Genomic DNA, 137,504 nt, shown 5'->3' with positions numbered 1-137,504 from the left:
CTACCTCCCATCCTACCATAAGAATATTACCTGGGGCCAGGCACTTGGGAGGCAGAGGCAGGTGGATCTCTGTGAGTTCGAGGCCACCCTGGTCTACTGAGTGAGACCCAGGAAAGGCGCAAAGCTACACAAAGAAACCCTGTTTCAAAAAAAAGAAAGAAAGAAAGAAAGAAAGAAAGAAAGAAAGAAAGAAAGAAAGAAAGAAAGAAAGGATATTACCTGGGATTACAAATGTGCACCTCTACATCTGACTATTTTTACGTGGCTTCCAGAGACGGAACTCAGGTTGTCAGGCTTGTGTGACTAGTCTGGTGAGCCACCTCCCCAGCTGGTGAGATGTTTGCTTTTTCTTAAATTCTGCGCCCCACCTGAGCCCCTGGAGACACTTTTTTGGCTTGTTGGTCCTTCTTAACTGAAGGAGAGAAGTACATTGAAAGCAAACCCTTTATCTAGCAGCAGAACACTGAGCCTCACACAGGCCTATTGGATTTCCTACATCAAAAGGGAGATTTCAACAGCAAGATAACCGAGGTGTTGAGAGTTGGCAGGGGAAGACAGGAGGAGAGGTAGCCATCCTCAGCATGTGCCATCAAACGGCCTGTGAAATGCCAGTGTTGGCTGATTCATGTGGCTGGGGTGAGTTCTGGACCTGCTTTCATGCAGGATCACTCACTGTTACCTTGGTAACCTGCTTAACCTCCCGTGGTTCTCATTAGTAAAATAGAGCTCCCAATGTGTCCCTCACAGGGATGTTTTAAAGATAAACGGGCCAGGAAGTAAAGACAGACAATAAATAGGTGGAAGATGGATAAGAGATAGATGATAGATCATGTGTTGGCAGGCTAGATGGTGAATAGAGAGATGAGAGATGGATGGGTAGATTTGTGGTGTATTCCCCAATATACCCTGGGTGCTCAAAAAAAAAAAAAAAAAAAAAAATACAGCTGTTCTCACTTTGGTGTAACATTCTCCAACTTCTAAAAGCCTTGTCTCCTTATCTGCTCATGCTTGGACCTGACCCAGCTAACTTTCCCACTCCGGGAGGGTAGGGCAAACCAGTCAATTATGTTGCTTATAACACATGTGAGAAGTTAGTCATTCAAGCAGGTCTGGGTTCTAGAAGGAAGAAAAGCCTGGATTCTCAGCTGTAGGACTGGTTGCTGTGTGCACTCAGGTATTGCCCTTACACTCCTGAGCTGCTTCTGTCTTCCTCCCCAAGTGAGTGTCAGAGCTGCCCCGTGGGAATCTCCAGAGTAGCGGTGCAACGCTGTAGGAGGCGGCACACTGGAGGCCGGCTGGGTGAAGGTATCATTCCTTCACCAGCCTCACATCCATGTCTGAGCTGGTTCACTTGGTTCTGACACTGCACTTTAATACTTTTTACACGTGGCTTCTTTTCCTGTAGCTTTAGCATGGCAGACCTTTCTGCTGATGCTAACCTGTGAGGGCTATGAAAAGAACTATATGTTTCTGGCTGAATGTTTACTGTAAGTGCATGGGATAGCAAGATGGTAGTTCCGGTGTGAACACTATTCCCTTCCACAGGGAATGTGGAATGCCATGACCTTCCTGTTCTCCCTCTTGGTTCTGCCTGGAGTCTTTCAGTTTGTATACCTGATTAGATTTTTCTTGTTGAGTGTTCTGTTCAGCTACAGAGGCTCTCTGTGTGTGTTTGAATGATCACTTCTTTCTTTCAAGGCGCATGTAGTAGATCGTGAGAATTCTATCTGTAACTGCAATCATTTTCTGGCCATTGAGAGAGCAAGTGCTGCAGTGATTGAGAGTCCAGGCTCCCTAAATAAAATGGCCTTCTGCTAAGTAAGGACGCAACAGCCTTCATCTGATAGGGTGAGAGTGAGCAGTGAAAGATTAGTGTTTATAAAGGTCTCAAAACGGTGCCTAATGAATAGTAACCACCCAGTAAGTGTGTACCACTACTGCATCAGCCCCCATTGTGCTGGCTTTTATTGCACTGACCTCTGTCTAGGAGCAGACTTGGAGCTTGTCTGGGGGACATTCTCTTAAGGGTTCGAACTACCGCCTGCTATACTTCTTGGCAATGATTTGTCTCTGTCTGACTGTGCTGCTACAATTTCTTCCTTTTTGAGATGGTGAGGGAGAATACACACAGCCCCTTCCAGGAAGGCTCTTGTTCTTACTTCCTTGTACCAAGCACCCCCTCTTCTTCCTCTATCCATGCTGTCCTCCATTGCAGCCACAGACATCTCCGCTATTTTGCTGTACTGAGCCCGTGATGGATGGCCTGCAATCAGACTTCATAAATTATAGAGGGAAGTTTTCATTGAGTTAATATTTGATGGGTATCACTAACATTCAGCTATTTGTACTATTTAGTTAAGCCAAATTATTCTTACAAGATTAAATGATTACTACCTCTGTCATTTAAAGGGTATTTTATTTGTTTGTTTACTCGATTAGAGTCAAGGTCTTGCTATGAAGCCCAGGCTGGCCTTGAACTAATAAGCTTCTTCCCTCAGCCTTTTGAGTGTTGGAATTATACGTGAACCACCCTAGACTCAGCTGCATAAACAGTTCTAAATGATACCTGTTTAGTAGAGTAACAGAGGTAGCTGGGAAGTGCTAAGACTATCAGAACGTGGACTTAGACAGCTAGCTGATTGAGGATGACAGGTCAGAGGGTGTGTGACGTTGTGACGGGAAAGATTTATCTAGTTGCTGTGGCTTAGCTACTGCTGTAGGCTCTTTGGAATATGAACAAGAGGGCCATGGGCCTTACCCTTGATTTTCACTGTGCGTAGGTTGATGTCCTGGACCTGGAAGTATGGCTTATCCTTAGGATGTTACAGAAGTAACAATTCCATCCCAGTTAGTGCCTCTTTATAAAATTACAAAATAAGGACCCGGAAAGATGTCTCAGTGGTTAAGAGCACCTGCTGCTCTTGGGGAAGACTGGGGTTCAGTTCCCAGGACCCACATGGTGGCTTCACAGCCATCCATCAGTCTGGTTCCAGGGAATCTGACACCTTCTTTTGGCCTCTGCAGGCACCAGGTACACATATGCTGCACATACATACATGGAGGCAAAATGCTCATAAACATAAAATAAATAAATCTAAAATAAATTTAAAATTAAGAACAATACCCAAGATCCCCTTTGTTCAAGAAATGAACATATTTGAAATTGTTAACTAAAAATAAATAAATAAATAAATAAATTTATGATTCTTTCATCCAAAGGCCTAATAGAAAGAAATAACTTGTTTAGCTGTAAAAAGAAAAAAAAGCAATTGTTGCCTATAATCACATCACCTGGGAGAGTGGAGTATGAAGGTCTTGAGTTGTAGGCCAATCTGGGCTGCATAGAATAGCAAGACCCGGGCTGGAGAGATGGCTCAGAGGTTAAGAGCACTGGCTGTTCATTCACAGGTCCTGAGTTCAATTCCCAGCAACCACATGGTGGCTCACAACCATCTGTAATGAGATCTGGTGCCCTCTTCTGGAGTGCAAGCAGGCAGAACACTGCATACATGATAAATAAATAAATCTTTAAAAAAAAAGAGAGAGAGAGAATAGCAAGACCCTTCCCAAGCTGAAAACAAAACAATGAAACAGAAATCCCTCAGTTGCAAGAGGGTGGGTGAACCTGGAAGCTATTGTGCTAAGTGGAATAAGACACAGCTCACCTCCATAAGGAATCAAAAGCAGCCACAGTCGTGGAAACAGAGAGAAGGATGACGGGGAGGAGGTGAGACAGCAGAATGGGGAAGTGAGAAGTGCTGTCAGAGGGCACAGGACGCATCGTAGGTTGGGTTTTGCTGAGCTAGCTTATCATGTAGTGACAGTCCTTGATAACGGCATTGTGTACTTGAAATTTGGTGGGGAGAGACTGTAAATGTTCACATACAGAGCGAAGAACAGCCTCGTGAGATGACATGTGCTGAGTAACTTGATCGTCGCAGCTTGTGTTATGAATGAAAACATCATGCTGCACACTCCAAATATGTGCAGTTTTCATACAGCTGGAAAACATGATATAAAATGGAAGCTGATAAATACTCCTCTGCTGACTTACTATGAAAATCTCCCTATTTCAGACACTCTGATGTTAATGTGTGAATTGGGGAACATAGAAAAATGTTTAGAAATGAAGAATGCCCAAAGAGTGTGAGCATCAGATTCCTGTTTTGAGTTGGAAATTAGTGTTTGTAAGTGTATCGTTTCAAAAATAACAAAATGGGTATTTTTTTGTAGGTTTTGTTTGTTTGTTTTACATCTGTGCTCTTTGTAGCAAGATAGTGGGTATGGAGGTACAAACCTGTAGTTCCACCACTCAGGGGGTGGGGGTAGAGGCAGGAGGAGCATGGAGGGTTTGGGGCCAGCCTGGGCTAAATAATACAACTTTATGTTTTAAAAAAGTAAGTTAAAAAAAAAAAAAAAAGATGGTTAGAAGTATTTCTGGTTGACACAAGTGTGGATTCCTGGCACTAGGGAGGTAGAAGTGGGAGGATAATGGGTTTGAGGGTAGCCTGGACTACATAATGAGATTTTGTGTCAAAGAACACCACCAACAACAAAAAGAAAAAACCATGGTTCCTAAAGATTTCCAGATGGCCCACAGTATGTGAAAAGGCACACAACCACATTTTTAATCAAGGAAAGTAAAATAAAATAGAAAAGCATGATACCCTTGGAGAGAAGAATTGCTAAAGTGTGATGTAGTCATGGATCAATTACTCAGATGTGAAAAGTCCATGAACTGAAAATGCAATCACATGTCTAAATGTGCTCTTGTGAAATTAACCAGTTACCAAAGACTGCATATTACATATTTCTAGTTATATCACAGTTAAAATAAGGACATCAACGCTAAGTCATGATGTTGGAAGTCTACCCCAAGAAGTGATAATTGGGGTAAAAGCAGTGTCTGGCCTGGAAGTCACACGCTGCAGCGGGTGGTGAGAGGAGAGGATGTATGGTGTTGGTGGAGGCAGGTGACAAGACTGTTGGGGTGCTGGGAACTTTTATTTATTTGCCCTTGTTGTGATGATATATTCTCATGTTCATTACTGCACTGTGCATTTTTATTTTGTATGTTCTCTTTTGGGTGTGCTCGATTTCACCATTGAAGGTTAAAACAAAACTATAAAATTCTCCTTGATGGTTCAAGACAAAAAGACATGGAATCAGAGATCATTAGAGAGACCCAAGGGCAGAAGCCTTCATGGTTCTATTTTTAAACTAATAAGTAAACAAGGCAGAGACCTCAACACTAACTTCCCACAATTTTATAACCCAAACCCATGTCATCCTATTTCCCTGAAATGTTACAGAAGCAAAACACAGAAATAAGCCTTTTATCTTCTTAGACTCAATGAATATCAAACCTATAGCTGAACACAAATCACACTGTAGAATTCTATTTGATTTAAAAAAGAATACATGACAGGCTGGGCATAGTAGTTCATGCCTGTAGTCTGAGTACTTGGAAGATGGAGGCAAGAGAATCCTAGGTTTGGGATCAGCGTGGGCTATCTAGGGCTATTTATCACAAAGAAACAAGCATGCATAAACAAGTAAATAAAAATAAAATACATGATACGTAGTTATGAAAAGCTTCAAAAATGTGTCCCCCTAGAGATGCTTAGCTGTAAAAGTGAGCCTTTGGGCTATTTTTGGTTTTGAAATCTCTGCGTTTGCACATTATACTTTCGTGTGCTGATAAGACTATAAGATCAAGCAAACAATTTTATTTTTGACAAGTCACAGGAGCCAGGGAAACTAAATATAGTTCCTCAGCACAGTTTGGGCTGGGTATGTGACACGTGGCCCAGTGGTAGATGGCTTGCCTCACATATGTGAGGCCTTATGTTCCATTTCAGCACACAGAAAGAGCAGGGGCAGGGGACTGCATGTTCATCTGGAGAGAGATGCCTTCCGGATTTTATGCTTGAACAGATTTAAGCATGTGTGCAGATCTCTGAAGACCCATAAAATGCTCTGCAGTCATCATCATAAGCTGAATTTGATTGAGCCAACACTGACTCAAGACTCAGAGAAGGCACATTGACAAAATCCTTGGTTTTTCTTGGTCGAAGACCAGTAGTAAGTATGGTAGGAGCTTTGAGAGAATTGCTGCTATTTCTTTCTTTCTTTCTTTCTTTCTTTCTTTCTTTCTTTCTGTCTTTCTTTCTTTCTTTCTTTCTTTCTTTCTTTCTTTTTTTCTTTCTTTCTTTTTTTATTTCTTTTTTTTGTTTTTTGTTTTTTGAGACAGGGTTTCTCTGTAGCTTTGGAGGCTGTCCTAGAACTCACTTTGTAGACCAGGCTGGCCTCGAACTCACAGAGATCCACCTGCCTCTGCCTCCTGAGTGTTGGGATTACAGGCATACGCCACCACCGCCTGGCTGTTTCTTTCTTTTAAAACCAAAGATTATTGTGTGTAGTGTGTGTGTGTGTAAGCGCATCATACATTGCTTGCACATGAGAGAGTGTGTGGAGGTCAGAGGTGTTGTGGAGTATTATTTTAACTGGACAAAGATGTGTTACATTTGTTTATGCTGCAGAGTTTTACTTTAACTATGTAAAGGGGTGTTGCATTTGTGTCTGTCTACTGCCATTGTTAATGGTGTAAAGGTGTGTTACATTTGTTTATGCTGATATGTGTTGCTGTTTCATCTTACCTGCCTAAGGCACCTGATTGGTCTAATAAAAAACAGAATGGCTAATAGCTAGGTAGGAAAAGGATAGGCAGGGCTGGCAAGCAGAGAGAATAAATAGAGAAAGAGAGAGAGAAGAGAAGAAGAAGAGAGGAGAGGAAGAGGAAGAAACAGAGGGAGCCAGCCCGGGGCCAGCCAGGCAGCCTCCAGCCAGCAGACACAGAGTAGGGCAAACAGAAAGAAAAGGTAAAAAGCTCTGAGGCAAAAGGTAGATAAAGAGAAACAGGTTAATTTAAGTTAAAAGAGTCGGCCAGAAATGAGCCTAAGCTAAGGCCGAACATTCATAATTAATAAGAAGTCTCCATGTCATGATTTGGGAGTTGGTTGGTAGCCCAAAAGAAAAGTCCACATAGGACAACGTCTTGAGGAATTGGTTCTCCTTCCACCTTTATGGGGGTTTCGAACTCAGATTTTCAGGTTTGCAAGGCAGATGCCTTTAGCCATTGAGCCCCCTCCCTGGCCCTCTGCTGTGTCTGTGCTGTGGCCTCTACAGTACATCATGGCGGCTCCGCCCATGTGCGACAGCTAGCCTCATCCTGTGGAGAGAGTTTCTCTGGCGCTCCCCCTGGCCCTCCCTTTCTCCTTTGGCTCTTTTGGTTGTCTTTCTGGACCTGGACCTTGATAGCCTCCCCTGCAGCTCATCTGCCAAGTCTGCCTGACTCCCAGCTCAGGGCCAAGGCTTCTCCGGGAACCTGGGAGTTCCTTGGAGAACCTGCGGATGCTGCACACTGTGATTCACACAGTACATTCTCATGCCTCTGCCCCTTCTTGAAGGCACTGCCCTCTTCTCCAAGCTCCACTTTAATATTTTTGTTTCTATTCATGCTCTATGTGATTGGTGTGAGGGTCCCTCGGGTGCCTATTTTGTAAGTGTTCTCCGAGGCTCTGGGGTGTCAGGGGAGGTCACTGGGTGCCTATATGCTTAGGATTCCTGGGAATTTGACATCAGGAGGATGCACTCCTTCTGGTCAGAAAGCCAAGCATATGAGTTCTCAGCTCTGGGCTTGGGTGCATCTGTTTGTGTTTCACCTAATTCCTTCCCATCCTTTCCCCTAAAGTAATAGGCAAGGAATTATTATATAGCATCACATTAGAATTTTCCGTGTTGTTAATCTATTAACGAGTCATTAAAACAGATCAAGTTGATGAAACTCAGTTTGATTAATCATGTTCCTACCGTCAATTACCCAAGTTGTTTTCAAGTCTTGCACTGTCTTTGATTTTTGTGGATTTTTTTCCCCCACACACATGAAGAAAGATGTTGCCCAGGCTGGCCTCCTAGGTAGTCAAGGGTAGCCTTGAACTCTGCCTCCGAAGTGCTGGGATTACCCATGTGCCACCACTTGCAACTCCAAGTTTTGCTCTACTAAGCACAAATGAAAGAAAGTCTTCATCCATTTAGCTTTTCCATTTTTATTTCCACATGTAAGGTACGTTCTCACAAATTAACTCTTGAATAGTCTAACGCTTTTGACTTGGTTAAGTAATTTTCCACAAGGGTAGCGTTTGCTGACTGTGTATTTTTCTCTGTTCTTTTGTCAACACTGGGTGTTATAATCATGTGAAACCTTGGCCAGCTTCATGGTTGAAGGTCACCTTGCCACTTTGACACCCATTTCACAGATTCGCTCTCCCAGTGAATCACTTTGTGTCTGTGTGCCCATTGGTGCTTATTTCATTATACCCTTGGCTCTCTCCAGACCCTTACATTCACTGCAAAGGAGGCCAACACCATACCGAGGAAGAGATTTGAAAAAACATTTGTAGTCACATAACACCTACCGTCTATGTTGGAAATACAGTAACAGTATCTAGGCTTAAAGATCAGACCTGCCATCTGCTTTCTGACATCTGTTTATACTCAACTACTTGACAATCATTGTCTACCAGCCCTGTCTCAGGAAACATGAAAAACAGCACACAAAACATGTCCCCTTTGTGAAGCATCCGAACCTAGCGAGGAGAGGAAGGAAGTGAACAGAATATGCTTGCTATCTAGTGAATTAAAAGATGGAGGAGGTCTTGGGGAGGAGAGGAAAGCTGAGTAAGGAGGCCAGAGGGCCCCAGGGAGTAGAGAGACTGAGGATTTAAATGGCGAGGTCAGAGGACACCTTAGTGAGAAGGGGACATTTGATCAGAGTCATGAGAGATGGGAGACTGAGCGAGTAAGGCCTGGATGGATGGTTCCATCAGAGGTAGTAACCAGGGCAAGGTTTCTGAGGTAGAAAAGGAACAAAGAAACCAGGGTGGCAGACACAGACCGACTCACAGACACAGGAAGAAGAGTTCAGAGAGGTCAGATGGTGACTGTGTAGGATCACTGACGGCACAGTAAGAATTTGGCACTTCCTCAACGTGAGATGGAGGTAGCCCTGGTGTGGTAAGACCTGTGTCGCGTTTTCAAAGAGCCTCCTGGTCACGTGCTGCATCATAAAGAGACCACAGAAGGGTCAAGGACAGGGCGGGCAGGGTAGATAGACTGCTGTAAATACTCACTGCTAGAGGTGGTGAGTGAGAAAGCCCAGGGTCCCTGTAAGGTCCTTGAGATTCCCTGAGGGGGGGTGGTGTGAGGCAGGAGAGACAGGGAATCCAGGAAGATTTTTTCTTCTTTGCTTTCTTTCTCTTCCGCTTCAGTTTTTTAATTGTCCTTTTAAAAAATTACTTGCTTTTAGATTATAATATAATTACATACTTTTCACCTTCCCTTACCCCCCAACCCTCCCATATATCCCTTTTTCCTGTCTTTCAAATTATAAGTTGTGTGTATATAATTAATATGTATAAAATACATGTATACCACCTGCTCAGTCTGTATACTGTTACTCGAATGTATGTGTTCAGGGCTGACCATTTGGTATTTGGAGAACCAGTTGGCACACTCTTCCCTGGGGAAGACTTTCCTCCAGCTCTCAGCTTTCCTGAGCTGCCTGTAGCTCTCTGTATAGGACTGAGGCCTGGTAAGCACTCCCTCACCATCCGTATTAACACATCTTTGGTGTGGAAGGACCGATTTTTTTTTCCTAAGACCTCATGTTACTCCATACACAATGGTCCCTAATTAATGTATCTGAACAGATCTAGACCTAAAATCAGAATCAACTTTACCCATGAGAATGCACAAGGGATATCAGGCTGGAGATGTAGCTCAGTGGTAGAGCACTTAGCTACCCTGTACAGACCCTGGTTTGGAGCCCCAACAAAGACATACCCCAACGTACACTACCTACAACACACACATCCAAACCAACCACACGCAAAGGCAGGACTTTTATCCATTTTAAGAATGACAGATAAAAACAATTGATTGTGGCATTTGGTCCACAACCTTCGTGGCTGTCCAGTTTTACTTAGTGATTTAAGAAAGTATTTGCTGTCTTGGCAAATGCTGTGGGGCTCACAGAAGTTTTGTACCCAATGTTTTGTTGTTGTTGTTGTTTGTTTGTTTTGTTTTTTACAGTTTGCCAACCCTTGCAGTGAATTGATTCAGACTTCACACTGAGCTTGAAGTATTGGGGATGCTGCAAGGGATGGCACCAGGAGGCAGACAACAGTAGGATTATTTGGGGTAGATGTAATCTACCATTATGTTAGGCAAAGTGTCCAGTGATGCCAGTGATGAATGGTACTCAATGCTGTAAAGGTACAGATTTTGCACTGTATGTGTTCTCTCTCTCTCTCTCTCTCTCTCTCTCTCTCTCTCTCTCTCTCTCTCTCTCTCAATCTAGGATCTAAAATAAAATGAAAGAAAGGGTCTCACAGATCCCACTGCAGAGACTAAAGTGCGACCCTAAAAAGCTGACAGGGAATCCACTGGTTGGTCACTATGTAGTGACTTCTAATTCAAGAAAGTTTGGGCATCATGGGCCAGTGAGATGGCTCAGTGGGTAAAGGTGCTTGCTGCTAAGCCTGACCACCTGAGTTTGATCCCTGGGACCTACATGATGACAGGAAAGAACTGACTCAATGATGATGATGATGATGATGATGATGATGATGATGATGATGATTTGGGACCTACATGGTGACAGGAAAGAACTGTCAAATAATAAAGTACAAATTAAAAATTTGCTTCCCTGAATATCAGAATGTCCTGTACATCTTTTCTGAACCTGGGTATAATAGCTTAATTTAAACAACTTTGTTATGCAACTAGAGAGATGGCTTGTCGATTAGGAGCACTGGTTCTTCCAGAGGACCTGGGTTTGACTCTCCACACCCACAATGGGTATGAACAACTTTTTACAACTCTGGTTCCATGATATCTGATGCCCTCTCCTGGCTTCCATGGGCACCAAGCATGCACACACATGGTTCACAGACATGTATGCAAGCAAAATACCCATATATACAAAAAATGTTAATTTAAAAAATGTTATTTTCTAAATTAGTTCTTATTTTAACTTATATTTCCTTGTTGTAGTGTGTTTTAGTAAAAATCTTCAGATTAGTGTTATTTGTAGTGACGTAGCACATGAACTTAAGTGGCTGGGAAGACACAGTCACGTGAAATGCATTCCTTTGTCAGGTTCCCTGAGAGTTGCAGAGAGTGAAGATCTGGAGGTCAGCATCTTCCGGGTGTGAGGGATCACACACATGTACGAAAGTATTTTGACTGGTGTGAGCAAGTCATGCAGCCACAATTTAATTGACTCAAGATGGGAGTGAGAAATACAACAATGGTTTACCCAGTCTATGTAGAAGACTCTCGCACAGTTAGTTGTGTGATGCTTTAAGAGGCCAAGTGAGATGTTGGTAGTGTCCAGAACTACCAATAAGGGACTAAGAGGAAGAAATTGGTTGGCTCTTTATCCAACCACTTCTTTTCTGAGAGAGCATTCATAATGAACACACAAGAGACCAATTAACCCACTTAATCAGTGTGTTTCATCGTTGCAAATGAATGCAGAAGCGAACGCTTGACATCTGGAAGAATCTGGCTCCAGTGGCACGTCTATGGACCAAAGTTAATTTTAAAAACATCGCTATGGTTCTGTAGCAATGTTTCTAACTTGGAGCTGAGTTCCTCTAGACACGTTGGTGGACTAGTGTGAAGGGCTGGGCAGGGGAGCCTGGTGAGCAGGGCAGCAGAGCTGGGAGTATGGTGGAGGGAGCCTTGCTAGGGTGCCCCTGTGTGCTCTGTCACTCTGCAGCTCCCCAGGGACTGTAGGGTAACCAGGCTCAACCCTTTCTCTGCCCAGTTCTCCTGGGTGTTTTGGTCTGTTGATTTTCCAGTCTGTAACCCAAAGCAACATATCTTTCTTGGCATGTTTGGAAAGGGAACTGTTGCTAAGAGTATTGGGCTCACAAGGGAAAGTCCTTGCATTTACACAGTGTGATACAGGGCATTGTTCTCAGCAGAAGATCCCTCTGCTATGTTAATGTTTCTTAGCCATTTTAATTAAATGAATAATAATCAGTGGATTTGGCACAGTCATCACTCAATGAAGCTTTGATCTTTGAGAAATTCCTTCCCTTTTTCTGATATTTATCTAGTTATTACATTGGAAATCAAATGTACACCTGTCACCAAATGCACAACGTTTTAAGCTCCCTCTTTGGAATTCCACATAATTAAAGGCAACAGGTACTTGTGAAGTCCTCAGAATGCTGGCTCCATGTGCAAAATCTGAGGGATGCCTGAGAATTAGAAGTCTGGTCAGTGGTGTCCTAATTATACAAAGGAATGGAAAAATCCCTGGTATTCAGCTCCAGATCCATTCTCGGGAATGCACTTGTCAGAAAGAAAGGAGTCTGATTGACTCTTCTTAATTGGTCCTTCCATTCTCCAGAGCATGAAGAAGGCCAGTATCTTCTTAGGATGTGTAAGCAGCCACACACTCATGCCACCGTCCCTTTGTGAGCTGAGCAGGACAAAATCACATAACTGCAGAAATGACAGAGATGACAGAGGCTTTAGATGTGGGATCCAGGGTGCAGCAGAGACTTCCCCCCACCACTGTTTCTTTAGGTTTGGGTGATAGCTTTCCTTCTGAGCATCCCTGATCTCTTTATCTCTTGGCTCTGAGAGGCTGCTGTGTTAAAGCTCCTCATAGTACACCCACCCTTCCCTCCAGTGGCCGGAGGCTGAAGCAAAGCAAAACAACAAAGCCCCTGAAAAGACCCAACGCTTCTTTCTTGATGGGCAAGTGGCTTTACTGTGGTTTCACGTTGGAAAATAAAACTGCCTCCCAGGAAATGAAAAGGTAAAACAACTCAATAATAGAACGTGATAGCTAATTATTTACAGACTTATTTTTTAAAGCAAGAATTTTCAATTGAAGGCTACATCACTCTCTCTTAAATCCAACCCTCTTAGATCTCAAAACCTTCTATTATGCTGAAAATGTTTGGTCCTACATGAAATACTAATACAGTTGTCTCATTAAAGTATAATTTGTTCAGGCAGAAGACCCAACTTTTAAATACATAATTTATATGCACTACGTGCAGCCAATACTACAGTCAATTTTAAGGCATTTCCATTCCCTCAAGAAAATATTATTGTCTCTCTATTCCTAACCACTAATCTACTTTCTTTAAAGGAAACATACACACACACACACACACACACACACACACACACACACACACACACACCAGGCAGCCCAGGCATAGTGCTATATACTCAGCTACTTGGAAGGCTGAGGCAAAGAGATCCCTTGAGCCCTGGAGTTTGAGTTCAGCCTGGGTGACATAGTGCGATTTTTGCCTCCTATGAAGAAATGAAACTCCCAGAAGCTTCCTGAATTAGCACTTTGATAGAAATCTCTATCCACTCCCCTAGCATTTCTTGGTCAGTTCTTCCCCAGAACTTCAGCTTGTCCTGTGTTCTTCAGAACCAGTGTGCCAAGGCACAGAAAGCCCACTGATAAAACAGCAGCCGTAAGAAACTGGGGTTAGTGCAGTGGTTCTCAACCTGGGGGTCACATATCAACTATCCTGCATATCAGATATTTACATTATGATTCATAACAGTAGCAAAATTACAGTTAGGAAGTAGCAATGAAATAATTTTGTAGTTGGGGGATCACTACAACATGAGTACCTATATTAAAGGGTCACAGCATTAGGAAGGTTGAGAATCACTGGGCTAGATCCTGTGCGGTCTTCTTTGGGAGCACAAATCTTGATTTGGACTTTGGAGAAGAAAGCCCTGGCTTGTAGTTGGAAATTTTCCTGTGACTCACCTGGTCCTGCAGCTACTTGGTCCCAAGTAAACACACAGAGACTTATATTAATTACAAATTGTATATCCTATGGCTCAGGCTTCTTGCTAGCTAGCTCTTTCATCTTAAATTAACCTATTTCTATTCATCTATATGTTACCACGTGGCCATGATGTTACCAGTCTGAGGACATCTTGTTGCTCCTTGGGTGGCAGGCTGGCATCTCCTCTGACCCACCTTTCTTCTCTCTCTATCCCTCTTGGATTTCCTGGCTGGCTCCATTCTGTCCTGCCATAGGCCAATGCAGCTTATTTATTAACCAATGGAAACAGCATCTATTCACAGCCTACACAAAGACATCCCCCAGCACTGGCCTTTGCCTTGAGATCCACCTATAACTTCACCTTCCTGCCTCTTCTCAGGTATAAGATGGCCTTGATAATCAGCTCCCCACCTTCCCTCTGTGCTAACTGGAATTTATACCCACCTGTCTGACCTTCAGAGTTTTCATTTTTATTCACTAGTCTCATCAAGGAACAAATGCATAGTCCTCCTTCTGGCTTCTGTTGTCAGTGAGTTTGAATGTTGGTTCCCATCTCAGCCATAAATTTCATTTCCTGACCTTATTTCTCCAACTGGGTCCTTGGTTTGGGGATAACCGAGAATCAATATTATTTATCTTTGCCAAAGGCAATATCGTAACCATCTCAATATAGCATTAATCTGTCAGCTCATCCCAGTGATGTGAGGCACAGGCACTGTGGGGACCTGAGACACGCCCTCTTGAGGAAACAGTCTCAGCTTTGGGTCCAGTTGTTTCCAAGAAGGGTAAACACAGAAGGAGGGACTTGGAAGTATTTCAGGGGGAAGGGTGTCTTCAGCCTTGCTGGTGGGCTCTCAGAGAAGCCTGTGGAGAAGGTCATGCACTTGGTTCTTCATAAGATAACACATAGAATACTTTGAATCTGCTTTTGGCTTTCTAGATTAAAGCTTAAAACAAGATTTAAATAAAAATTTAATTGTGTGTGTCTGTATGTGTTCACGTGTGTGCAGATGCCCATAGAAGCTAGAAAAGGGTACTGGATCCTTTTGAGCTGGGGTTACTGCCCAGGCATTTTTTTCTCCAGCTTCTCAACATGGGTGCTGGAGTCCAAACCCCAGTCCTTTTCAAGAGTACTTGCTTTTAACTGCAGATCCATCTCTCCAGCCCCCCGACCCCCATTTAATTCTGTGTTAGTTCGTTTACAGGATTGCAAGGCTTTAACCTCCGCATTCAAACTTTGTTCTAAAGATGCAGGTTAGGAGGCTTTTAAAAATGCTACTGAATGATTATATTCTTAGGACATGAAAACTGTGTGGCATTAGAAAGCCTGTTATTTCTTAAATAGGCAGATTCATACCTCTAATTTCCTCTGACTAATGCAACCAGTGCTCTACTGATAGGAACAACATGATAAATAAGCCTTTATTTTAGGATCTTTCACTCATTAACATTTCTCTTCAGGAGAGAGCCCACTCTTGAGGTACCTCATGAAACGCCATAAGCCAGTAAATACAGTACTTGTACCTGTATATAGCTGGGTACTTCTTGTAATAGTACTTGAAAAAAAAAAATCATGGGTTGGGGATTTAGCTCAGTGGTAGAGCGCTTGCCTAGCAAGCGCAAGGCTCTGGGTTCGATCCTCAGCTCCAAAAAAAAAAGAAGAAAGAAAGAAAGAAAGAAAGAAAGAAAGAAAGAAAGAAAGAAAGAAAGAAAGAAAGAAAGAAGAAAGGAAGAAAGAAAATCACCCCAAGCCATCATTACTAGAGTACATATCTCTCAATGATGATTTCACTCCTTGTCAGAGAGAAGTAGTGTTCCCTAGTGTGGTCTTCATCTTCAGAGTCTTGAAGACAACACAGGAAGTGACCAGGAGTATGGCAGAGGGTACCACGTGCTTCTGCATGTTGGTTTTCTCAGCTTCCTCATGGGTGTCCGCTTTTCCTCCCAGACTCTCATCTGAGCCAGGAGCCCTAAATGGCAAAGACTCTCTGTTCAGCGACACAATGCCAGCACATGACATTCTTTCCAATGAGTCACAGTCAGTAAAATTTGCTTCACAAATGAATCTGAGTAGCCTTCCATCACAAGGCAGGCAGCGTCCAAGGCAAGCCTTATCAGATAGAATGCCTCGAGTCATCTGGCAGGCCCAGAGTGACTCTCCACTGCTGTACCTAGAGAGAAGACCCACGCTACCCTCAGCCCCCGGGTTCCTGTCCACTGTGAGGAAGTGGAGGAGACACACACTGGAAACAATACCTGCAGAGCTCAGGAACTCAGGCTAAGAGAGCAAGGTTTGTGAACACTGGCAACGAAGTAATAATGAAAGGTACTTTACTTTGAGGATGTGTATGCATGAGCAGTAGGCAATGGCGATTATTAACAGAACATATTGAGTGCTGTCTTAGTCTGGACAGTGCTGACACTGTGATGAGGAGCGGGGGATGTCCTTTTAGGCTGTTGTTCCTTACGAGACTTGTGGAGGGAATGGTGTGAAGCCACGAACAGTCGTCACGATGTGCACACATTAGCCACAGTTGAGCTTACCGTTTAGGCTTGGGGAGAACGGGAAGGAAGGGAGGGGAGGGCAATGTAAGGAATGGTTGATTTTCTTTACGAATCACTGGGAGAAAGTCTTGAGAAACCCTGGAAAACTGTGACATGGCTCAAGGCCCAGAAAGGGAGGTGTAAATGACTGGAATGACCCTCATAAATTCTTTAAGTGAAATATGGGCGCCATAGAAAGCATTCTAAAGCAGAGCAAACTCAAATCATAAGATGATGGGCTTAAGCTCTGCCCGAGTGCCAAGATGTACAGGACTGCACAGACGTGCAAGTATTCACGTAGACCTTGCCCTTGACGCTTCTGAAGTGTTGGCAATGAAGTTCTCAGTAAGGAAAGAGGCAGGGGGGAATTAAGTTCTGATCCTCCCGTCAAGAGTTTGTTTGTTTAAATTATCCAAGTGCCTTTGCTAATGCCAAGTGTTTCTCTTCTGTGGGGAAAAAAAAAAAGTAAATTATACTCAAAAGTGACAGTATGGCAGAAAGACAACAACAACACTCTTAAATGAAAAATGTCTGAAAGGGGGGTGAGGGACACATTGAATGAGAAGAAAAACCTGAATTAGGACCAGGAAGGTTAAGAGGAAGAGAGACTGTGTTCTCACGGAATGTTCCAGAAAGCATGGCTACAAGTGCCTGGTATTTGGAGCTGATGAAGTCTAAACTTGTAAAAGCTGAAGGGATGAGATGACACCTCAGTGTGAAGGGAAGGTGCTGCTCAGTGAAGTCTCCCTTCTCCAGCTCTTCCACCTTCCTGTGTACCCCAGACTCTGTGTTGGTTAAATTTCGAGCACAATGCTGGTCAGAACTTGTATGAATAACATACATACCATGTCAACCTACCCTACCAACCCTCCAGGGGTCAATAAGTTTCACAAATGTACACAAATGCACATTCTCAGGCCCAGCCTAGCAGTACTTCATCAGTGACCCCACCCTGGCGCTTTTGTCCCAACAGGTCTTCTCGGTGTTCTCTATCCTCAAGCCTGAGAAGCGCTTGGTGAGGATTATCTCTTCGTCTGTGGGGCCATGTCTTTCAGCCACTACAGAAACATTAGCAAGTATACAAACCCCAGTTCTCAGGGAAGACGGCAGCTTATAATAGTGCTGAGTGAGCACAGATTTTTATCGGGATACATATTTTTAAAAATACCTTAAAGACTCCACGGGCAAGATGATGAGCTAAGGGGTGTGGTCTTACCTGAGGGAAGGTGTCAGAGAAGCTCTCAGGGAGCATGTAAGAAGACAGATCTTTGAAAGGGAAATTCTTCATGGGTGTCAGAAATGCTCACAGGGAGGGGAAAAGATTTATTATGGAATTTTAATTTGGGAACGAAGTGACATTTAAAAACAATCGTAAGGGATCTTTGCTGAAAAGTGCTGACAGCAGATCTTTGCAGAAGAGGTGGAGCACTTGTAGAGGATTATGGGGTACACCCTGTAAGGTAGCACAGTTAACCCCCTGTTTCTGGAGAAGCACTCTGACCCAAGATCCTAGGGCCATTTCGTTCTGGAAAATAGCAATAGTTTAGCTGTGGATTGTTTGGGTTTCTCCTACCTGGGTGGATTGTTGGTTCTAAGGAAGAAAGCAAGTACACAGAAAGCGCTCCTGGTTTCTTATTTGAATACTGGGAAATACTGGTGATTTCTCTCTTCGTCTGCATTGTATTACATAGCAGAGTATCACAGACTGGGATAATTTCTAGACCAATTTATCTCCCAGAGTTCAAGAGGCTGGGAAGATGCTAGGCTCTGGAAAAGGCCTCAGGGATACATCATTCAGTGGTAAGAAGTCAACAGATGAGGGAGCAAGAAAGGGTTGAACTGGACCGGGCGGTGGTGCCACACACCTGTAATCCCAGCACTCGGGAGGCAGAGGCAGGTGGATCTCTGTGAGTTCGAGGCCAGCCTGGTCTACAGAGCTAGTCCAGGACAGGCTCCAAAGCTACAAAGAAACCCTGTCTTGAAAAACAACAACAACAACAAAAAAAGGGTTGAACTGGCTTCCAGTTGTCCACTGTCAGGGTAGCTAATTTGTCCCTACATTAATGGCATTAATCCATGCATGAGGACAGAAACTTCAGGCCCTAACCACCTCTCCACAGTTTCGCTGGGAATTACAGATACAACTCATGGTCTTTAGGAACACATTCAAACTATGACACTCTTGTTTAACATGTGCCTAGCACAAAAGAACTTGCTGGAAGTTTAAATGATCATGGGTGCCATTTGTAACTGGAGTTTTCTCCAGTCCTGTCCAGCCCCATGGACCCCACAACCACCTATAAAATAATCACTCAGAAGCTCATATTAATTAAACTTCTCATCCATTAGCTCAGGCCTACCATTGTCTAGCTCTTACACTTATACTCAGCCCATTTCTGTTAATCTATATGTTGCCACGTGTTCCGTGGCATTACCTGATGCCTTTACATGTTGCTCCCTGGACGGCAGGCTGGCATCTCCTGACTCAGTCTTCCTGTTCCCAGAATTCTCCTCTCTGTTTGTCCTATATTTCCTACCTGGCTACTGGCCAATCAGTGTTTTATTTATCAATCAGTCATAACAACACATATTCACAACATACAGGACATCCCACAGCATAGCCCCAAGAGTCTCACTTGACGGCTGTGTCCTGCATGTTCTAGGAGCTTTGGTGGTCAACCTGTAGTCGATGTTTTGAGAGAATGTTCTGGATCAACCACAGCACTTTGTAGGAGCCCGCGTCTTCCTCTGGTCTCCTGAAGCTGTTCATGGGGTCAGTCTCCTACGCTGTCCTCCTCTTGCCTTATTGGCCATGGTCAACTGGGTTCTATGCATTTTGGGGGCCTTGAGCACTTCAGGATTGTAAATATGGAGTCTCCAACCATACAGAAGAACATGACTTCCTCTTCATGCTGCCCACTCCTGCAGGCTCCTGTAGGAATGGATCATGAAGAAATTGGCTAATTTTGGAGAAGCAGTTGAGAATTGGCTAGTTAAATCTTAATGTCGTGCTGAAATATTTATCAATGAAATATAATGTGTGGAATTTCTTTCAGAATGACCCATGCTGGAGGGGCGAGTGGGCAGAAAATTTGATTAAATGAGGCTTTGTGTTAATAATTGTTGAAGCTCAAAATGCCACACTAGGTTCATTATACTAGTCTGTTTACTTTTGAATAGGACTGAAAATTACCATAATAAGTAGTTTTTAAAGGGCCACTGCGATTGCTGTTTTAGAATCCTGGGGCTGTCCCTGGTTCAGGCAGTTTCTCTCTGGCCACCTTTATCTCTGAGGTGTTTGCTTAGCTCTTCTCCTTCCCCTGATCCTCTTTTCTTTCATCTTTCCCCTCTTTGGAACCACTGAATCCCTACGCTCCTTACTTACAACTTTTCAATTAATTTTTTAGTTAGTGGAGCACGAGCTTCACTATAACATTTTCCTTTTTGCTTTTTGTTTTTCAAAACAGGGTTTCTCTGTGTAGTTTTGGTCCTGGACCTCGCTCTGTAGCCCAGGCTGGCCTGGAAGATCCGCCTGCCTCTGCCTCTCGAGTGCTGGGATTAAAGGCGTGCGCCGCCGCCACCACCACCCAGCTTCGCTATAACATTTTCATGCCTGCACATTGATTACACTTTGAGCAGATTCACCCTTCCCCATGACTGACTTTCCCACCTTAGGCAAACACTAAGACAAGCCAAGAAAAGCAAAAAGCTCTTTTTATGTACAGCAAATGATGTCATTCTTTGGCTAGACTTAGCAGTTTACAGCAGAGGTAGGGGTGTGTGTGTGTGTGTGTGTGTGTGTGTGTGTGTGTGTGTGTGTGTGACCATATTCTGCTCTTATCAAACAAACCCATTGACACTGAATTTATGAACCAAGTGGTTGTCCCCTGAAGAATGTTTGTTACCTTCTTCCTGGCCCACCTGGATCTTATACCAGTTTAAAAGTCACTGTATTTGCCCACTACCCCCTTAACTCTCTCACCTTTGTTTAACCTCCTAGCAGAGTAGAAAGAATGAAAGGTGGACATTTCTTATGGTTCCAGGCAACAGAATTGAGCGTCTTTCTAGAACATTCCATCTGGAGATGTCAACTATAAGAGATAAGTCTTGTTTATCTCTGATTTAGAGGACAATGTGAAGTCCCCACAGCCCCTAAAACTTTTTTTTTTTTTTTTTTGAAACTGATTCCTCTCCCTTTCAAGCATCTTGCTCCTTTTACGAGAACTTTCTGGCAAGAAACATGTTGACTCACGGTGGTTTATCATTTCCTTCCTCTGGCTCACTTCCAGGCGGGATGCTAATGAGTTGTCAAGTGATAGGCAGGGAAAATGGACGGCTTTCGAGCTGCAGAACCTCCATCATCGTAGCTTTAATAATCTGGAACCGATAGTGACAGGTGGAGACAGTTGCCAGAGTTAAGTTGGATGCCAGCTCTCTCCTGCTCCCCAGCCTGTGATCGCTCGCAGCTGCCTATTTGTATATGTAGATTCTGTGACTGCAGAAATGGTCTGCGCATCTTGAGGGTTTTCATCTCAGCTCTGCTGGGTGTGGGTGAATAGTGAGAGGGATTTGTGGGATGCCTCATCTTAGGGAGCAGACTTGCTTGGCAGCAAGCAAATGTTCTCCTTCTGTACTTCCCTTCCATGACTAGGGACCAGGTAGAACACTCATCTCAAAACCATCTTGCTGTGGGAGAATCCCTTTCCAGGATGATGAAATACAGAGACTTGTGATTATATGACTCTAGTCTGGTCAGTTTGGGGTGAGTAGAGATGGGGCATAAGGTAGAGAAGGGTGGGACAGGCACAATCTCCTAAATTTTACAAGCCAGTGTAGCCAGACAAATTATGGGATGCCCACTTACATTTGAATTTCAGATCAATAACATTTTTTTAGCAAAAAATATGCCCTACATGTTGCAAAGGACACACATATCAAAATATGTATTTGCTCTTTCTCAGGAGTTACATGGTTTTCACTTGTTGGCGACCCCTGAAAAGCCAATCACTGTAATGACCTGTCTATGGAGAAACTAAGTACGGCAGGTGGCCGTGGAACGGTTTTTGAGTATAGTGAACACTATGAGTGTAGCAATGATGCCTTATTCTGACCCACTTTAAATGAAAAAATAATCACTTCTTTCCTTCCTTGGGGAATGTTGGGAAAAAAATCAGTGGTTGCAAATGGAAAGTAATTCCTAGCTAAAGGTCTTTCGTTATTGGGCTGTGATCTGTAGAGAATGCCTACAGCATTAAGGTTTTATTCTATAGCCCCGCTCTACACTTTCACTGCCTTTTAAAAACGTACTGCCTTTTTAAATATTTATTTATTTATTTATTTATTTATTTATTTATGGGGTTTTTTTGAGACAGGGTTTCTCTGTGTAGCTTTGTGCCTTTCCTGGAACTCACTTGGTAGCCCAGGCTGGCCTCGAACTCACAGAGAGATCCGTCTGGCTCTGCCTCCCGAAAAACGTACTGCTTTTTTGTTCAAGAAAACTTGCAGTTTGTACTAGAGAAAGGATAGTACAATGTGTGTCTGTGCACTCAGCCTCAATAGTTACCAGCTCCTAATCAACACCACCCTGTCTACATCACCCCATCCGTCCATCCCAACTCCTTTAATTTGGAACAGAGCCCAGAGAGCTGGAGAATTATGGCTCGATGTCTTTCTCGTCCTCGCTGTACCCTCCTACTCTCCACAACAGAGGTCTAAGATGACAGGGCTAGAAATCTTTTAAATGGTGTTCCTGTTCTTCTTCTTTTTTTTTTTTTTAAGGTTTATTTATTTATTATGTATACAGGAGACGGTGCCAGATCTCATTACAGATAGTTGTGAGCCACCATGTGGTTGCTGGGAATTGAACTCAGGACCTCTGGAAGAGCAGTCAGTGCTCTTAACTTCTGAGCCATCTCTCCAGCCCCCGGTGTTCTTGTTCTTACAGTTCACTGGTTATCGGCCTTGCCGAAGCAAAAAGCCCCCGACCCACATCTCCCATCTTCCCTCCAATATCCCTTACCCTGCATAATTGGCACATGGGACTTGAGTTTTGGAGGTCGCACCCCCATCATAAGACTTAGCCTTGTTCTTGTGCCTGGTGAATAAATAAAACATGACTCTGCTCTTGGTTCTGCGGGATGCTTCTGGGAGCTGACTCAGCAGCACATTCCTGAAGCTAGCCCTCTGTATATTCACTGAGGTTAAACCCAGGAGCCACTCTAGCCAAAGGCTCAGCCACCATGCTAAATCGCCAGCCCTTCAGCACTATCTTTAACACTGGAAGTATTCAAAGCAGCAGAAATGTCTTACTTCATGTAGGTTTTATAAACTGTGCTATATGTGTGGTGTGGAATATTCTGTGGTGCTCATTAAGATGATGATGTTATAAAAGTATTCTTGTTGACGTGGATTCATTCTCATATCGTTGAGTGAAAAAAAAAATAGCTTCAAAGCCTCATTCTACATTCTTTTTCTGGAAAAGACTAGCATAGATAGAGCTCTTAGGCGTATGATTATAGCAAAATCTTGAAGTCTCAAAATGGTTTAGCGGCATTGTAAGATTATGAGTGGTTTTGACTTCCTTCTTGTCATCTTTATTTTAAAATGTTCAGCAGTGATCACGTTGGACTTGCGTGGTTATATCTATTTTAATGCACTCGTGTACCTCAGGGCAGCCGGAGAGCGTTTTAATGTGTACATGTAGGCACCCCACCTTCCTGTGCACTTGACATAATATCCCCCTGACAGACCATCAGGTCTGCCAGGGGTTCCGGCTGCTCTACTCTGGCTGAGACGGCATGAGACTGTAGCACATGCCTAGCACGCAGGCAACTGAGGAAGGGGACTGCGAGTCTGAGGCCAGCTTGGGCTACAAAGCCAAAAAGAATCAGAAGACCAAGGAAAAGAAACCAGACTGGTAGGCCCATCCCATCGAACCCCTGCATTTCCCACGTTCCCATTCCGGGGCAGCATGGTTAGCATTTCGGTTGGCTGGGATTGAGGGCTATCCTGGGATACAAGACTTTCAGTGCTCATGAAGAAACCCCAGACCCACTTAGGGACCAGTTGGTCAGTACCTCCCAGGCACAGAGGTTAGTTAGCTCCAACTCCCTCTGTGGAATACATTCGCCAGAGGTCTGAGATTTCTACCCTCAAAGCCAGGAGGACACTGAGTTGGGGGGGGGGGGGGAGACGCAGAGAAGCATTTTTGACCCTGAAAAGGCCACAGTGCTTTCCTGTTATCTTCATCTCTGCATTTAGCCCAGGGCACATTTGCTCTCCCTCTGAAGTAAAACAAGATAAAAGATTATCTGAGCCAGGCGGTGATGGTGCACGCCTGTAATCTCAACACTCATACGTCAGAGGCAGGTGGATCTCTGTGAGTTCAAGGCCAGCCTGGTCTACAGAGTTAGTCAAGGACAGGCTCCAAAGCTACAGAGAAACCCTGTCTTGAAGAACAAAAACAAAACAAAACAAACAAACAAAAAAGATTATCTGAATAATTCGGGACAAACTGGTTATCTGGTGACTTATTTTCTTGCCTCCGCTATTAAGGATGATTATTATTCGATTCCTTTAACTCAGAATTGCCTTTTCCGCTAAACTTTTAGCATCCTTTTTAGCATAAAGTAAAAGAAGAAAGGGGTCAGAAGCCGGGCAAAAAAAACCACCCCTGGTGTGGGAAGGAACCTGTCGCAAGAGGAAGTCTGTCTTAACTGCGTGAGTGGTGGTGGGGGTGTGTTGTGGGGTGGGGCCAGAAGCTCATCACTGGTGGCCGCCTGGCCCTAGCTGTGGGACGTGACACAGAGCATCTGCACAGAGCTGGCCAGGCCCCCTCCGGTAGGTCACGTGGGCAGCGGGTGAGCCTCTAAGCATTCTTCTCTCTTGACCTTGGAGGTCAAGACCACAGAGTAGGAGAGCATAGGCAAAAGTTAGAGGTAACTTATAGGTCACCCATTTCCGGTGTGCTTTTGGGAAGTCGTTGACCTCATTAAGTCTGCATTTCCTGCAATGGGTAATAGGAATGGTACCATTCTTACCTCACACTGGTCTTTTTCCTCGCTGGGCACAGGGGCACCAGGGGACCTGCAATCCAAAACGGAAGCTGATCCAAGGTGTATGCACAACATTGGCAGCTCTATGTGCACAGTGCCCTCAAGCTTGGGGCCCCCTTTCCACAGGGGACTTTTTCTTTTTTTTTTTTTGTTTTTCGAGACAGGGTTTCTCTGTAGCTTTGGAGTCTGTCCTGGACTAGCTCTGTAGACCAGGCTGGCCTCGAACTCACAGAGATCCACCTGCCTCTGCCTCCCGAGTGCTGGGATTGCAGGTGTGTGCCCGGCTTTTCTTTCTTTTTTAAGCATGTATTCACTGTACAGAATATTGAGTTTCAGGAAGACATGTTCCTACCTTCGGATGATGTACTTCAGCCCCATCCCAGTTGCCCTCCGTTCACCCCACGCACCTTCTCCTCTGGTTCCCTTCTTCTTTCCCACACTGGAACTGCAGATTCATCTTTGTTTTCCAAGAAAACCTTCAACATAAGATTTACTGTGGCCCACACGCTGCTGTAGCAGGAAGCCGGGAGACTTTTCCGTGAGGAGGTAGCACGGAGGGGTCCCATACCACACGAAGACTTCTGGTTCCACCCTTAGAGTTCAAGCAAAAACAGGTTCTCTATCTAGCTCTGCCCTCTCGAAGAGGCCCCGCACCACCTATTTCTTGGATGTTTTGCCCACCTCACCTTCACCAGCAACAGGGTATGACAAAGTTTGGGGAGACAAAACCACTCCTAGGCTTTCCCTGTCTTGACAACATTAGGTGAGTCCACTTAGGTTTCTGGTGAAGAAACCAGAGGTGTGATGAGATCGGTTCAATTGCATCACCCCTCCCCCTCTCCCTCCCCTCCCCCTACCCCTCTCCCTGCCCCTCCCCTCCCCCCACCTCCAGAAGAGTGGGAAGAAGGAGGAGGTGAACTTGGATATGAGACAGATTTCCTGGAACTGCACGGAGCGTGAGGCTTTGGAGGGAAAGCCTCACTTGGAGGTAGGTGACTTTGTAGGAGGGAGGGACAGGTGGACAGGAGTGGGGCGAATGTGGCTCTGCATTCTGTTGAGCTGGCCTAGACCTCAGTCTGCATCTTGCTTCTTTTCTCAGAGAGTGAGGGTGTGTGCCAGACACAAACAGACACCTGGGGGTCGTTAACAAACCTCCTCCAAGGATCCAGCGCTCAACCCAATTAGCCTGAAAAGCAAACCCTTCACCCTTCCTCCCTGTATCCTGCAAGTGAAGACACGTGGGCTGTGGATGAAGGAGGATGTGCTGAGCTCCAGTGTGCTTTTCTAGAGAGAGAGCATGCTGGTACCAACTTGTAGAAAGCTGGTTGCCCCCAAATGCAAAAACCCTTCAATGACCTCACGAGCTGATTAAAATATTCCAGTTCTTAGAATGTGCCAAGGCTCGGATGTGTTCACCACCACCCATGAGTTGGAAACAGTCCCCAGTGCAACAGTAGTGAGAAGCAGGACCACCCGGAAGAGCTTTGCCTTCAGTACCAGAGCAGTGTAGGCATCGTGGGAGTGGCTTAATTACCATGGAGTATGGTCCCGAGACATGCATGAGTTCCCCTTCTTTCTCTTGTTGCTGTATTGCTATACTGTTTCCTGCCCTCCGTTATGGGTGGTATACTATGAGGATCGTCACCAGATGTGTAGCACTGGGCCTTGGACTTGCCAGCCTCTGGAACGCTAAGAAATGCATCTGTGTTCTTTATAAATTGCTCAGCCGCAGGGACTTTCTTATCGCCGCATAACATGGACTAGGGTGCAATCATATTGTGAAAATAACTAGCAAGGCAACGGACAAGGATGTGTGAGGGACACTCACTGTGGTGTCATTTATTATAGTAAAATATCGGTGGGAAATCTGTATGGCCGAAGTGGGGAGATACATAGACATCCACAAGATGGGCCTATGCAGTCAGCAAAGATGAGGATTTGTTTTTAAATGGGAAGAGGAATATAAGAACATTGTGAAAGATGTAAGTAGTCCGAAAAGGAAGACATGAGAAGGAAGTCTCCCCTAGCCTCGTAAACCATATTTTAGAGAAGAAATCAGGGAAGCAAGAAGTCACTCCTGCAGTTGGTGGAAGAAAGGAGAAAGATTCTACCAGACAACTTTTCTGTGTAACTGCAACTGAGAATTGTTTTCAAACAATTTTTATTTTATTATTATTTATTTACTGTTGTGTGTATATGTGTGTGCATGCATGTGTGTGTGTGTGTGTGTGTGTGCATGTGTGCCTGTGTATGTGCATGCATGTGAGTGGGTGTGTATGTGTGTGTGTACTTTTGAGTGCATATGTATGCCATGGCACATGTGTGGAGGTCAGAGGGCGGCACTGGGGGACTCCTTCCACAGCAGTTCTGGGGATTGAACTCAGGTCCTCAGGCTTGCACAGCAGGTGCATTCAAGCCCTGGGCCATACTGCCTGCCCTTGTCAAGCTTAACAAACAACAGAAAGGAAACAGTCCAAACTCTTCTTCAGTATGCAATGGGGGATAATACTAATTTCTGTGTTTTTTCCCTTTGTTTCTTTGTTTTCCTGCAGCATGGCCTTGCTTTGTAGCTCAGGCCAGCCTCAAATTTATGAGTCCCCGGCCTCAGCCTTCCAAGTGCTGGAATTATAGGTGTGGGGAAATGTAGGAGACCAATCCCTACATTTATTTACTCCAGGGGTTCTTGAGGAATGAAGAATAAGAGACTTAGTTAGAAATAGATGGGAGAGAAACAAAGAGAAAACACAGGATAGACTCGGGTGGGTTTGGATCCTTATCCACCAGCCCAGAACTTTATTCCAAAGGTCTATTTATAACAATGCCAAGGGGTGGGGCAAAAGACCTCCCCCTTGCTAGTTACAGCCAAGTGTAGACCCTTCCAAACACCTGACACTCAGGCCAGTGGTCCAATCAACCTCTTATGCAGTCAGTCCTGCTGGGTTCAGTTACGAGGAAACCTGGTGGGCTCCAACAGGGAGAACCATCCATGCCTGGCTTAAATTTCTTACCATGTTTAATATGACTTTCTAATACTCAGTATTTAGAAACTGAGGATTACATCAAAATTCAACAAAGAACATGAATGATAAAGTGTATTATTGTTTATTTGTTTTGGTTTTTCAAGACAGGGTTTCTCTGTAACTGTAGCCCTGTCTGTCCTGGAACTCACAGAGATCCGCCTGCCTCTGCCTCCTGAGTGCTGGGATTAAAGGCGTGTGCCACCACCGCCCAGTCATGATGAAGTTCTTTAAGTCAAGGGTTTTATATTTGTATGTGTATATCCTCTTCTGTAAGTTTGAAATATCAGTGCAGGCTGACCGTTTGGGTTTTTCCAGAATCCTCAGCTAGCATTCTGCTGCATCAGTGCACAGGAAAGAAACACCACAGGTAAGGAGTTCAAGTCCCTGTCACATGCTCCAATACAAATGCGCCAGTTGCTTTGCATTTGAATGTCTAGTGCTGCAATTTGAACTTGGTCGTTCTATAAATGAATCTATCTGGGAAAATAAATCTGACTGGTTCTCAGGTCAAGAGCTACTGTTATGAGAGTTGGCAAAAGACTCCCAAGGAAACACATTTGTCTGGTTCGTGCATGACAGCCCTCAGGAACAAGTTATCCCAGTTCCCGAAAACACTGCATGTATATTCAGGAGTTAAGTACACATTTATGGCTTTAGAGTGCTATTTCGGAATCCCTACACAAATTTTAAAGAGACAGACCTTTCTAAATGACCCTTTAAAAGGCCCAGTGTTGATTACTCCATGCTGGGGGGAAGGTGCTGCAGCGATGGGGTGAATACACGTTTTCATAGTGGAGTTCCCACAGTACTGTGTAACCCTTGCTTGAGAGAGTACAGAAGGGTGAGTAGTGGCTTCTCATTCCTTCTGGAATTTTCTGTCTGCACCATGGAACTATGGCCAGTGCCTCCTGAGTCCCCCCCCTCCCCGCTTCAGGACAGGTGTATGAAAATAAGAGCTGTGGACTGGCAGCGCAGAGCCAGAGCTGTGGGCGGTGTCTGTGGCTTTGACTAGGAAATTTCTACTTCCTCATTCCCTGGAGACCTGAAGATTTATTATAGCTGTATTTTGTCTTAGTTTGCTATGGCTGCCTTATGCATCACAAAAACAAAAGCCAAAACAGAACAAAACAAACCAGACTGGGCACCTTAAGCAGCAGATGTTTTTCTGTCTCATGGTGGTAGCTGGTTTCCTCTGTGACAGAGAACCCATCCTGGCAATTGCTGGTGTTTGCTCGCTCAGGGACACAAGCACTCTCCTCCTTCCCTTCACACTCGCACGGTATCTCCCCTGTGTGTGTCTCCAAATACTTTTCTCTTTATAAAGATGTCAGATTGCTTAGAGTCCCACCCAGATGACCTCATCTTAACTAATCGCGTCCACATCAGCCGTATTTCCAAATAAGGTCACACTCGGAGGTACTGTGGGTTAGAACTTCAACTTACGAATTTGGAGTGGGGGGAGGGCTGGGGGGGAGTATGGTTTCTCTAATTGTCTAATAGCGCCTAGCCTAGATCCTACAGTGTGAGCTGCCCCATGGTAGCAGTTACCCATCATGCACCTCTGTGGCAATGTATGCAAATCTGACAGTAGAATGATATACATCACAGGTCAGTACTATTTCTGACAATTCTGTATGAGCTACACAGGCAAGCAACCAGCATGAGATGTGGTTTATGGTTTCTCAGAATTTCTTCTTTTCTTTTTTTTTTTTTTTTTTTCTTTTTAGAGGTCAATATCGTTTCCTTCTTCATTTTGATTTAGAAACCTACTTTATTCCACAGTAGGTCAAGTTTCAGCTCGGGCAAATTGTGTGACACTGGAGCAGACACCCACAGTGTGGACCACACTGGTGAATAGATGGGATCCGCCCAAACTGGACTGCTTCTCTGGCTCATTTGTCCCCATCTCAGCCATGAGTGGATACCAGAGATCCATCCACGGGAATGCTCCTCGAGGTAGCCATGTTGGTTCTAAAGATCACTTGATATCTCATCTGTATTTTGACATCCTTCTCAGAGAAGCCAATGGGTACCGGTTGTGACTGCAAGTTTCCTGGTATCAGTCCTCAGGGGACAGATGGTTCCTCTCAGCAGGAGCAAAGCAGCCTTTGAAGAAACTGAACACAGCCCTTGAGTACTCAAGAGAGGGAACAAGGACACCAAGGGATAAGATGAAAAGCCACAGCATTCTTATACATTTGCAAAATAGCGTTAGACTTTAAAAAATGTTTTTCCCCAAAATTATCCAAATACAGAAAAAAAAAGAATTTTTTTTAAAATTTTATTGAGACAGGGTCCCGTAGACCAGGCTGTCCTGCATGCAATTCAGTGGATATCTCAGTGTAGCCTCAAGTTCACTCTCCTCCCAACTCCGAGTGCTGGGATTACAGGTGCATCAGCTAGCACCATCAAATATTAATAATTGTTATAAACTCTATATCTGGCAATAACATTTCAAATGCTTTGCTGGATGATGTTACAGGCAAGATACTGAGGAGAATGGAGAAATGACCTGAGGTTTTTCTTGTCAAACTCTATCTCCTATAATAGTAGCCTAGTACAACATGGACATTAAGGACTGCTGTGGACTTTCATAACCTGCCCAGGCAACCTGCAGAGTGTCCTTCAGAGGCTAAAGACACGACTCTCCTTCTCAGTGTTGATGTGGGCCTTGTTCCAGGGTTCTCCCTCAGGGAGCTAGTGATTGCTATTTGCTTAGCAATCACCTTCCCTGCAATTGTGAGCATGGAGTCTCTCCGTCTCTCCACTCTGTGAACCTCTTTGATGAGGGCAAAGCGCCTCAAACCATGGCCCTACCTGTTTGCTCTGCCCACAGGGACAGAACTGGGCTTTGTTCCCTCTCAGGCACACTCTGTCTGCTGTTTTGATGGATGATGAGCTTTCTGCAACCCAGCCGCTCACGACAAAGACCGCATCCCTGTTTCTCCTTTCTCTGCGGGCTGCTTGGGGAACGCAAATGTGTTTCTCATTATTCGGTCCATTTTACCATGTGAGTTCCTGCTGGGGTTCATTGCGTTGGGGATTACAGAGTATTTCTTCTTGTCTAGCGCTCGCCCATGCCCTAATGTTTAATAACATCACTGTCTGAAGACAGGAAATCCTGGTGCTTGGTTAACTTTAAATTTTCAACCAAAAATTAAGGTTGAAGAGATTTTTTTTTTTTCCTCCATTTCAGGAAACTGGTACCTTTATATAGCTGTTGGATATATGTGCATTGTGGGAAAGTGGATGCCCTGAAATGGATGATGCATTGTAGGAGGGACCCAAAGAAAATGGATTCCCAGCTTCAAAGCCGCTATAAGTACAATGGAAAGAGACCAAGTGCTGGAGCCAGAAGATACGGTTTAAATTTCATTTTTCTTGCTGGCTGGTGGAATAGCTATTGATTTGAGGAAGAGCGTTTACCTACTGACCTTAACCTTCACCTATAAGACCAGGTTAATAGAACTTACTTGAAATGCTAACTCAAAGTATCTGGCATACTATAGGTATTTAATAAAAATACATGATTTGTTTATTTTAAGAGACAATGCTTTGCTATGTGGCCCATGCTGGCTCCAAAGTCCTAGGCTCAAGTGACCCTCTTGCCTCAGCCTCTCAAGTTGCTGGGACCATAGGTGCATGCCTCCAGCCCCTGGCTCAAAAGTGTTTACTAAACTCTGTACAGGGATAAAATTAACATTACAAAGACAGATGCCTCAGTTAATAGAGCTGACATTTAGAATAGAAACTTAGTGTTTAATTAGGACTCATTATAGGAAGGGAGGGGAGTGTGAACCCCAGGTCTGTTGGCTGGTCACTTGGCTTCATGAGGATTATAGAAGAGGCCTCCAAGGAGCCACTGTCAACCCAGACACTGAGTCATCTCTCATGTAGAAATCATCACAGTTCCCTTTCCTCAGAGCTGACTGCTGTGAGGAGCAGAGAACTTGCCTGCAGAAGTCCCAGGTGAACTCAGAGCACTGTCTAAATGCAGCACTACTGTGACACGGGACAACAGGACAGGTTACCTCGTCAGCACAACGTTCAGACACAAGCTTTCCCGTGGAGGCTTTCAGCAGAGAGCGGACGTGGGGCCGCTGGGCTTTAGCATTGAATGAAAAGCACAGGGCGCCTTTCAGTTGTCTGGCTTCCTCTCTTCTCCCTCCCAAACAAAGGGCAGGCCCTCTGAGTACTTCCTGCTGAGTTTAGACAGAAGGTGCTGGGTTTCAAGTCCAGCCCAGTTCCAGGACTTTGAAGTCCACAACAGAGCGGGGGTATCCGAGGACCCCCATCCTTGGTCCTCCTGGCTTCCTCTCAAGCTACTGCCATGCATCCCTGAGCACTGCCTTCTCCTTCCAGGGGTCCTCACAGGAGCAGCGTATCAGAGCACTTGGGCAGTGGTCCAGCAGCTTCGCCTGGAGGAGATATTTCAGACTTGCTTTATGAGTCCTAGGAAACCCAGAGCTCAATTCAATCTTCCAAGTATCCATCCCTTCTATCGACTGCCGTTCTCCATGTAACTTTGATCTTAGCATTCTTAACATAATAATAATAATAAACAATACCCCCCGGCTGCATGTGCCAAATTCCACCTTACTGATGAGAGTTAAGGCGCTTCGCTGTCTAGAGGAGCCTGCCTCCCCTACCTAGCAAGGTGGCCCTGGTGCCCCGCCTCCACACCTCATCTTCGCTTTCACTGCTCCAACTCTCTCACTTCCTTGGGAAGGCCCCTGTTGTCACTCACCCCTACATCCTTTGGAGCCCCCCTCCTCATGAAGGCCTTCACGGCAATTCAGTCCTGCTGCTCTTTGTCGACGTCATGTCCGTCCCCGCCCCCCCCCCACCCCGCTGGCCTCTTCTGGAGTGTTCGTTTTACATTACTCTGCCCTCTAATGATTTTCTGTTCCTTCTTCGTTAATAATTGAGTACCTTTGTATTAGCGATTGCATTAAGTGCTGGGGGCCAATAGTCTGTGGAAACACGGCTCTCTGCAGAAAGGAACTTACCATCCGATAATAATGTGGAGAAGGAGCATTACGTAATACATTGTAAAGTGTGCTGATTTTACTCTGAAAATGATGGAAGAAGCCCATTGCAGGAGTTTTGAAATTTGTAACTGCCTTATTGGTGCATAGCGGACACACAGTAAACTGAATGTTTGAAATATACAAGTTGATATGGTTGGGCATCTTTATATATCCATAAAGTCATCACTCCTATGCGGCAACCATCACAGTCTGGGTTTTGCTGCTCTAAAAGATTACCCCCATTTAGGTAAAAGGTAAACAGTAGTTCTTTGGTTTGCTAACTGGAGGATCAGATTCAAGGGCATGGCCCCTGACAAGGGTCCTTGGGCTGCAGTATAGCATAGCAGAAGGGTAAGAAAGCAGAGGTGACTGGCCTGACTCACCTTTTCCACCAAGAATTCACTCTCTTGATAGCAGCGCTATTCCTAAATACTTGAAGTCAAAGTGTTTGTGACCTAATCCTCTCTTCAAGGTCTAACATTAGCAGGTGGTTATACGCGATTTGTGGGAAACAGAAGTGTATTAAGAACCATGTTCACAGCTGGGCAGTGGTGGCACACACAGGAGGCAGAGGAAGGGGCAGGCAGATCTCTGTGAGTTCGAGGCCAGTCTGGTCTGCAGAGCGAGTTCCAGGACAGCCAGGGCTGTTACACAGAGAAACCCTGTCTCAAAAAGACTAAAACAAAAACAACAACAACAAAACCAAACCAAAACTGTTCATGACCTTTGACCCCAGAAAGACAGTGGAAGGAAAGAGTCTCCATCTGGTGCTTTGGGTAGGAGCAGGTTCTAATCCCCATCCTCCCCTCTGCGCAGACTCTGGGGAAGACCAGCACAGTGCCAGATGCTCTCTGGACTACAAACTGAGAAGCCTGCAGCAGCTCGTACACTTCTCTCATGTACTGGATGGTGGCAAGACCATGCTGCACATACTATGCCAGCTTGCTTGTATGTGGGAGCCCACAGAGGCTGCCTATTAAGGCTGTACTCAAGGTCAGAGGATCTGGGCTTGCTTTACCCAACAAGGCTGCATATAGAGATGATTTGGTCACAGGCATGTTTACCAGGTGTTTGGAAGCGTCTACACTTGGCTGTACGGTGTGCTTTGACCTTGCAAGGGGGAGGTCTTTTGCTTCTCCCCTTGGCATATTATAAAAAGCCCTTTTGAACAAAGGATGAGGCTGTTGGTTTTGACCCAGGCTCTCCTGAAGCTAACCTGGGTTTCTTTCTTTCTTCTCTTCTTATTTCTCTCTCCTCCACCTAAGAACCCTTCAAAAGATGGGAGCTGGACTCCCACAGACTCCCACACTTGCACTCACTGCCTGGCTTTCTCCTGTCACTGTTTGAACCTACACCATGATGCTGGGATGCCTGGGCCTCTGCTGGTCTTTTCTCTGTCTCGGCCATCTCTCCTCTCCATTGGAGCCATTTTGTTCCTGAATCCCAGGTGTGTCTTTTGAACTGGCAGGCAGTTGCATATTCTTAGCATACAGGTGATCATTGTCCTGGTCACTGCCTTCCAGCCCTGGCTCTTGCCAAATGTAGTCTATGGTCACAGTTGAACATGAGGCTGCCCAGTGGAGAGGGCTTTTTCCCCTGATGCTGTGCCCTGGGAGAACTGTAGAGTTAGCAGTTGGCATAGTGGCTCTATTCTACCCTTGACTGCTGGTCAATAGCTGGTGTTCAGAGAGCAAGCAGGTGAGGGATAAAGGGCAGGTTCACTGGGTCACATGGTAGGCGTGATGTTAACATCTACAGGCCTTAGAAAAAGAGAGTTTTTAATCCCTATTTCCCAATTCTCCAGATTTCTTATCAGATACCTTGATCCCAGAAAGGTAATAAAGAACAAAGCCATCACCCCAAAAATCCTACAACCAGAAAAAAAAATGTCCTTTCAGTAAGAGTGAGAAATAGAGACTTCCTCAAGCATCACAGCCTCTCTGCGCTGCTATAATGAGCCTCATACCTGACAACTTATAAATAAAAGGGGTTGATTTACGGCAGTTCTAGGTGCTGGTGAGTCATCAAGGCCCTGGGACAGTCTGTGGTTGAAGAGGGGTTGCTTCTGCGTCTAACATGATGTGTTACTGCTGTGTCCTCACGTGATGGGGCAAAAGGCAAAGCGCTACCTCTTCACATTCATCACCACGGGAATTAAATTTCAATATGCATTTTGGAGGGAGTGTTCAAGCCACAGCAATGAACACATTTGTTCACCAATCTTCAAAGATCCCCTTCTGTTTTCCCAAGCCAACAATTGATGAGGGAAATTCTTGATCAGTTTGAGTTTCCTAGAGTTTGATATTGAGCAGCTGGTGGTATACACCCCTTATTTGCTTACCTTCTTTCACTTTTCACCTTTACTTGGAGATTCTTTTGTGTTGCCACCTCTGTCAGTCATTCATACTCTTCACTGCTGAGAACTATTCCACCGTATGACATAATAGAGCATTAAGTCATCTGTTGAGAACATTTGGGTTATTTTTGCTTCTTCACTCTAATGAACAATGCTAAGAAATTTTGCACACGTGTATTTATGTGAACATATGTTTTTTATTGCTTCTGGTCTGCTGACTAAGAGTGGGAGTTCTGAGTCATGTAGTAAACTCATGCTTAACTTCCTAGATGACCTCAGAGTCATCACCCTGCTCATGTCTGCTCATTGTAGACTAAAGTAGATAGACAAGAAAAGTTTCTTTTCTGTTGTAGTGATAAAACACTTTGACAAAAAAGCAACTTGAGGAGGAAAGGGTTTATTTGGCTTATGCTTCCAAGACATAGTCCCTCATTGAGGCAAAGTCAGAGCAGGAACTCAAGTAATAATTTCCTGCCTAGCAGCAGAAACTAATGAAGGAATGCTGCTTACTCCCTAGTTCTCTTACACAGCTCAGGCTCACCCGCCTAAGGATGGGACCACCCATAGTGGGCAGGTCCTTCTACCTCAGCCAACAATCAAAGCATAGACGCAGACAGACATGTCCCCAAGCCAATCTGTGTAAGGCAATTCCTCAAGTGAGGTTCCCTCTTGCATGAGATGGTGTCAAATTGACAATACAAATTAGCCAGAACAACATTTTTAGGTAACACTTATTGTGCATTTTCTATATGTCAGGCATTTTGGTGAGAATCATAAATGCATTCATTATTCATTAATTTGGTAATGCCCCAGGGATACATTCCTTAATTATCCTTAGTCACAAATAACAACATGAAGACTTTTCAAAACCAAATAAGTCAGAATTTAAACATGTTTTATGACCACAAAATCTCATATCCTTAATGGCAGGTAGAAGACAGAGTTCATGTGTGTGACATTTGAGACTCTTGTCCTGTGTTGCTTTCTCTCAGACCAGAGAGCCAATTCTAATGGTCACAAGGGACCAGTGGTAGCAGCTTTGGCGGGCTAAGCTCTGCTGGTTCAAGACCCTAAGGAGAACCATGTGTAATGGCCCTTGAGAACCACAGGTTAGACCACTGCAGTATTCCTAGGGAAGTCATTTACAGAGTGAGCTGACTTAGAAGTGACTTGGTTCACTCGGTTTGGGGTACCTACTGTTCTTTGTAGGGCTCCATCCATCAACACGTAATAGAAGTGAGATGAGCGTGGCATCCTGAGACTCTGACACTCATGGGCATTATGTTACAGAGGGAAGGGCATCCATTTTGGAGTAGAAGAACCCTGGCAGTCCACAGCGGAAGGGCTGGGAAGCCACTGGTAGAAGGGTGGCAGTGCTGTCTCTCTCACAGGCTTGTGAGGGCTGGAGCTGAGTAGGCATTGGTCCCCCAGAAAATGGTGAGGGGTGATGAGCACAAACATCTAGCCTCTTCCCAGTGTTCATGTTGTGAAACGGCGCAAGAGCAGGTGCAGCGGACAGTAGCGTGGCGCGGTGCTGTGGAAGGTTACTCACACGGCAGACGCAACGTTCAAGTGGAAAGTTTTAGTATTAAAGGGTTGGGGGGGGGGAGAGAGAAAGAGAGAGAGAGACTTGCTACCCCTAGCAAGAGTGGCTAAGAGAAAGTGCTCAAAGAGGGAAGATTTTTTTCTGACATAGGATGGTGTCAGGATGCTGAGTGGGTCCCCAAGTGGTGGGTCAGAATACTAACACCCAACGCATTAAAAAAAAAAGGCTCACACTTTTCAATTTTGAAATCTAAACCCTTTCTTGTTAAGGGATGGTTATCTTTCCCAAACTGCAGGAAATTTTTGAGTGTCGTTACATCAGCGCCTGGATGAGGAAATATCCCTGGATTTCATCAGCGTTGAAGGAATCCATGATTTAAAGATTCGATAGTCAGCTTTATGTTGTTGTTATAAATCTGCTTCATATAGAGATAATATTAGAGGGAGAAAATATTTCTTCTGGCTCACTGTTTTAACCAGTGGGCTGATGCTGTTGCCTTGGGCCTGTGGCCTAGAAACACATCTTGATTGGAACACCCCACAATCAGACTGACCCATCTCCGGACCAGGAAACAAAAGAGGAAAACAAGGGGTGGAGTCCCACAGTTCCCTTCAAGGACACATTCCATTAGGCCCCACCCTCTGCAGCTTCCTCCTCCTTCCAATAGCACCAGACTGGGTGCTCAGCCCTTAACCCATCGATGTCCTTGCCTTGAAGCGATTTAAGGCCTGCAAAAGTGAATAAAAACATGCTATGCTTTGTGAACGTGTGTGTCCTCAGACTAACCACTCACGTGTATGCAGATTACACACGCAAGATTGACATCTGAAGTGAAGAGCAGAGGTGTCTTAGACAGCTAGGGTGGAAATTTATTTAAACACACACACACACACACACACACACACACACACACACACACACACCTCTTTAAACATGGAAGAGGCTGGGGACTAGGGGACACACCCTCCTGACTTCACATTTCAGACAGCTGCTCCCAGGCTCTTGACAGGGTGCAGGCTGGGCCCTGCCTGGAGGGGTCAGCTGAGCCCTTCATAGGGCTTGAGGTATGGGGTGACTCAGACAGCCTCTCTCCTAGTGGGGGGCCCTCGAGAACACTGCCTACCTGGAGAGAGCCATTTCCTCCTTTGGCTAAACCGCCAGGCCAGGGCATGGGGTTCCTGCCACACAAAGCAAAAAGTAGGTTGTTAAACTTTAAAGCTGATGAGTCCAGTTCTGAGAAAAAAAAAAAAAGTCCGGTGTTCTTTGCTCAATTGATCTCTTGGAGGGCATGGTCAGAACAGGTAGGTCACTGTGCCAACAATGTTGGGAGGAAGAAGCGGGGCTGCTTTGCAGATTCCAGCAAAATGAGCTAGAAAATCCCTTGCGCTTGGAGAGGGGTTTAGGTAATTATACAGCTCCGTTCCCTCCTATTTACTGGGGGACCTGGAGCCTCAGAGTTGACGTGACTTCAAGGTTTCTTAAGCATAGTTCTCTGCTTAAAGGCGGGGCAGCTGGTGAGGGGGATGTTTAAGGCAGGCACCTTCCTAGTGATTCATTTTAACGCTATGAGCTCTTAACTATGGGAAAAGGCCCCTCTGCGGTCCCTACCACTTCCATGACCTGGTTCACCTGCACCGACTGACTACCTTGGGCCTGGGGCAGTATAAGGCCTGTGCCTGTTTGTTCTCTGGAGTCCTGCACTTTGCTCTTTTTATTTTTACTGGCCCTGCACTTGTGTTTGCTCTTGGGGCTCACCCGTGCCCATAGCTGGAGGCCACAAGTGTAACTTGAGCTCCGCACTAAATATAACCACAGCTATCACCAGAGGTACCCATACATATCAGTCCCTTTCAGTGTCTGCAAACCTCGCCCTAGGCTGCAGACTCAGGGCAGGCATCTGCAGGGCTTTCCTGAGAGTTCACTTTGAAAAGGGAACTGTCACCGAAAGCTGGGGTGAGCCAGGGCTTATCGCAGCCACACCCATGCCTTGTCTCTGGTATGCAGGGACAGAGCAGGGGCTGAGGTAGGGCCCCTCCTCTCTATGGAACAGGTGATTTAAATGCATAGCAAATGTCCCTGGAGACTCCATTCCCACCTGTGGGTCCTCTGAAGGGAGCTGCAATGTGCCTATACGTATACTACATGGCCCAAGGACATCATTAGTGTTCCTGGAGGAATCTAACCTATGGTTTTACATTGTGTTTTTGCTCCAGATCTGAGAGCCACAGCTCCCAGACAGTGCTGTTGAGCTCCACATCACACAGGGTCAAGCTTCCAACTCCACTTCCCCACAAGTCCTTAACCATCTGATGCACACATCTGTCTCTTACCCAGGTGGTTACAAGTTACCCGTGTGCTTCATAAATTATTTGGGAGTTTTTTATCTTGTCAGAATGAGAGCAGGGCCGCTCGGAATTGGAACCCGTGCCTTCTGCTTTACCCAGTGCCGAGGCGGCATAGGCCTGACTGAGTTCTTGCTCTCTTGAGAACATGGAAGGAGCCCCCCCCCCCCCACACACACACTTCCCTTCTCTGAACAGAGTGGAATGTGCCATAAGCTATCTTGAGGCTCGGGGGGTAACAAATAGGAAGAGGTGTCTGGAGTGGGTCAGGACCTCTTTGACAAATAAACCCAGTGTAAGAAGGAAGCAGACTCTGGCTCAGCGAGCTGAGTCAACGGGGGTGGGGGGGGGGGGGGGGGGGGGGGGGGGGGGGGGGTTGGAGAGGCAGAGAGAGACAGAGAGAGACCACAGAGAGAGGGAGAGAAAACAGAGAGGGAGAAGGAGGGGGAGACAGAGAGAACAGAGTTTTGAGCACATTGTTTCATCCTCCAGGCCAGCTGAAATCAGATCCTTGACAACCCCCCTTAGGTCCACAAGCCTAGAGTTGCAAGCCTCTGCAAGAACACCTCATGCAATGAAACCCTCTTCCAAGTGGGAGCCTCTTCTCCCTTCCCTGTCTCCTAGCACCTGGGAACACACACACACACACACACACACACACACACACACACACACACACACACACACACACAGTTGGGTTCACAAGGAGGACCAGAGCATCCTCCACAGAGCTAACTACCTGGAGAAAAGATGGCTCCTAAACCACATTGAAAGGACTAAGGAGGGGCTGTTAGATGAGCTGAATCAGCTGGGGGCTCTTTGGGGTGCCTGCCAAGCAGGAGATTTAGAATTCCTGGTAGGAATTCCTTGCCGTAAATTTAGGGGTCGAATCTGCTCTGAACTATCTCAAGGATCGCAGAGAGAGAAAACATTTGGGATGTGTTTGTAAGCTCCCAGGAAAGAAGGGGGGAGGTAACAGTGCAGGAACCAGAGAATGCAGAGAAGAAAGGACTGTGAGTCTATGGGAAAAGTGTCCCAGGCCACCCTTCATGTGCGTCTGCAGAAGGAAGGCTTGGGACTGGTCTGTCATCTAAAGATGTACAACCTCAGCCGGGAGGTGGTGGCGCACGCCTTTAATCCCAGCACTCGAGAGGCAGAGCCAGGTGGATCTCTGTGAGTTCGAGGCCAGCCTGGGCTACAGAGCGAGATCCAGGACAGGCACCAAAACTACACAGAGAAACCCTGTCTCAAAAAACAAACAAACAAAAAAAAGAAGTACAACCTCTGACTTTGCCCACCATTAGCAGCCCACTAACCTGCTCTCTAAAGGTCTCATCCGTATTCATATTAGCTGCCCATGAGGACTGGAAATGTTTCTTGTTCTTTGCCCTTGGCCCTGTGATCAGAGGGTCATGTTCAGGCCATCAGGACTCTGAGTGGGCACACAGTGTCCAACTTAGTTTACTAAAAAATAAGTCTTGGCCCGTGTTCATCTGACCCGCCAGAACTGTTGGCTGGGGTGGTGTGGGGGTATTGACGGTCCTATTGTGGCAGTCTCTCTGGGTTTCATGTTTTTATTGCAGACCATACCACACATGGGGGAGTAAAGAGTGTTGTTCTCACAGCACAGCTGAGAACACGGAAGATGAGAGACGTGTCTGTGAGGAGTGGGGCTTGCTGTGAGCTCAAGGTGGGGCCTCTGTTACTAAGCAGTTTGTGGTTAGAACCAGAATTTCAGGGTTCTTGTGGCCTGGGGTCTGTGGAAAGGTGTCAGGGAACTGGAATAACTAGATCATTATGGGGTGTTGAGTGGGGTTGTGTCAAGACTGTAGACAGTCTTATCCAAAAGCACAGGCTCTTATCTCTTCTGCCTGGGGGTTAGATACTTGATATTGTATTAGACAGATGATCAAAGCCTACCTTTCCCTCGGAATTAGGCAGCAAAGTCGAGAAGCAATGAATTGGGAGAAAAAGTTTTAACTTGCGTTTTTAAGTCATACTCCAAGTCCAATTTATTTGTTCACGAACATATGCTTTTCATTATTCCACACTCAATGTAAGACGATATGGCATGTGCTTCGAGTGTAGACCCTCTCACTTTCTGAAGCACTGGCTCCCCTGGAAGACAAGCAGGAACCCCTCCATGCATTTGAAACCTGGCTCTCTTCCATGTGCTCTTTATTACAAGAGCGGTTATGTGCCAGGCTGGGGACACAGGAGAAAAGAGTCCTTGCCTTGAGGAATTTTGATTCTAGAAGAGGAAAAATTCAAGAAACGACACCCAATGTACAATGTCAGTGAGTAGAAGGTCCTATGGGAAGTCCACGGTGGACTATTAGCAAAGGAGCCCTCTGCTCTGACCAGGCTGCCATCCTCTTGCAGCCAACGTAGTCTCCCAGAGGATGAAGTGTGTGTATTTCCTCCAGCAGAAATGCCACCAACTCTATCCCCCCCCCTTTTTTTTAAGATTTATTTATTTTATGTGTATATATGTGTATGTGTATGCTGGTGGATATATATATATATATATATATATATATATATATATATATATATATATATCCACATGCAGGTACCCATAGAGGCCGGAGAGCATTGGGTTCTCTAGAACTGGAGTTGCAGGTGACTGTGAGCTGTGTGATGTGGGTGCTGGGAACTGAACTCAGGTCCTTTGTAAGTGGAGCAAGTGCTTTTAACTGCCCAGCCATTCACCACCACCCTCACCACACCCACCTGGCACAGCTGCTTTCCTGTTTATTTGCATATTGTTACTGATTCAGATTTCAGTTCATCCTTCTTCTTCTTCTTCTTCTTCTTCTTCTTCTTCTTCTTCTTCTTCTTCTTCTTCTTCTCCTTCTCCTCCTCCTCCTCCTCCTCCTCCTCCTCCTCCTCCTCCTCCTCCTCCTTCTTCTTCTTCTTCTTCTTTTTGTTTATGTTTTTGGAAACAGGGTTTCTCTGTGTAGCTTTGTGCCTTTCCTGGAACTCACTTGGTAGCCCAGGCTGGCCTCGAACTCACAGAAATCCACCTAGCTCTGCCTCCTGAGTGCTGGGATTAAAGGCGTGTGCCACCACCGCCTGGCTGCTGCATCTGCTTCTTACTGGGGCTGAAATCTCTTCGAACTGTGCAGCCCTTTGGTTGCAGGTTTGTGAATAGTGGTCTTGGTCTGGATCTATTTTTTATTTTATTGTGCTGCAGAAAAAGATGCTCCCAAAAGGATGCCGCTTTGCATCCCAAGTGCTCTGAACTGAAGGACCCTGCAGGGGCCTCAGACCCAGCCTCTTTCTGACTTTCTCCTGATTCCCTTCTTTTCTAAAACAGGAATAGAAACTTGGGGCTGGAGAGATGGCTCAGTGGTTAAGAGCACGGGCTGCTCTTCCAGAGGATCCAGGTTCTATTCCCAGCACCCACATGGCAGCTCACAACTGTCTATATCTCCAGTTCCAGGGAATCTGGCACCTTCATGCCAATGCACATAAAATAAATAAACAAACAAACAAACAAACAAACAAACAAATAAATAAATAAATGGAATAGAAACTCAAGTCTTCCCAAAGTGGGTAGTAGACACTAGAACTCAAAACCAGCTGTAAAACCAAGAAACATACCCTATCCTTCTCCTGCCTCTCTGTGTAGTGGCTAGCTAGAAACAAAACAAAGAAGCAAAAAACCCACCCTTAACCAAAAGACCAGTCATCACCCTGCCTTGTCTGATAGTGAATCCTGAAATGCTCATCCCACACAACCTTTCCTCCCATAGCTGGGGAGAGTGGACGCCCTGCAGAGAGATCTGCATGGCGAGGGAATCGGGACCCACAGCCTTGCTGCATCCCGTCTGTCCTGAACTGTTAGCTCACCTCTTTCTGTCAGTTGCATTTCTACAAGGCTGTCTGTTGTCCCAGGGCATTTGGATCTGCACTTCTCAAGTCTCTCACGTCACATAAAACTTGAGGTGAATCCACCGTGCTGATCGCTCTTTTAGTAACCTATCCTCCTTACGCTGGTGTTTGCCCCGACTCACAAAGAACACCAGTGAGATTTACCCCTGCCTGCTCCTACAACATCATCTCTACCTTGGTTCAGTCGGGATAGACTCTAGATGAAAGAAGCCATTTCCCCCTCAGTGCTTGGAAATGTTCCATTGTCTTGCGGTGTTTCGCTGAGGTAGGGGAGCTTTTTGTAATTGTTTAATGTGTAATTTATCTTTGCTTCCCCTCACTGCTTCCCCTCTGCTGCCCCGCCTTCTGCTTCTGCCTTCTCTCTCATTTTCCCTGTTGGCTGCTTAAATTTTTTAAATATAGGGTGTGTGTGTGTGTGTGTGTGTGTGTGTGTGTGTGTGTGTGTGTGTGTGTGTGTGGTGTGATGTGTTTATGTGTTGTGTGTATGTATTGTGTGTGTTGTATGTGTGTGTTATGTATGTTGTGTGTGTGTGTGTGTGTGTGTGTGTGTGTGTGTGTGTGTGTGTTGTGTGTGTGTGTTGTAGTTCAATAAGGATGCCTCAGCACCATTTAGTTTTTTCTTCTTTCCTGGGACCATTGTCTTCATGTCTTTCAATATGTATTCTCACTCACACTCACTAATCTCCAATTCCAATTACATGTTGGCTTTTCTTCTCTAGTTTCCATTTCTCTTAATACTACTTGATTTTTTTCTCGCTTTATCGCTCTGGCTGGATAATGGGTAATCTGTGCATATATGTTACAGTTACAGACCATAGCAATCCATTGTGCAATTCTCACAGCCCCTCTCGGCTTCTGTATTTAATGTGTGCATTGCATTCTAATATCAATACCTTTGCTTTGGGGGAATTACATTCAGATCTTCTCTCCTAGCTTCACAGTGGCTTATTCTTGTCTTGATTTTTGCCATTTTTTTATCCTTTGGAGTATGGCTTTAATAATTTATGTTTTTAACCACATGCTTAATGTTTTCAAATGTATGTATTCCTTTGCTCCTTCAGATTGCCATTTTGTCCTTTCAAGTCTGACCCTGAAGATTCTGCCTGCTCATTCTTGGCAATGGAGGATTGCTCCTTAGGTATGAATAAGTTTAACTTGTTCTCTAATTGAGACTGTGAGTGTGTATATGTGTGCATATGTACATGTTATGTCTGCACAAGTGTGTGTGTGTAAGCAGGTGTGTATATGTGTAACTATATGTGTGTATTGTGTATGTGCATGTGTATGTGTACATGTTATATATGCACGAGTGTATGTGTGTGTGCATGTGTGCATATGCATATTTATACGTGTGTATTGTATGTATGTGCATTGTCCAAAGTATCCTTCCAATGTTGCCGCTGTTTCACAAGGACTCCATGAGTATATTGTCAGAAAAGACCAATTTTTTAAATACTAATTGCCAAATGAAGGGTTCCTAGACCACAGAGATAAAACTGAACCACAGATTGTACAAGATAGAGGTGCAGCATTCTTACTTTACCTGGGAGGTTTTATTTCTTCACCCTGAGTCTAATCCAAGCTGGGAACTCTTTCTTGGATCAGCGTAGTCTGGTTGGGCAGTCTCTTGTAGCTCATTTTTACTGAGTTGCAGCAACAGCTCACTGAGGGTCACAGCTTACCTCAGAGGCCCTGTTTCCCACTCTCATCTCGGTCAGGTTCAAGCCTTGCCCAGATCTTGCATTGCCTGTATGCTCCTACACGAAGGCCGTAAACGGGCCCTGTGTCGAGTCCTAGGATTGTTAGAAATACAGGTTCTCTGTCCCCTTCTCTCTCCAGACTTAGAGAGTCTGCAGAGGCCTTATGAGCACATTAAGGTTTCAGGAGCATTGCTCTCACTCACACATTATATAATGCTTATTCTTCCAGCTCCCCCCACCTACCCCGAGGAATTAAGTTTTTTTCTCCAGATGTTTTTGTCTTATTTAGGTGTTTTTGTTTCCTCTGTATGTTTTAGGGGAGACCTAAGAATGTGATTTTCATTCCTGGCAGTTAATCTATGCATTCAAAAACATTTTGTGTTTGTTGAAACTTTCTTTGTTGGGCATATTGCCAGGCTTGGGAGACCAATCCTGCTCCTTCTTCAAAGTGGAGCTTTAAGCTTTCAGCAGTGTGCTCTTCCAGCCCCAGCTCTGTGCTCTGCATATATAGACACTCATTAACTATTTACAGCTTTCGTAGTTAAAGGATGGAGCAGCAATCTTCTTTTGAAAGGTGCATGGTTAAAGAAGAGTCATTTTTGCTCAGCTCATCCCTTCCATGACGCGCCTGTGATTTTTAACCTCCAGCATGCTTTGCTAACACTACGTGCTTTTCGTGGAGCACTGGTACAGCTCAAGGCTGGTCTTCCTCTCCTGCGCCCTGTCATGAGATAGGGGAAATCAGCTGTATGCACAGAATTACAGACACAGTACAACACAGCCTGGGCCAGTTTATCAGGGCCGTCTCTTGTGGGGTTCCTGTCAGGGAGTTGGTTATCTCAACCCATGTCAGGCAGCTACACATCGGGGAGGGGAGGAAGGGCTGCTGTGGATTTGGCTCCCTCCAGATTCCTTCAGCAGGCACTAACATGCAATCCCTGGTGCATTGAAGTATCCTGACCTCGAGGGGTACCTGAAAGGGAAGGAGCAGCCCTTGACTTTACGGAGCTTCTAATCTTGTAGTGTTGAGGCACTTATCAACATGAATTAAAAAAAAAAAAAACAACCCAAGGCCCTGGAGAGTCAGTGTCAGATGGAGAGGATGAGACTGTATGAGAGTGCCTAGGGAGCACAGGGTACAGAGCAAGGTGTCTTCAGAATGGGGTGACACCATCCTTTTGGCTTCTGAGAATGTCAGTCTCTGCTTCCCCCCTCCCACCTGCTTCCATGCTGAAGAAAAACATCATCTTCATTCCAGAGAAAACCAAAGCTCCTCTGCTCTCCCCTGCCAAGGAAATCAATCACACAGTCCTGGAGAGCTCCGTATTTTATACCATCATACTCTGCTGGGCATACAAAGTGCAGCTTCCCTGCATGAAGGAAGACGGGGCTTGCACTTTTCTCCCACCTCCCAGAGAGTGCATCTGGCCCACAGTCCCTCATCACTGTTTGCAAAGCTTGCATTCAACACGTACATCATAGTTTCGGATGGTGAAGGACATGGCCAACAATAACCCTGGGACCTACTCTGCTCCGCTCATCTGGAGGGCAGGGTTAGCATATGAAGGTCCCATGTCCTGTGTACACCTTCCCACCCTCCCAGCCAGTATGTTCTGCTCTTTGCTTCCTGGGAAGCCAAGATCACTCACAGCCTTTTAACCTTTGCTCTCTACACACCCACTCCTGGCATTTCTTACCCAAGTACTTTCCAAATGCTACTTCTTTTTTTTATTACTATTACTACTATTATTAGCTTTTTATGATTGTATAGGTAATATGTTTGGCCTGCATGAATGTGTGTGCACAGTTTGCATGCCTGGCAACTGATGAGGTCAGAAGAGGCTATCAGATCCCTTGAGACTGCAGTTACAGATGGCCCTGAGCTGCTGCTATGTGGGTGCCAGGTCCTCAGCAAGTACTCCTAACTGCTGAGCCAGCTTTCCAGCCCTATCCTACCCATCGTTAATGCCGCTTTCCCTGGTGACATTGTATCTGCAGTAGCTATCTGAAGCTTCAGGTGTGCCCTGTTTTGGTCAAAGTTGCTTTTTATGTCTTTCTGACTTATCTTTCCAAATATGCTTGACATTTTGATGACAGAGTGCTTATGACCCTCAGCCCAAGGTTGGGCATGCAGCAAACTTTCCTGGGTCTCAGGGAAGTCTGTCAAAACTGAGTTCATAATGTTCATATAACAGCTATCATCTACCTATCTGTCAACTATAATATATATGTATAGGTATTTATTTTTTTCACCTGTTGCCATGAAGCATCTCTGTAGGATGTCTAGATGTTGTAGAAATCATACTAACGAGTATCTAAAACAGCCAGGCTGGTGGCACACACCTTTAATCCCAGCCCTCAGGAGGCAGAGGCAGATGAATCTCTGAGTTTGAGGCCAGCCTGGTCTACAGAGAGAGTTCTAGGACAGCCAAGGCTACACAAAGAAACCCTATCTTGAAAAACAAAAACAAAGAAACAAAGAGAACAAAAATGCCCCCAAACCTGAAACATAAGGATCTCTTGTTCATGAAGCTTGTATACATTGAACCAAGCACCAGGCTTCTCCCTGTAAGGGGAAGTGACATGTCTCCCGTTTCCACAGACTCTCTCTCTCTCTCTCTCTCTCTCTCTCTCTCTCTCTCTCTCTCTCACACACACACACACACACACACACACACACACACACACACACACACGCACACACACAGCATAATAAAACGGCGAGAGGACTTCACCACTTTGTGTCTTTGGAAGCTTTGTGATTAGGTGCACACCCAGGTGTACCTGTTATGTTTTTCCAATGAGATAACATTTCTCTGATTATGAAATGACCCTTTTTCTGTTTAGTAACACTTTCAGTCTTGAAGTCATTTTTACATTGAGTGAATCCGTATAGGTAAAGAAGATACGTTTTTGACTGGGCGTGTTGGCACATGCTTGTGATCCCAAGCACTTGGGACACTGAGTCAGGAGGATTTTGGAAGTCCTTCATGTGTTATTCTTAGATCCCTGACTCCACCTAAGTTTCCCCACTTCTTGCCTTCAATCTGTTGAGTGTTATGAGACATTGGCCATTGGGTACCCTTCATCCTGCCTGGCTTTCTTTCCCTTTTTCTCGTAATGCACTGATTCTCATAAAGGGAGGAAATGCAAGAGGGCAGCTGCCACTCATCTTGGTGACCAATGCCCTAAGGTTGGTAGCTGAAAGAAAGAAACTCTATCTTCCTCCCTTCTCTGCCACCAGAGTCCTTCACAAAGCCCTTCACTTCTGGCTCCCTACAGAACTCAGCTTTCTCTGCTGTGCTCAGCTGGAGACCAACAGCGTGGCCCACTGGCCGCAAGGCCTTTGCTCTGAGGAGTTCATCCATCTACAAGTCTTCATGAGATAAATAATTAAAATTCTGACCAATGTCTTTCCTCATGCCAGAATCTTGTCATTTCTGGGAGATCCAAGGCCTCCCTCTAGTCTCTTCCCTACCCTGCTTTCATTTATTTTTAAATTTTTAAAGAATATTTGTGCTGGAAAAGTCATCCTGTTGAGTGAAAGAGAGAATGGAACCGAGGCAGCATGGTGCTGACGTCTTACCGCAACCTTGTGGACACTGATAGCTTGGGTCTCCGCCAGAAGAAGACTTCAGCCTCCCCATCTTCCCTGAAATGGCTTCAGTATGAGGTTACGGGCATAAACCACACTCCTTCTTGATGCACAGTGTGTCTCTGGGAAATGAATTTAACCTTTCAGTGATCCAAGTGTGAAAGATGATAGATGCCCAGGGGTTGCCCCCCATAATTCTGTGACAATGAGAACTAGTGACCTATTAAGGAAGTTTGGAAAAATAAAACAACCTTCCAGAGGAGAGACTTCCAGCGACTGCTGAAACTCTAAAAGTATTTGAAATGAAACTCACTGGTCCCTCATAAATTTATACTCTCAATTTCCTGTGAGATTGCACCCCTCATTGTGTTCTGGAGAGTTCTAAATCAGACGCTGGCATCTGACAGCCCATATGTCAGTGGTGGTAGGTTGGCCAGGCAAAGACCAGCTGGGTGGCACACCTTTGCTTACAACTCACATTCCTCCTTCCTCCTCACACTCCATCACTTGTGAAAATAGATACACAGTTGCTTCCACAAACATTATTAGGAGTCACCAAACAAGAAGAGAAGGCCGTTAGCTTCCTGAAGTTTTGGGAGATTTCCCAATATCTTGTCTGAAAGAGAAGGTCCATGCCCTCAAATGAAGGCTCAAGATTTCCTAGAATCACAAAAGCATCCACCACCAGATAATAACACGTTGTCATTGTCCCAGAGTTTGCCTGAGGGGCAACAGTTAGAAGGAAGCTATTTAATTTCGAGGCCTGGGTCTTAGTTTTCTCACCCATATAATGAGGCAGTAGGTATCATTGGTGGTCCAGGGAGTCATCCCCTTTCATCAAGCTGGGCATCTGTCTTTTTATCACTGTATCAAGTTACGATCCAGTGTTGCCTAAAGTTACTCACTTTATTGCTATTTTTCTAAACAAAATAACCTTGGAGTCTCCATCTCCCTTCCCCTTTACAGAACACCAGGCTTAAAGTCCCAAGACCTTGCCCTATGCCAAACAGCAAAACTCAGGCCTTCATACTCCACGGATGTCATCTGGGTACCATCAGTAACACGAGCTTTTCATTAGCTGTACATAGTCTTTGGGGAGGAATTTTGTTCTCAGCAGTACTCTCTCCTCTGTGCTAAAGACTCCCTTGTATGTTTTCGTTTTAATTTCTCAGCAAAATCCTATTCTTCTGTTTTCGGTTATCTCTAACTTTTATTTGGGAAAACAGTCTCGTCACGGGCCAGTCGACAGATATTTCTAAACAGTCATTGTATACCCCCAGATCGTGGGTAATCCAGAAGGAAAAAAGTACTGGGCATCAAGGGCCTCAATTTGAAACCAGAGAAAAACAAAACTATAAAAGGGCAGCAAGCAAGCACTTGTTGAGGTACATTTGTGTGAGCTAGCTGAGAGCCTGGTGTAACACGTAACCATCCACACCAAGTGTCTAGGAACTCGTTCTGTGTACACCTGTTACGTTGGTATAATTATTAATATCCATCCCCAGGCCATCAAAAATGTCCTAGTTTGGATGATAAATTATGAAGTTGCCTTAATGATGGCTCATCTATAGAAAAGAACTCAACAGAGACTGTTACCATAGCAACTAAGAACCCTGCTGATGGGTGCTTTGTTAGCACAGACGACATCACACCCTGGCTGTATTTTTGAATGAGGCAATGCCTTCTATTGCCGGTGAGATTTGTACAGGCTACACCTGTCTTGTTGGTTAATCTGATGCAAAGGCTCTTTCCTCAGTGTTCAAACTCTGATCTCTGGGATAGGCTTAGATTATTGCTGAGACACGTTAGGTCTTTCATCTCTGGGAACCAAGTCAAGATCAGCTCCAAGGAACTGGCAAAAATGGAACAGTAGAGAACTGTGTAGTTCATGCGAAGGAAAGGAGCTGAAGGTCTCACCAGCTCAGCCTGACAGCCTGGCCTGAGCGTCTACTCCATGTTGGATGCTGGGCCTTTACTCAGCAAGACAAAAGGAATTTGAGCAATAACAGAAGCATGGAATAGTGTAGGGTGTGGAACAGATGGAAGTGTATACATCAGCCAGAGGCAGGAGCTGTGGACGCTGGCCAAGGCTAGATGATGCAGAACCTATATTAGCAAGCATTATGGTCTTCCTTTGGAACTGAAATGGTATCTCAGCTGTCACCCTATCCCAAGGCCTCCTCTACTGGTACTGATAGTTACTTGCAACAAGATAACCTGGTTTTCAGGGTCTTGCTGATCTCTGAGAGCCTCTCTGCTCCCTCTAGGACATTGTCCGAGTGTTGAGCACATCGTCGGACATTGTAGATCTGACGAAACAGTTTCTGGGGATCCAGGACAAAAAGTGCTGGCTGGAACTGCCAACCTTGGGCACGTGTCCTCGTGTGTGTGGTCACCTCCAAATGTTACAGAAGAAGTGATACAGCGAGGACAATTGATTGATGGGGGGGGGGGGTCAAGCTGGGATTCCCTAAGCAATCGCTGACAGTGCTTAACTAACCTGGAAGATGCCGCCCGTTCCCCCTGGTGGATCTGGATGGTGTGCCATGGAACCCAGCGTGGAGTTTTAGCCTCGAGCTGTGAATCTTGAACTCTCTGCCACTCTGAAGTACAGCACATAAAGCACGTGATTCTGTTTGCCCTGACAGTGTGCACTCTTGGCCACAGCAGCGGCCCAGTTTGGAATGAGCAAATAGAATCGCCCCAAAAGGCGAACTGTAAAAACACTGCAATCACGTGAGGAGGGCATGCCAACCGAGATACTTTTCAAAGAAGAGGATCATGAAAAAAAAAAAAAAAATAGACGACTAAGAATTTTTAAAATCAAGTGCAGATGTTTGTTTTCCAGTTTGCTAGACATGAGGGCTAAACATGATATCTGTAAGAAATGTCTCTCTTTAGGCCCCAGGGAGATTTTCATGAAAGTTGTGCAAAGTATTTCCCCTTCACTAATTCACATAAGCTTATTTCTTGAATAGTGACTTTTTCCCCTTTCTTCCAACACTCAGCGGTGTTGATTTGCTGACAAATCAATGGTGATCTGAGGGAGTGTGGTAAGCCCTTCTTCTTCCCCCAGGACTCTGGAGACGCCAACAGATGGAAGCCATTTTGACTAAACTATGGGAATGAGGTTACTAGGTTTTTGGTCCACCCTGGATCATGCGGATGCTCCATCCATCTTGTCCATGCAATGTGCCTGAGTGAGTGTGTGATGATGATTTGTGACTCTCCCTCGAGAGGACTCTTATTGAAAAGCCTTTACTGTGACGAGTCCATTCACGTGTCATTGTCCCTTACACCAGCACCACTCTGTTAGCCTCTGATGACTTGACAGGCTTGGTCCAGAGTGTCAGTCAAGAATCGACTCCCTTTGCAGACAAAGTCAGGCTCTGAGAAATCTATTAGCCAAACCACAGTGTTCTATTATTGTTTTTTGTTTTGTTTTGTTTTTAAAAAGCAGGGTTTCTCTGTGCAGCCCTGGCTATCCTGGAACTTTCTCTGTAGACCAGGCTGGCCTCAGACTCAGAGAGCCACCTGTCTCTGCTTCCTGAGCGCTGGGATTAAAGGCGTGTGCCACCACAACCCAGCAACAATGTTCTTGACAGGGAGGCTGACATACACTGTGATATGAACTCCCTTGACTGATGCAGGCTGGTAGCCATTGCAGTCTGTCGTCTGTCTGCAGACCACCATTTGAGACTCACTCACATAGTCACCATGCCACTTAATCCATCTTCATAGTCCAGAAACATCTTCACTTATCAATCTCAGATAAGGAAAGTTTGTGTTGCAACAATTTGGATCTGTAAAAAGATACCACAGTACAAAGAACACTGCTGTGCCTTCCATCTTGGTCCCTTTCAAGTCCTACTTATGCTACTAACGAGTCCATTCATGATCACATGATCTAGATTCCCCATCTCCACCTTTCTCAAAACGTTGGGCCCCCAAACCTCCTGAGGACTTCATTACAGATGATCTCAGGATTTTCCCTATGCTGCCCCATCATTTAACCTGCCTCATATACTTTTTGGCAAAAAAAAAAAATGTTACAGTAGTGATGCTGTCATCTCTTTACTGACCCCCTTACCAAGTGGCCCTTGATGTGAATTTGTCCCAGTGCTCATGGTAGCGACTCAATTGAGACAATTGTTTGTCTCCGTTTTTAAAAGTTACTTTTAAAAATGTAATTAGAGGGTTGGGGATTTAGCTCAGTGGTAGAGTGCTTGCCTAGCAAGCGCAAGGCCCTGGGTTCAGTCCTCAGCTTAAACAAAAAAAAAAATGTAATTAGTGTTATATAAATATTGCATTACCGGGTCTACAGTCACCTAGTGTGTGTGTGTGTGTGGTGTGTGTGTGTGTGTGTGTGTGTGTGTGTGTGTGGTGTGTGTGTGTGTGTGTGTGTGTGTGTGTGTGTGCGTGTGTTCATGAAGAGGTGTTAGGATTGAACCCAGGGCCTTTACACATACTAGTCAGGTATCATACCACTGAGCTACGTTCAGCCCTTTCAGCAACTTCTCCACCAATTGTTTTAAGATACATAACACCTTTCCTGCCCTAATTCTGGGTCAGCCAGTCTTCTCAGGGTTTTGTTTTCATCTCATGGAGGTAGATGTTTAGAAGCCATGATCTGGGTGTTCTGATCCCCTTGCTACTAGAGTGTTGCTGCTGCTCCTAGGTCCTCTTGGTGGACAGGGCTGGAAGCTATATGTGCTTTTATTCTCTCTCTCTCTCTCTCTCTCTCTCTCTCTCTCTCTCTCTCTCTCACACACACACACACACACACACACACACACACATGTGCACACACACACACACACACACACACACACACACACACACACACACACACGCATGCGCACACACACAAAAACACATACCCATATGTATGGACACATGTCGTCGTATCTACACTTCTGTCTCCATTTATCTGGGTCCTGTCGTCCTTCATTTGTTTGCTCACTGCCCTGTATATAACTGTTCTCTCGACTGCACAGTGCTGCCTCTTGCCCTGATCTGACACTGACCTTGAGCGGGACTCACTGCCAGTTGATGCCTCCTTCTTCTCTCTGGCCGCTCTCACACATGTACTTTGCCCAGTGCCCATGAGGCTGAATCAGGACAGAGAGGAAGTAAGCTAACATGCTGTTTCTTAATTAGAAGGAAAAGTAGGCAATGGCTAAATCAGGATTGCTTGCAAGGCTCCCCTTGTGTAAAACGCTGCAGTTTAGCATTGGAACTGGAAGGCAGACCGCCCAGCTACCTGGATGACACTACGGTTGAAATAAAATGGTCTCGGGTTGGGGATTTAGCTCAGTGGTAGAGCGCTCGCCTAGCAAGCGCAAAGCCCTGGGTTCAATCCTCAGCTCAAAATAAAAAATAAAATAAATAAAAAATAAAATAAAATGGTCTCCAGTCCTCTAAGTCTACTTTAGGACTGTGATCATGGCCAGGATGGTGGGAGGAGGAGGTGTTTATGCATCCTGCAGTGTATTTTGGCCCTGGCTCTAATAGCAGGAATGGGGTTGTCAGCGCAGGTTTTAACATCGCTGAGTCAGCAGAACGCTTATCCACTGGTCTAGACATGCATTGTGCCTAATGAAATGAGAAGAAGAAACAATTGATTTTTCAGCTGTTTCAAGAGATTGCACTCATCCTAAGAGGATAGCCTTGCATGGCAGTAGTTCTTCCCTCTCAAATGCCAATGAAGCCCTCTACTACACACACTAAGAAATATCAAGGGGCCTTACCCGTTGGGATGCATTAGTGTCAGCCCATCCATCATGTTTATGGGGGGCCATGTTCTGTGGCCACCAGCAGATCAGAGCAAAATAACCATCAGGAAAAGTAGTGGTTGTGTGGCACATCTTCCGGGTGCCCACCGACTGTACAGATGCCCTACTGAAACCCACAGCCCAGATCCAAGTGCTGGCAGGCAGCAAAACATAGACGAAAATAGGGCATTGAGAGATCTGTGTTTTGGCCTCTTTTGATATCAACACTAAACAATTAAGTACGTCCCCATTTTTAAGCTTAAGTGTTACTCTAGTGAGCTCTCATTTCTGCCAAACCCTTCTGGGTCAAGTGTAAGCTCCCGAGGGCTGGTGACAGGGTGGTAGACCTTTGTAGACATACACCGTGTTATAAGTAGGAGCTGACTACTGATGGATGACTCCAGGCTTTCCCAGCTAGACTGTAAGCTGTAACAGTGAGTGAGGGTTTGTGTCTATTTCTCTACAATGCTGCAGTCACTTAATATACATGACTCAAATTGCTAGCTTACAGCCCTTCTGTATAACACCTTCTCTCCCTCCGTACCTCTTTGCCTCCTTACCTGCCTCACAGGTTGGCTGGTGCTGATACAAGAATGATCCTCATCTATATGTGCAAACGGCCTTGCTAAGGAACTGCGTTACTTTAATCTCAGCACTGAGTAGCCAGATGTCTCAGCTCAGGATACAGTCTGGGCATTAGTTCTGGGCTGGCTTCTGCCGTGGAGTTTTGGCTGGACTTTTAGCAGCTCTCCTAAGCTGTCTGGGACTCACACTTTGCATTTGTTAAGATGGAAGGTTGGACTTCCTGATCTCTCAGCATCCAGGCTTCTGCAGATGCTTACTCAGGCTGCAGAATACACATAATCATAATATGGCTGCATCCTGACTGACAGTGCAAAGATAGGCAAGGAGAACTGGAATCGTGGCCTATCACACAGGACAGGCCGCCATCCGCACACTGGAGTTCAGCCTTCTGTTTCACTGCTTTGTTGTTGTTTCCTGTGCTTACAGTTACAGAGAGAACACAGCAGGAGGCACCAAGAACTGCTGTATTCCTAGCTCAGAGGACAGCGGGAGAAGCCCGGCATCCATTACCTTCTGCCTCCCTTTGAGACCACAGAAGTCCATAATCACCCAAGACATCCTTCCCCAGTGAGGGAAGACAGCAGTGGCCAGCACGCTCCAATACTCTCATCAGCAGCTTCATATTTGAGTTCTTTTTTTAACAAAGTACAGTGCCACAATGTTTATCCTAAAGGAACAATAACCGGATGCCGTCTTCATCGCTGCTTTTCTTTCAGAAATTATTTCCATTTCTGAAATATAGGCAAAGCAATTTCTCGTATTCTTCCTCATCTCTCTCGATGTAAAAAATGGCTGCATTTGTTATTAATGTAAACTATGTAAACTATAGTTTGGAAATTCATTTTACAATAACTGGCATACATGTCTAATGAGCCTTGTGCTATATTTAAGAAGAAAAGCCAGAATAATAGAGCCACAAAATTACACACTGTCAAAGGTAGAAAAGACAATAGAGAATATGGAAATCAATGTTTTTCCAATTGCTGTTGGACTTGAAATGGCTTTAATGTGACAACCAGTATTTTATGAATGTAATGGAATAGAAAACACCAGCCTATGTCATCAGACCTAGTAAAGGCTTGTTTGGTCAAGTTTTGACACGCTTAAAATACATCCAAGCTACAGAAGTATGTAAACAACTGAGCACAGTAGACAAGCATATTCATCTATGTGAGCATGATTATTTATGATTGATTATTTTGATGTCCTGTTCAATTTAGAAATAGTCTGTGGAAATGAAAATTGACTGAAAAAAACTACTCAATATTAATTGAGCATCTAAATGTGCAAGAGTCTGTGAAAATAATTCACTGAAATATTGGTGGTTAGGCTCTACAACTATTAAAGGTATTCAGTTTGTAACTTTAAAGCTCTCAGAAAGAAAATACCTAGGCCCAGAGCACATTAATGGTGTACCCCATGAAATATTTAAAAAAGAAATAGCTGGGCAGCAGTGGCACACGCCTTTAATCCCAGCACTCGGGAGGCAGAGCCAGGCAGATCTCTGTGAGTTTGAGGCCAGCCTGGTCTACAGAGAAAGATACAGGATGGGCACCAAAACTACACAGAGAAACCGCCTCGAAAAACCAAAATAGATAAATAAGAAATAGCAAGGTTGTTTTTGCATGATTTCCCCTCCCCCTGCAAAAAAAAAAAAAAAAAAAAGTAAAGAAGGGGAGACTTCTCATTTCATTTTACAAGGCTAGTATTTACCTGATACCCAGCTCAGACCAACGGGACTTACCATTTTATACACAAAAATCCTCGGCAAAATATTAGTATCCTGGTTGGTGTTTTATGGTCAACTTGACCCAAGACAGTTATCTGAGAAGAGGGAACTCCAATTGCGAAAATGCCCCCACAAGATTGTACTGTGGGGCATCCTCTTACTTAGTGATTGTTATGGGAGGACCCAGTACACTGTGTATAAGATTAGGCTGAGCAGGCTATGGAGAGCAAGCCAACAAGCGGCATTTCATTATGGCTTCTGCTCCCATTCCTGCCTCCACACAGGCCTTGAGTTTCTGATCTGACTTCCCTCCACACAGACTGTGATCAGGACATGTAAGCTTAAACAAACCCTTTCTTCCTCAAGTTGTCTTGGTCATGGTGTTTTATCTCAGCAATATTGTTGAGAAAATTGGCCGGGCGGTGATGGTGCACACCTTTAATCCCAGCACTTGGGAGGCAGAGGCAGGTGGATCTCTGTGAGTTCGAGGCCAGTCTGGGCTACAGAGTGAGTTCCAGGACAGCCAGGACTGTTAACACAGAGAAACTGTCTCAAAAAAACAAACAAACAAACAAAAACCCAAAAAACAAAATAAAAAAAAAAACAAAAAAAAAATTAAGACAATTGGCAAGTCAAATCTATCATTATATATAAAAAAGCTGGGGATGTGGCTCAGTGGTAGAACTCTTACACCTGGTTAGTATGTGTGACACCCTGGCTTTGATCCCTAGCACAAAAGAAAAAAAAATATGAAAATAATTACATTCTATAGCCAAATAGGATCAACATTCAAAATTCAGTCACAGAATATCAAATTTATATAGAATGAATATTTGACAAAAATCCACTCATAATTAAAAAATAAACTCACTCATGATAAAATACAAAAACCAAAAACCAAACAAAAACAAAAACACAAAGCAAAACAACTTTTTCAAACGAGGACCAAAGGAAGTTTTCTTCAACTTGACATTCAGAGCAGCTGTATAAAGCTGCAAGATTGCTGTCCCTCTAAGACCAAGAACAAAGCAAGAGGAAGCATGTCGTCATCCTCATTCAACAAGGTCCCAGGCGGTCCAGCAACTGTAAGCAATCACAGCAAAGGAATGAATGTCACATGGTTTGAAAAGGTAGAAACTGAACTTCCACATTTTCAGATGACATGGCTATCTACGTAGACAATCTAAGCTATCCAAGTCAATAAGTACATAAACAAATAGATAAATAAAGCCCCTCCTAGACTTAATAAGTGAATTTAGTATGCTTGTAGGGTATAAGACACACACACAAACACACATCAATCACACACTTCTGTATACTATTGTTACTGGGTTGGTTTTTTTTTTTTTCCCTACTCTTTACGCTTTTTTTTTTTTTAACCAAAGGAAAAACATTTAATGAGATGGCTTATAGTTTCAGAAGTTTAGTTCATTATCATCATGATATTGTTGTACCCATGTTGCAAGACCCCCAAGCAAGACCACCACAGAGCCAATATCTGATACAAAACACAAAGGGGTTTATTGATAACAAGCAAGCTTGGTCTGCATCCAACATTTCACACAGCAAGTGGAGGAGGACGGTCCCAGCACTCAATTTAAGGGGTTTATATAGGAAAGGTTTCCATGCAGAAGGTTACATATCCCAGGATTGGACAAGGGGGATAGGGGTGAGGTAGTTCTTTGAAGTTACTGGCTGAACTATAAGCATGAGGTTACTAATGACTAACAGGATTCAGGCTATCTACAGAGACATACATTTTTTTTTTTACTCCCTATGTCCTGTTTTTGCTGAACAATAAATTCAGATTTATTGTTCCAGTCCTCCTTTCTCTTCCCAGAAATCACACCTATCTCTCCTGCCTAACTATTGGCCATTCAACCTTTTATTACACCAATCACAGCAACACATCTTCACAAAGTGTACAAATATCTCATAGCAGAGGTACTTTGTTTCCTTTGTGTTTCTGACTCAGATTTATGGAAATGGAAATGTTTTTGTTATGGTGGTCACATATTAACAAATTATTTTGGTATTTCAATGAAAAACTTCATTGAATGAGATCCTTGGTAAAGTGATGTGATAATAAACTTTTTTGTTGCTTAATGTAGTATTGTAGTAGTAAGTTTATTATGTATATCTGTGTGTTTGTGTACAGTTGGCTTCTACAGAAGTGAATTTTGCTGCCATGGTGGCTCATACTTTTAATCCCAGCACTCCAGAGGCAGAGGTGGGCAGAACTCTGAGAGTTTGAGGCCAGCCTAGTCTACATAGTGAGTTCCAGAACAGTTAGAGCTACCTAGTGAGACCCTTTCTAAAAGTGTGTGTGTGTGTAGTGGGGGAGAGAATTTTATTTTTCTTATTATTCAACTTAAAGGTAATTTTATTATTCTCTTTTCAAGGAAAATTATACAAATTCTCATTTTGTGTAATAAAATGAAATTAATTTACTAATCTCCCCCCTCTTTTATTATATTTGTGTTTTAATTTTACACATCAGCCATGGGTTCCCCTGTCCTCCCCCCTCCTACCCCCACCTTCCCCCCATCCCCTCCCCTCCATTCCCATCTCCTCCAGGGCCAAGACTCCCCTGGGGATTCATTTAAACCTGGTGGATTCAGTACAGGCAGGTCCAGTCCCCTCCTTCCAGGCTGAGCAAAGTGTCCATGTGTAAGCCCCAGGTTCCAAACAGCCAGCTCATGCACTAAGAACAGGTCCAGGTCCCACAGCCTGGATGCCTCCCAAATAGCCCAAGCCACTCAACTGTCTCGCTTATCCAGAGGGCCTGATCCAGCTGGGGGCCTTTGGTTCACAATTCATGTGCTTCTGTTCATCTGGCCTTTCATCCCTGTGCTTTTTCCAATCCTGGACTCAACAATTCACGCTCCCACAGTCCCTCCTCCTTCTCGACAACTGGACACATGGAGCTCCACCTGGGGCCTGGCTGAGGATCTCTGCATCCACTTCCATCAGTCACTGGATGAGAGTTCCAGCCCAACCGTCAGGGTGTTTGGCCATCTGATCGCCAGACTAGGTCAGATCAGGCTTTCTCTCGACCACTGCCAGCAGTCTACAGAGGATGCTTCACTGTGGACCTCAGGGGACCTGTCCAGCACTCTGCTCACTCCTGTTCTCATGTGGTCCTCATCCATCATGGTCTACCATTCCTTGTTCTCCCTTTCTGTTCCTGATCCAGCTGGGATCTCCTGCTCTCCCAAGCCTCCCTTCCCTCAAACCTTGCCCTTCATTTCTCCCACTCCCCGTCCAGGTTGTTTATGTAGATCTTACCCATTTCTCTGTCATTGGGTGATCCCTGTGTCTTTCCTAGGGTCCCATTTTTCTAGGTAGCCTCCCTGGAGTTGTGTAGCAGTCTAGTCATCTTTGTTTTACATCTAGTATCCTCCTATGAGTGAGTACATACCATGTTTGTCCTTCTGAGTCTGGGTTACCTCACTCAGGATTTTTTTCTAGATCCATCCATTTGCCTGCAAACCTCATGATGTCATTGTTTTTCTCTGCTGAGTACTACTCCATTGTGTATATGTACCATATTTTCTTTACCCATTCTTCAGTTGAAGGGCATCTAGGTTGTTTCCAGGTTCTGGCTATTACAAACAATGCTGATATGAACATAGCTGAGCAAATGTCCTTGTGGTATGATTGAGCATTCCTTGGGTATATGCCCAAGAGTGCTATAGCTGGGTCTTGGGGAGATGGATTCCCAGTTTTCTAAGGAAGTGCCATATTGATTTCCAAAGTGGCTGTACAAGATTGCATTCCCACCAGCAGTGGAGGAGAGTTCCCCTTGCTCCACATGCTCTCCAGCATAAGCTGTCTTCTGTGTTTTTTTTTTTTTTTTGTTGTTTTTTGTTTTTTGTTTTTTTGTTTTTTATCTTAGCCATTCTGACAGATGTAAGGTGGTATCTCAGAGTCGTTTTGATTTGCATTTCCCAGATAATTAGGGATGTTGAGCAATTCCTTAAATGTCTTTCAGCCATTTGAACTTCCTCTGTTGAGAATTCTCTGTTTAGTTTTGTAGCCCATTTCTTAACTGGACTGTTGGGCATTTTGAGGTCTAATTTCTTGAGTTCTTTATATATTCTAGATATCAGCCCTCTGTCAGATGTGGGGTTGGTGAAGACCTTTTCCCATTCTGTAGGCTGTCGCTTTGTCTTGTTGACCGTGTCCTTTGCTCTACAAAAGCTTCTCAGTTTCAACAGGTCCCATTGATTGATTGTTTCTCTCAGTGTCTGTGATACTGGTGTTATATTTAGAAAGTGATCTCCAGTGCCAATGCATTCAAGACTACTTCCTACTTTCTCTTCTATCAGGTTCAGAGTAACTGGATTTATGTTGAGGTCTTTGATCCACTTGGACTTAAGTTTTGTGCATGGTGACAGATATGGATCTATTTGCAGCCTTCTACACATTGACATCCAGTTATGCCAGCACCATTTGTTGAAGATGCTTTCTTTTTCCCATTGTACATTTTTGGCTTCCTTGTCAAAAATTATATGTTCATAGGTGCTCGGGTTATTGTCAGGGTCTTCAATTCGATTCCATTGGTCCACATGTCGGGTTTTATGCCAGTACCAAGCTGTGTTTATTACAGTAGCTGTATAGTAGAGCTTGAGGTCGGGGATCGTGATGCCTCCAGAGGTTGTTTTATTGTACAGGATTCTTTTGGCTATCCTGGGTTTTTTATTTTTCCACATGAAGTTGAGTATTATTCTTTCCAGATCTTTGAAGAATTGTGTTGGTAATTTGATGGGGATTGCATTGAATCTGCTGATTGCTTTTGGTAAGATCGCCATTTTTACTATGTTAATCCTGCCTGGGATGATGGGAGGTCTTTCCATTTTCTGACATCTTATTCAATTTCTTTTCTCAGGGACTTAAAGTTCTTGTCATATAGGTCCTTCACATGCTTAGAGTAACCCCAAGTATTTATATAATTTGTGGCTATTATAAAGGGTGATGTATCTCTGATTTCCTTCTCAGCTTGTTTGTCTATTGTATATATGAGGGCTACTGATTTTTTTTTAGTTGATCTTGTATCCTGCTATGTTGCTGAAGGTTTTTGTTAGCTGTATCAGTTCCTTGGTTGAATTTTTGGGGTCACTCATGTATACTACCATGTCATCTGCAAATAGAGAAAGCTTGACTTCTTCCTTTCCAATTTGTATCCCCTTAATCTCCTTATGTTGTCTTATAGGTCTGGCTAGAACTTCAAGTACTATATTGAATAAGTATGGGGAGAGGGGACAGCCTTACCTTGTTCCTGATTTTAGTGGTATTGCTTTGAGTTTCTCTCCATTTAATTTGATGTTGGCTGTTGGCTTGCTTTAGATTGCCTTTATTATGTTTAGGTATGTTCCCTGTATTCCTGATCGCTCCAAGACCTTTATCATGAAGGGGTGTTGGATTTTGTCAAATGCCTTTTCTGCGTCTAGTGAGATGATCATGTGGTTTTTTTTCTTTGAGTTTGTTTATATGGTGTATTACATTGACTGACTTTTGTATGTTGAACCACCCTTGCATCCCTGGGATGAAGCCTACTTGATCACGGTGGATAACTGTTTTGATGTGTTCTTGGAGTCTGTTTGCCAGTATTTTATTGAGTATGTTTGCATCAATGTTCATGAGGGAGATCGGTCTGTAGTTCTCTTTCTTTGTTGCATCTTTGTTTGGTTTAGGAATCAGGGTAATTGTAGCCTCATAGAAGGAGTTTGGTAATATTCCTTCTGCTTCTATTGTGTGGAACAATTTAAAGAGTATTGGTCTTAAGTCTTCTTTGAAGATCTGGTAGAATTCTGCACTGAAACCATTTGGTCCTGGGGTTTTTTTTTTTTTTTTTTTTTTTTTTTTTTTTTTTTTTTTTGGTTGGGAGACTTTTAATGACTGATTCTATTACCTTAGAGGTTATTGGACTATTTAAATGGTTTATCTGGTCTTGATTTAACTTAGGTATGTTGTACCTATCCAGAAAATTATCCATTTCTTTTAGATTTTCCAGTTTTGTGGAGTAGAGGTTTTTGAAGTATGACCTGATGATTCTCTGGATTTCCTCATTGTCTGTTGTAATGTCCCCCTTTTCATTTCTGATTTTGTTAATTTGGATGCTCTATCTCTGTCTTTTGGTTAGTTTGGATAAAGGCTTGTCTATCTTGTTGATCTTCTCAAAGAACCAACTCATTGTTTCATTAATCCTTTGTATTGTTCTCTTTATTTCTATTTTATTGATTTCAGCTCTCAATTTGATAATTTCCTGGCGTCTGTTCCTCCTGGGAGACTTTGCTTCTTCCTGTTCAAGGACTTTCAGGTATGCTGTCAAGTCACTAGTGTGAGATTTCTCCAGCTTCTTTATGTGGGCATTTAGTGCTATGAATTTTCCTCTTAGCACTGCTTTCATAGTGTCCCATAAGTTTGGGTATGTGGTGTATTCATTTTCATTTATCTCTAGGAAGTCTTTAATTTCTTTCATTTCTTCCTTAACCCATTGGTGATTCATTTGAGCATTGTTCAGTTTCCGTGAGATTGTAGGATTTCTGTAGTTTTTTCTATTGTTGAAATCTAAATTTAAACCATGGTAGTCAGACAGAACACAGGAGGTTATTCCAATTGTTTTCTATCTGTTGAGATTTGCTTTGTGGTCAAGTATGTGATCGATTTTAGAGAAGGTTCCATGGGGTGCTGAGAAGAAGGTATATTCTTTTTTGTTTGGGTGTTATATTCTATAGATATCGATTTAGTCCATTTGAGCCATAACATTAGTTAAGTCCATTATGTCTCTATTAAATTTCAATTTGGCAGATCTGTCCAGAGGTGAAAGTGGGGTGTTGAAGTCTCCCACTATTAATGTGTGGGGTTTAATATGTGATTTAAGCTTTAGTAATGTTTCTTTTACATATGTGGGTGCCCTTGTGTTTAGGGGGTAAATGTTCAGAATTGAGACTTCATCTTGGTGGATCTTTCCTGCGATGAGTATGTAATGTCCTTCATCATCTCTTTTGAGTGATTTTAGTTTGAAGTCTAGTTTGCTGGATATTAAGATGGCTACACCAGCTTGCTTCTTAAGACCATTGATTGGAAAGTCTTTTCCCAGCCTTTTATTCTTAGGAGGTATCTGTCTTTGAATTTGAGGTGTGTTTCTTGTATGCAGCAGAAAAATGGATCCTGTTTTCATATCCATTCTGTTAATCTGTGTCTTTTTATAGATGAATTAAGTCCATTGATATTAAGGGATATTAATGACCAGTGATTGTTCGTTCCTGTTATTATTTTTATTATTTAGTGATAGTGTGTGTGTACTTCTCTTCTTTGGGGTTTACTGCTGTGGTGTTATCTATTGCCTGTGTTTTCATGGGTGTATCTGCCTTCTTTAGGTTGGAATTTTCCTTCTAGTGCTTTCTGTAGGGCTGGGTTTGTGGCTAAGTATTGTTTAAATCTGGTTTTGTCTTGGAAGGTCTTGTTCACTCCATCTATGATGATTGAGAGTTTTGCTGGGTATATTAGTCTAGGCTGGCATCCATGGTCTCTTAGTGTCTGCATTATATCTGTCCAGGTCCTCTGGCTTTCAAAGTCTCCATTGAGAAATTGGGTGTTATTCTGATGGGTTTGCCTTTATAAGTCACTTGGCCTTTTTCCTTTGCTGCCCTTAATATTCTTTCTTTATTCTGTACGTTTAGTTATTTATTTATTATGTGGCGAGGGGACTTTTTTGGGGGGTCTAGTCTGTTTGGTGTTCTCTAGGCTTCTTGTATCTTCATAAGCATTTCCTTCTTTAAGTTGGGAAAGTTTTCTTCTATGATCTTGTTAAATATATTTTCTGTGCCTTTGAGTTGGTATTCTTCTCCTTCCTCTATCCCTATTATTCGTAGGTTTGGTCTTTTCATGGTGTCCCAAATTTCTTCGACACTTTGGGTCATGACTTTGTTGGCTTTAGTGTTTTCTTAGACTGATGAATCTATTTCTTCTAACGTATCTTCAACACCAGAGATCCTTTCTTCCATTTCTTGCATTCTGTTGGTTATACTTGCATCTGAAGTTCCTGTTTGTTTACTCAGATTTTCTATTTCCAGCATTCCTTCTGCTAGTGTCTTCTTCATTTTTTCTATTTCCCTCTTCAGGTCTTGGACTGTTTCCCTTGTTTTTTCCTGATTTTCTTTCAGGGATTTATTGTTTTCTTCTGCTTTAATTGTCCTTTCCTCTAGTTTTTTATAATGTTCTTCCCATTTTTTGTTTGTCTGTTCCTCCACTTTATTTTTGATTTGTTCTATATAAGGCTGTAGCCTCTTCATGATGTCACTTATAAGGTTGTTTTCTTCTTCTTCTTCCATTCTGTGATGTTCAGGTCTAGCTCTGGTCCAGATGGGAGTTCCGGGGCAGATCCTACTCTTTACTCTTGAGGGGGCTACCACCCAGCTCCCAAATAATCACATGGAGACTTCTTTCTTGTGAATTACTGGCCTTAGTTTGGCATATTTTTACTCAGCTTTTCTTAAATTATCCTGTGTATCTTTTGCCTCTGGCTTTTACCTTTCTTTATTTCTGTATGTCTTTTCTTTCCTTCTTATTGTGTGGCTGGCTGTGTGGCTGATTGGCTGGCCCCTGACATCCTCTTCTCCTTCTCCTTTTTCTTGCTCCTCCCTCTTCTTGTCCTTCCTCTATTTATTCTTTCTACCTGCCAGCCCCACCTATCCTTTTTCCTGCCTTTCTATTGGCCATTCAGCTCTTTATTAGACCAATCAGCTGTTTTAGACAGGCAAATCAACACAGCTTCACAGAGTTAAACCAATGCAACTTAAAAGAATGCAACACATCTTTGCATCATTAAACAAATGTTCCACAGCATAAACAAATGTAACACATCTTAAATTAATATTCACAACATACTATATTTTATATTTTCTATATACTATATTCTGTATAAATTTCTGTATAACTGTATATCCAAAAATTTAAATTAAGAATGCAATTTTATGCCAGGTGGTGGTGGTGCACACCTTTAATCACAGTACTCAGGAGGCAGAGCCAGGCAGATCTTTGTAAGTTCAATCCATCCTGGTCTACAGAATGAGATTCAGGACAGGCACCAAAACTACATGGAGAAACCGTGTCTCAAAAAAAGAAAAGAAAAGAAAAGAAAAAAGAAAGCAATTTTATTTAAAGTTACTCAAAAGAAACTGAAGAGCTGATATACAGAATTTGTATTCTGAAAAGAAAATGGCAAAATGCTGACCAAAGAAATTTAAAAGCCCAGACAAATAAAACATACTTTGTGTTCATGGACCAGAAGATTCACAACAGTAAATATGTCAGTTATTCCCAAGTTGATTGGTAGATGCAATGCAATTTTTATCAGAATCTCAGCATCTTTTTTGTAAGGATAAAATTGTTCTAGGGTTTATATAAAAAAAAAGCACAATAGTTCCTAATAGACTACCTATAAATATACTACTTTTCTATGGTGTTTGTTTGCTCTTTGGGGACAAAGATGCAAACACAGCTCTATGGAGGAAAGTCCGTCTTTTCAGTAAAGGTTCTGAGGCAGGTGGATAGCCAGTTAATAAGACTCAACCCTAGTTCATAAAAATTCCCAACTAAAAATAGGTCAACACTTACTTGTTTTAATGTATTTTATTATTTTTTGAAGACTTCATGCATCCATACACTGTATTTTGATCATAGTTACCCTGTGTTCTCCCTTAACTCCTCCCACGTCTACCCTCCATTTCCCGACTACCTCCCAACTTTAAGTTCTTTTTTTAAACAACTCACTGACTCTAATTTGTGCTGTCCATATATTCAAGTGTGGGAGGCCATTCTCTGGCATATGGTTGATCTACTAGAATCCCCAACCATGGATCATATATTTAAATTTAAAATATAAAAATGAAAAATTCTTTTCTCCTAAAAAATTTGTGTGTCTGAGTGTATATCGCCTGTGCACCACTTGAATGCCTGGTGTCCAAAGAGGCCAGGGGTGAGCATGGGATCCCTTGGAATTGGAGTTACAGCCAATTGGGAGCTGAGAATCGAACCCAAGATCCTCTGGAAGAGCAGTCAGTGCTTTTAAATGCAGAGCCATCACTCCTGGGCCCCACTAGAAAACTTTTATAAGAAAACATAGAAGAAAACCTTTAGTCTCTAGGACTAGGCAGAATCGTTATATTGGCACCAAAATCATGGATCCATCAATGGGAAAATTGGTACTGTAAGCCTTCAGCTCTGAGAAAGTCCATGAAAGGAGGATGAAGAAAGGGTGCAGACTGGGGAAAACATCTTGAAGCAACGTATCTGTTCAAAGGGCTAGTGCCTACACTATATAAAGAACTCCCATAGTCAACAGTGGGAGAAAAACAAAACAACCAATCAAAAATGCTCAAAATATATGAAAAGACATTTTTCCCCCAAAGAAGATGTGCAGATGGTGAATGAGCCCATGGCAAGATGTTCAGCATAATTTTCCAGTCACGACACATGTGTCAAAAGTACTGCAATAGAAACAGGTCACAGCACCAGACACCAACAAGGATGCAAGAACATAGAATACATTACTGATGGCATTATAATAAGATACAGTCTGCTCCAGAAAAGTCTGGCAGTTTCTTATAAAAACTAAATACAGGCTACCATCTGACCCAGAAACTTTACTTTTGAACACTTGCCCTACAGAAATAAAAAAAAAAAGGTATATTTGCAGATCTACATATGAATGTCTATAACCTCTATTCAAAGGAGCGTCAAACTAGAAGGAAATCAAACACTCTTCCACATGTTAACAAATAAGCTGGCACACGCGTGCAGTGGGATGGTCCTCAACAAGGAGAGAAACCAACTCTCAACACAGAGTATGGAGAAATCTACAGGACCACATGCCGAGCAGAAAAGACCAAGTCCCATGGGTTATACACGGTGCGATTACACTTATATTACATTCTTGGAATGATGAAGAAGCGGTGAGCAGTTCGGCAGCTGCCAGGAAATGGATGAGAGAGGATAGGCTTGAAGGGGAAAATGTAGGGAGGCTGTGAAGGACCAGCCTGAGAGATCTTTGTTGTGAAAATGTTTTATATCTACCTGGATTCCTGTCACCAGCTTGATTATGACTTTGCTTTACGGCTTTGCTGGTGGAGAAAAGTAGGAATGAGCTGGGTGGTGGTGGTGCACATCTGTAATCCCAGCACTTGGGAGGCAGAGGCAGGCGGATCTCTGTGAGTTCGAGGCCAGCCTGGTCTACAGAGTGAGATCCAGGACAGGCTCCAAAGGTACAGAGAAACCCTGTCTCAAAAAACCAAAAAAAGAAAAAAGAAAAAAAAAAAAAGGAAAGAAATAAAGTAGGAATTTGCTCTATAAATGGAGTCTCACTCCATCACTTGTTCCAGCTCCATGTAAAGCAACAATGACCTCAGAGCAATGGTTTCATTTTGAAAACAGAAACACACCATCTCCAGCTGAGTTTCATAACAGAAAAGAAAATGGAGTGAAGTATGTACAATTTGGGGGAAAATTAGAGTAACCATTGGTGGATTCTAAATAGCTTCTTGACACAACATGTCTTTTTCTGTCTACACTCCCTAGAACACGTGGTCCTAATCACAACCTGGTGCACAGAAACACCCAGAACCTTATGTAATGTTATTAGTATGAAGCAGAAACTGCCTTGCCAAGCAATTTAATTTATGAATGTAAATGAAAGTCACTTATATACGACTCGAAGAAATTCATCTGCGGTTCTGTGAAATAGTTTTTGGAAAGGAGATGATACTTATCCTGGATACTACAGCCAGAACATAACTGGAGTCTGCTTGCATGATTTGAACAGTGTCCTCCAGCAGAGATTCTGTTCAGCATGTTTTTTTCGGACATCCTTCAGTTGATTCACAAGCCTAGGAGTCAGGGGTGGTGCCAGGTTCTCACACCGGTTTCTAGAGCACAGAAAAGTTAGGGAGTGCCTGGAGGAGGGGACGCATGCTGTCCCGTCTCCTGTAATGCCTATGTTGGGCCATTCTCTTCTATTTTTGGTACCAGGAATTGAACCCAGTGCTCTGCCTCTGTCATCCTCCTCACCCCCAGCCAGGGTAGCTCCTTTTCTATTTTGCCTATTCTTGTGTATCTCTGTGTTTCCTGTGCTTTTTGTTTGTTTGTTTGTTTTTTTTTTTTCCATTCTAGGGTTTTTTGTTGTTGTTTGTTGTTTTGTTTGTTTTATCTTGCCCGTTACTTTTCTAAAAGGAAAGAAGGCATGGAGTTGGGTGTGTGAGGAAGTGGGAGAATCAGCAAGGCGTTTGGGGGAGGGGAGCTACGATCGGAATAGATTGTATGAGAAAATTATTTTTCAATAAAAAATGAATTAGTTCAAGAAAAGATTCTATTGCTTCATGGAGTTGGAGGAGTACCAGCTACTCTGGGCTGCGTTCTCTGAGGCTCAGCAATGGTTACAACTGGGGATAGCATCTCTGCATTCTCTGATTGGGGAGAAGGGTTGAGACAGGGAGAGGGCTCTGTCAGGGCACAGCAGCAGGAGTGACTTTTTCCCTGTCTCCTGCCCCAGCCCCAGGCAGCAGAGCATCCCTTCCCTGTTGTCCTGGTGAGGACAGGGCACTTTCCGACTAGAGGACTTCTGAAGAAATCAACCATTCCAGGGCAGAAAAGCCAACTGGTGCAGAAGGAATCTTTGCAAGAAGAGACATTTCCTTTGATTTTCATGTCAAAGTCTCTCCCTCTCCCCTCCCGCCCTGCCCTCCCCTCCCTTCCAGTCTTCTCTCCACTCTTCTCCCCTCCCCCTCCTATCTCACCTTCCCTTCCCCTCCCCTCCCTCCCGTCCCCTCCTCTCCTCCCCTTCTTCCCCTTTTCTCCTCCCCTTCCCCCTCCCCTTGCCCTCTCTTCCCCTCCCCTCCCCCTCCTCCCTCTCTGGTATAATACACGAGGCCTTTAAGGTATGGTGGTTCAATGCAGTAAAGTGATTGACCAGTTGATAAGGAAAGCACCTGCAGAATTCACGTTAATAAGGGTTTGCTGCATGTGCAAATGCGCAGAGCTGGTTCTAAAGTTGATGCAAAGACATTTATTTGGGTGGGAGTGTCAGCACCAGGCTCAATAAATAAGTGACCATTGGCAAGTGTTAATTTATTAAAAATAGGGAAGGATGAGATTTTAAGGGTGGTGGGGATAGAGTATTGGAACGCACAGGATCCCGATCAGAAGAGGGTGGGGCTAGGTGGAGGAAGGAAGGTATGTGGGTTAGTGGGTGTCACTCTGACACACACGAAAACCACCTGCAAAGCGGGAACCTCAGCTGAGGAACTGCCTACATCAGATGGGCCGGTGGGCGTGTCTACGGGACCATTTTCTTACTTAATGAGCGATGGGAGGGGCCTCAGGCCACTGTGGGCTCTGCCACCCACGGCAGATGTCCCTGGGTAACAGAAGAAAGCAAGCTGAGCAGGCCCTAGGCAGCAGGGTTCCTCCTGGCTCGTTCTCCTCAGGTTCCTGTCCTCAACTGTGGACAGTGACAGGGACAGGGACACCAAGGACCCTGGCGTTCGTCACAGCAGCAGAAGGGAAGCAGGACCGAAGTGAATCAGCTGACACTGGGAAGGTTGGTGGGGGAAGGAATGAGGGAGGACAATGGCTAAGGGCACAGGGGTGTGAAAACGCCATGACCAACCCGTTCATTTCTATGCCGACTTAAAAGTAATAAAATAATTCCTTTTGGAGGGATGGAGTTGGAGTTTCTCTGTATACCCTTGGCTGTCCCAGAGCTTGTTCTGTAGACCAGGCTGGCCTTGAACTCACAGAGATCCACCTGCCTCTGCCTCCCGAGTGCTGGGATTAAAGGTGTGCACCACCACCAGCAGCAATAAAATAATGTCTAATAAAATGGTATATATTAATAAAATCAGTAGAATCTTAGCTGGCTGGTTTCACATCTAAAAAAGACCAAGATGCTTGAGAAAGGCAATGGGATCAGGGGCTCTGGAAATGAGCCTGGCGGACGGAGTGATTTCTCACCCGCCCCAGTAGTGCACCTAATGAAGAGCAGTATTCCTTTTCTTCCAAAGAAGTCTCAAAAAGGATGCTGCAGATGCAAGCCTGCTTTGCTGGCGTGCTTACTTTTTGATCTAGAAGGGACTCCTCAAGATCTTGCAAGTCCCCTCAGCACTAATAAAGATCCTCCTGGCATGACAGACCACCTTCATGACTTGGGTGGTGGTCAACCATTTCAGAAGAAGGCATCAGGGTGAAGAAGACAGAACACCTGTGCCCTCACCTCATGGCCACCAGGAAGGAAGAGGAGTTGGGGGCAGGAGGATCTAGAGGCTTTGGAGATGGAATCACACCTTCCTGGACTCTTGGGTACATGAGGTCCCTTGAATTTATCTGGGCATAAGCTGGCATCCATAGCTAACAAAATTCTTGACAGCACGTTGGAGTGACTACCTGAGTCTTGGATCTGAAATACTGCTAGGCTCCAGTGTCTGTCCACAGCACTCTCCTGGGAGCTTTGGCATTCCCTCAATGTTGGGCACAGGGCTGTGGCAGGATGGGGGAGGGCCATAGTAGGGAAGAGACCCAAACCATTAATAACCCCTTTCTTGCTAAACACGCTACTGTTAAGAGTAAATTGACTATAATTTCCAGAGGGCTTTTGGCTATCAGTACTACAATTAGGAAACAGAAAACCCAAGCAACAGAAACATACCAAAACCACAGGCTAAACCACCACTCTGCTACAATAATTCACCCCACCCCACCCCCACCAACCCCCAAAGATCAGTATCCAGCCAGAACAGATTCCTGTATGCTACAGCTGCAGGCAGCCTGCATTCTCCAAAGGCTCAGGAAGAAAGTAACCTCCTGACCCCTCTCTTCAACAACGTCACCTCTCATGTCTTCCTAGGACTCTTCACCAGAAGAGAAATTCTGAGTACAGGACAAATTCGTATTTATCTTGTTTATATATGGCTCATGAGGAAAGGACTTTTTTTTTTTTTTTGCATTTTTACATGTCTTTCAAATGAAAAATAAAGAATAGGCAAGTAGAAACCACACCTAAAATATATACAGCACTGTACCTTGTAGAAAAAGCTTGCCAATTAACTATTTACCTGGCTGCTAGTCTTTAGAACAGTGGTTCTCAGTCTTCCTAATACAGTTCCTCATGTTGTAGTGACACCTCCAACCACAAAATTATTTCAAGGTTGGACATTTAGCTCAGTGGTAGAGCACTTGCCTAGCAAGCACAAGGCCCTGGGTTCGGTCCTCAGCTCTGAGAAAAAAAATTATTTCGTTGCCATTTCATAACTATAGTTTTGCTACTGTTATGAATAGTAGTATAAATATCTGATATGTAGGGTATTTGGTATATATGACATCCAAGGGGTCATGACCCACAGGTAGAGAACCACTGTCTTAGAGCTCTAGGTAGACAACCAACATTTGAGATCATTACTGATATCTTGGGCTCCAAGTCTGCATCCTTGCCCAATCTCTGTCAAATCTAAGGTCCAGTCCAAGGGAGGCATATCAGTGTTTGTAGGATGACTTTAACTCAAGCATGGAGCTTGCCAGATGACTCCCTTGGGACAGCATAAGTTATATATTGAGTGTCCCTTGCTCTCCTGCTCCAAGGATGATGACAGAGAAAAGAAGAATGGAGTTTGGCCAAAGCTTTTCTGTCTTACACTGCTGTGGTAGTTTGAATGAAAATGGCCCACATAGGACCTCAGGGAGTGGCACTATTAGGAGGTGTGGCCTTGTTGGAGTAGGTGTGGTCTTGTTGGAGGAAGTGTCTTACTGGGGGTTGGCTTTGAACAATTCAGAAGCTCAAGCCAAGCCCAGTATCACTCTCTCTTCCTGCTGCCTGCAGACCTAGATGAAGAACTCTCAGCTACATCTCCAGCACCATGTCTGCCTGCATGTCACCATGCTTCCCACCATGATGACAATGGACATAAACCTCTGAACTATAAGCCAGCCCCAATTAAATGCTCTCCTTTATAAGAGTTGCTGTGGTCATGGTGTCTCTTCACAGCAACAGAAACCCTAACTAAGACAACTGCAATAAGGGCGGGAAATATGAAAGCTAAGAATCCCACTTCTCTCTTGGAACCTTGGTAGCCACAGGCTTCATTGGTTGTTTCTGTCCATCAGTCATATCCTGGTGTCCCATAAGGCCATTAAAGACATATGAATTTTCTTCTACTTTTTATGCTTACTTGTCTGTGGTCCTAGTACAAGCAAAGGAAGTCCTTGGGAGGGTTGACCTTGCCTATTTCCACTTTAAAAATGGAGTGGCTCCACCAAGAAGCCCAGTTATTCATATCTCCAGATTCCTCTCAGTTCTGCGCAACTGACTTGTTCAGGGATTGATTAGAGAGGACAAAACCAAACATGTTTCCTTCCTAATGAACCCTGAGAGGTGAGGGAATGTTACCATAGCCTCCATCTCTTTCCCTACAGACCATCAGTTCTCAACATGTGGGTCACGACATATCAGATAATTTATATTATAATTCACAACAGTAGTAAAATTAGTTATGATTTTATAGTTGAGGGTCACCACAATGTGAGGAACTGTATTGAAGGGTTGCAGCATTAGGAAGGTTGAGAACCACTGCTCTAGACTGTGTTCTCTGCTGTTTTTTGTAGCTTGAACAGTAATGACTGCTGTGGGATGTTCTGTATGTTAAATGTGTTGCTATGATTGGTTAATAAATAAAACACTGATTAGCCAGTAGCCAGGCAGCAAGTATAGGTGGGACAAGGAGAGAGAATTCTGGGATGGATCCACCATCCACCAAAGTACTCTCAGAGTACGTGTGTACAGAGCACAACACACACTGTGGAGTGGTTGAAAAACCATTGTGTCCAGCTTTGCATAGAGCAGCTGGGCAGCCAATGTCCAGCTGAATGGTTCAGCGTAGGGCATTTGCAGTTCTGGGGACATTGTTTCTCTTTTACTTCCCGTTTTTACCCCAGTCATCTTAGAGATAAGATGACAGATTCACGTTAATAATTATAAAACTCTACTGAATTTCGTATTAGTAAAAAGCAGTGTTGCTTTGCCTTCCAATTTCTGTGATGGCAACTGTGGGCAGAGTTTAAATTGTGTTGATTTCACACCGTTGTGACAAATGCCTGAGAGAGCAACTGGAAAAGCAGGAGTGTGGTGGTATTGTGTTCCCCGAAATATTGTGCATGCTAATAAACCTATCTGGGGTCAGAGAACAGGACGGCCACAATATTAAACATAAATAGGCAGTGGTAGCACACATCTTTAATCCTAGCATTCCAGAGGCAGAGATCTACCTGGATCTCTGTGTGTTCAAGAATATAGCCAAGCATGGTGACTCTCACCTTTAATCCCTGAAGACCAGAAACTAGAAGCTGTTAGCTGGTTAAGCTTTCAGGCTTTGAGCAGCAGTTCAGCTGAGATTCATTCTGGATAAGGGCTCAGAGGCTTCCAGTCTGAGGAAACAGGATCAGCTGAGGTACTGGCAAGGTGAGGTGGCTGTGGCTTGTTCTCTGATCTCCCAGTGTTCACCCCAATAACTGGCCTCAGGTTTGATTTTATTAATAAGACCTGTTAAGATTCTTGCTACACAGGAGAGACTTCTTTTGGTTCATGGTCAGTCTACTCTACTGTCCTGGTCCTTTGGTGAATCAGAACACCACAGTGGAAAAAGGTGTTGGGGTCCCAAGTAGCTCACTTCAGGGCAGCCAGGACAGAGGGGGAGAGACAGGAAGGTGTGCCCAAAGGCTCATTTCACATTCAAGCCGTGGCAGCGATGGATAGCTGGAGCCTATGGCTGCTTCTGCACGCTAGCCGGACCATTTTTGTCCACCCTACCATCCCAGGGCTGTGCTGCTGTGGGCTTTCCCCAGGGAGGCTGAAGGCTGCAGGCATTTGACCCCTCCCCCTTTCTCCTCCATCCATTCTTTTGAACTTCCTGAAAATCTTTTAGGGTGCATGTCTGCTGTCCAATGGGAAAGGGGGAGGCCACACCGGCAGATGGCGTCTTTCCCTGGATACTGAGTCTGTGGGATCAAGCAGTTCAAAGTTGTGACAGCCACAGGTAGCTTACCCATGGTTGTCCGAATCCACACAGATGTCTACCCTACCCTGCATAGGCTCTGAGAGGGAAGGAAGAACCATGACCTTGGGAGATTAAGAGGGGTCCAGGACAGTAGTCCCCCCTGCTCTCCTCCCTGGCTCTGGACTATGGGTGGGAAAGGCTAGCTCCTGCCTTCACTGCCAAACAGCCTGAATCAATGGGCCCCGCCCCCTCTTGCAAGCCTTTCAGCTTTCCCACATCCACTGAATACAACCTATAAACTTTATTTTTGCCAGAGCTGAGGACCGAACCCAGGGCCTTGCGCTTGCTAGGCAAGCGCTCTACCATTGAGCTAAATCCCCAACCCCACAACCTATATCTTAAAAACAAACAAACAAACAAACAAAAATCTAACAAGATGTGTACAGAAAACAAAACACATCTCTTCCTCCCACTCCCCCACACTGACTTTAAACTATGGCTCTCCTTCCTCAGACGCTAAGAATAAAAGCATAGTTTCTTTTTTTTTTCCTGTTATTTATTACATTTTTGCTTTTGAGACAGATACAAACCAACCATCCTCTTCCACACACACAAAAACATCCATTCTTGTGATCTTTAAAGTGCATTCCCCCTCTACCATTGTGTACAAAAATATTTCTTAAAAACATGCAGAAGTTTTTGGACAAGGCACTTTGAGGCATACAATAATGACAAGTCGTCAGTTGAATATTCACATTAAAGCAAAAGTGTGACATTATCACATGTAGAGTCTAGAAGTCCTCGTGCCCCAGGGGGCTCTGGGAACTAGCAGCAAAACCGTGGAAACACTCACGACTTTGCCGGTTGAGCTGGGGTTACCCGACAGCCTTCAGCAGGTGAAACTATTATTCCTTTACTTCCTATCCTCCACTTCAAGAATGCTGCCACATTGTCTCTGGAAGATCCCATTATAGGTGCTATCCCATGATTTCTGGAACATCTTATCCCATTTCTGTGATCATGCCAGGAGACACAGGTAAGCAAAGACCTTTCCAGAACAATGAGCCACCCAGCTTACATCTCAGGAATGAAACAACTGCAACCGTTGGCTCAAGTTGCTTCCGTTTCTGGAGAACTACAGACTTCCACAATTTCTTATTAGCTTTCCTACAACGAATTCTTACAACACTCAAATGTTTCTTGCAAGAAACATGGAAAACTTGTTTAGCATATAACCTTTTATAGCTCAGCTTATTTATTGTAGCCGTTTTGGAAAGGCACCCCAGGGAATATGGGGAAATAAATACGAAACAAAGACGGAGTTGCTTTCTCTTCCTGAATTATAGTGTCGGGAATGGACACTGGGGTTAGGGTCCATTCATCACCATAACCAAGAGTTTCGTGAAGGCAGATGTCCAGGTCAAGCTTGCAGGGGGTTCTTCAAGCAAGAGGCCTGTCACCCTCTGAGATGTGTAGGTCTGTCTACACTCATGAACTAAGAACAAAGCACAGAGTCTCTCAATGCAGCTCCTGAGGCTATCTCAGAGTCCTGGGACAGACTGGGTCAAAAGGAGCAGGACTGTGTTGGAGGCAGAAAACAGAAGATTCTTCAGAGTCTCAGTGAGGGAAGTCAGGCACACGGGCTGTTTTGGTGGGAAGGGTCTTGGCAAACAGGTGAAGACATGTCCTCTGGGCTGAGCAGTGGGGTGCACATCCAGGTATGCTGGCTGGGGACTTTCAACCAGTGCCCCTAGCAAGAAAGCTGAGGCAAATCTGGGTAAAAGGGGCGGGGGGGTTATGTCTGCTTCAGGAGGGATACACAATGTGGAATTACCATATTTCATATTTTGACATGGAATGTCTGAAGACCATCATTCCACACCACTGAACAGACTTCATTCTGTAGTCACTGGGGGTCCTTTTCTTCAGTCGGACACTCTGTAAGTAACGGTGCAGCTGGCTGCCTTACAGCATCAGGTAAAGAATACTTCTTAGCATGAGATAAACCATATAACCCATAAGAGATCAGTTTTGCTTGCGTCCAATTTAAATCTAGCAGCTCCAATCACTGTAACCGGAACATTTAAAGTACATCCATCTAGCAGATATATGGTATGCTTAGATAACACACAACCCCGCTCAATTTCAGCCTGACTTACGAACATTGATTTGCCCAGATATCAGCACGCAACCCCAGAGCACTGCCCATCTGGGAGGGCCACAAAACACAAAACACAGATTACAGACTAGTACCAGTTTTAGGGTTAAGAAAACCAGGCAAAAGAGGACTTAAAAAGTCAAAACACTTTAGACTTCAAAAGTGAAAAAAAAAAAAAAAAGATAAAAAAGAAATCACACATGCTAGGATCAAAAACATTTGATACCTGCCTGCTGCCAACATACGAAGCCAGAGGACACAGGGTCCTGTCCAGCGCCCCTCCCCTCCCCGCCAAATCCCATGAAGCTCTATACCTCTTTCCCTCTTGCCTCAGGGAAACCTCGCTTTTAAACAGACATTTTTTTACCAATCTTCCAAAACAAAACAACACTCCTAGAGTTCTACAAATATGCATGCAAAAATAGTTTTCAAACTTCCCTATAATTTTAATTTGCCCAAGAGAAAATCACAGGTTTTGGGGGACCATCCATCAGTAACAATACCAGGAGTCTCAAAACCCCACTTGATAATGCACTGTAGTCCAATATGGTTGAGAAAAACATTCATCTCTGATACCTCAGAGTTGACAAACATTTAAAATAACATAGAAAAGCTCGAAGTTTTTCTCCCCTCTCCTTTACAATACACACCATAAATAAAAGCTTCCAGTCAATGTCCTTGAGTGCTTGTAAAGCATCCCAAATATGACTGTACACTGCAGACAAATCTAAGCATTTTCTGGAGGCTTCCAGGGTGTGCCAGACATGCCGTTTGAAAGTCTCAGACGCCGCACTGAAACGGACGGTCCAGGAGAAGAGAGCTAGGATTCTCCTATAACTAAAGCAGCTCACACACCAGCCAGGCAAGTGAAGACAGATCTAGTCCTTGAGACTTCCGGTAATTCGGGGTGAAACTGAGTGCTGAGAAAGCACCCCCAAAACGCAAAAGCTAAAACTTGTGACCCACCATGTCACCATGCTGTGTACCCTGTGACTCCACATGGAGACCAGTGACTTTCCAGTAACTGGTGTGTTGTTCTCTGTTGGAATATAAAGAAGAGGTCAGGAAGAGGGGGGAAGGAAATGCCTATCCCAGCCACAAACTACTTGTTTGCCTTTAATGATCTTGTCAGGATCACCACAGGCTGGACTGTGTGGGAGAAGGGAAATGCAGAGCATGAGCTTTCATAGAAAGAGGCTGAGGCCTCCATCGCTCTTCGGAAGCTACAGGGTATCAGGCCAGTGGGTCACAGAGCTGAGATAAAGGTGGCTTCGAGGACGTGTGGAATGAAGGCAACATGTGGGAAAGCGTGGGTGGGGTGGGACCCCGAGGTCAATGGTAAGGCTGGAGAGGGCTGGAGACTGGTGGCTTCTGGGTGACTGACTTTCCACATGCAAGTGTGGAGGAGAGGCCTGCTTCCTCCATTCTTGCCAACTTGGCTCCTCTTCTCCAGACCACCCTGGCACTATCCTGTGCATTCTTTTGTGGCCAACCCGGATGCCACAGAGGACCAGCACACCTGCTGTCCTCTGAGCAAGAAACCAGCCATGATGCAAAACCGTTTGGACTCGCTGGTTTACAAAAAAGGTGAAGAGGATCCTATCTTTTCAAAAACCATGCCTAATGGCAGTTCAACTTCACGCTTGTCTTGCCTTCTCTACTGCATCTGGGTCAGTCAGACTGTCAATTGCTGTCACTAGTAGTAGGGACCCAGCTTTTCATATCCCAGGTAACTTGGCCACTCTGGGAATAGGCCGTAGGAACACCGGGGGCTTCCAAACTGGTCAAAGGATATTCCCAAGTCCGGTCCATTGTACGGCTCAATCATTCCCTGAGTGGCCTGGAGTTCAGCCCGGATGATCCTGTAATTTTTGCCTTTGTTGCTGTCCCAGTATGCCTGGCCGTTACACTCGTAGCAGACAGCAAACTCTATTCTTTCGTAGGACTGAATTTTCTCAGGTAAGCTGATGTCAAAGGAGAACGTGTCCCTGTCTGAACCAGCATACGTGTCCTTCACATACCGACAAGGGAAGTCTGTGAAGCTTTTCCAGGTGTCAAACGTCATTCTGATCTTCACAACCTTCTCGAATGCCAGGTTCTGGACCTTCACGGTGCCTGCGATGGCTTTGTCCTTCAGCACGCAGTTTTCGAGGCAGACGCGGTTGGTCTGAAGTCGGTTTCTGAAGTCTAGGTAATCTGCCGAAGGCTGCGGGAAATCCAACACAAAGCTCTCGCTCTCTGCTGTCGTCAGACTCACCAGGTTGTCTAGGAGCTCGGTGATGTTAAACGGCATATCTAGTGGGTCATCGAATTCCGAGAACACTTTGACCATTGTCAGGGCCAGCCCCTGAGTGTCAGCGAAGGACACCCGCTTCTTCACCTTCTTCTCCTGCACCGTGGGGGCCACCATCCCGCTGGCTTCATCCCCGCCGCCGCCACCGCGCTGAATACAAGGTCTCAGCGGCTTGCTCAGCTTTGGGGAGATCTTGAAGGTGAAGCGCTCCCTGCGCAGAGAAGGGGCCATGCTGCTGTAGCCGCACTGTATGTCCACGGCCATCACGGGGCTAGACGAGCAGGCTGGAGTTCTGGCCAAAGGGAGAGGAGAGAAAACAGTGAAGAGGTCAGAGAGATGTTTAAACCCCTCGTCCCCGGCAGAGGCTGACAAACAATGTTGCCTTTCATCTGGATTCACACTCCCACGCGGGCTCACAGGACACAGGTTTCAGGGCAGATTGGGGTGGCGGGTGGGGGGCAGGCGGATGGAAAGAGAAGCTAAGGTTAAAACCGACCAAGAAAAGAGCGTGGGACTCAATAGTGTCAAGGCTAATTCATGGTGTTTTCTCTGCCAGGATGTCTTGGGTCCTCCTGTATGCTAATACACCACAGAGAGGAATGAGAAAGTCATTAAGAATTAGGGTTTCCTATTGTTTGCAGAATTACTCATTTATTTGACTGAAAGAACCCCCCCCCCTTTTTTGTGGCGTATATACGCCACAGATAGCTGATCTTACGATTATATTTGGTAACCACTGCATACAATTATTTGACAAGTAAAACTTGTTTCTATTTTAAGGCTCAGTGAGTAAAGGTGTCACCACCAAGGCTCAGGACTTCACTTCAATCCCAGAGACCCACATAGGATGGAGGGAAGCAGTTCCCCTTTGACCTTTAACCTGTGCACCAGGCACACATGGACCCACACTCATAAAAAGATGCAACAAAAATTGCATGTACGCACTGGGGAATGGCTGACACACTTAATGTGCATTTCTTCACATACTTGGGAGGTGAGGCTATTTAAAATCTACTCTAAGCAGTTTTCAAGGGTACACTGTTCTTAACCATTGCAGCCGCCATTCTATTTCACATTCAGTGTCTTGCCTCTTTTAAATTCTACCTAAGCATGCACATTTGTCTTTCTGTGATTGGCTTGTTGCACTTAGCGCAGTGCCCTCCAGGCTTATCTCCATGTTTCCACAATGACACCATTTCATACTTGTCTCTAGGAACAGCACTCTGCTGTGCATACATCCCACATGTTCTTTGTCCATTCATCCACTGAGAGACACTTAGCTAGATTTCCCATCTTGGCTATGAGTGGTGAATATGGGATTACGGACGTCACCTCAGTGTACTGGTTTCCTGTCAGTATGCACCCTAGAGCAGGATCGCTGGATCACACAGTCATTTTATTTTTGATATTTCTGAGAAAACACCACAGCATTTTCTGTAGTGGTTGCATTAATCTGTATTTCTACTACTTTAATCTTTTTGAAAGAGAAGCATTTTAACAATATAAAGTATGAGCTCTTCATGTCTTTAATAATAAATACTGACTTAATCTAATACAAAAGCATAAAATTTATAGCACAAACATTGACTGGGTGTTTACCATGCATCAGGCATTATGCTATTATACACTGGGATTCAATGATGAGAATGGACACAGACTTATTTTCACTGAACTTATGGGAGTTCTATGTTCTGGTATATCTTTCTTTAGGAAAAGGATGAGCAGTTTATTTCTTCCCTCCCTCCCCTCAGGAGCTGAGGACCGAACCCAGGGCCTTGTGCTTGTTAGGCAAGCGCTCTACCACTCAGCTAAATACTCAACCCCCAGTTTATTTCTTTATACTTTGACATACTAGTAGATATTTGCTTTTTATATAGGTGATAAGAGTTGTCACCAGGTGGTGGTGGCGCACATCTTTAATCCCAGCACTGGGGAGGCAGAGGCAGGTGGATCTCTGTGAGTTCCAGGCCAGCCTGGTCTACAGAGTGAGTTCCAGGAAAGGCGCCAAAGGTACACAGAGAAACCCTGTCTCGAGAGAAAAAAAAAAAAGGGTTGCCATAAGAATTAGAAGCAGCTGGGTGGCGGTGGCGGCGGCGGCGGCTCATGCCTTTAAGTTCCAGCACTTGGGAGCCAGAGGCAGGTGAATCTCTGAGTTCAAGGGCAGTCTGTTCTACAGCATTTCAGGATAGCTAGGGAATACACAGAGATTCAGTCGAGAGAGAGAGAGAGAGAGAGAGAGAGAGAGAGAGAGAGAGAGAGAGAGAATAAAGAACAACTGTATAAAACCATGAAGGAAATGTAAAAGAGGCTCACAAACATGCAAACTATCCAGCCTTAAAAGTAATTTAAGAAACCCAAATGGAAGTTGGCTGTGGGGATGTTCGCTTGTAACCTCAGCTACTCAGAAGGCTGGCAGAGGGAGACTGCAGGTTCGATGATTGCCTGGGCTGTGTAGTGGAAGTCTTTCTATAATTGATTAGCTAAATTGAAAACTAAAGGAATTTTATATTGGAAATGTCTGTTTTTACCTATTAGATGAGGAAAGAATTATAAGACTTTGGGGAGGTTGAGACAGGGTTTCTCTGCACATCCTTGGCTGTCCTGGAACTCACTCTGTAGACCAGGCTGGCCTCGAACTCACAGAGATCCGCCTGCCTCTGCCTCCCAAGTGCTGGGATTAAAGGTGTGCACCACCACTACATGGCTATAGCATTTTATTATCAAAATTGGTATAATCTAAGTGTTATCATTTCTATTCTAATGTTACATAAATGTCATTTACCCTAAATAAGTAATTAAAATTTACAGAAATTAATAAGAGAAATAATGAGAATGTCTACTAAGGATGCCTCATAAAATCAATTGTACCATATCCATATTATTTAATTATATACAACTAACTTCATTATTTGAAAAAGTATTTAAATGGCATGGAAAATATTTATTTTCATTTTGGACTTCGTTTTTTGGGGGGACAGCATCTCACTATATATCCTGGTTGACCTAGAACTAGATATATAGACTAGGCTAGCCAGAGATCTGCCTGCCTCTGCTTCCCAAGTGCTGGGATTAAAGGCATGGGCCACTGTGCCTAGATAAAATTTCATCATGTATTGTTAATGTGAAAAGGAGGAGACAAAATTGTACACAAATAAAGACACAAGAATAAATACTGTGTTTACAGAAAAATGAGCAGAGATAAAGTATATTTCCATTAGTTTTGTTTCCCCTGGTTTCAGCTCTTTACGGTCAATAGTACTTCAAAAATATTAAAATAAAAATTGCAGCCCCGGCTGGTGGTTGTACACGCCTTTAAGCCCAGCACTCAGGAGGCAGAGCTGGGTGGATCTCTGTGAGTTCAAGGCCAGCCTGGCCTACAAAACAGATCCAGGACAGGTACCAAAACTACACATAGAAACCCTGTCTCTAAACAAATAAACAAAGGAAACCCCCAAAATTCCATAAGTAAACAATCGTTTAAATTATGCCGCACTCATTCTGAGCTACATGAGGCCCTCTCATCCAGTGGAGACCTGATTCTTCCTCGGAAGCCAATCGTCCTTCAGTCGATAAACCCATGATAACATACGCCACCCACCCATCAGAGACTTAAAAGTCATCTCGGGTATCAGACACTAGCAGTATTACAATGTTGTTGGTGATCAAGGAACCTGTATTTGACTTAAGAATGACCCCAGAGTACAACAGCAGTGACGTAAATGAGGTATTTGGGCATATAACATGGTAAGACAGTGTGGAACCATGGAGCAGGGCTGCAAGGTGAATAGAAAATGCAGAGATCACAGGGCAGTGGCGGTGGCACATGCCTTTAATCCCAGCACTTGGGAGGCGGAGGCAGGAGGATCTCTGTGAGTTCGAGGCCAGCCTGGTCTACAGAGTGAGATCCAGGACAGGCTCCAAAAGCTACACAAAGAGACCCTTGTCTCAAAAAGCCAAAAAAGATAGATAACAGGGGCCATTTTATGGTTAAAAATGTCAGACTATGCATGTGACATATTTCCTTAAAGTTGTTTCCTGCCGTGTGTTCCCTTATACCTTCTAAAACAATACTGCTTTTTCTATAATCAGAAAAAGAAGCCAACCTTAAGAAAGCATTCAAAACCACCCTGACACTTACCTCACTAAAGCCGCACACCTTTTTATTGGTCTCCCTATGACACTTAACAATGGTCTGAGCTGAAGAAGCCAGTAATAAAACCTGGATTGAAGTCTCAAATCTGAGACTGTAGGTTCCAAACATCTATCTGCCTTCTTCCGGCTAAAGTGAGAGGCCAGGCCGGTAAAGGTGTTATGGCAGGGAGGGGCCTTGCTCACAGGCCTCCATGGCTGCCTGAAAAGTGAAAACTTTTGACAAGTTGCTCATCTTTTTTTTTTTTCTTTTGAGACAGGGTTTCTCTGTGTAGCTTTGGAGGCTGTCCTGGATCCCGCTCTGTAGACCAGGCTGGCCTCGAACTCACAGAGATCCACCTGCCTCTGCCTCCCGAGTGCTGGGATTAAAGGCTATGCCACATCTTTTGGCAAGTGCTGGAGGCCCTTGCATTTGACTGGGTAAGCACTCTTTCTTTCAACTTCTGAATCTGATTAAACAAATGTACAATGGAAAAAAAAATGCCAGGCAGTGGGGGGGGGGGTGTCCATGCCTTTGGTCCTAGCACTTGGGAGGCAGAGGCACGGCAATCTCTGAGTTTGGAGCCAGCCCATTTTTACAGAGCTGGTTCCAGGATAGCCAGGGCTACAGAGAGAGGGGGGGGGGGAGATCAGGTTCCCTCTTTACATTTTTTGTTTTTTTTTTTAGTTACATTGGTTTTTGTGGGTGCACAAAAGAAGCCTGGTTACCCTGTTTTGCCTCTAAATCTGGGCACTCTCCCAAGTGGCCACGGCTACAGACTTCTTGTACCCACAAAACCAATGTCTCACTACTTCCCATCTAGTGAAGGAAGTCATCCAGTAAAAAGTTTCTGAGCAAATTTGCTGGGTCTGCTCTTATGTCCATGCACAAGACTGTTCCTAGAAAGTGAAATTCTGACTGAACTGGCTTCCAAGTGATCAGTGAGCTGACTAACTTTTTTTTTTTTTAAACAGAACTTATTAAATTACTGTTAGAAATATTCCTTCTGTTTCAACCTTAACGTGGGTATTTTTTTGCACCCTTTATGCATTAAAACTGAACACCAGTCACATCACAGCGCATGCTCCACATTCCAGAGCTTCTCCACCGCCCACTCTTAAAAAGCTGGGAGTGAATGGGGGAGCAGAAGTCTCTCCTCTGCTAGACACTTCCTCCTGGTCCGAGTCAACACAAGTGTCCTCTGCAGTTCCCCCAAGCTCCAGGACCAGCCTCAGCCACGCTTTCCTGAAAGTTTTTGAAGTAGCTTGTTGGAAAACGGTGCAAAATTGTCAAGCTACTGTGGAAGCAGAATACCAAAGCAGAGAGATAACTAGACTCCTGTAGCCCTGGAAAGCACTCTCCTGGGTTCGAGTTCTACAGGTTCAAGATTGGAGCTGAAGTCGTTGGTGAAGTGGTTGGACCCCAGGATGTAAATTTGCCAAACTCTAAGAACAAGAATTGAGGTTGGAGAGATGTTTCTAATCCGAGCCAAGGCTAAGGAGAATACCCAACTGGCATTTTCAAGAATAAAATGTGCTTTCTTTGCAAGACTCTTCCATGAAAGGCAAACATGGTTATGATGGCCCAGGAGTGACCACTGGGACTCCTGCCCTGGGAAATTGCATCAGCAGGCCTCATTTTTAATGTGTGTCGCCATCCCTGCAGCTTAAGGACATTTACCCTTGTGGCCTCTATCAAGGGTATGATGTGAGGTCGTCCTCACAGAACATTCCAGCTTTTATTAACCTGACTCTCATCCAAGATTCGGTGTGCTAAAGTGCTTTGTTTGACTTGAGCTTTTGTGTCGGTCAGTTCAAGATGTCCCAACAGACTGTGACAGCACTAATGGACACTTAGAAGTACCCCCAGCACCTGAGACAGTCAGGCAATAGTTAAGTCCCCTAAGGGAAGCACCTGGACACATCCACACCCATACATGCTTGGCTGTACCTCAGGCATCTGCTCCCTCCAGACCCTGGCTGCTCCAGCCTTACCCTCTACTGAGGAAACAAGCAGAGACAGAGAAAGGAAGCACATTTGAGCCGGTAGAGTGTGAGAGAGGATTCTGGACACTAGTTTCAGGACAGGATCCTGGGAGTACAAGGTGTTTCTCATGGACAGTCACAGACTTTGCTTTTACAAGGATACCTCAGGGGTTAACTAATTCTGATGAAGAACTGGGCCATGTTTTTTTGGGACCCTTGCAGAAATACCTTCCCTGTTCTCGTGAAATAACGTGGTCTCTCAAGATACTGGGCAGTCTTAGAAGTCCAGTGATATTTAAGATTGACAAGACTGAACAGAGAATAACCCCATGACTTTCCTCATTTCAGGCAGTTGAGTGACTGAGTTTCTGGTTGTGCCTTTCTTCTGAACCTCTTTCTCTCTGACCTGAAAACCTGATTAACAATAACCCACCAGCAACGCTACATTAGATAAATATCCACAGCCAGGTTATCCCTGGACACCACCATCCACTCCCACCCCCTCCAGAAATTCTCTGTTCTCTTTCCAAATATTTAGCTGGTACTTTACACGTAAAAAGTTGACATTGTCTCCCTTTTGTACATAGACCCTAATTATTCCAGCCTCAATTTGTACCCCTCAATCCTTGGAGATAAATGTTTGTGAACAGAGCTGTGTAAAGAGGAGTCAGACAACTTTTGAGACAGTCCTCACCACCTAATAATGTCCAAAGGCACCACGGAGTGCTGGCCTAAGAAAGTCCCTGCCCAGCTGAAGTTTAATAAACGATCTCTCTGGCATGGGGGTTCTCTCCTGAGGTCCAGCTCTGACCTCCTGGGTTGCTAACAGGGCTCTGACGGTTCTCTTTCCACTGACTTTCCCCTAAATGGCCCTAGTCTACTTCTGTGGTCCTATAGCCGGCTCCAAAAAGCTCTCTCTTTACTGTTTCGCTCGGTGCCTGCCATTCACTGTTCTGAAACCACTGTGCGGCTCACAGTCTTTTCTCTGGGTTCAGAAAGGTGTCTGCGAACAGGTCCCTGCGGGGGCAGGTCAGCGAGTCCCGCTCCCACCAGCCGCTCTCCGACGGTGATGTGCCTGCATCCCTCCCCCAGTCTCCCCGCGAGCCGGCTTCGCCTGGGTCTGCACCTACCTGTCCCGCCGCGCCGCAGCCCGGGCCCCTGCTGGCTGGCCTCATGGGAGAGCCTGTGAGTGGTGGCAGGAGTGACTGCTGCTCCTGATCTACGTGAGCGTCGGAGTGTCCCGGAGGCAGGGCCTGGGCTTAGTTCCCGGAGACGACCAAGGAGGAGGAGCCCAACTTATCACCCCAGGGCGGGACCTGGCGACGGGACAGCCCAGGCCTGAGCCGCGCCTCGCGAGCACCCCCGCGCGTTCCCGGGTGGATCTTGTCCCCCCAGGCCTGTCGCCCTTGGAGACCCGGGGCTACTCAAGGTGTGCGTGCCCTTGCTCTTGTGCAGCAAAGGGCGATCTGAACCGAAGTAGGGATAAGTTCCCCACAACTTGATGGAGTCAGGACTTGGAGATAGTTTTCTTACACCTATCTCGTCGTAACAGGGGGTCCCGGCGACTTGTATCTGGGCTCCAGATTCCGCCGCAAAAACCTCTAATTATCCTCCAGAAGTGTCAAATCTCCTGTCGGGGATATGCCATGTCAGAACTTGCCACATCTTCTGTTCAGGACAACTTCCCTGGTCACGTTTTGCGGGCTAATCCCGCTCGGGGGTCCCCTCTAGGCTCCATCCCAGCTCGGGTCCCTGAGATGTTTCACCACGTGGAAGCGACGAGCTATCCGAGCCCAGCTAGGGTGTTCTGCCACCTGCGTGTCACTGTAAGTGGGACGACAAATGGCAGGGGACAGAGAGGGGTTCCCCCGCGCGCCCCTCACCGCAGATTTCCTGGCCCTGCACCTTGAGCTGGAGCCTTGGGGAGGTACGGACCGGGTACAGCTCTTGAGTACGGAGGGCAGACCCTCCAGCCCACCCCACCATCTGCGCGGGGTAACAGGGACAGCGACCTTGACCGCCAAAGTGGGGCAGGGACTCGGCTCGGTGCGTGTGACGGCGGATTGCAGCACTCCCGACTCCAGCTCCCGCAGCCCCCCCAAACCCCCACGTGGCACACTTTAACTTTCCTCTCCCTACTAAGGGTGCCATCCCAGACCCCCGTCCCCACCCCCTGCTTAACACATGAATACCGGACGCAGCCAAAGATCACTCCCGGGACGCGGACCAATAGCTACACTTGGGGCGAGCAGCACTCCGCCACATGATCTGCAGCGTGCGGTGAGTGCCATGGCTGGAGTCCAGGATCTGGGAAGGGGACGGCCGGTCACAGTTTCATCAGGAGCCAGGGGACCCAAGCCAAGGGGCGGAGGCGATTTCCTACGGTGGAAGAACCGGCTGGAGAAACTGACTGAGGAGCTTGTGAAGTTTCTTTCCCCTTGCTTGCAAAGATCTTAATGTCGCAGGTGTAGAGGTGTCTTTCCTTTGGCCCTGCCTTGGCCTTCCTAGGACAAGAGCCCCAGGGTTCATAGATGGCCTTGACCTTCCCAGAGTGCCCGGAGGCAAGTGTTCACTCCCTCCATATCCCCTATCTGATTTACCTGTATCTTCTGCTTTAATATTCTAAGCACTTAGTGAACCTTGCTTTTGTGACCATCTCTCCAGCCAAATCTTTCCCTTAGCTATGGTATTGGGCAGGACACCATCTGCTTGCTCACAGCACTGGATGAGGATTAGTAAAGTGGGCGTACTTTGGAAGATGCCTGGCGTTGTTATAGTAGCTGTCTACGTACTCATAGACTGTGTGTTGTTTCTGATGCCCTTGGGCTCTGTGACTTTAGGGACACTTAGGGGCAGTGACTTTAGGAGTCGGTGACTCCTCCTCTCCTGGGAAATGAAGTCTATTGGCCTGAGCTGGCCACTTGAAGGAGGCTCATCCTTTTCTACCTTTAATGACTAGTAAAATTTAGGAAATTGCTAATTGATACAGGATTGCCAACTTTAAAAAGTGCTAAGTTGACACATTAAAACAAACAAATCCTGACATTTTTGTAAAAGCATCCCCCCCCCCATTTTTATTATGTAGCTCAGACTGGTCTTCAACTTAATTCTGTAGTCCAGGCTAGCCACAAACTCATGGTCCTCCTGGGATTATAGACATGTACCACCACTACTGACTATTTTGTTTGTTTGGTTTGGTTTTCTGAGACAAGGTTTTCCAGTGTAACTGTGGCTGTCCTAGAACTCACCCTGTAGACCAGGCTGGCCTTGAACTCAATGAATGAAAAACAGAAATATAAAGGAAGGAGGTGACTGCTCCTATGTATGGTAGAGATTTATTGTAGATATGAGGGAGAGGCAGGGACATCTGGGAAGGTCCAGAGTGAACTTAACCCTGAGCCAGACCTTGTGAGAAGAGGAGGGGAAGGGGAGGAGGGAGAGGAGCCACTGACCAAGAGACCAGGAGGGTAAATGATAGACCAAAATGGACTGGTAACCAAAATATCTGGACTATATTGGGAAGCTGGGCTGCATAAGTTTAGGGTAGGGGGCAAGCCATACCCTTAACAGGGCCTGAGGAATGCTGGGAGAACCCGGTGGTTAGATCCGCTTTGATATGTTAAATAGGCACTTGTCCAGGTTGACATTTGTCCAGGGTTTGAGACTTAACACTCAGAGGTCTGCCTGCCTCTGCCTCTTGAATTCACGCCCAGCTTCCACTGACTTTTTAAAAGTACTCTGTGAGTGGTCGGCGGTGGTGGCATGCACCTTTAATCCCAGCACTCTGTGGGTTCAAGGCCAGCTCTGGTCTACAGAGAGAGCTCCAGGACAGGCACCAAAACTACATGGAAAAAACAACAACAACAACAAAAAGTACTCTGAGAAAAACAGGAAACAAGGTCATTACATCCATATAACTCATTTAGACTTATGGAAATTCATTGTTTAATATGATTTTGGGGGTTTCTACTCTAAGGGATATAGGACCAACTTTCATCATAAGCAGGTATGCAGGACTAAAACACTCCTGGGTTATAATAATCTGATACAAGTCTAAGGCTGTAATGGGTAGCCTCCCCAGCTCAAGTCTCAGGGTCCACTTCCTTCTTTTCTGATGGGCAAATGTGATAAAGGACCACCTGTGAATCGGCTGTTGCCAACTCTAAATCCCCCTTCATTAGCTGGAAGTTGGAGGTGAATTAAGCCAAGTGCTGGCTAGAATTCCAAATGGAGTGAGCAAAGCCAATAAGTATTGCAAAATGTAGGCAGGCAAAATGAATGATCGGACCCTAGCTGGGAAGGAGTTGGGACAAGCAAATATGATTTTATAGCACGAGGGTTTGGAAGTATCTTTCTTACACAGATCTAGGAAACGGTAGGTAATAATTTCCCCTGTGGTTCAGATGACTATTTAAGAATCAGGAGAGAGAGCTAAACTTAGCTGTGGAACACCACAGTCTTGGTAGGTAGGAGTGTGGCGTCTAAGGGTTTGAAAAGGGCAGTCTTTTTCTATAACTAGACTAGAGTTAACTGGGACGCAGTAGCTAGATAACAGCCCAGAAGCTGAGAGCTGGCCTGGTCCTTAGACATGACCATGGCCTTTCTTTGTGTAGCAATGAAGAGGGAAAATGAACAGGGAAAATTTCAGCCCCTTAGTCAAGGCACACCAAATTCCTTCTTATAAAACCTGGCATTGAATTGGCCTTCATTTCAGTTATTAAAAACCACCCCCTCCCAGAAAAATAAACCCAAAGACTTAGCAGTGGCTAAGCATAGAAAGGACACTTCTTCCACAGCCTTTTTCCCGAGGCTGTCAGTGGTAACACTGTCTTCTTCTTCAGTGCCCTGTGGACCTGGCTGCTTCGGTCCTTATTCACTCATTCCACAAGACATTGAGTAGCTGCCATGCAAACGTCCTCAAAAAAATACTTGCAAACTGAATATCAAAAGCACATGTCAAAAAGATCATTCACCATGATCAAATCCACTTCCTTCAAAGATTCAGGGATGATTAAACATTTGCAGGTCAATAAACGCAATACCTTCCAGCTCGGACTCAAGGACAAAAAACACATGACCATCTCAATAGACAAGGAAAAAGCTGCAAGACTTTAGCATCAGGTAAGTTTGGACTTTGATAAAATAAAAGTCTTGCAGAAATTAGAAATAGAAGGACTATGATGAAGACTATACACGACAGACCTATAGCCAACCAAATGGAGAAAAACTCAAATCATTTTCACAGAGGTCAGAAACGAGACAGGTGTGTCCACTTTCTCTATTCCTGGTCAGTCCAGTCCTTACAATCCCAGCTGGAGCGGTAAGACCGGAGAAGGAAATAAAGATGTACACAGAAAGAAAACAGTCTAACTATCCCCATCATATGAGACCATAAAGACTCCACGGGTAAACCCCTACAAAGATAAACACATTTAGCAAAGTAGCATGATACAAAATTAAAACATAAGAAAACTAGTAGCTCTCCTCTATACCAATAACCAATACAGTGAAAATAAATCAGGCAAATAACCCCACTCACAGTCACCTCAAAAGAAGAGAAAGAAAGAAATACCTTGCAATAAACCTAACTAAGGAAGTGAAAGACTTCATAATAAAAACCTTAAGCCAGGAGGTGGTGGCGCACGCCTTTAATCCCAGCACTCGGGAGGTAGAGCCAGGCAGATCTCTGTGAGTTCTGAGGCCAGCCTGGTCTCCAAATCGAGATCCAGGAAAGGCGCAAAGCTACACAGAGAAACCCTGTCTCAGAAAACAAAAAACAAACAACCAAAAACAAACAACAACAACAACAAAAAAAACCCTTAAATTGCTGAAGAAAAAAAAATTGAAGAAAATGCAAGAAGATTAAAAACCCCTCCCATACTGTGGTGTTATTTGTAATCTAAGAAATAAAGCTCGCCTGAAGATCAGAGGACAGAGCCAGCCACAGAGTTGGCCACAGAGGTCAGGCAGTGGTGGCACACACCTTTAATCCCAGCACTAGGAAGGTTGAGACAGGAAGTGCTATGGCTGGGCAGAGAGAGGAATACAAGGCGGGAGGAGACAGGGATTGCTCTCTCTCAGAGTCTCTTTCAGGCTGAGAAGGTGGTGATGAGGTAAATGGCGGTGGTGGCTGTGGCTTGCTCTGCTTCTCTGATCTTTCAGCTTTCACCGAGATATCTGGTTATGGATTTTTATTATAAGACCATTTAGGATTCGTGCAACATTCATACTCATGGATTGGAAGACTAAATATGAAAACAGCTATCCAACCAAAAGCCATCTATATATTCAGTAAATTCTATAAATTCCCATCAAAATTTCAATGTCATTCTTTATAGAAAGGGAAACAAAATCCTAAAATTCATGCGGAAGCACAGAGAATCCTAGATGGAGAAGGCAACCCGAGGGAGAAAGACAAATGCTTTTCTTTCTCTCATTGGTGGATCTTAGATTTTATATAGGGCCATAAATCAAGTGTCTGTACTTGCCGTGAAAATAAAATTGGAATTGTCTATGGAAACAAATAGGACCACAGGAGATGGTAATGGGAGGAAGGAGAGGTAGGGGTAAGAGGAGAATGTGCTCGAAGTGCAGTAGATATTAACAGCACCACGGCCTTGTGGACATAGACACAGTGAACATAGACAATTACAGTTTGTTTTTTTTTTTAAATGGGAGAGAAACACAATTCTATCCCCAAGAAATGCATAAGCTAATAAATAATGATACCTAGTAAATGCAGGTAAGGTAAGTCTGTGTTTGGGATGTTGTTTTACTTTTCCTGGGGAGAGAGGAACAAATGTAGATTCACTCCAAATAGGGCCCCAGTGACAGATAAGAGAAAGGATTCTGTCTTAGCTCAGCTCAGTGAGCCAATGAGTTTGAGGCTTACTCCCAGGAACATGGATGATAAAAAGAGCTGCATCCCACCCAGCGTGGGTCATGACCTCCTGACAGGTGTGCAGATGAAATCCCACCTTTGGTTAGCTTTCTCCTTACATGCTATAATATCCCCTCAGGACCGTATGCAGCTGGGAGGAGGGAGGAATGTCAGCAGAGAGGAATGGCAAGACTCTCCTTGACTCCCAGCATCCTTCCACTAGAAGTATTAACAGCCCCATTATCATCAGCTAAGATCTGGCTATCACTGTGTGTTCTGCCCGTGCTGTGATTCAGGGCCAAGGTTATTCTGCAGATCAGCAGAGCTATCTCTCTTGCAGGATGGGAGATGGTTGTGTGATGCCCAGAGTGAATCGCTACTCTCCAACATAAGAGACAAGAGGTCACCTTGGGATGTGCGTGTCAGCAAGGATGATGAAGGAGGAGGAAGGAGGAGGATGGCTGCCTGAGAACTGGCCGCCTAGCGGATCAAGTTATGATTGAAGAACGCAAGGCAGGACTTGACAAAGGTAAGGAGTTCCAGAGTCTGCTGCAGAATTTCCTTTCTGCCCGTTAAATTGGGTCCTGTAGCTCTTTCCTGTCATCGGAGATGCTTTTTATTCCACTGGGTGGGGGTTTGGTACAGAGACTTACAACTAGTCAAAATGAACAGAAAAGGTGACTCGGGTTCTCAGCCCAAACACGACATCTACATCACCACCACCCACGAGGAACAGGGCATGTCTCAGAAGAGGGGACAGAAAGATTGTAAGAGTCAAAAGTTGGGGAGGATGGCTGTAAAATAGTTTCCTCTTCTTTTCCTCCTCTCCCCCCACCTCCCACTTCCTTCTCCTCATTTTTCGAGACAGGGTTTCTCTATGTAGGTCTGGCCATCATGGAACCCACTCAGTAGACCAGGCTGGTCTGAACTGATATCTGACTGCCTCTGCCTCCTGAGTGCTGGGATTAAAGGTGTGTATCACCACAACTGGGTGAAATTGTGTCCTCTTGATGTGACAGAGTCCTTGTATTCATGAACTCAATAGCATCTGTAGTGTACTTCAAAGGTGCGGCCCATGCTCCAGTGAATGGCTCTATTCTGTAAATATGGCTGTACTTACTGGACTCAGTGGGTTATTAGAAAAAAAGGAGGATATATGAAATTGGATGGGAGACTAGGATATCTGGAAAATGTTTTGGGGAATGGAGATGGATATGATCAAGATATATTTTGTATATGCATGACATATTCTAAGAACAGGTAAGTTAAGAAATGTTGAAAACAGGTCATTCTCTGGTTTCCATATAAGACTATTCTTTTATTTGTGTGTTAGGATCAGCTTTCTGCTCATTCAGAAATTTTGTTAATGTTTTATGCTTTGATGCATTTCAAAACTTTCAAAAAAAATCTCATCTAAGAGTGGGAAGAGAAACGTTTAAAATATTGTTAGTTCTAATATTATTCCTCTCCAAGTGAAGATTATTGAAGAAATTAATCTAAATCAAAATAAAGAGAACTTCACTCTGCTTGGTCAGAATGGAAAGTGAGGAAGGAAGACTGTTTCCAAACCACCCAAGTTAATTTATATTTAGTCAGTGGAGCTGTCTGCACCTGTCAGAACTGCAGGTGTGTTCTGGGTGCATTGTGTTACCTGGGGCCCCTGGCCCTCACTCACATTCCTCTGACATTGACTTGCAAGGACTTGCTTTACAGGGACAGAAGGACAGACAGAGGGACCTACAAGCCCAGGTCTTGTCCAGACCTCAAGTAACAGACAGGTCAAAGTTCCAGAGGCAGCTAGACCATTTCCCTCATTGTTGAGGGCTTTTGAGTTCCTGGGTAAAGTTGCTGGAGGGCCCACTCTTTAGAAGGCTATGTGGATGGGCTAAAACCAGCTTAAGGTAGCCCAGTTGCCTGGTGTTTGAGAAGCCCTGGGTTTGAGACCTAGTAAAAGAAACCAGTAAAGACAGAGGAAATCGGCTTAACTGGTGAATTTGCTTTTGGCCCATGGCCTCACGCCCTGGGCCATTGCTTTGTAAGAATAGATATGATTTCTTTAGTTTGTACTGTTTACTATCTTTGTGATTATAAACCCAGCACAAGGTCATTGTAGGCATTGTGGAAAATACTAACAAAAAGTACTTTCAATGTATTTGTTCAGACTATCATTTTGACTGTACTACTATTGTAATTTTTCTGACAAATGTTTCTCTCTTTCTATCTCTCCCCCCCCCCATCTCTCTCTGAGTCAGGGTCTCACAGTGTACCCCTGGCTGATCTGAAACTCACTATATAGACCAGGCTGGTCTTGAACTCACAGAGATCCACTTTCCTCTGTCTCCCAAGTGCTAAGATTAAGGGCGTGTACCACCACCCATAATTTGGCCCTGACAGATATTTAATGCCTATATGTGTTCTTTCTTACACAGAGACCATACATGAACTCCTTTCTTCTTAAGCCAGCTTATTCTATTTAATTTTTTGTGGTATTGAGGCTTGTGTATGCCAAACAAGTGTTCCATCACTGAGCTGTATTCCTAAGCCCTTAATTATTCTTCTCTTGTGAGAAAATAAGTTTATTTTTCGTCTTTAAGTATTCTCTGCTGTAAATATTACATTTGACAAAGCGTTTTCATATTTGACAAGTATCTTTGTGTTTAAATCTTTGTCCACATTCTTGTCGATTTTCTACAGCCTGATTTCCAGAGAGGAGATATTCCTCTGACCTGCTTCATAGTGCCAAATTTTTATTTAGAAATGTTAGTATTGATTTCTTTTTTATTCTGTCCCTGGGGGGAAAGTAAGTTAAATGATTCTAATAAGGTCTTGGTTTGTGGATTTTGGGTAAATTGCACTCATTTTGCAAAAAGATTGTGTGGTATTTTTTTTACGAATGAATTCTGTGCTCTGTGCCTGACTGAAAATAGCCACACACCTCATCTTTTGCCTCAGCCTGGATACTCGGATTCCACAGCCAACCAGTGCTATGAATGGACACTTTACAACCCATATTATTGACTTAAATGGGAGTAAGTGGTGGCTGGCTAGGGAGAAGGTGGAGAGGATGGGAACTAACTAAACTAGGGACTTCCACTTTGCCAAGTTTACAAAGCACTGGGCAAAACCCAGTATGTATTCATACTCTCAGCTCATTCATCAAGCTCATGACTGCTGTGATCATAAATTATATTAAAACATGGAACTCAATACACGTACAACACAATGTACAAAGAAACTCCAATCAGAATTTTCTGGCAAGTGGCACGAATTTTTGTGAGAATAGCCTATTAAGCTGCTTTTAGGATTGTGGCAGGCCCCTGGGCTATTGTGTCAGATGTGCATGCGTGTGTACGTGCGTGCTTCTCTTGCATGCATTTGGGTTCAAATGACTTGGATGTGGGCAGGTTCTTCCTGCTATATTTAAGTGACTGTACTTCAGCTGATAGAAGTCCTCCAGGATCTCACTTTCAGCAACATGCAGTTAGATGTACTGGATTGAGGGAAGTAAAGACTCACTTGAGGGATGAAGGAAAAGAAACAACAGTGATTCCCAAACATGTCTCCTCCATTTCCCAGAAGGCTTAGTGTCCTATTGCCCCTTTTCTCCACAGCGTAAGAGTCAGAGGTGCGTTGACTTCCTGTTTGTCATCATGATCAGGTGACAGCCCCTAGAGAATTTTGACTTAAAGGCTATATTTTCCTTCTTGGAACCCATGTTAAAGATGTCTCCACATAGTACACAGGCTATTCTAGAACTAGAGATGAAATAGTTGAAACTAGGATTCCACAGTGTTGAGACCCCCACCTACCCATTGCCTAAAACACACACACACACACAGACAAAGCTGCTGATACAGAGGAAGGGCCATCACCTAATGAATTTATTTTTCCTACTATATAATGAAGCTGAGGACACCAGCACATTTCTTATAGAAGCTACTCAAGTTTCTTATAAAATTACGCTTCACCAGAGAACAACCTGATAAGGGTTAGGTATGAGTCTTCCTTGATGAGCAGCCAGGACTATAAACTACAGAAAACCAAACTTCGCCAACTTCGTTTCCATCTAAACCTTGGAGATTGCCACAACAATATATTAAGCTTTAACAAAGATATTTGGCCTCATGCCCATTTTCCTTCTGTTAATGCCTTGGTCATTTTCAAATGCATGGCCTTCTGTGTCCTGTTCTTTTTTCAGGCTCCTCTGCTCTTAAAAGGGCAGTCATTTATCTTTTCAAACTTGCCTTTGACTTTTGTCCTCCCCCTCCCCCCTCCTCTTCCTCCTCTCCTTTGCATTGACCTTTGGTTCACAAAACAGAAATTTCTTCCTCCTAAGATTAGTAAATAATTTTCTGTCACATTCTCCTTTATTAAGTCATCCAGGAACACTTAGGATCTACAACTCTAGACAAGTTGATGAGGAGAAACCTATCATAAAATATGAGTTTTTGGTGTAACTTTTCTACTAAAATTCCCAGGAAGACATAAAAGGGTGAAGACTCACAAAGCCACCATTGCCTAAAACCATGAGGTGTAGAGGTATGGGCTTAGCCATAGCACCTCGGATGGTGATTCTGCCACGACTATCTGTTGACTTTGGGAAGGTGACTTTAACAGATCTGGGGTCCATTTCTTGTCCTGGCCTTGGAAGGGTTTTTCTGAGGATTTTCAGGATTGGTTTACTTATAGCCAGGATCACACTTGACAAAAACCAAATACAACTGTATTCACATTTCTTGATTATTCTAAATACAATGAATTCTAGAAGTGAGCCCTCCACATGACAAGGTGAACAAGAGCTGACAGCAATTGGCTAGGGCTCATGAGAGCTAGGAAGGGGCCTTTGGTGGGTGGGTGGGGCTCTCCTGTACTCATCCTCTGTGAAGTCATCCAAGGGGCTACTGCTCAAAGTAGGCTCTAGTAATGTCTACTTAGCAGACATAATATAAAATTCCCATGGCCTCAGGTTTAAGACCATTATAGAATGTTGAACTTGGGCAGTATCACTATCCATCCCTTTCCTGAGGAAAGCTTACTTCCACTGTTCAGAGGCTTTCAGGTTACACTCCTTTCTAGGATGGGCCTCACTGAAAACCCACAAAAGCACCAGTCTTGATCTTACATTCATGGGAAGTTCTGGATCCTTTCCTGAGAAGGTTTAGGATCTCCAGACAAAGGCTTACAGGGGATCAAATTCTTTAGGAGCTCCTCAAACATGAAGGAGCTGTTGGTACCTCAAAGAGGCAGGACTTTAGGAAACAAAGACCTAGCTAGCCCTTCAGAGGAAGGTGCGGAAATGCATGAGAACCATGCACCAATTTCCACGCCAACACATCTGCAGCTGTCCTGCTTACAGTGACAATCCCAAGGTTTCTCTAGTTAACCAAATACTCCTTCAGTTGAGGATGAGGGAATGGAAGTAACTAAGATGTAGCTTATGTAAAAAGGAAAATGGAGAAAAAATAAATAAAGGAAAAAGGAGATTTCTCAGGACTGGAAAAGAGCAGCATTCTGTAGGAGGCTTACTACATGAAACAAGAGAAAATTCAAAATGTCTTGATTACAAGTGGACTCAGTGTATACGGAGTAAAGACTCAGATGAAAAGTTAGGAGGGTGTGATAGAGATGAGACAAGGTGGGCGGCAATGGCTGGAGATGTGTCTCCGCAGTCAAGGGCCCTGGCTGCTCTTTCCAATGCCCCAAGTTTGATTCCCAGCACCCATGTGGCTTCCAACAATTCTGGAATTCTAGTTCCAGGGGATCTGACGCCCTCTTCTGACTTCCATGGGTAAGGCACACATGCAATGCACAGGTATATGTGCAGGGGAAACACCCATATGCACAAAATAAAAATAAATACATCTTTAAATAAAAAAAGAATGGATGACAAGTCATCCTGGTGCCGTGGCACATGCCTATAATTCCAGCATTCGAGAAGCTGACGTAGGAAGACCAGCTTGGACTACATACATGAGGAGCTAATAAATCAGCTAATAAATAAAACCTCAACAATGGGGAAAAATACATGCACGGCCAGAAATGCAATCAAAGAACGAAAATCCACTATGGAGGTGGAAACACGGAAAACTGACTGTGTAGAATGCGGCATTGCTGATCTGGAGGTACTTCTCCGGAAGTACAGTTAAGAACGTGGTGTGAGAACTGAAAAGGGAAAGCAGTCATTGAGAAAACAGAGAGATGCCTACAGGCAAAGAGAAGGGGAGCCACACAGGAGAGTTGCACCATTGCTAAGGATCAGAAGCAAGCGATGCTAACTTTAGAGAGTATCTAAGCTGCAGAAAGGGGACAATGGAGATGGATGGGCTCCCATCTCCCGGGTATAATCACTTAAAACAGTGGTTCTCAAGCAGCGGGTCGCAACCCTTTGGGGTCCAACAACCCTTTCATGGGGGCCCCATCAGATATCCTGCATATCAGATGTTTACATTTATGATTCATAACAGTAGCAAAATTACAATCAGGAAGTAGCGACGGAAATAATGTTATGGTTATGAGAGGGGTCAACACAACATGAGGAACTGTACTAAAGGGTCGTAACCTTAGGAAGGTTGAGGACCACTGCCTTAAAAAGACCCAAATCTGGACACATACTGATAGCATCTTTGTGTTACAAACACACATACAGACATTGATAGAAGAACAAATGCCAGACTGACTTCCAACCCGTGTAGGAGAGTACCAAACATCAGAATTTTATACTCAGCCAAGTGATTTTCTTGTTTACATGACCTTGCTTCCTGACACTCCCCAGTTTTCTTAGCACATCTCCCCTGTGTTATGAAACACGACTGTGAGACTGGCAGGGGGAAGTGGTTATGTCTTATCCACTGGGGTGATTTACTTCCCCCATGAGGCTCTAAACTTGCATGTCCAAGCCTATCTTGTACCTCTGGTTTCTCTGTGTTGAGCACTTTGCTTTTTAACAATCCTCTAACCTGGCATTGGGAAGGCTATTTGCTGCTGAGGAGAGAGCCCCCCCCCCCACGGCTTCTTTAACCTCATCTCTCCCACTCTGAGGGTGGTCCTCCTGTTTACCTTACCAAGGGGGAATGTCTACTTTGTGGGCGTAGTGTTTGCTCAGGTGGAGAAACTCAACACGCCACGTCTTTGCACCCTGATTTCAAACCACGCACCCAGCCTGTAGTTTATAAAGCACACTGGAAAACCAGACATGGTTAGTGTTTAAAAGGATCCTGTCTTTTTGTACACCATCCTCTACTTACTGGGAAGGAAACTGAGGCCAAGATGATATCACTTGTTTGTAGACACAGATTTAGAGGGTCCACCCTCCTCAATCCATGGTTTCATTTGCCAGGATTTCTGGTACTTGTGGTCAACCAGAAGGGCAAATTCAGTATACACACAAAATACACTCACATACACACATGTATGTATATATATATATATATATATATATATATATATATATATATATATATATGCATGTATGTGCATTTGTGTATATATGTACACACATATATGCTAATGTTTATGATATATATTAATATATATTATATATATATAAATGAATATGTGTATAAGCATATATACATAGAGAAAGCACATTTACATGGACTTTATCCCTATAATTTTTTATTATTGTTGTTAATTTGTTGCTGTACCTAATTTATTTTTGTTGTGAGCCTAGCCTTTAACAGCTGAGCCATCTTTCCAGCCCTGTACCTAATTTATAAATTTAACTTTATTATGGGCATGGATGTATAGGAAAACACAGTAAGGCTTGTTCTAGCTAGAGCTCTTTAGAGTTTGGAGTTCTGGGGTCCCTAGTAACAAAATATTCTCTTCTAAGCAAGCCAACTTGGCTGTGGATACTTGACATTTCCCAACTGACAGGGTTCAAATTCAAGGGAATGAGGCCCTTCCCTCTGTCTGTAGTCCCACAGTGTTTCTGTGTAAAGCTGAGTGAGTCAGGAACTCTTCAGGTTGGAAAAGAGAGAAGCCCCATTCCAACTACCTCCCTCAAACAGAAATAACCAAGACCCAAGAAAGCAACAGTGTCATCAAGGTCTCCACATTCAGGGAACATGCCTGCTCACTTCTGGAGGCCAATACCAACTTCACTCAGAGTAGAAAGAAACACAGGCATTTCCCATCTGCTGTCAGAAAACAGTACTCCCAGAGAACCCATTAAAGACTAGTATCTGTGGCCACAGGAGTAATGCAGTCCAACCCCATGCTTACCTGTGTGGGACATTCATCAAAAGTGGCAATATATATATACAGTTCAATTCTCTGTACAGGGTTTTTAGTTAGCTTGCACTTTGCTTTTTTTTTTTTTTTTCCCTATTTCTGCAACCTGTGTTTCCAGGAAGGAGGGAAGAAATGAACAACATACCTACTTGACCTTCATCTTGGCCATCACCAAAGCCAATTCTGGAAGAGCCACCATGTTTTCGAATTTGCCAGAACGTTTACTCAGCAGCCTGAAGAGTAACCGTGGGCCCACTGTGCTTGGTGGAAGGTATCGTCTCCTGTATTTGTGGCCTCTTCCTCCTCCTCCTGCAGAAAGGCAGGGAAAGATGGGATTTACTTGATGCTAAGCTCAAGAACCCCAAGATGGTGCCCTCCTGTTCGAATTAGCCTTGATCAGAACTTGGTCCCATCATACGGCTGGTGCAGTTGAGGAACAAAACCCAGAGTTACAGCATCAGCTGCCCTTTTCTGCCTTTGTTCTCCTCAGTTGGTTGAGAATGATGCTCTCCTCTGAACTGAACACATCAAGTATCCTTATGTAAATTCTAAAAGACGGGTATTTTTACTAAGTCTTCTGAGGCTTGGTGTCTGTTGTAGCTAAGGCTGGCCCAGATAATTCTCCATCTTCTCTCTTTAGCTGCAATGTTGGGATCACAGATGTGCACCACAAACCACTTACACACACACCCCCACTCGGACAGGTAAGAGAACTCAGTCTCACTTAGAGAAATTAAGCACTTTATCTAAAAAACCACACAGCAATCAGCAAATGGCTAGGTTCTGAGTCAAAATCGAATCTAACTGACCCCAAAGCCCAGGAGTCTCTGCCCACCATACCAGCTATAAAGGGCTGGTAGCCTCATCTTGAGGACTCTTTATCTGTGGGCTTCCTAATTGAATTGGAGGGCCTTTCAGGGGCCACCCGCAGAATAAACGCGGGGGGTTTTGCAAACACAGGTCTTAATTGGATTTGACTGCCAGGACAACAACCTCCTTCCCAGGTGGGCGGCACTGCAGGGGGATTAAGTTATAGGGATGAAGAGGGGTCAAGCAGCCTCTGGGGGTGGCGAGAACAAGTGCTGGGAAGGAAGCGTGGGCAGATGGAGGAGAAACCTTAGAGCTAGACACAGGAGGAAAGACGCAGCTGGTAGGGGCGGGACTCTGAGGCCGGGGCTAGGCCAAAGAGAAAGGGCTCACAATAGATGGACAGATGCCAAATGGCACTGATTTTAGGAGGAAGCCGGGCTTGGCAACAAGTTTTCCTACCCCAATCAATTCGCAAATATCTCCAGCATCCTGACGGTGTAAAAACAAAACGAAACAGCTTGCTCTAAATACAGTCCATAGGGAATTCTGTAGTAAGCCCCGGAGGGGTTCGTTTAATGCCAAACTACTTTGGGACAGTTGTCAGGGTGGAGGATAGACTCGAGGTCCGTGTCTTGCTGATGTCTGACTTGGTGGCAAGTCAAGGCTGAGAATACATATCACACTGGCTGTGTGTGTAGATTGTGGTCGGGGAGGCGAGACCCTTGGATAACTGAGTCCCAGTTTATCATCTCAGAGCCCGTTTCTACAGCACTCAGCAAAAGCTGGTATTTGTCACGTGGTGTGATGCCAATGTGACCGCTGCTTGGTGACAAAGATTGGTATGTGAGCCAGTCAGAAGACAATTTATGGGAGCTCCTCCCACCATGTGGGTACCAGGCTGTCAGGTTTGGCAGCAAGCACCTTCACCCACTGAGTCACCTTGGGTGAATGTGTGTCCCGCTGACCTTCACACCTTGAGGATGTGAGAGAATTCCAGCACACAGTGTTTCTTCCGGTATCCATGCCATGCTCAAAGCATCCCACCAAATCAAACTTTTGCTCTAGTTGGAACTCATTCTAGGCTTGATCTGGACTGAACAAACCATCTGGCACTTCTTTGAGTAAGAGGCTGTTGCAAAAACAAATAATACAATTTTCAAGGCTCCCAAATCTACCAGAAAGTGACAGGTGTAGGCATATAGGGATATGGGGAAAAAATGATTTTATCTCCCGTGTATATGTGTGTGGGGGTGGTGGTGGGGTTTGGAGAGAGGATTTCTCTGTGTAGCCCTGGCTGTCCTGAAACTTGCTTTGTAGACCAGGCTGGTCTCGAACTCATCTGCCTCTGTCTCCAAGTGCTGGGATTAAAGGCGTGCACCACCGATGCCTGGTTGTTTTATTTTTAGGGGGGTGGGGAAGGAAGTTGATACAGAACCTCAGAGTCTTGAAATGTAGTGAAGGCTGGCCATGAACCTTCAGTCTTCCTACCTGCCTTAGTGTCCTGGGTAATGGGATTCCAGGTGTGTATCACCATGCCTGGCCTTTGTGAAAAACTTTTTTAAAAAATTACACTTATTTATTTATGGAGAGAGAGAGAGAGAGAGAGAGAGAGAGAGAGAGAGAGAGAGAGAGATCACCAAAAGACAACCTCCAAGAGCGCCTCTTACCATGTGGGTACCAGACCACCAAGATTGGCAGCAAGCTCCTTACTCATGGAGTCCTCTGGGAATGGGGACTCTTAATGAAATGCAGCTAGCTGGAAAACCAGGAGACCTTTCACCTTATAGAAAAGGCCACCCCATCTTGTTCCTGATACCCGGTATACAGGCTGTCACTAACCGTACAATACAGTTATAGGCTCACTGTGCTATGTAGACCAGGCTGGCCTTGAACTCAGAACCTCAAGGCTCTCCAGGCCTCACTGTACCTGCCCAAATACCTTTTAAAATAACTATTAGATCAAACCAATCCTTTGGATGAAGGGTGGCCAAAACTTGGATAGGGCCAGGTGGTGGTGGCACATGCCTTTAATCCCAGCACTCGGGAGGCAGAGGCAAGTGGATCTCTGTGAGTTTGAGACCAGCCTGGTCTCCAAAGCGAGTTCCAGGAAAGGCACAAAGCTACAGAGAAACCCTGTCTGGAAAAACCAACAAACAAACAAACAAAAACAAAAACCAAACAAACAAACAAAAAAAGGTTTCTGGAATCAGATAGTCAGGAGATTCAACACATTGTAATCTCACAGAGGGTTGCAGTTCTTGAGACCATGCCTACAGGGAGAAATGGACACTTAATTTACCAGGTACTGGGCACGGTGACCTGAGGACTTGTATTTCCTGTTTGGGTGCATTTTTCCCTACAGAAGCCTAGGATGATGGTGAGTAGGTAGCTGAGCATCCTGGTCTCTACACATGCCCATAGTAAACTGGCCAGGAAGCATTGTGTATCTTAATCTCAGTACAACACCTAGAGACAGCATGCTTTAAACAGCAGATATGTGTTTTTCACACCTGGGAAAGCTGGGAAATCCAAGAATCAGACAGATTGCCTGCTGAGGGCTTCCCCACCACAAGGAGTGGTCTGAAATGCATCAAAAAAGAGCCCAGGTCGAAGGTCACTGTGTCTGTCCCCCACTCCCACCCTCAGCCCCACTCTTGTGAATGCTATCTGTATGCAGAGGGAACTGGACCCTCAGCAGTTCCTAAGCACCCATCGGTTTCTATGCACCCAGCGTGAAGATGCTGCTCAACCTCACTGCAGCTTGCCTTTCCTTGACAGCCTCTTCCTGTCTCTCTGGACTCAGCTTCCATGTCACAGGCCTGTGGAGGCCCCTGGACCGCTTTTGCCAACTGCATTAGTCAGGGTTCTCCAGAGTCACAGAACTTATGGGATTTACCCCTCCCCCACATACCCTTCTTCCCTCTTTCTCCCTCCATATATATAAACTGCCCCCCCCACACACACATATGGGAGTCCATTGGAATGACTTACAGACTGCAGTCCAACAATGCTGGGTGTGAACGGAAAGTTCAAGAATCCAGCAGTTGCTTAGTCCCACTCAGAGGCTGGTTGTCTGTGTGTATATGCTGCAATACCAAAGAAGTAGGCTCCAGTGCCAGTGAAGGAATGGATGTGCTGGCCAGGTGAGGGCAAGCAGGCAAAGAACAGACCCCTTCCTTCTTCCACTGTCCTTAGGTAGGCTGCCAGAAGAAGGTGTGGCCTGAATTCAAGGAGTATCTTTCAACCTCAAGGTCTGGATTAAAGGTGTCTCAAGGTCTAGATTAAAGCTGTGTGTCATCCAGTTTTAGGATCTGAATCAAAAGCCTGTGTCTTCCAGCTTCAAGATCCAGATCAAAGACAAGTGTCACCCGCCTCAAGACCCAGCTCACAGGTGTGCCCCCAGCCTGTTATCATATGTTCTGTTTCCCTTTGGCTATCTGTGTTTACAGTGTGACTTGAGGGAAAAAAAACAAAAAACAAAAAACAAACAAACAAAAAAAAACAGTGCCTGATTACTTCATGGCTGTGTGTCCAGACTTCTACATCCACTGACTCAGCATCTCTGGGTTTAACCAATTTCTTAATAAAATCATCTAAAAATGTGTATGTGTGTGTTTACGCGCGCGCTTGTCACTGGTTTTTCCCCAAGAAATGTAATGCAGCAACTATTTGCATAGCAAATTTGCATTTTATTAGTTTTTAGACCTAGTGAAATGTATCATAGAGGTTTAAAGCATACAGGATGGGGCAGGAAGATGGCTTAGTGGGTCAAGTGCTTGCTACACATGTGTGAGGACCTGCATTCAGATCTGCAGCGCCAGGTAACAAGCTGTGTACAGTGGCAAGCTCCTGTAATCTGTTGCTGGCCAGCCAGTCTAGCTGAAATGCTATCTTAGGGTCTGGTGAAAGATGATGCCTCAAAATAAAAGGTTTGAGCAATGGAAGATGGTACTTAATATTGACCTCTGTCCAATGTGTGTTTACTGCTCTAGTTGGCAGCTTGAACACAGGTGAGTGGGACCTGAAAATGAGGCAGGCTAAAGTCCCCGGCAGTAGCCACCTTTATGCAGAGCATCAGGCATTTTATACTTTGACAGTTAACAAGAGTTACCCAAGTAAAGTGTGCAATCACGAGGACAAGCCAAACATGGCAAAAACGTTTTTTTCCTCATAAAGGCACAGGAATAACAACAGCCGAAGTAAAGCCTCTCCTGTCTGCTACACCTGGGAGGAGCATAGAAATACATTCCAAAAATAATTCTGTGTATGGAAGAGACTGGGGTCACAAGACTCTTGTTGTCTTCCTGATGTTTTCTCACAGGCACCCAGAATTCACACAGGACTCCATTCTTGGACTGACTTCTAACACATGTGCATAACATACACAAAAGTTTATTGGAGGTGCACAGGTTATATGCACGTCTTATGTCATTTTATGTAAAAAAAAAAAAAAGAGAGAAAACTAGTATCTGAAGATGATGGTGCTTTCAGAAGGTACAAGAACCAATCCTCTACAATCCAACACCCCAAGTAAAACAGGATATTATAAGAACATCAGCCGAGTGGTGGTGGCGCACACCTTTAATCCCAGCACCTGGGAGGCAGAGGCAGGCAGATCTTTGTGAGTTGGTCTACAGAGCAAGATCCAGGAAAGGCACAAAGCTACACAGAGAAACCCTGTCTCGAAAAACCAAAAAAAAAAAAAAAAAAAAAAAAAAAGAGGGAGACATGGCAGATTCCAGACCCAGAGCTTCTACCCTTCCTTGGTCTACCCACTGCAGACATTACTAATCAATCAAGACAATTTTCTCCATAGTGTTTGGATTTCCCAGCACCACGTTTCAGCTTCATCAGATTAAACTCATACCAGGAAAAATTAAAAATATCTTTTTGTTGTTGTTGTTAGTTTGTTTCTTTGTGTTGAGGTAGTATCTCTCTGCATAGCTCTGGCTGTCATGGAACTCACTATATAGACCATGCTGGCCTCCACTGCAAAGATCCTCCTGCCTTTGCTTCCCAAGCAGTCTTAAAGGCACTGCCAGGCTTAAAGGTATGCACCACCAGCCTGGGGGTGAAAAGTCTTAGCTATTTCTGTCTGATGGAAAAGTTAAGAGAGGAAGGTTCTTCCAAAGAGATTGGGCAGAGGTCATTTTCAACACCACGAAGGCCTAAGAGAACATTGAGAGCAGAGCCTGAAGAAAACAGAAGGACTATGTAGTGGTTTGAATAAGAATGACCACCACAGGCTGGTATTTTTGAATGCTTAGTCACCAGGAAATGGAGCTGTTTCAAAGGATTAGAAGGGTTAAGAGAAGTGGCCTTGCTGGAGGAAGTGGGTCACTGGGAATGGGCTTTGAGATTTCAAAACCCCACATCAGGTCCAGGCTCTCTTGGCCTGCTTATCAAGATGTAGCTCTCAGCTACTGCTCCAGCACCATCCTTACCATGATAATGGACTAATCCTTTGAAACTGTAAGCAGGCCTGTCTTACTTAGGATTAGTATTGCTGTGATGAAACACCATGACCAAGAGCAAAATGATGAAGAAAAGGGTTTATTTGGCTCACACACATGATGCTACAACTAGCATCTTGAGAATTCATTTTTTTTTTTTTTTATTTCAAAAAAGCAAGTAACATTACATTCTCTCTGTGGATAAAATTTTACTTCGTTTTCCGCACCTTACTCAGGATTATAACAGGCACCTGATTGCCAGTGTACATCAGAATGGCCCATTTACACTGTGATTTTTTTCCTTTTTTTTCTTTTTGTGTGTGTGATATATTTGTGTGTGTGCATATTTGTGTGGGGTTGTGCTAACCCATGCATGCACATGAGGAGGCTGGAGGCAAACATCAGATATCTTTCCTGGGTCACTGTGGCAATGTTGTATATATATTGTGCACCCTAATCAACTTATCTGGGGTCAGAGAACAGAACAGCAGCTGCTAGATAGACAAAGAGGCCAGAAAATGGTGTCACCCACACCTTTAATCCTAGCATTCTGGAGGCAGAGATCTACTTGGATCTCCGTCTCCTTGAGTTCAAGGCCACACTGGAAACTGAGCCAGGCATGGTGGCACATGCCTTTAATCCCAGGAAGTGATGGCAGGAAGCAGAAAGGTATATAAGGTGTGAGGACCAGGAACTAGAGGCTTTTTAGCTTTTAGGCTTTTAGCAGCAGTTCAGTTGAGATTCATTCCAGATGAGGACACAGAGGCTTCCAGTTTGAGGAAACAGGATCATCACCCCCATACCTGGCTCCCCTGAGTTTTTTTTTTATTTAATAAGACCATTTAAATATTCGTGTTACAGGTCACTTCTCAACTTCATTTTCAGAGACAGGGTCTCTCACTGAGCCAGGAGCTCAACATTTCAGATAGCCTGACAAGCCAGCACGCTCATGGGACCAGCCTATGTCCTGTTTCCTCGGCATTGGGTTATAGTCATGCTCGACCATGCCTGGCTTTTATGTGGATTCTGGAAATGGAACACAGGCTCTTACTTTATCCATGGAGCCATCTCTCTAGGCCCTGCAGCATGAGTTATGTTTACATATTCAAATATGTTTGGTAAACAGTAGAAAAACAATCCCTACATTTAAGTGGCTGCACAGGTTGGAAAACCATTTGTCAATATGTAACAAAATGCTCTGCTTTCAGTATTTATGACAGTTGACTCAAGACACATAGATAAAGTTAGAGACCACCTGGAGGCAGCTGGACAGATTTCCCAGGAATCATCCCAATTCTGACTTTGACCTTGGGCCAGTTGTTCAACCCTTATAGTCTTTTGTTTTCTTATCTGGAAGATGACGATTCTGGCCACAGGAACTGAGAGAAAGTCTATGATTCATCTACAGCCAATCCACCTTTACCCCCATATTTATTTGGCTGAATCAATAATTTATATGCGCCTGCAGGCCAGTTCTTCATAGTCAAGTTTTCCTTACTCTTCTAGCTCCTGCTGAAATAATCCCTCTCATCCCTGCCTTCTAATGACACCATCTGAAGTCTCAAGTTTTGGAGGTCAGAGTTGATGACATCTGTGTTTTCAAAGTCCAAAGTTCCTGGGAAGAGAGCATCAATATTCATACATTCTGCAGCTGCCTAGACTCCTTAGTATTCTAAAAGCTTTGAGCTCTCCCCTGTGCTGGGTGCCCCGAAGGAATTTGGATATACCTGCAGGTTTGGTTACTGTGTCAATTGGAGCACATCCAAAGGCCACAGCATTCGCCTCCTGCATCTTAAGTGTGCTCTGGCGGAAAATTCTGATAAATGTCTAAAGAACTGACTGAACTCCTGCCCCCAAATGTGAAAGTCAATGGGCAAAATTGAGAAACATAACAGTTATTAATGCTCCTAAGTACTCGAGCAGAGACTGGTGTTGGGACTCAGGCCGTGAATTTCTGAAAATGTCATGAGAGGGCAGGAATTGAGTCAAGAGGACCTGTCTGAATGCCACCCATACACAAGCATCCTTTGGCACTGACTCCTCAGCTCCAAATGGCTCTTGACTTCCTGGCTTGCCTTTTGCGCCTCAGCTCTCTCTGCTATTGTTTCCCAGTTTAGCTCTTTGCCTTCTTTCACTCTTTCAAGGCTCATCCATCTTTTGGACCCCCCTACTCCCCAGCAAAAAAAAAAAATCCTTTGTTGCTGATAGCACCTCTGCATCCTCCTAAAACCCTGACATCCCCATGGAAGTAGCCACATAGGCTGAGAAAATATGAGCCCACTTTCTCCCACCCAGTACACCCTGCCGGGTCCCCCAGGGTTCACATCCCCATCACCTGCTCTACGCCGCTGCCTTACACTTCTCTCTCACCACAACAGGGTTGCCGTTTTCAAGCCAATTCCTTCCACGGGAGACCACCTTCCTTCCATCTCCTACTGCCTTGATTTGAATGTTTTTCCATCCCATTATTTCCACCTTGTTACGATCTTGCCCCCTCTATTCCCGCTCTTTCCATTACAGTGACAAGGATCTTCTCAAAGGACAGCCAGCTCATGTCTCCCTTGCCTGTGTCCTTCTTCTTTGACTGCAAATAAAGTCTTTCATTTCCTGCCCCAGCAACTCCTGGACTCTGTAGAGACTTTAGTCACCTCCTATGTTGATACTTCTGCCCAGATAGGCTCTCTCTCCGGTGGTCTGTTGTTTACCTTTCAGGACCTGTTATTTACTTTTCAGGACCTCACCACCATTGTGCTTCTTCTGGGAAGACATCTTTAACCCTGAAGCACCTCCTTCTTCCAGAGCCAGAGTGGGTCTAGATCTCACTCCTAAGACTTACAAGGTTTCAGTTATAGCAGCTGGGGCTGGAATCAGCTGAAGCCTGACCCACTCAGAAGACTAACACCTGGACTAGGGACGCCTGTCAGGTGGGACAGGAGAGGTATCTTAGTGACTGGTTTCTTTATGTCTGTATACCATCAGCGTACTCTAAACATCCGCTTCTTATATGGCAGCTTAGAGATCCAGTGCCTCATGGAGAAAAGAAAATAAGAAGCAGAAGGAGGAAGACAGAGAGAGAGAGAGAAAGAGAGAGAGAGAGAGAGAGAGAGAGAGAGAGAGAGAGAACACAAGGGAGAAAGGGAAAGAGAGGGAGAGAGAAGAAACCCATTTCCTCTTCTGTCCACACGGCACAGCCCTGCAGTATTAGTTCTGTAGTATGCCATCAGATCTGGTTGTCACAGAGAATAGCCCAGGTAAAGAGAGAAGACATAGACTCTGTCTTTTGATGAAGAGTGTCACAATAGCACCAGACTCTGGAAACACCATGAGCATTTTGGAAAATACCTGCTACATCCTTGGTTGAGAAGTTACAGTGAGATATCTATCTATCTATCTATCTATCTATCTATCTATCTATCTATCTATTTATCTATCTATCTAAATAATATATCAGCATGATTAATGAACACACAAACCAAGAGACTTCTGTAGATCTCTGATAAATTCCCCAGAGGCCAGAAAAGGCCATCTAGAGTCACTGTGAGATACAGGAACACATGCCAATCACCTATAGGAAGTCTGGGATTTTTCCAAAGTCCCCCAGAGATAATATTGGGTCACTGGCTACTGAGAATAGAAGGGATACTTTTGAGCTCCATGTCAAAGCTGCCATAAATAGCTCTGTGGCCTTGGCAACCTCTGGACTGCAGGTTCCACATATGAACCAAGATATGAACTCTCTATGTCTGGGCTAATTTGTGTGTTGTGCTCCAAACAAATTCCACCGTGTCCAAGGAGTTACCATGGAGTTGTTGTGAACTGTGTGGCTATTAATTGGTATTGTTGTTACTGTTTTATTGTCGTGTTTTTTTTTTCTTCACTGTGTAGACCCGGCTGGCCTCGAACTCACAGATACCCACCTGCCTCTGCCTCCCAAGTGCTGGGATTAAAGGCATGCATCACCACACATAGTGGGTATGATTTGCAGCTGTTGCTGAAGAGTCTCATTGCTTCCCTCTTCAGTGTCAGACTAAAGCAGAGGAAGAAAAGGTGTGGGGAGAGACAGTAGTGGGCAGGCAGAGAGAGACAGACCGATCAACAGCTCACTGAGGCCTCGCTTCTGTCCGTCCAGAGTGGGGCCGTGGTTCTGTCCCTCCAGAGTGGGGCTGCAGCTGGCCTCCTGAGCAAGATAAGGCAGATTTAATAAGCCTGCCAGCATGTCTTCCCCCATGCACCCCAGAACAGATGTTTGCTCTTTTTCAGGCTATACTATTTAACATAACTCCTCAGGTTTACCAGGCCATAGCTGCCCACCCCAGGCAAAGAACACCATGGAGGTCACAATTAAATCACAATTTTTATATTATTGATTTGACTTCAGTTGATATTGCCCCATCTGCTTGAAATCAAAGACGCATTTCTCCTGCTGTATAGCAGCCTAATAATAACAAAAAAGCTGAAAGAATTAAAAAAAATCCACTTTGCATACAAATGTCTATGGTTCAGTTCCCTCGGGGGGCTTTAGGGGCAAAATGAATTCCCTTTTGAATATTAAAACTAAACTAAATTAAGTTTAAAATTAATTTTAGGCAAATTAATATTCATTTTTAGAAGCAAATTTCCATTTTAAATTGCATCGTGGTTTGTCTCTAGATTTTAATCTTTGTACACAACTCACGCTGACAGGCAGGGAAGGCATGACAGAGGAGCAGCCCAGAACCAGCATCTAAGGACAACTGTCCGCTGTGTGCGGACCTCCAGCTTCTCCTGGTTCCACTCCATGCTGGTGGGGAACCCCGTAGTCTCACTCCGACATGGATTATTCAGCTCAGACTGCTTTCTTTCCAATGAGCCAAATGCTGGAGACAACATCACTAATAAAATGTCCCTGCCATTTATGAGAGCCCTTTCGTATTACAGTGCAATGCATGGGGTTGAGGGCAGCTCCGACATAGCATGTGAGACCCTGCCTGGCTTTGATCTCAGCACCAAAAATAAACACATTAAAAACAAACAACTAGCCAGGCGGTGGTGGCACATGCCTTTAATCCCAGCACTCGGGAGGCAGAGCCAGGTGGATCTTTGTGAGTTCGAGGCCAGCCTGGTCTACAGAGCGAGATCCAGGAAAGGCACAAAAGCTAGACAGAGAAACCATGTCTTAAAAAAACCAACCAACCAACCAACCAACCAACCAACCAAACCAAAACAAAACAAAACAAAAACAAAATAACAACAACAACAAAAATACAAAACCAGTATCTCCACATTGAACACTTCTTGAAGGTTTAAAAAAAAACAAACCACACAATTCTAATACAATGTCTGCTAGCATTTGTACAATTGTAATCTGTCAGCATCTGTACTAGTTTTCTCCTTCGAGTACACAAAAAAGAGCAGTTATAATATCATACTGAAAATACGAATTTTGGCCTTGCTTTTTCTGAATAAAGCTCCGTGTTAGTGCAAATAGCTAAGAGGCTAAAAGGCGTTCTAGAGGTTCCTCAGAGCACTGCAAAGGCAGAGGCATGTGGTGAAGTGATCACATGGAGATGGAGGAATTGTGGGTTGAGAGATCCTCTCAGGCTGTGTTTGTGATAGTAAGATGTCTACCAGCCCATCATATCCACAAAGGCACACAGGCACAACTGTTGCATGCATCTTAATTAGTCTTATAATAAAAACCTGGGGCCAGATATTGGGGTAAATGCTGAAAGATCAGAGAGACAAAGGAACAAGCCACTAGAGAAACTTCTCACCACTACTGAATCCTCAGGCCAAAATGGAGGCTACATCCTGTCTCCACAAACCCTCAGACTGAATGCTTCTGAGTCCTCAGCCAAAAGGGCCCCAAACTCCTGTTTCCTCCTGCCTTATATTCCTTTCTTTGCCCAACTATATCACTTCCTTCCTAGAGATGGAATTAAAGGCATTTGACTCCTAAGTACTGGGATTAAAAGTGGGTGCCACCACTGCCTGGCTCTGTTTCTCTTTTAGACTGGATCAATCTTGTAGCCCAGGGTGGTTTTGAACTCACAGAGATCCATCTGCCAAGTGTTGGGATTAAAGGTGTGTGCCACCACTACCTGGCCTCTATGGCTAACTAGTGCCTTAGCTCCACACTCTGATCTTCAGGTAAGCTTTAGTTGTTAGACCACAAACAAAATATCACCACAAGAACACCAAACATTTTCATAGAGATAAAAAAAAAACTTCTGGGGGTAGTCAAGACCCCAGAGTCTCTGTTCTATTTGTCCTTTGGATCACTCACTGGATTTGCTTGGTCATGAGGGGTTGATCGTGGTTTGTGGGATCCTGTGTTTAAGCAGTTCGGGGTCCCTCAGCATAAGGAAGCAGGTTATCTATAATACAGAATTCCCTACGCCTCTTGGGAGCACCCCAGGCAGGTGGGAGGGCTCTTCTCTCATCTAGGTTCCTTCTCAGAAAACCCACCCTGGCCAACACTGGCACAGCCCTACCTGGAGAAGGCATTTGACCCATTGATAATTTGTTGAATGAGTTGAGAAACAGCCTGAGTTGAGACCCTTCAGTGCTAAACACTTTTTTGGATGATCTAATGTTTTCAAAATAACCAGAAAAACAAAGAAGATGTGAAATATACCAGGTCTTGGCTTCTCTGTGAAGCAGAAAAGGAATTGAAACATGAGCCTGAAACCTGGTAAACTACAAAAGTGACACCAGAGCCCTGAAGAAGATGTCTAACTTTTGGTGTCTTGTCCTGTAAAGTTTCCTGACCCCATACGATATATGCTATATTAGTTGTCTTTCTTATTAGTCTGACAAAATATCTCAAAGAAGCAGTTTGAGGGGTTTGTGTTGGGTCACAGTTTGAGAGGGTCTCAGGCCAACACATCAGGGAAGGTGTGTCGGAGTCTGCGACAGTGGCAGTGTGTCCTTTAGGCCATTCACGTCATAGCGGACAAAGAGGCAGGGGGCCCTGGAACAAGTGTCTGGACTTGTAGCCTTTAAGGGACTGCTTTGAATGACCTGCTTCCATCATGTAGGTCCTATCCCCATGACTCCACAGCTTCTAAAATATTTCAACTTCCTGGAAATAAACCACGTGCCTATGAGAGACAATTCAAAACGTAACAGGTACCCTCTAGGTCCTGAGACTTGACAGAGAAGTAGGCAAGATCATTTAGAAACTACAAAAGTCCTTTCCCTCTTGAACATTACAGAGCTTGTTTCTATTTCAGGTCCCCATGTGTTAAATGGGTTGGTCTTAGTATAGTACACAGAACTGGGCCTGCTACCTAGTGAATGTGGTGTGTTGGCCATTGTTACAATTCTTGATGGTAGCTGGCCTTGGTGACCGATTGTCCAGCATCTCAGAGTTCTCATCCCTGTTTAGAGAGGACCATGCTTTGAACATCCAGCCATGACTAGTGAAGAACCCTCAAAACTGAACCTGAATACACCAGGACACACATCAAGCCATTCACACGCATGGCAGTGAGTTTCTGTGCCCTTAATACAACTTAGGGTCTGTGCTAGTGAAGCAATTCCTATGGAGCTTTTTGAAGCTGTGGATCATTTTAGATTTCCTAAGATAAGATAGACTGGTGACCTAGTTTGCTATCTGTTGTTGTGATAAAGCACTGACCAAAAGCAACCAGACGAGGAGAGGGTCTATATTATCCTGTAACTCACAGGTCACAATCTATTGCTGAGAAAAACCGAAGGCAGGTACTGGAACTCCAGGCCGAAACCTGGAGTCGCTAACTGAAACAGAGACCGTGGAGGAAAGCTGTTTATTGGCATGTTCATCTTGATTTGCTCACTCAGCCTGCTTTCTTTTGCCACCCAGAACTACTTGCCCAGGGGTGGCACTGCCCAACAGTGAGCCGGACCCTCTCACATCAATCATTAATCAAGAAAATGGTCCACAGACTTGCTTACATGCCAGTCTGATGAAGGCAATTCCTCAACTGAGCTTCCTCTTCTTAGATGACTCCAGCTTATGCCAAGTTGATAAATAACAAAAACAACCAACCGATCAAACAAAAAACTAACCAGTGAACCTGGTGTCTGCTAAGTCTAATACAGCGCACTGCTTATAACACTTATTCAGTCCCCAGTATGTGAGTCAGTGGGCTAAGGGATCTGTGAGGCATTTGGAGCCCCAACAAGGCTGAAATTATTATGCACCAGAAGACTAGCAGTTATACTATGCGCTTTGGGTTCTGGAGTTCATCTGTGTACATAGTAGCTTTTAAGATATGAATGGTTAGCCCATATTTTAAAAAGAGAGAGTATCACAGGGGTTAATAATTTTTGCAAGGTCAAATGCTAATGGCTACTGGGGGTGAGCTTTGAACCCTCATCCCCTGCTTTAATTTGTATTCTCCTTCACAAAGCCCCCAAAGATTCTTGTTCTGTCTTTCAGGAGACCACAACCTTCCAGAATCAGTCTGATACTGTCTTGTTTTAACTTCCTGTTGAGTCTTAACTGGGAAGATTTTGTACCAAAATCCCAGCACTCAGAATTCAGCACAGAAGGGTCTCAGGCATGCCCTGTGGGCACTCCCCACCAGCAGATGCCATCAGTCACATTAACCACAACAGTTTTTCTTTTTCCGGGTCACCGGGTCAAGTTGATTGTTTGCATGACTGTAACTAATATTGTCACTATTAATTCAATTGCACCTCTTTTTTTTTTTCCCAAGACAGGGTCTCTCTGTGTAGTTTTGGAGCCTGTCCTGGAACTCACTTTGTAGACCAGGCTAGCCTCAAACTCACAGAGATCCTCCTGCCTCAATTGTACCTCTTAAAAGGAGTACTACTTATTTAGAATCATGTTGCTGTATTTTGTTTCTTTTTTTTTTTTTTAGATCTGCATAAAGTGGTCCACAGATATTTAAAAGGTGTCTGAGAATACATACCGCTGAAGACCATCTGTAACAATGGTGATTACTATCAATTCTATGTATACCAAAGGAGCAAACACAATAATTCTGGGTCTTAGGCTTATGTAATTCCAGAGGACTATGTGATTTTTGTACGTCTGAGAGATGTGACTGTAACACTGAGCAGATGCCAAGCTCATCTCAAAGCCGGTGTGGGCTGGGACAGAAGATCATCCCTGCTCCTAAAGATGGGAATGCAGTATTGGAGAGGGGAAACCTGGGGGCAGCTGCAGTGATTCCTTTTAGATTGAGAATTAAAATGACGTCCATATTAGAAATGTTTCTCTAGCTGCCTTAGCCATGGGAGACTCATAGGACTATAAATTACCTACTACATTTTGCATGCCCCTGTGTTTCAGCTAATGTACCGACCTCCTTATTAGAATAACCATTTACATGATATAAATCTGCTCTGTGCATAGCTTGGAGGCCTGGTGCCCCGGTTTGGTCTTCCTGCCATTGAACTGGCTGGCTTCCCTGGCATCCAGAGAGGCCTCTGAGGGGCTGCAACCTTGGAGCAGGGAGCCTGCAGATCTACACACCAGTGCTCCTTGCTCACCTAGGGCTGCGCTCTTACTTTTCAACCAGGGGCTACCGGGGAAGTTGAGATGACAGTAACTTTAAAGAAAGGCCAAAAATACCAATGCTTCTGGGTGGACTGGGGTGCTGATCCCAACTGCGTCCTCCACTGAGGGGGAGGAGAAGTTAAAATGAGTCACACATCGAAGTTAGTTGTCTGTGAAAAAGGTAGAATTCAGGGAGTCCTTCAAAGAAACTCACTCTGCTGGGGGATTGCTGGCCACTGGCTTAGTCAAGGTTTGAGGAAAGACCCTGACTCAAGAGAATAAGGCAGGGAGTGATTGAACAGGATACTCAATGTCCTCCTCTGGCCTCTCTGCAAGTGCAGACACAGGTGGGCACATCTTCACATACACATATAACACACATGTATGCATATAACGTACACATATATACAATACACAATGCATATAATACACACATATGCATACAGTACACACATGCATATAACATGTACACATATATGTGTATAACACACATACACACACTTAACACACACACACACACACACACACACCCCAAACAAAACCAGAACAAAGCTATTTCAATTTAGTACTTACCTCAGGAATCAGTGTTGGTTTCACAGCTATAGAACAGGGTGTTCATTTTATCAAGTTGTTCTACTAGGGAAGTAGAGATTAGCATGTGGTGGGGCCGGGCAATGTCAGCTTTGCAGGGGTATATCCATCCTTGCTAAGAAGGAACCTACACCCTTTTAGATTTACAGGACATTCTGTTTGTCTCCATTTTGCCTTTTTTAATCCTCATGAGGTTGGTGTGTCTCTGAGGTTCATGGGCCTGTGCTTTAGGCACAGTTTAGAAATCCTGAGCACAAGCTGGGTGGTGGTGGTGCACACCTTTAATCCCAGCACTCGGGAGGCAGAGCCAGGCAGATGTCTGTGAGCTCGAGGCCAGCCTGGGCTACAGAGTGAGTTTCAGGAAAGATGCAAAGCTACACAGAGAAACCCTGTCTCGAAAAACGGAAAGAAAAAAAAAAAATCCTGAGCTCAGCAGAATTGGGAGCAGCAAAGTCTAGGTCACGACTGAGTGAGGTGACTTTGGCCTGCCGCTTTAGCTCTTGGTGCCTCTGTTTCCAGAGCTGTGAAATATAGATGTAGGCTTAGCAGGACTGAAAGGTAAAAGCATTATGACTTTGGTGGTGGCTTTAAGCACAAGAGCGGGTTGGTCACTAATCATAATATAAGAACAGGGCATTTGTCCCGCAGCCACCACAGGGCAAGTCACTGGAAATCACTTCTTGCCCCTCGACCCTTGGTTCTCACTGTGGTTTGCCTTATCCACACTGAACCAGATGCCTGAGGATTGTTTAGTTACCACTTGTTCTTGAGACCGGGATGACAGAGAGGACCTGTGCAGGTTCCTTTGAGGACATCAGGGATAACTACAAGCAGCTGACCAATGGGATTCTACTTGCTCACCTTGGGGATTCCAAAGAGGATGTGCCTGGCCCTACTGGAGACCCAGTTCAACTAGGCTGTCCCCACCTGCTTCCTTCCCTCTGTGCCTCTGACCTCTGGATTGGGAGCTGCCAGGAAGCTGATCAATGGTGGACTCTGAAGGGCTCATTTAATCAATATTAGGTGCTAAGGGAAACCACTTTTTCTTTTCCTGTAAATATAAAGTTGCTTATGAGCCCAGGGAGAATTGAACAATCATTTATTTCAGTCTACATGAGCTTGTGTGCAACACACACACACACACACACACACACACACACACACACACACACAGTGGTCACTCCTTTTGAGGTGCAAGAAGGAAGGTTGATTTTTACTTCTTTGCAGCCTGTACTCAGGCCTTCTTTGGGCAGGGCTGCTGGCCTCTGCCAGTTCCTAAGTGGACTGACTACCTGGGGCCCTGCATCTCCGTCCTCTTTCCTGATTAACAGTCACATTCAATTTTAACTTCCTGGCTTTAATGATATCCAAGGACCCTAGGAAAGACTTAACAAGCACAACTTCCCTGCTTCATCTTGGAACCCACTGGCCAAGGTGCCCTTGCCTAGCTGCTGTAGTTAGAATTTTCTGTGGGCCTAAATAAAGACATGGAGACTTACTAGCAATCACAAATGCTCGGCCTTAGCTTATGCTCACCCCACTGGCTCTTGTAACTTAATTTAACCTGTTTCTATTCATCTACATTTTGCCTTTGGGCTTTTTACCTTTCTTTCATTCTGTATGTCCGACTTTCCTACTTCCTCCATGGCTGGCTGGGTGGCCTCTGGTGTCGCCTTTTCTTTTCTCCCCCGAGTCTAAATTCATCCTCCTACTTACTCTCCTTGCCCAGAAGTTCCCCCTATACCTCTTCCCTTGCTACTGGCCATTCAGCTTTTTATTAGACCAATCAGGTGCCTTAGGCAGGCAAGGTAAAAACAGCAGCACATCATTACATAATTAAACAAATGCAACACATCTTTACATGATAAACAATTATTCTGCAACATAAACATATGCAACACTGCCAGGTGGTGGTGGCACACACCTTTAATCCCAGCACTCGGGAGGCAGAGGCAGGTGGATCTCTGTGAGTTCGAGGCCAGCCTGGGCTACCAGGTGAGTTCCAGGAAAGGCGCAAAGCTATACAGAGAAACCCTGTCTCGAAAAACCAAAACCAAACCAAACCAAACAAAAACAAAAACATGTGCAACACATCTTTGCAGAGTTAAACAAATATTCTACAACACCTAGCCTTTCTGGAGATGGCAGGCACAATATTTTAGGAGGTAAGGAGATGTGAGTGTACACATGTGCTATGTAAACTCATATGTTGGGAATTTAACCACCAAGCTCAAGGATTGACTATATTTGGTGATGGGGCCTTTGGGAGGGAATCATATTAGATAAGGTCATAAGGGTGGAGCCCCATGATGGGGTTAGTAGCTTTGAGAGAAGAACCAGTGATGATGTCTGTGATCCCAGTACATTGAAGGTAGAGGTGAGTTCCAGGTCAGTCTGGGCTACAAAATAAGAATCTGTGTCAAGAAGCCAAAACCAGAGCAACACAGGAAGAAGGGGGGGGGGTGGTGAAGGAGGAAGAAGAGGAGGAGGAGACACAAGATGGAGGAGAGAAAGATTGAACTAATATTTTTGTTCCTTCTCACTGAATGACACCTCTGCCATGTTGTGGAATACTACAAGACCTTTATGAAATGCAGGCACCATCTGCTGGGACTTCCCATCTTCTAGGATTATGGACCTTATAAACTTTATTCCTTATAAAGTACCCGGACTCCAGTACTGTGTTCTAGCAACAGAAAACAGATTATGACAGTGTATATTTCCAGTCACAGAAAAAAGAAGACTAAATACTCATCTAGATTCAGTTTAAACTGAAGGTCATTTACTCAGATTTCAGGAGCAGCAGGCAATCTTTTGTTTATTTTGCTCATCTGTGCCCAAGGCTGTCATCAGTGGACATTGCAGTGGTGTTGGTATGTAAATAGCTTTCCCTCTAGCTCTGTCCCATCCATGGGTGTGTGTGCACGTGCACATGAATGGAGCCACCTAACCTAGTGCTTGGCTTTGCAGCCACACAAGTTCAGTAGCTGCCTGTCTTCCTGGGAACCACTGTGATCAGAAGGTCACAATTTTTCCTTGTCACTTGCTCAGTCTAGAAGGAAAACCTATGCTTTTTAAGTAAGTGTTAGGAAGACAACATGGGTTTTTTGTTTTTTTTTCACTATATCAAAAAGTGTGCCTGAGGCTCTTCTAGAGTATGCAAAGTAACACGAGTGAATGGGAATGTAAATGTGTCTTTAAAGAAGTCAGAATGGTAAAGGGTAGTTGAGTCTTTGTATGCCATCATCATTCTTAAAATTAATTAATTTGTGTGTATGAGTGCTCTATCTGCATGTATGCCTGCATGCCAGAAAAGGGCATCAGTCCCATTGGAGATGGTTGGGAGCCACCATGTGGGTGCTGGGAATTGAACTCAGAACCTCCGGAAGAGCAGCCAGTGCTCTTAACCACTGAGCCATCTCCCCAGCCCTTAACCACTGAGTCATTTCCCCAGCCCCTGTCACCATCATTTTTTAAGGACTGAAAGCTGTAAGAAAAATCATGTAGAGAAGGTAAGTCAACAGCCCAACATCCAGCTAAGACCGGACCTGGAAAATTAATGGTCAATGTTCCCAGCAACTGTGTGCTTTTTCCTTGTAATAAAACCCTTAAACCCCAGATCTCCACCCCCCCTGTTCCTAGTGGCAGCATTTACAATAAGGCTTTTTATTATGATTATGAACATAGGATACTGGAAAGTACCTTATATTTGGCAGGGCCACATTGTAGTTCTTAGCTCAGGAATTCTCTTATTAAAATGCGCACTTGCTTCTCACTGGAGATTTATTGCTGTTTTGTTTTGTTGTGTTAAAGTTCTTAAGCTGATTTTTGATATCACTCCTGTGGCATTTGGAAGCTTTTTTGTGCTTAAACTGCACATTCTTCTGCAAGCATAGATTTTTCAAGATGAAGTAGGCAGCGTTTTATAGAATTTCAAAGAGATAGGGAGCTAAGTGATGAATGAAGGTATTTACTGTGTCGCTGAGAAGTAAAAATGGACCAAGGCTTTTTTCCTGAAACAAGATTTTTTTAAAGACCTCAATAATATGCTTTTGTGTTTTGCCCTTGTGGGATACTGCTGCTGCTGCTGCTGCTGCTGCTGCTGCTGCTGCTGCTGGTGTGTGTGTGTGTGTGTGTGTGTGTGTGTGTGTGTGTGTGTGTGTAGTAAACTGCCTTCCTCCTATTTCTCTTGACTTAGGATCAGAGTAACACTGGGGTACTGAGTCACATAACCTGGATACTCTGCTATTCTTTCTTGTATGAGGGCGTCATCTCTAGTGTCCCCCCAAAATATAGGTGGTAAAGGCTTTGTTCCCAAAGTGGCACAGGGAGGAAGTACTAGAACCTTCCGGAAGTGGATGTTAGGTCTTTAGATCATTGGTGGAAGTGCCCTTGAAGGAAATGGCGGGACTCAGGTTCTTCCTCTTCTTAGGTCTCCCAGCCACACAGAAGTAGTTTTATCTTACTACTGTGGGAGAGGAACTACTTGTCAGAGGAACAGGAAGTTGACTCACAGTATCTGCTATCACATTATTTCTCAGGGCATTTCAATCACTTTCTGGTGGCCCCTCCCCTTCATCTTTTCTGCTCAGTTTCCTACCTTCAAACCAGTCAGTTGTGGTTGGAAATCTTCATGCCATTTATCCTCCTCCTGTGGTCAGTCTTTAATGTTTCTAGATCTAATGTGTGGGTTAAAGAGCTCAATCTGGAGACTAGATAATCGGTAGCGGAAGCAATTGGCATGGATAGTAGAGATGGCTGGATATCTTAGGTCAATATACACCATGGGTTATGTACTAGGAACCATGAGTCCTCAGGATTAAGACTTCTTGATGTTATGTACTGGTGTTCTTATAACCGTGGCAAGAAGGAAGAAAGGGAATCCATTTTGCCTTTACTTGCAGCCTTGAAGGTAGGGAATGAGTGCCTTTTACCATTTGAGTATGATGCTCTCTAAAGGGTTGTCTGTACTGCAATGGTGCTCCAAAATCCAGTTAACATCGACTGGAGTCCCCGCTGTAGACTACAGAGTAAAGCGCACATGCTGCGGCGGATGTCTGAGAACTTTGCATGTGAGTAGAGGTGGTTGGAAAAGCAGCTGGAAGGAACAGTAGAATTTCTAAGGCAGTCCTGGGGATCAGCTAGTTACCTGATGAACGCTTTATAAAGATCGTGAATATGCCCATGGAGGCCAACATCAGGATAGGGGCCAGAGAAGGAGAAGATGTGGATGGTGAATGGAGGGGAGGATTGGGACATTTTGAGAGTCACGGAAGCAAAGTTGCAAGAGCCCCAAGTTCAGATACAGAGCTTTTGTCCAGGGCTCAGGGCCACCATTCAGCTTCCTGGGTGGATCTGGTAGCTTCATGGTCTTCTCCCACTCCCCTTTCCTCAGCAGTAATGAGGACATACACAGCCCACTCGTTCAAGAACTGTTTTGACTTTCTGTGCTTTGGGCCTCTGTGCTGTGTACTCTGGATACAGTGGGAAGTAAGGTAGAGGAGATGTACATACTTATAAAGAAGGAAGAGTGTAGTCAGACTTTCCTCATAGAAACCTGTCTCTATTAATCTACATTCTGACACGTGGCTTGGTTACCTCTCCTCTGTGCCATATGTCTGACTTCTTCACTGTCTCCCTGGCATTTCCTGCTTGTGCAGATTTATCTCCAGTTCCTCTCTCTGCCTGGAAGTCCCTCCTATTCTCTCCTACCTAACTATTGGCCATTCAGCTCTTTATTAAACCAATCACAGTGACACATCTTCACACAGTGTAAACCAATATTCCCGCAAAGGCAGAGTCTCTGGAATGTTTGTAAGTCACCTCACACCCACAGTGCTCAGCACTGAGAATTGAGTTCTGGGAGAGAATGTGTCAGGGACATGGCAATAGCAAGGAGGTACCCCACACACACATACTCCCCCCCACCCAGGAAGAAGCCATCAGCTGAGATGGGAAGAGTGTGTATTGGCTAGGTAGGATGAGAAAGTCTCTTCCCGACCAGGGCAGGAGCAGACTCTGGTTTGAATAGGACATAAGGGTCACAGATAGCATCACAGGGTTCTGACACACTCTTGTTAAGATCCAGCAAGTTCTGCTGTGAACAGCAGTGCTTGTGTCTTGCCCTGCCACTGTGAATAAAACCTAACTTCTCAGTGGTTAGAATGGGAAGATAGGGGCTGGAGAGACGGCTAGCTCCATGGGAAAGCACTTATACAGCCAGCACCGGGCCCAGAGTTTGAATCCCCAGCACCCATGTAAAACCAGATATGGTAGGACACACATCTGTAACTCCAGTGTTCCTATGGGGATATGAGAGGCAGAGACCGATGAAAGCCTGGGTGCGCTGAGGCCAGCTAGCCTGGTATTTGCAGAAATAATTAAAAAAAAAAAAAACTTAAGTAAACAACAAAAACAAAACAACTCCCCTCCCCCCAAAAAAAACCCTTCACAACAAGAAATTATATCTCAATCAAAGTGAAGCGAAGGCAGAGATTGACACTTGAGGTTGTCCTGGACACTGTAGCTCTCTCTCTCTCTCTCTCTCTCTCACACACACACACACACACACACACACACACACACACACACACACTGGGAGGGGGCACAGAGAGGAGATTAAAAATAATAAATTAGGTACATTCATATCATGTAAAAATGACTGGAAAATCAATAAGAAAAGGAGAGGATAGTGGAATATGCTCTATTCGTACATCAATAGTGTAGATTAGATGAGATTATGTCTTCTAAACTCTTTAGCTCTGGGCCCACAGGACAGTAACCCTTAGTATTAATAAATCCCAACGACTGCATTATTCTTGTTCCAGTACCTTCTGTATTCCAGGGATCCTGTGAGACACAACACACCTTCCCCAATATTAAGGCTGGGTTTAGAGAGCCGAAGGTCTCCATGAACTGAACTTTCTAGGAAATGGCCATGGAGTTGACCTGAGGGTGGAAAAGTTCTCTTTCCGGTTTGTGGGGGTTGTTGGTGGGTTTGTCTCTCTTTGGTACTTTACCCATCTGTACACACACACACACACACACACACACACACACACACATTTCCTATGTGGAAGAAAGATAAAATGTGGGCATGTGTAGTTCTAACAAAATATCCAATGAACAATTAAGATGATGGAGAAGCCTTGGAAACAGCAACATGCTTTCTGCTATTTTAAAAAATGTTTGAAGCCAAGTGTGGTGATTCATATTTGGAATACACTGTTGAGTTCTTGGCCAGCCTGAACCAAGGAGGGAGACACTGTCTAAAACAAAACAAAAAGAAAAAAAAAAAGGAAGAAAGAAAAAAATTTTTGGCTATCATATTTCTCTTTGACATTAAGGACAAAATGATAACATCCTCCATGACTTGGGCAAGACTAATTCATCATTTAAATGTGTTCTTCTATTATAATTTATGAGTTACAGTGTAAATTCCTTCTCAGATCATCTTATGGGAAAGGGCCATATGGCAGTACCCTAAGAATCTAGTTTGTCCTTTCCTGACCGTGTCTTACCCATTAATGATTGGAGCAGTTTCTAGAGGAATATGTATCATTGTAAACATATTGTTAAGCTTTGGAGGTTTTGAGAGAATTGCATTTAATTGTATTATTGTATTTAAAACGTAAGGATATAAACACCTTTTTTCCCCAATGTCCCTTCTCTCTGCCTTACCCATCACACCTGACCTTGACGGCATCTGGCTTCACTCTTGACCTAAAGCCAGCAGCAGCAGCAGTAGCAGTGGGTGTTTGCAGTGCTGGGATCACGAGAGGATTTACAATTGTTTGTGCTGTTCACCAGTGACCTGAACAGCTTTAGTTCAGCATGATGGGCTGCGTTATAAAAACACACCGCCGAAGGAACTGGAAGGAACCAAGAGGAAGCTTTAACCAGGTCACGTGGGTTACTCTAGGTTTGAGACTCATGGAAATTCGTTAAACGTGGGGCACCTGGAGGTTCTGTGGTTTGGGGGGTGGGGATGTTTCATAAGTACAATGTATGTGTGTGTGCTTGGAGGTGTGAGTATATATATGTGTCTGCCCTAGCTTGTGGAGGACAGAGGTTGACATTGAGTGTCTTGCTCAGTGTTCTGCACCTTGCTTTTTAAGGCAGGGTATCTATCTCACTTAACCTGGAGCCTATCAATTTAGCTAGACTGGCCAATGAGCTGTCTCTCTTCCCCAGTGCTGGCATTTCAGAAACAAGCCCCCACATGGGGCTTTTATCTGGATGCTAAGGATCCAAGCTCAGGACTCTGTACTTACATGGCTAGTACCTTACCAACGGAGCCATCTTGATAGCTTCAGGACACACAGTTATAATACAGATCTGTGGTTTCTGCTCCACCTACCACACAGCCTCCTGAATGACTTTCATTAAGAGTACTTTCTTAATCCTCCCACAAGAAAGGAGAGCAGTGGGAAAATCTGCCACATGAATTTGTGAGTGAGCATTTCCCTATCGAAGTACAAGATGTGCAGGAATGAAAAACCCACTTTGCAGCAGCTTGAGAGTGTTGGCCATTCATTGCAAGGGGATGTATCTTTTGTATTCTCTCCTTCACGGATGTCAGAGATACTAAGATAGATAAGTAATACCTTCAGAGGAGTCATTTCCAATGATGGTGGCACTAAAAACATTTCTTGTAGCTGTAGCGGGCCATCATGTTAGAAGCTGTAGGAACCATGGAAGGGGTACGAAGCTGGGGGCTTCTTTGACACAAAGCTATAGGACCCTCGACTCAGAGTGTAGGCTGGCTTACTGGTGGTCTGGTTTTCCTCCCTCCCAGTGCTTTGTCCCCACTGGTTCCTGTCCTAGAATCCTTTTCTTTCTCATCTTAGTTCCTTTCAATGAATGGGTCTTGCAGCTGGGGCCGGAGCCCCTATCATAGAGGTAGTTTTTTAGGAGGTGGTAGCTTGCTTTTTCTCTGTTTTCATCTTGGTAGAAAGCCAATGATGAGGATTAAGTAACAAAGCTATAAACCAATGTTATAGAATGTGCACTATGATACAGTGTGCATCAACACTGCACCCCCCTGTGAGGCCTAGGCTTCACTCCATCCACATCTGGGAAGTGCCGTGTTGATTCTACCCAAAGTGCCTCAGCCAGCCTCCCAGCTATTAGCCTCCTTTGTGGCCCATTGTGCCTCGGTGTTGCTAGTGAACAATCGGTTCCCCTTTCAGACTGGAGCCACCATAGTCAATTCCTCATTTTTGTTATTAGGGAGCCTTTCAGAAAGGTGGCTGTGTACTTGGATACAGATTCCTTACCCTCCAGAAGAATGTTGCTTTAAGGCATTATGTCTGGAATCCAATCTGCAGGTCCTGATGCAGTGGGCCTGGGATGCGGTCCAGGAATTTATAGTTTTAACAAGTATCTTGGGTGATTGTTATGAGTGGGGAAGTCTAGAAAACACTGCTTTATTGTATGCTTTATGTCCCAGCTTCCTTTTCTGGCTGAGTATTTGTACAGCATGAATACAACCTTTGTAATAGCATCCGTTTGGCAATGGAGAACCCTTGTCATTTTTTTAAAAGAGTTTTATCATATCAACCACCCTATATCACATTTCATTTTTATTTTTCCACAAACTTCTATTTGTGAAAGAATCATGTCTACTCTTTAGAAGAATCTAGAATTTAGCTTATTATTAAAAACTTGATTCTCAACAACCTTAGAAGTAGCAACTAAAGTTCTTGCGTCTTTACGAGTTTCTTTGTATTAAAATCTTTAAGGGAGGGGAAGGTTGCTGGTTCATGGCCTAGCTCCAGTATTGAAAGAAGAGAAGAGTTTTGGAGTTGGGTGTACATCATTGTGAGAGCCCTTAATATGACTGAACAGCAGACTTAGAACGCTTAGGGCTTGGTATGCATCTTGTCACAATGAAAACAACATTTGGAGGAAATGTCAGCAGGTTGACTGTCTAGATAAAAACTGGAGAATGAATGAGTGTATTCCCTATATGGCTAGGCAGCGGGCTCCCAGGTCCTTTACAGTTTTCAGCTTATTATTTAGTCATGTCTACATTGTTCTGTCTGTGTTGATAACAAAGGAGGTTACCTAACGCACAGGCCAGATGCTGTGCCTAAATGACATCTTGCTCAAAGCCAGTGTGAAAGCCTTGATTCCTAATGCTGATGTACTGGGAGATGAAGCTTTTGGGAGATGACTGGCTTAAGATGAGGTGAGGAGAGGAGGGTTCCTGTGATCAGACTGGTACCCTTATGGGATGACATACCAGAGAGTTAGCTTTTCTTTCTTCTTCTTACTTGTTCCAATTGCGTGCACCAAGGAATGTATGAGGTGCGGGTGGTGGTGGGGCATACATGAAGAATGTGACTCTGTATCCCCTTTAGTTGACGTTACCTATGCTGGTACTTTCATTCCAAACCTCAGTGCCCACATCATTTTCTACATCTCAGAACAGAAGGTAAAATGGTTTGTGCATTTTAGTGCTGTCTTCTATTTTTGTTTTTGCTGCAAATTAATTTTCAAAATGATATTTGTGAGGCTGGGGAAGGGCTTAGTGGTTAATAACACATATTGCACTTGCAGAGACTCAGGGTTTGGTTCCCATCACAAACATCCATAACTTCAGGGGATCTGACTCCCTATTCTGGTCTCCATGGGCACCAGGCAGAACATATACATACATGCAAGCATGCAAACACCCATACATATAAAATAAGTCAACCAAAATGGAAATGTTCGTATACACAATAAAGTTTCTCAGCCAAAAGCAATGCCCATAGTATAAGTTATAAGTAATGTTTAGAAACAATCAGTCTGGTGTTGAAGAAACGGGGTGCTCTTCTCAAGAAGGAGAAGGGCAGGAGATGCTTTCTGTATTAATGAGCAGTTCTATTTTAATTCTGTTGGGATGGATGTGGATGGCATCCCAGGGCTGTGTTATACTGGATTGCAACATCTGTCACAGGCTTACATAGCTGTTAATCTTTCATTTCATATTCTGACATATCAGTCAGTATTCATTAAAACCCTCTCCATTTATGCAAGTCATTCTGGGAAAACGGATCCTATCTTGGCATCTTAGAACTGTTTTTCCCCCCTAAAAAAAAATAAAAAGGAAGAAAGAAAAGAAAAGAAACAATCAATTTTAAACACATTTTTCACCCTGTGGAAAGCAACATCTGGCAGCAGGAGGTGGGCACTTGTTATTCATGCAGATGACCAAACAGCTTTTCTCCGGGGGACTCGAAATGAACATTTACATTCGCCCATTTCCATTTTGATTCCCTACCTTCAAGAAAAACGTAGACTCTGGTGTAAATGGCATTCCCCTGGAATTGCGCCTAAGCCTCTGCATATGCTACCTGGGAGGGAGGCCAGCCCAGAGCCAGGAGCTGGGATTTCAAGGCAGAATTCTCTTGCCTCACCCACTTGGAAGTCCAGTCACACACACACTGTCTAAAGGTCTAAACAGAACGCTAAGATGTCCTGCCCCAGCAACATCTAATGATTTTCTCTCTGTGCAGCCGAACGAATGCATCAGAGATTTCTTCCTCCAAACTCGCTTTGTAGCTCTGCTGTATATTAAAAATGGAGGAACCGCAGGATGTCACCCATTGCTGCTTATTTCAAATTCATAAAACATGAATATTCCTAATGTGACCTGTATAACAACTGACATATTTTATCACACCTATGGCTTCTCAATGATTCAAAAAGGAATTAGTGCATACTGTTTTTCCCCCTGAGTGTAGGCAAGGATATTAGAATTGACTCTAGCAAATTTAATACAAATTGGGCACACAGTCAAAAGAACTCATATATAAAAAAATTAAATCTTGGGTCTAAATTAAAGTTATTTTCATTCAGATGGAATGGTATTATCAAGTCTTATGGCCCCAAGGAATGGGAGTATAAAGAATGGCTAAAATCTTTAAGTCCCACGGCCACATCCAGGGAATAGCAACATCCAAACAGTGGAGAAGGATGCTGGGGTAGGAAGTCTCCCTGTCTGGGTCCTGGGTCTTTCTCCCTCAGTGCTTCCTTTATCCTGACCTCAAAGGTTAAGGTCAGTAACAGCAGCCACCATCACCCTTTATTCATGACTTGGCCCTCGGTCTTCTCCCAGATAGTGCTAAGGTCTATTTGCAGACTTTGGGTCAGCAGAGTTTTGCTAAGTTGGGGTAAGACGGGAGAATCTGGTACCATATCTTGCTTGTTCCCTGAGCCTCCACTGCTCAACTAGCACTCAAATCTAATTCTTTGAACATCTTGGGTTGGTTAGTTTATGTCAACTTGACACACTAGCGTCACACGGTAAGACCTTTCAATTAAGAAAATGCTTCCATAAGATTGGCCTGTAGGCAAGTCTTTAGTAGTACATTTTATTGGTTAATGATTGATGTAGGAAGACCCAGCTCATTGGGGGTGGTGTCACCCCTGGGTATAAGAAAGCAGGCTGAGCAAGCCATGGGACCAAGCTAGTAAGCAGTGTTCCTCCACCGCCTCTGCTTCAGTTGGTGCCTCTTGGCTCCTGCCCTGAGTTCCTGCCCTGACTTCTCTCAGTGATGGGCCATGACCTGGAAGTATAAGATGAAATAAATATTTTCCTCCCTTCAGTTGCTTTTGGTCATGATGCTTATCACATCAGTAGAAATCCTAACTAAGACATATCTTTTGTTAACCTGTAGTTTGAGGAGACTAGACCTTGTTACAGGCAGCCTAATATAGCTAGAAAATCAGGGGGAAAGGTAGAGGGAAATAGCAAGAATTTTGCTGGTCTCATTGGCATGTGCATCCAGCTTTTCTTCCCATAGCTCCATCAATCAATACTTCTGAGTTTAACTGTGCTGTAAGTGCACTGTAGTGTAGTTAGAGTTTTCCTGCCTGGCCCAGTCAGGACAAATCTCTCTTACCCACCAGTCCCACAGTCGCTCAGACCCAACCAAGAAAGCACACAGAAACTTACATTGTTTAGAAACTGTATGGCTATGGCAGGCTTCTTGTTATCTACCTTTTCTATCTTAAATTAACCCATTTCTGTTAGTCTATACTTTGCCACATGGCTTGTGGCTTACCAGTACCTTTACATGTTGCTTTTCATGGCGGCTGCTGGTGGTGTCTCTCTCTAGTTTTCTGCTTCCCAGCATTCTCTTCTCTCTTGTCCCGCCTATACTTCCTGCCTGGCCACTGGCCAATCAGAACTTTATTTACACAGAGCGATATCCACAGCACTGTAGTCATGGTGCACATTGAGGAATCTAATCCCCCTGTCTCAACACTCAACTTTTGGGAATCTTTACACACTGTAATATATGGCAATTTCCTTTCCAAAGAAGATTCCAAGTTCAAAATCACACAAAAGAGTGTGTGGAAATATCCTCCACCCACACAAATGTATTTCTTAGATATCTTATTTTTTCCACCTTTTACTTTGAAATAATTTTGGGTATTAAAACTACACACACACACACACACACACACACACACACACACACACACACATCCTTGTATATTCATCAGACTTCTCCAAATCTTACCATCTCTTACAGTCATAGTAATGGGAATATGTAAGTACAATTATCAAACTCAGGAAATTAACGTCAATGAGGTGCTATTATCTCATCTTCTGGCATTCAAATTTTGTTGATTATCGAAGTGAAGTTCCTTGTCTGGTCCAGGACGTATCACATGCCAGTTATATTAGTTATCCTCTTTTTCTGTTTTGGGGGGCAGGGTTGAGACAGGGTTTCTTTGTGTAGCCCTGGCTTTCCTAGAACTCACTCTGTGGGCCAGGCTGGCTGTGAACATGGAGATCAGCCTGCCTCTGACTCTCGAGTGCTGGGATTAAAAGTGTGCACCACCACCTCCATAGTTACACTGTTTTCTTAGTTTCTTTACTCTCCAAAAGTTTGTTGGCTTCCTTTTGTCTTTCATGACTTTGACTCTTGAGGCGCCATTTCCCTCAGTTTTGGTTTGTGTAATAGTTCCCCAAGATTAAATTCAGTTTTGCATCTTGGTGGGAAAACCAGGATATTGGTAAATCCTTTTGGTGAGGCTTCCTCTAGTAGCCAAGTCTAATTCCAAGAGCAAGTTTGGCCATGGTTAAGGTCATGTCTGTCCAGCTCCATTTACTGCGGTGACTCCCCTTTCTAAGAACAAGGACTCTTGATACTAAATATTTAGCTATTCATCACACACACACACACACACACACACACACACACACACACACACACATTGCTTTTAGCATCCTTAGATGGTTCTTACCTGAAATGCTCATGTGCAGGCTTTCTGACCCCATCATCCCTTCTGTTTATGAACTGAAACTCTGCAGCCAGCCCTTCCTTTACTTCTATATTTATTTTTGTATATTATTTATGTTTATCAGCCTAATCTCATGCCTTCTGCCTTGTTCAATGGGTTGTAACCTATTATTATTACTATGTCATACACACACACGAACACACACACCATATATACATATATATATGGTGGTATTGTGTTCCCCAAAATATTGTGCACCCTAATAAACTTATCTGGGGTCAGAGAACAGAACAGCCACTAGATACAGAGGCTAGAAAAGGGTGGCACTCATGCCTTTAATCCTAGGATTCCAGAGGCAGAAATCCATCTGGATCTCTGTGAGTTCAAGGCCACATTGGAAACAGCCAGGCATGGTGACACATGCCTTTAATCCCAGAAAGTGAGCCTTTAATCCCAGGAAGTGAGGGCAGAAAGCATAAATGTATATAAGGTATGAAAACCAGGAACTAGGCTGGTTGAGCTTTTAGGCTTTGGAGCACCAGTTCAGCTGAGATCCATTTGGGTGAGGACTCAGAAGCTTCCAGTCTGAGGAAACAGGGGTCAGCTGGGGAACTGGCAAGATGAGGTAGCTGTGGCTTGTTCTGCTTCTCTGATCTTCCAGCATTCATCCCAATACCAAGCCCTGAGTTTGTTTTTATTAATAAGATTTTTTTTAAAGATTCATGATTTATCTATCTATCTATCTATCTATCATCTATCTCTATATATCTATATCTATCTATCTATCATCTCTCTCTCTCTCTCTCTCTCTCTATATATATATATATCAAAGTACCCCAGGTTTGGGTCCTGGGAGTCCCATCAAAGATGGTTTTATGTCCTTTGACTCAGCTCTATCTTGCCTTGAGCAGTTTCTTTATGGCATGTCAAGATGTCCCAGGCATATCGCACATCTGTTCATTTCTTCAATGAGTCTTTTTTTTTTGAAAATTGTATCTAGAATCTGAGATCTGAAAGCTAGGAGTTCTCACTGCCTTTTAGGGCATCATATCTGTTAGATGCTCCAAGTAAGCAGCTAAGACATTACACACACACACACACACACACACACACACACACTCCTCTTTCTATTTTCCTCTGTAGAAACATGAGAAGCCATAAGCATATAGTACCTTCAACTCCCAACCAAACCCACAGGCTTTCATTCTGGCTTTCCTTTTAGTACTCAGTTATTTCTTTACCCAGCTTACTCTTAAGATTACTCAGTCATTTTAAATATTCCCTTAAGTGTCTGGATACAGTTACAAGAGTGAGAAATCCTTTCGTTTCCTTCTTACACTCTCCCCCTTGTGACTTTCTGCAGTAATCCAAACTGTTACCTACTACACTGTAAAGGCATCTGAAGGAGGTCTCATTTCTTCTCTACACCCCACATTATTTAGAGGCTCTTTTTGAGTAGCTTTTATACAGGGTATGGAATGACATCAAACATATCACCTATTAGCTAATTCATCTGTAATTTATTCTACACATTTATGTTCTGTCATTTTTACCTAATTTAACTTTGAACAGAAGTACTCCATTGTGTAATTTAACAACTTCAATCCATTTACTGAAAAAATGAAAAGTGCAAATATTTTCCAACAATTGGTTGAGATAATTCTGGGTAAGAATGTTATCTCCATGTTGAAGACACCACAGAAAAGGCCAAAATATGGCTTTCCTTTATACACAATATTCTTCTCTTCAATACCTTAAGTTTGTTGGCTTGGGTCTTGACTAATGCTGTTGGCCAGAATCTCAGATGCATTAGTCATCATTGCCTCGGAGCTGAGATGCACTGAAACACCATGGATGGAAGATTTACTAAACAGAAATAGCTAAGGGATTCTCTGTTCCTTTACATCACCTGAATCTCAGGTGCCAGTCATAGAAATTCATATTCATTCAGTGTAAGAGACATCTTCTGGAGGACCAGCTGTGTATATTAGAAATGAAAGAGTTTGTTCTTAGAGTATATGAACTCACTGGTACATATAAACCCAAGAATTTTTTCTTTCTCCCTCTCTCTTTGGTTGTTTAAGACTGGGTTTCACTCAGTAACCCAAGATGGCTTGGACCCCAGTGTGGAACCCAAGCGGGGCTTGTGACTATCATCCTGCCTCAGCCTCCCAAGTTCTGTAGGTTCAACTATATTTCTAAATTAATCAAACATCAATAGAATCAACCAGTATTCAGAATGACAGTGTCGCTCGGTAGCAGAGTCCCCACCACGTACGAAGCTCCAGGTTCAATCCCAGCACCAAAAACAAAGTGAACTACTACAAATGAATTTAAAATTTCTGACAAAAAAACACTTTATCCAACAGTTTAGGTGGGGCTGTTACACAACTGCATTTAAAAAAAAATGAGGGCTGGAGAGATGGCTCAGCTGTTAAAGGCTAGGCTGACAAGAAAAAAAAAAGGGAAGTCAAGAGGCTGGAGAGATGGCTCAGCAGCTACAAGCACTTGGTTCTCTTCCAAGGACCCATGTTTGCTTTCCAGAACCCACATGATGGCTTACATGTAGGAACTCTAATTCCAGGGAATCTGATGCCCTCTCTGGCCTCTGAGGGCACTGTGTGAATATATTGCATATGAATACTTTCAGGCAAAGCACCAATACAGATAAAAAAAATTACAAGTCAGTAAGTTCACTATAAGATTCTGGGAAGAAATATATTTGGAAAGTACAATAGATACCATAGAATAACAAGATTATCAGAAAAGTAAAAGGTACAGGCCAGGGAAAGAACCTATCTCAAAAACAAAAACAAAAAAAAGAAAAGAAAACATGAATGACCCCCTAGGGATGACAGCTAAGGTTGTCCTATGATTTCCATGTACGAAATATATTATAAACCTATATGTAAAAGTCACCAAGAAAATAGTATCCATTTAACCTAAAAGTTAATTAACAACTTCCCATATCAAGAAACTTTTCTTTCAGGGATTCGTGAGTAGTTCAAGAATATGGAATTTATTAGGTAAGCCTGTGGAGGCAACCTCTACAATGGCCCTCAATGGTGAGTGGTTACAGTGAATTTGTTCGGTAGCAAATAATAATGCCTAACAAGTTTGACATGCACTGTCATCTCCAATGGAATGCCCACTTAAGTTGGCTTTGTCTTTCCATAAATTCCTAACAGTAGTTCTGTGATCGCTTGGTAGTTGCTATCCAGGGGGAACATCTGCTATTCTAGAGAAAAGGCTAGCATTTCTCAACTCTGTCCTGTGTGAGATCTGTTTGTGATGCGTTCACCATCAAGAGTGCATCTTTCTGAAATCTGTCCCTCCATATTGTATGAATTTCCCAGAACGGCTGCATCTCTTTGGAGGAGACCTGCATAACCTGCCTTCTCCTGACTAGCATGTTTTTAGCTTGAAGTATTATGAAGCCACCTGAGTCCACACACCCCTGTCACATGCTCTCGTTATTCTTGCCAGTTGAGCTGGTGTTTCAATCAGAACTGGTTCTAAACCCTAGGTGACATGTAGACAATTATTCATTAAATCCCTGAAAACCTAACACATGTTAATTAAAAAACACACACACACACACACACACACAACAACAACAAAAAACCCCTTAGTGTTCCAGGAGCCAAAGATGATTTCCTTGATAGGACAAAGAGTACCTAGAAGAACCCATGGGAATCACGATATTAATTACCATCAAACAATAGTTCACAAGTGGGACTGTTCCAGGTGAGTGAGATGTATACTTCCCCTTTAGGACCTTACATGACCTACATCCCTGCTACCTACTATATCACATCACCTTTCTATCCCACCCTCTGTCTCTGTTCTGTCCAAATAAAGAGACCTCTTGACTGTATTCCAAATATGCTAAGCACACTCCCACCACAGGGCTCCTCCATTTGTGCATCCTTCTAATTGGAATGTTCTTCTCCAGATGTGTGCATGGTTAATGTTCTGTGTTTTCTATCTGGGTTAAACATCCACATAGTTTTGAAGCCCCTCTTCACCACTCTGTATATTCAGCATCCTCACTTCCAATTCCCACTGCGTGTGTCCTTTCATCTTTCTGAAGATTCCCTGTGTTACTTGTTGCCCTCTGTCACGATATATGTTTGTGTTGTAGTGTTTACGGTCTGCTTTTTTTTTACCCTCAAGAATGTGAACTCCAGAAGGGTGGAAACTTGGACGTTGTCATGATTCTATCTCAGCCCCCAGAACAGTGCCTGCCATACAGGAAGGACTAAATAAATAACCGTGGAAGGTATACTCAAATGGTTTTTGCCAAGAGACAAGGGAGATGTTTATGTTTGACCCCATCTCCATCATGTGAAACAGGAGTAATTTATCGGTAAGAAGTGTGACCATACCACCTTTTCTCACAGCCTGACAAAAACATCCATTCCCAGGCAACATCAACAGAACCAAAACCCAGAAAACCACTGAACTGAGAATGATGGACTGTTCCCAGGTGTTTAATGCTTACATCCACTTTGCAACTTGGTAATTTATTTGCCCTTCCTGTTACTCTTGCAAGAACAAAAGTTTTCAGGGAAGAAGTATTGCAACACAGCGAGTCAGTTTGGAACATCCTTTCCATTACCTTGACGGTTTGGGAAGAAAGAAAACACTGGAGAGTTCTGCTGACTTGGAGCTGAAGCACTGAGATAATCAATCACAACCCACTGAACTAAGGAGCCCTTAGGGGATGCAAACCAGGATGTTGGGATGCAAGATGCTTGAGATTGGCCCAAGGAGGCTAGGCTCCAGTAATGTGGACCATAAACCCATTTACAGCAAAATCAAGAGTTTATTTCCTCAACCTTTGTCAACACTGAGATGTATAGAAAACATAAATCAGTTTAATAAAGGGAAACTGGTATCTCATATGTTAGAATGACATTATCAATTATAGTTATGAGTTTAATCTATTACTTTGATTTGTTAGCTCCCCATACTTGCTTACTAATTGTTCCTTCTTACATATTTCTACTTTTCTCTTGTGTTGATGTATCTATTGTATTCATCTTTTTATTCTTGAATCATCATGGCTTTTCCTGTTTGTAAGGATTCTTGTGTTGTAGATGGTCATGTACCTTCTATTTGGGCTTCTGATTGGTTTTTGATACTTTGAAGAATGGACACTAAATAATCTCCTTTGACTTGTATATAAATATATAAAGGCTTCCATTCTGATGGAAACCTATCTTTGTGCCCCTGTGGTGAGGATTAAGGTGTACATGTGCTTGACCCAATTTTAATCAAAGTCAAGAGCTTTGACTTAGATACTAAGAAAACTAACAGTAGAATTAGCTCCAGATGGATGTTTTGGAATCCCCCATACTACAGATCACAGGAAATGGCTGTTTGGAGTATCCACTTTAATTTCATTCTTCGGGATGGAGGCATAGATCAGCTCATCCTCTTCTGGCTTTGGGTGCTCTCAGATTTTCTGGAGAAGGCAGAGCGAGGCAAGATGTATATCCACTGCTGGTCCTACCTTTGATTTTAGTTTGCCATTTTGATCAGGTCATGTGACTGCCTCATTTGTGGATCTTGCCTTGCTACTGTTCTCTGACCACAGAGAACAATGGTAGAAGTTCCTGTACTTACATTTTTGCAGGTGACCTGTGGTGCTCATGTCTGGTGTTTGCTCTGGCTTTCTTTTCTTTGAATGGTTGTCTTGTAGGACTTGGCATGCTGTGGGCTCTCTGAAATAGGTCACTGTGTCACTGTGCATGCTTCTGGCTTCAAAGCTTGAGTCATAGCTAGTCAGCTGCCTTCTGAGAGTCAGGGAATGGTGACCCGGATGCTTTCTACTCCACAGCTGTCTCCCCTCCAGGGTCAGATCCAAGCAGGGTGTGGCCCTTTCCCCATTGTTCCACATGGCCACAGGGTTCTGCTTGTCCCTGGCCAGTTTAGGAATTTAGGAAGTCTGTCTTCTTTGATGAAAAGGAAAATATGAGGAGACAGATCATTAAGTGAGTAAATAGACTCTTCACTAGAACTGAAATGTAATTGGAGATTGTGGTCAGGAGATGATCAACTATTAGAAAGGCATTTTTCTCATTCTTTCTCCTCTGAAATCTACCCCCAAACATTTATAATAATAATATGACTAATTATTAACATTATTAACATTATTAAGATTAATATACTAATATGTATACAAAGACTAGATTAAGTCTTTTGGCTTTATACAAGTAGCCGATAGCAACATTGTCTCTAGCCTAGACTCTCAACACATACTGTGTTCCCTGTCTGACACACATCTCCTTGGACTTGAATATTCTAGAAACATCTACTTCACAATCTTCAAAGGCATACCCAATAGCCACTTAATTAGATAGCCAATCCCAGAAAGACAAGGTGCATGGTTACAGAGAAGGACATATGGTGTTTCTGACCAGTGGAGAGGTAGGAGAGAAGATGGCACCATGATACCCCAGATCTTTTGTCCCAGACTGAGTCTTGCAGAAACAGTGGCAGCAGTGTGGGGGCCAAAGACAGGGCACCAGGAGCCAGAACACAGCACAGATTTCTTTGTAGAGAACTATACCATTTTTCTAAGTCTACTACCCTCAAGAGGGGTATGGCCCTAGGAGAAAGGGAACAACAGACCAGATGAATCATAGCTGAAGCTGTGGGCTAACTATCCTATCTCATTTCACCCTAAATTTAAAAAGCACACAGATTTGATTGATATACAGAGTGCTGTACATATTTAATGGCTAAAACTTGATGAGTTTTCCCATTAAAATCAAAGTGCCAGATGTGAGACAAAGTCATGACTTTGAAAATTGATTGCCTGAGGACTTGGGCTATGGCTCAGTGGGAGTATTCTTGCCTGTCTTGCCTTGTACAATTGAGGACCTATGTTCAATCCCCAGCACAGTAAAAAATTAAAGGTGAACCAGTTGTCTAATTCCAAATTCCTCATGATCCCCATGGACCAAGCAAGGAACCTCTCTTGGTGTGTTATTACTTTAGTTTATCTTATTGCACAGGAAAGATACATAGTAAAAAATATTTCAGGGATGCTTCAGAATCAGCTTTTCCCAACTTCTCCAGGCTGTACTCTCCTCTCAATTTCAGATTCTCAAT

The 137,504-nt window shown here is 44.2% G+C and overlaps 1 protein-coding gene and 2 long non-coding RNA genes across 3 annotated transcripts; 2 read left to right on the top strand and 1 right to left on the bottom strand.

Moving 5' to 3' along the window:
- The first annotated feature begins 42,677 nt into the window (after nucleotides 1-42,677).
- On the top strand, nucleotides 42,678-54,617 carry LOC118597689. The gene is made up of 3 exons (XR_004946881.1): nucleotides 42,678-42,958; nucleotides 43,755-43,831; nucleotides 54,334-54,617. It is a non-coding gene; the product is annotated as an uncharacterized LOC118597689 (long non-coding RNA).
- Nucleotides 54,618-74,700: 20,083 nt separating this feature from the next.
- Nucleotides 74,701-86,495, bottom strand: Ppp1r3b (protein phosphatase 1 regulatory subunit 3B). The gene is made up of 2 exons (XM_036209155.1): nucleotides 85,813-86,495; nucleotides 74,701-78,860 (listed from the first exon to the last, which is right to left on the bottom strand). The coding sequence occupies exon 2, from the start codon at nucleotides 78,830-78,832 to the stop codon at nucleotides 77,972-77,974; it is 861 nt and encodes a 286-aa protein (XP_036065048.1). The 5' UTR covers nucleotides 78,833-78,860; nucleotides 85,813-86,495; the 3' UTR covers nucleotides 74,701-77,971.
- A 263-nt stretch (nucleotides 86,496-86,758) lies between these two features.
- Nucleotides 86,759-100,411, top strand: LOC118597600. The gene is made up of 3 exons (XR_004946874.1): nucleotides 86,759-86,962; nucleotides 91,903-92,091; nucleotides 99,913-100,411. It is a non-coding gene; the product is annotated as an uncharacterized LOC118597600 (long non-coding RNA).
- The last annotated feature ends 37,093 nt before the right edge of the window (nucleotides 100,412-137,504 follow it).

The sequence above is a fragment of the Onychomys torridus genome, chromosome 17 (genome assembly GCF_903995425.1).
Source record: "Onychomys torridus chromosome 17, mOncTor1.1, whole genome shotgun sequence".
Taxonomy (NCBI): Eukaryota; Metazoa; Chordata; class Mammalia; order Rodentia; family Cricetidae; genus Onychomys; species Onychomys torridus.
The sequence above is the reverse complement of the archived record's forward strand: the minus strand, read 5'-3'. Positions and strand labels throughout refer to the sequence as shown.

What these genes read in the sequence shown, in the direction of transcription:
- Ppp1r3b (XM_036209155.1), bottom strand. Translation starts at nt 78,832, where the DNA reads ATGGCCGTGGACATACAGTGCGGCTACAGCAGCATGGCCCCTTCTCTG.